This window comes from Etheostoma spectabile, chromosome 4, assembly GCF_008692095.1.
Source record: "Etheostoma spectabile isolate EspeVRDwgs_2016 chromosome 4, UIUC_Espe_1.0, whole genome shotgun sequence".
NCBI classification, from domain to species: Eukaryota; Metazoa; Chordata; class Actinopteri; order Perciformes; family Percidae; genus Etheostoma; species Etheostoma spectabile.
In genome coordinates, this window is record NC_045736.1 from 12,495,920 (window position 1) to 12,605,152 (window position 109,233).

Sequence of the window (109,233 nt, forward strand, 5' to 3'; positions counted from 1 at the left end):
TGGGAGTTTAATTTAAACACTGTAAAAAAATTGAAAAGAATTCACATCACTTTAGACTTTGGATACACCCTTCAGAGCTTGATACCCCCCCCCCCCCCCAAAACTATGGTGGTTTGTAGAGACAGTTCTACTTTTGATAAATATGTGGCTTATAACGACCAAAAAACATTACTGGGACTTTAAAGGGACAATGACATTACTTTTTAAATACCTGCTAATTAACATGAACACACATTAACAGCTGAAGTCTCAAGGATCCGCGATAAATAAAACTGTGCAGTTTGTTTTGGTGGATTTTTGTACTGAACCTTTAAAACACCATTACAACCTATAACACTTTAACAACTTGTAACACTTTTTAAAACATAAACACCACCACAACCGTCAGTGGATTTAAATCCTATCTTTTTGGGACTGCCTATTTGCAGCTATTCCTCTGTTTCGAACAAAGTCCCTTATATTTATATAATATATATATCTATATATTTTGCACGGTTCTCTGTGCCAACACTGGGTCTTTCACCAGTTTGCAGGGACTGCATTCAGTTTTGGTGGCCATCTTTCCTCTGCTTATATGATTTCTGAAATGTCGCATTACTGCGGCGCCCTCAGCCTTAGACCACGCTTTCTTTGCCATTCTTCTGGATCCATACGCTTTATCAGCATAATTCCCTGGAAGAGAGACAAACAAGAAAAAAAATATATCACAACAAAATGTTGAAGCCATCAAACATGAGTTCAGTCAATGCTACAGTTGGCAAGAATTTGCAATTTACATTTCTTAATAATTCACTCTGGTTATCAGTTGATCACTCACTCGATGTCATTTCAACAACTTTACTAGCCCACATAAGTATGTATTAAAGTCATCAGCATTAAAACATATTTTTAGAATGTCTTTGCTGTTCATCTATTTAAGTGGCTTTTGATATTTTAATTCATTTTAAGTTCACAGTTATTAGTACTACAACTAGTAACATGTCTTAAGTTATTTTGGTATTGTACTTCAACACTGTATTCTAAATGAAAAAAGACTGAGGTTTAAGGTTCTCAGTTTAAGTTTGATTTCATAGGGATTAATATAAATAAATAAATAGTATAGGAACTTGGTCTGAAAGTTTAGTCTTGATATTGAAAAACACATTAATTATGTAACAACCCAATCAGCCTAATACTACTTATAACCCGGTAATCTTCCAGGTTTTGTGACATTTGGAGACTCAGTCATTCAGACCAATTCATTTTTAGTCTTTTAACCAACTTGTCAAAGAGAGAATAGAACATACTCACTTGACGATTGAGTGAACATATGAAGAGAAGGAGATAACTTACTTTTATCTCAAACTCAGAATACATTCCCTGCAGATGAGATGTTTCATACAAGTGCAGTACAGTTAAATGTAGGGCTATTTATTTATGCATTTTGAGACAGAAAACATCACAGATGTGCATAAATTTCCTTGGATGGAATCTCACTGTGGATGTTACAGTTTTGTGGCATGTGTAGAATACACTGCAAAGTTATTTTTGGTCTTTAATTTTATTCCTAGTCAGCTACAGCAGTCAGTGAAGCTACAGTACTGACTGCTGTAGCTGTTCTGTTAAGGGAGTTGGGCAAATTAAGACTTTCATTGTATGGTATAAACCACTGTGTTTATGTGCATAAGACATTAAACCTCTTGAATCTGAATCTTACCTTCACTCTCATCCACGGTGGACAACACAAATGACACCGATCCTGTTGAACACACAATTTAACAAAAGTTACTTTTGTCTGTAAGCGCTACAGCAGTCAGTGAAGCTACAGCAGTCAGCGAAGTCCCTTAACTGTTCTGTTAAGAGAGTTGGGTAAAGGAAGACTTTCATTGTATGGTATAACATAGCATTTTATGACTTCTTTGTTTTGGTTCTACCAGTCTGTAATGATCAGTATCATTTCTGCTATGGTGTGCTGGGTAGGTGACATCAGGACTGGTAGCGCTAACTAAAGCTGTAAAAATCATGTTCCACCAAGAATCAGTTTTTATACTAATGCAATGTAAAATAACTTGAAGGGAGAAAAAGAGTCATATAGTTCTGATTAGATTAACCAGTAACCTATACTTACCGCCACAGTTTTCCATTAAAACGGAACTCGAATATGAACACTTTGAGCAGGTCCTGGGAAATTCTGTGTCTCCTCTCACATTCTTGCTTATCAGATCACCTCTGTATTCCAGTAGAAAGTCTCCCTTTTCAAATGGAACAGGGGTGAAGATGCCACGACCTAATTCATAAAAAAACCAAACAACAATTAAGTGGCAAAATGTGAAATGTATTAAAGTTGAATCATAATTAAACAGAAGATCTAACTTACCTTTTACAGCACTGATGTACTTGATTTCAAGTCCCACTTTGTCTCTTTTAGCAGTAACATAAAATCTTCCATCATCCTTTAGATTAATGTGTCCACGCCACTGCATGTTTACCGTTTTCCGCTGTCAAAGCCTAAATAACCAAATGTGATTGTCGTTATTACAATAGTCACTGGGACAAGAATGATCAGAAAACAAAAGTCTGGGTAAATTAGTGATGTACAATTCACATCTGGATATAAGCCAAATGATGTGCTCATTACTGCACCATGCATATTTAAAACAACACAAAATACCAGGCTGGTGGGAGTCTGTACTACATAACAGGAGGATGACCGTTGCTTTAATCTCCAGCTGTGCTGGACCACATTCAGATTAAACTTCATCCGGCCTCCAACTGATGGAAAGTCACTGACCACATCAGATAATTTCTCTAATCAAAAACCAAATGGAGTGAATCTCTAGTAGGCTTCATGGACCATGCTGCTTAGTGTTATCATCCAAAAATAACAGACAGGTAGTAAGAAAAAAAGTTTCAGCAGCTGTGTTTAGTTTTCCAGAATAAAATCTTAAATTGATAAATATTCTGTCTGATTCTCTTCTCTTTTTTCATGTGACAGTTATGGGATTCACATTGTGTTTTGGGGTTTTAAAGTCCTTTTAAATTTGGTTTCTTTGGTCAATATGAATTACAGATTATTATGACATGAAATGTTATCACTGTGATGCTGTTTCATAATTATTCAAATAATTAACATGCAACTGACCGGTCAAAGAATGGTCAAAAGTATGTAAAACTACAAGAGAAAAGGCAGTCCCATCCACTACAACCTTACTAGATTCAACATAGACATATCTTTCTATATAAAGTATTTAATTCTCTAAAACAAACCCAATGTCTGTGGTAAAAGTTAAGGCTTCCAGGTCCAGACTAAAGCTACAGGTGGACACAGACAGGCAGTTACATCCACTTGTTAACACTAGAACTGCCGTGAGCGGTCATTTTGACCGCCAGATTCCAAACTCTATAATCTGTCATGATAAATACCTAATTGTAATTTTATGCAGGTATTGTGTTAGGATATCTTTAGAAAATCGAAATAACATCAAAATGTACAATTTAACGTGTTTAATTATACACTTGAGTTGCCCAGGTGTTTCAATAATTCAAATCATGGCATAGTAAAACGTAATTATTCCATTCACATCTGAAAAATATGGTATGTAAATTCGTTCAACATAACTTATAACATGCAAATAACACCTAAAAGTATTTTATTGAACATTTATAACCTAACGTAACTTGTCACTGCCTCCGTGTTGGTGTCTGCTGTGGTGCGCAGCGCTGCTCGGACCGTGCTCCGCTCCCTTTTCTCGTCTCTGAACTCGGCTCTCAGCTCCTCTGCCAGTTGCTGCCTGAACTTCCTCCGGACAATTTCACTGCTGGTGCCCTCCTTGGAGAGGATGTGTGCAATTCCAGCCAGTTTGAGGATGTATAAAGTTGTATACACAAGTAGGCTGCCACAGGCTATCTAGCTCCGTGTACCGCTCCTTCCACAGAGCGAGCGCCCGGCGCTGCCTTCTGGTCCAGAACGGAGTCCATCCACGCCGTACTCATGGTGGTAGCTAGCGTTACCGGCTCTGGCTTTGCCTTCGGCCCATCGCTGATGCCCACAGTTGTTACTCAAGACCGCTTATGACGTTTCTTTGGCAGAGACGCTGGTCGTAACTAAGCAACCAATTTGCATCTTCAATTGTGCAAAAGATTAAAAAACTATACCGCGAAAATCCGAGCGGTCAAAATGACCGTGTCTGGCCAAAATAGGTAAAAGTGATTTTCATTTTCTTTGCCTAGTGTGTAATGTATATAAAAACTATTTTAAATTAAAATATAGAGTCTTTTAGGAAAAGTCAGGTACCAGCAGGATTGTATTTTTTTATCATGGCAGTTCTAGTGTTAAAGGTTAGAATCTAATCTTTTCTTAACGTTCTAGGAATGTTTGTTTATGGTTACAGCAAATGTTCCCCTAATGTTCTCTAAAGGTTGCAACGTTAAGGGAACGTTCCCGTAGCGTTTGCTAAAGGTTGCAACGTTCTCGTATCGTTCGCCTAACGTTCTCTAAAGGTTGTAACTTTTAGAGACAATACGGGAACGTTCCGAGAACGTTCGCTGTAACCAAAAATGAACGTTCCCGGAACGTTAAGAAAACCTACCAATTAACCAACAGACAACCAAACTACAACCAAAACAAACCTTCAGGGAACGTTCCCGCAACCAAAAACGAACGTTCCCAGAGCGTTCTGGGAACCAAAAATTGTTATCTGGGAATACCTTTCCCCTTGCCCTCAATGTCCACTTCCATTAGCCCAGTCCACTTTAGGGACTTTGTCGCCTTCAGAACGCCTTTGCTTGTTGCTGCTTCCAACAGACTCTCCTGGGGCCTCCACTGTGAAAGGAAAGCTTTTGCATCTGGGCAGTTGGTGGTCCACTCCTGCTTGGCTATCCAGGAACTCATTCTGCTTTCAGAAGGTAGACGCCTGGAGAATGTTGCTGTGGAAAGTTTCTCTCCATTTGTTGAATCTGCTGCTAATAGAAAACATTGGCTCTGGAAACTATATGACATGTCAATGCACCCCCACCATAGGTTTGTGTGGGATGAAATATCCAGACAAGAAAGAAAACAAAAAGTATCCAATAAGAAGAGTTCCAAAAAGGTTTCTGAACACTCCCCATGCCGTGATGCTGGAGCAGGTCTTGTATCAGTCTTAGAATCTGAATGCGTCCCTCCACTGAGTCAGAATATGTGCTGCTGTCTCTGGACTCCAGTGCACATTGTCCCACCTTGTTTGGAACTTCCCTGCTGCTAATTTGGGAAGGTGTGGGAGTCGACTTATTGCTAGGTTTATTTCCCTCAAAGTGTTTTTTTGTCTTGCTGGTAAAGCATCAGAGAAATTAATCAGTGGAGTTACTATTTGTGCATTTGGAAACTTTTCTGTGCCAACCTTGTAGATTGCTGTTAGCTGTGCCCTGGCCTGCTCTGGATCCGTTTTTTTGTCATTTAGTCCAAAAGAAAGGATGACCTTTTGAACTTGCTTTGAATATGGGGCTTTTTCCAAAATGTGCAGTGCATGGCCTAATTTAGCTCCTGGATAAGAGTCCACCTGTACTCTGTTGTCAACGCATTCTGGTAACCTTCCTAAGTTGGAGTCTCCAATAATTAAAACTGGCCTGTGGACTACTAAGTTCCAATTTTGGATCTTTTCATTAAAATGCTCATGTCTTTGAAACAGTGGCTTTTCCACTATTTGATGCACTGTGTCCAGTTCTTCCCTCAGCTCTTTTTCAACCCTTTCTGTCACATCAGTTTTAAAATTTGCCAAGTCCCGTTTGGTAAAGTGAACAGCTAGAGACCATGCCTCCCTCCAGTTTGTTGTCCTGACATTATTTTTTAAGCTGATTAACTTGTCTTCTATAACTTTCTCTAAATGTCTAGCTATTAGTGAGATTGTAGCTTGAGTCCAGTTTTTAGCGACTAGATGGTGCACTTTACCGTGCTCTGGTTTAGTTTGGACAGCGTTCCTAAGCTGGTCATGGGCGTGTCTTAAATCCCCGTCAAATGTAAGGCAATAGTCCAGGTGGTGATGGGCCTTTAAGTAGTTTTTGAAGGTTTTGATTAGCACTTTTCTCTCTGCCATATTTACTAGTTGTAAGATTTGATTCAAACTGCTAAAAGGTCCGTCCCTAATATGTAGATAGTCCCTTAGTTTAATGGCTCCTGTTATCACCGCAGGGTTTCCCAAGCCAAAGCAGCTAAGTCTCCTAAAGTCAAAGCTCCAGTCAAGGTAAAAGCTGTATTTAGCTGTTAAAACAGCTGTTTTTCTTCTTGAAGTAGGACAGCAGGCTGCTCTGGTCTTCTCTCTGGAAAGATGAGGTCAGTTGATCCCAGCAGTCCCCGGAGAGTGGGCCTTTGGGCTGGGCTGAGAGGAAGCTTAAGTACCCTGTTTGGCTGGGGGAGGGGCGGACTTGGGATGTTTCAACTCGTCTCTGATTTGGCAGAATCTTCTGAAAACTTGAGATGTCTTGATGAAAGATGTCTTTCTTTTTAAATGCTCAAACTGCAACTAAAAGAATGAATTGCTTTATTTGGTTGTATTTAATTCCATATAACTCAACCAGTAATTTAATCACCTATTTTTCAACAATATGTAAGTGAACATATTAGTTTGATACATGTCTAGATTAATTCACAGCTAAACTTTACTTTAAGGAACATTAGTAAAGTTTAGTTAGATTCACAGCACCAGTTTCTACTTAAGTAACATAGGCAATATGTCAGTTAAGTAGAAACTGTAAAAGATAGATCGATAGATAGATATGTAGATAGATAGATAGATAGATAGATAGATAGATAGATAGATAGATATGTAGATAGATAGATACATAGACATGTAGATAGATAGATAGATATATAGATAGATAAATGAGAGAATAACAAGTAAGAGATATGAAAACACATCCCATTGGTAAGCCACTACATAAAGCAACATGAAGACAAGAGTGATTGGCGAGCTGTTGTCCCCGGTCCCAGAGATGACCCCAGATGAGGAAGAGATGTAGAGGCAGCTTTAAAGTTCATCTGGGATACAGTCAGCTGTTTCATATCATCAAGAAATGCAGGCAGAAGATCCACGGGTTTAAACAAGTGTCATTTTAAACCTTAAACCATTTAAAGAGAGTTGATTTCAACAAGCTGGGACATCATCTGAGAAACTCCAGCTCTAGTGATGAACTTCTGGACAAAAGGAGCTAGGTCTCTAAGCAGTTAGCACCTGGAACTGATGGCTGCCTTTGTCTTGCAGAACGACGGCTAATGAGTGTTTGAGGACATGAATGGGTGCTCACTCTGGCCAACTTCTGTTTGCATAATTAAACTGTTTTAAACATTGCCCTGGGGGGGGCAAACACTTGTGTGAGATCCTAACTTTGTTTTTCTGAGATTTTGAGTTTAATTTGCAAGATCTTCACTTTGTTTTGCGAAGTTTTATTAGCAATATCTCGCAAATTCAACAAACAATAAGCCTAACCTATCTCGCCAGCTACCGTGTAGCGCGAGATAGCATCTAGCTAGATAGTAGGGATGAGCGAGTACAGCATTATCTGTATCTGTATCTGTATCTGTTTACCACATGTATTATCTGTATCCGGATCCGTACTTGGAGTGGGTGGGGCCTAAACCGGAAGTGGTCATATTTAACCCGGAAGTGGGTCGGGTTGTCTTGAAATGGGGGGGGGGGGGGGCGGCCTTTAACCGGTATGTTATTTTAATCATGCAATTGATGTGGGTTGATCAGAAATTGTTATATTTATTGCTGATTAGAAAACTATTTCCATGACAGCATCAGCATTGAGTGTCATTGGTGTTGTCATGGTAACAAACAAACTATATAGGCCTACAGTATATAACAAGTTTTGCAACAATAAATACAACAATGTGCTTGCAATTATTAAGTAAAATGTAATGAACAAGAGTTTTCATACTCAATAATATAACTTTATTTTTTAACTTTTAATTTTTCTATGATCAGTTTGATCATTTATTTATTTTTGGTTCTTTTTTTATTTTCACACTCACATTTTCACACTCACAGAGACACACTCAATTGTGAGTGTGTTTGTCTGTGAGTGAGTAAGAGATACAGAGAGAGAGAGAGAGAGAAAAAAAGAGAGGGGGGGGGGTTGGAATGTGTTTGTGTGTGTGTAACTTAATTTGTAATATTATTCATTTATACCGCAACTGCCTTTTATTTATTTTTTATAAAACACAGCAAGAAAGTTTCAGACACTCAAAAAACTGGTTAGAGCAGCAGGCAGTTTAAAAAAAAAAAAAAAACTCCGACGGCAGAGATGCAACGCGAGTACCATTCTACCAACACCATGTCTAAACAAACCCCGTTACCAGAAGTCTCCTGGTTACTAGGTACTAGTTCAAACCGAAGTATAAAACAAACCTGAAGCTGAAGAAACCCTAAATGTTAACGGGAAAGCCCGCGGACCTGAAGAGTAGAGCTGTTCACTTCTCCGTGTCCTGAGTGCGTGTGAGAACAGCCGGTGGGACACAACAACAGAAGGAATCTGTGTGAGTAGGGAGGGGTGCTGGGACTAGCCTATCACAGAATAGAGTAAGGGAGAGGCGTTGTGACTGGCACTGTGACTAGCCTATCACAGAACGGAGACACAGTCAGTGGAGACTTTCACTGAATCCGAGTACAGATATTGACTCACATTACTCGTATGATACTTGTACTCTGCAAAAGTGCTTTATCCGTACCGGATACTCGTTTCAGCCGAGTATTTGGCTCATCCCTACTAGATGGTATCTGGTAGCTAGCATCTAGCTAGTAGCACGACATGATTACATTGTTGTCTAAATGCATCCAGTGTCAAAATCTTGATTCATGAACTGGGTTTTCTCCATAATTCCACATTTACATATAAACATGTTGGGCCTCCTTAGAAACAAGACGAGCTGTAGTATCAGAGTCAGCTTTCAAATTCAAATGAGAACCATATTAAAAAAAAAAAAAAATGCTCAGAGATAGATCAGTGGCTTCCAGTACCTATGAGATATTACAAGATCGTCCATGAAGGCACATCTGCCGTTTGTTACAATGGGATGTGTGACCACAATTAAAGGATGGCTTTCGTTGTCGGCAGGATTCAAACTTGCGAGGGGAGACCCCAATGGGTTTCTACTCCATCGCCTTAACCACTCAGTCACAACAACCAGAAAAGCAGTGCAATATTGATTTGCACTAATATTGATATCTTATTCAAGACAAGGCAAGGCCGCTTTATTTGTATAGCACCTTTCAACAAAAGGGCCGTTCAAAGTGCTTTACACAAAAACTGTTAAAAAAAAAATAGATAAAACACAAGAATAAAAGTTACAAAGCAGTATATGAAATGAAACATTAAAGAAATGAACAACTAACTTCCTTTGAGACACTGAGCTCCTCTCTCCTTCATCTTTCCATTTGTGTGATTCCATCTCCCAGAAGAGCTTGTTACTAACCTGGTTCTGGCGAGTCCTTCCCCGAAGTCCTTATGTTCTTTTTCCCCCAGCGATCAATAAAATCATTGGATGTCATTGTAATCACATTCAGATCATCTCAAATGAAGACACTGATGATTATTGGGTTCATAAGTGCTTCTCTTTGGGGTTGTCTTGGTTGTGAGTTTATCATCAGACACTAACACATGCAGAGCAAGTACATTTCAGCAGTTGTCCACCGCTGGCTAAATAAATAAAAGAATGGGAGTTTTGGAATAGATATTCAGCACTAACTGGTTCTTTCTATTGCTGAATGAGCTCTATCTGGAGGAAAAAGGAGTTGCCCCAAAGAAAGTTATTGGACTCTAATTGACCACTCATAGACTGTTAATGGCATACATTAGGATGATGGTTGTCTATTCATGAAGCCATTCATTACTTACAATAGACAAGACCACTGAAACTTGATCAAAAAGAAGGTGGATTTGAGTGGAAATAGCTGCCTTCAGTATTTAAGATGGTAAATCTGTGTAAGGAACCACTTCCACTGCTTCTATATCACAACACAGAAGATGCCAGAAGAAACATCGTGACTATGGAGAAGATCATGAGCAAAGAAGGTTGCTTACTGTAAGACTTTGACGTTGGTATAACTCAAGCATTGGCATTGGATTGATTTTAGTTAGTGCTAATCTATGGGGTTGTTTTTCTGACAACTGAATCTCAGGATTTTTTCTAATGACAGTAACAGTAACAGCTATTTTACGTTGTGTTACTAGTTGGAGCCCCACTGATACAGAACAATTAGGGAACGTTAGTTTTTGGTTCTCTAAAGGTTAGTTCAAACAAACCAAAAACTAACGTTTAGGGAATGTTCCCTAAACGTTAAGAGAACCAACCATCTTTAACGTTACCCTGCGGTTGCGCTGAACCTTCACACAATGTTCCCGTTTGGTTGTTTTGTTCTGACTTTTTGAAGTATACATTTAGATTCACTCTAAAATTATTGGCTTTCTAAAATTTGATTTGAAGCATCTGATTTTAGGTGTCACTGAACTTCCTGACTTCCGTATACACCATGTAGTCTGCGTCAAGATGGAGGACAGGGCACCCAAAAGTTCATTCAAACCAGCGCCATTAATAGCATATCCATGGTTTTCATGTAAGTGTTCGCTCGAGATAAAAAGTGGTGTGTTTCAGCAGTCTGCTATCACTGTTAGAATACATTCAGAACATGTTTAACTTATTCCTGAACCGTTGCGATTTTACACTCAGTCATTTGCATGTAGCCTCTGTCTGAACATTCAAATTCCAAATAGTGATATGTTTGACTCATAGGTTTTTCATCTCTATTCAGAATTGTAATGTGTAGACACAATGATATGTATGAGCATTGTGTGACCATGATTGCGTCTCTATAAAGTGATACGTTTGACAATGAGCGGGAGCTTGATCTTTAAACCACAAGCATTTGCTTTATGACTTTTTGAGGTTAAGCTGCACATGTATGCTTATCAGGCTATTTTCCTGTTACTCAGAAATTGGGGAAGCCGACTGGATTTTTTTTTTTTATAGATTATGTCTCTCACAGTGGACAAGCACTTACCATGACAATTTCAGACCCCTCCATGATTTCTAAGTGGGAAAACTTGCAAAATAGCAGGGTGTTCAATTACTTATTTTCCTCACTGTAGTTTCTTGACTTTGTAATGCCTTATGTCTACTGTAAAAATGTAAATTGAGTTGAGCCATAATTTATTTTTACTCATACCCTTTCTTTTCCTACTGTGACATGTCAAAATGTCAAAAGGTGCATTGTTTGAAAGCCCATCTCTACACATCCATGTTCCCCTCCCACAGGTGGTTTCACACGTGCTAGATGTCCCTTAAATTACAGCTTTTCTTACAGTTTATTTTTTGTAATGTATTGGTGTATGTAAAATTACAGATTACTTTATAGTGTGTCAAGTCCAGACAATTCCCTGATCGGGAATTGAACCTGGGGAACGGCAGTGAGAGCGCCGAATCCTAGCCACTAGACCATCAGGGAGTCACATCCACCAAATTTATCTTTGTAGATGTGAGTTTCCTTTTCACTTACTGGAATGACTCATATTGTTTTAGGTGAGGAATGGCTCCTGGATTCTATTGTTATTTCTGAGATCGAAAATCTCAGGCGGGTGTTTTTATAATCAATAGGGAAAAAGAGGAACGCATACTCTTAATAAGTAGACTTCCAGAGTGTTCGCATAACAAAGACACAAGCATGGACGTTGTGATAAGATGGTGTTGTCTATCGTTGTTTCTGAGATGAACAATAACTTGTGAAGTTGAATAGCTATTGCGTACCCGGTAATATTAGAGAAGAGCTCTCGTTGGCACTGTAGGCGACCAATTTAGAAAATTAAGTTAAGTTACACTTTAAACTGTTACATCTCCTCTGAATCCCCATCTGCAAATTTTCGAGCCTCGTTGGCATGCCGACCACCATCTACCGTAGGTAAATCACTGGCTAGCTATGCATGAGTACCTCATACCTTTTACCAGGTTCAGGTGGTTATTAGTTATGGTCAAATGAAGCTTAATTAAGCTTTCTGAACAATGTTCTTCATTTTCTGAACGCATTCACTCAGTAGTGTTTTATTATTGGTTGTGCATCTGTGATTGCCCTAGAGGTCTCTCAGTCCAGCACCTCTCCCGCTCCTCTTTGTTAGTTTTACACTGTCCAGCATAAATCACTGACACCATACCTCACACTCATCCATGCATTCACCTTGCATACATGCATTCAACCTTTGGTTGCTTCCTGCTTCTTACAGTGCAGACGCTTTGCTGCTTGCTCCTGCTTCTGCTTGCATATTTTTGCTGATATTTTTGCTGATAATCGTGCTTTTCCTCTGAGAAACTATGAGCAGCGGCTCTTGGACACTTCAAAAACACTGGACTATACATTTTTTGTAGACATAGTAGGCTATTGCCATATTTTAAAATTTTTCTGCGTGAGCGTGGCCTACCAATATCTCAAGCCTGTCCTACAGTGATTGTAGCTAAAGCTAATTAGCAGCAAGATGCCTCCTTTCTCCGTAGAAGACTACTACAAACTCCTTCAGAAGATTGCACTTCTGGAAACCAAGGTTCACCTTCTAGAAGTGAACGTGGAAGTTAACGGATCTTGTGGAAATGACACCACTTTACCATGGACCCATAACAATGGACAGAAGTATGCTAACACACGGCTAATTAGCACCAACAAGACTACAAAGAAACAGGAGGGTGGAACTGGTAATAAATCAACAAGTGGCGGTCCTCCCTGGAACTCTTGTGGTGCGAAGCCTAAGAGTAAATCATTTTCCTGGGAAATGGGAGGACGACTAACGGGCCGGGCACAGCGCCCTGAGGTTTGTGATATGACCGGCTGGCCTGCATTATCATCTGGGCAGAGCGCCTCTTCAACCCCTGTACCTAGTAGGACACAGCCGTGGACAGCTGCAAAAGGGAAAATAAGCAACAAAATGCCCCCCCAACAACCTGGTGTGCAACTGGATAACAGATTTGCTCCTCTGCTGCAAGACGCTGGACAGTCATCTGATGACCGGGACTGCGTCTCATCACCACACAGCAGGGTAAGGACTGAGAGCAATTCAAAAAGTAAAAAGCTAACATCTGGGCCTCAAACCCTGATTGTGGGTGACTCTGCTGTAAAAGATTTAAAAAACAGTAAAAACACCAAAATACTATGTTTTCCAAAGACATGGTGTCTGACTTGACCCAAAAAATCCCAGATATCGTGGCAGCACACCCAACTGTGAAGAACATTATTCTGCATATAGGGTCAAATGATGTTGTAAAGCAACAGTCTGAATTGCTGAAACTGGACTTTAGGGAACTGCTTGACACAGTCACCCCCCTAAGCGCAAATGTGTTTATCAGTGGTCCTATACCGTCAGTCAGAAGAGGAGATGAGAGATTCAGCCGACTGTTGGCACTAAACAAATGGCTTTCAACTGAATGTACCGTCCACTCTCTGAAGTTCATTGACAATTTAAACATTTTCTGGGAGCGCAGACATCTTTTTAAAGCAGATAGACTTTCCCTTAACAAGCCAGGAGTAAAGCTGTTCACCTCTAATCTGCTTTACTTTCTGCGCTACACATCTGCTCCCTCTGCCAAGGTCACAAAACAAAAGGAAGACACAACAAAGTGCGGCAGTGATCCAGCACAGCCCCCGCCTGTGCAAAGATTTGACCATGGGAGACCAGAGAGCAGAGACACGAAACCTCCACTCCCCTCTTCACCCGTCCAGCACCCCTCAAACCTTCCCAACCCCGAACCTTCTGAGGATTCATCGCTGTCTCTACTGATGTCTCCACACACCCTTTCCCTTATTTCCCCCATCAATTATGCACCCCTTCCTACCCCCATGGCTCAACCCCGGGCAAAAGTAAAACGCCAAGCACCACTACCAGGATGTCAGAAAACTCCTTCCCCCAGACTGATAAGGACGCTTGTGTGCAAAATCTGGCAAGCACTATCTGATATGTGCCGGGCCTTGGCTGCAGGACTAGTGATACTAATGACTCTTTTCAAGACAAGCCCGGGCCCTGTGGATTCAATTCTTCCTCAATTTCTGTTGTGATAGGTAATAGGAAAAGAATGGTGAATAAGCACTTAACTGCAAACTTAGCAAATTTGGCATCCATTCCTCGTCAGCTACAGCCTGTCCCAAAAAATGAAAACACACTAACACTAGCCTTACTAAACGTCAGGTCTTTGGCAGGAAAATCATTTTTAATCAATGATTTTATTACTAAGCACAATCTAGATTTTATGTTTTTAACTGAAACCTGGTTAGACCATAATAACAGCGCTGCTGTTCTCATCGAGTCAGCTCCCCCTAACTTCAGTTTTATGAGTGAGAATAGAGTGAATAAGAAAGGAGGTGGAGTCGCCATTTTGTTTAATGACTCATTCCACTGTACGCAAATATGTTATGGAAATTTTGTTTCTTTTGAATATGTTGCTCTTCAATTAAGATCTTCCCCTCAAGCGATGTTTCTAAATATCTACAGGCCACCTAAATATTGTGCAACCTTCATTGATGACTTCACTGAACTGCTGTCTATTATCTGCATTAACTTTGATTGTGTAATCATTGCGGGTGATTTTAACATTCATGTTGACAGCCCCCAGGACAGGGGGACCTGTCAAGAGCTGTGTTGTGTTTTTGAGAACTATGGACTGACTCAGCATGTGACGGAGCCCACCCACAATAAGGGGCACACTCTGGACTTGATTGTCTCCAAAGGTCTGAACATTTCCAAGGTTGTGGTGACTGACGTTGCTCTCTCAGATCATTCCTGTGTTTTCTTTAACGGCACTATCTCTGTGCCCAAAAGTGTCCAAACAAAGATAATCAGAAAACGGTATATCACTGAAAACACCAGTGACACATTTATACAGCTTTTCTCCTCCACACCAGCCCTCTCTGGGCTATCAGTCAGTGAGCTTGTAGATAATTTCAACTGTAAAATTACAAATGTTATTGATGCCATTGCTCCCACTAAGGTCAAAGTTGTATCTGGTAAGAAAAGATCTCCATGGAGAAATGTCCTACTGGTGAGAACAGAAAAAAGAGAGTGTAGGAAAGCTGAACGAAGGTGGCGAAAAAACAAATCTCCTGGTCCATTATAACTCCTATAAAGAGAGACTTCGCATTTATAATTTGGAACTGAGGAATGCAAGAAGGTCCTTTTTCTCTGATATTATCTCTAGAAACAATAATAATTCCCGTGCTTTGTTTGCTACTGTTGATAGGTTAACAAACCCTCCAGTACCAGTAGCATCTGAACTTTTATCTACCAAGGCCTGCAATGACTTTGCCTCCTTCTTCAAAGACAAAATTCAAAAGATTAGACAAACAGTCAGTGCCTCCATATCAAGTCCAGGATATGTGTTGTCACAGTGTTCAAGCAAAAATAGTTCCAATATGACAGAATTTCACACGATCAACCATACAAACCTGGAGGACATTATTCAACATCTGAAAACATCGACCTGTTGCCTTGATGTTCTACCAACGGGACTTTTCAAAAATGTTTCCAATTGTTTGACTTCTGATCTTCTACAGATTGTGAACACATCTCTTCTTTCAGGTATCTTTCCACAGGCCCTGAAAACTGCAGTAATCAAGCCACTCTTAAAAAAGAACAACCTAGACAAGTCACTAATGAGCAACTATAGGCCAATATCAAACCTTCCGTTTTTAAGTAAAATCATTGAAAAAGTAGTCTTTCAACAACTCAACCATTTCTTGTCACTAAGCAACAGTTTTGATACCTTTCAGTCGGGTTTCCGACCACACCACAGCACTGAAACGGCTCTTGTCAAAGTCTTTAATGACATCCACCTTAACACAGATAATGGCAAAATTTCAATCTTAGTATTACTTGATCTCAGTGCTGCATTTGACACGGTCGACCACGACATACTACTAGACCGATTGGAAAACTGCGTTGGCCTTTCTGGCTCAGTACTAAACTGGTTTGAATCCTACCTAAAGAATAGGGATTACTTTGTGTCTATAGGTAATTATGCATCTGAGCGTACAAATATGACGTGCGGAGTTCCGCAAGGCTCCATTCTGGGGCCTCTTCTGTTTAACATCTACATGCTTCCACTGGCTCAGATTATGGAGAAAAACAAAATAAGTTACCATAGTTATGCGGACGACACACAAATTTACATAACCTTATCGCCAGGGGACTATAGTCCAATACAAAAACTGACTAAGTGCATCGAACAAATTAACGGCTGGATGTGCCAGAACTTTCTGAAATTAAATGAAGGAAAAACTGAGGTGGTTGTTTTTGGAGCAAGAGAGGAACGATTAAAAGTCTGCGCTCAGCTTCAAACAACAATGTTAAAAACAACAGACAAAGCCAGAAATCTTGGTGTAGTCATGGACTCAGACCTGAACTTTAACAGCCACATTAAGACAATTACAAAGTCAGCCTACTATCACCTTAAGAATATATCAAGGGTTAAAGGACTTATGTGTCAACAGGATTTGGAAAAACTTGTCCATGCCTTTATCTTCAGTAGACTTGACTACTGTAACGGGGTCTTTACAGGTCTCCCTAAAAAATCAATCAGACAGCTGCAGCTGATTCAGAACGCTGCTGCTCGAGTCCTCACTAAGACCAAGAGACTGGATCACATCACTCCAGTTCTGAAGTCTTTACACTGGCTTCCTGTGTCTCAAAGAATTGATTTCAAAGTACTCTTGCTAGTTTATAAATCACTTAACGGTTTAGGTCCAAATATATTGCTGATCTGCTACTACACTATGAACCACCCAGACCTCTCAGGTCATCTGGGACAGGTCTGCTTTCTGTCCCCAGAGTCAGAACTAAACAGGGTGAAGCAGCTTTCAGTTTCTATGCTCCTCATATCTGGAATAAACTCCCAGAAACCTGTAGATCCGCTGCTACTCTCAGTTCTTTTAAATCAAGGCTGAAGACCTTTCTATTTGATGCTGCCTTTCTTTAAATGACTAATCATTTCTTTAAATTTCTTATGCTGCACTGTAAATTTTATTCTTGTGTTTTATGTTTCTCTTTGTTTTTAACTGTCTATTCATGTGTTTTACCGGTTTTTAATGCTTGTGATTTTTAACTGTTTTTACTTGTGTTTTATCTGTTTAACTGATTTTGTGTAAAGCACTTTGAATTGCCTTGTTGCTGAAATGTGCTATACAAATAAAGCTGCCTTGCCTTGCCTTGCCTTTGCACACGGTCTTTTGTCTCCCCTTTTCATGGGGTCATGACAAAGCATCTAGGGTCAATTTTAGCCTTTGTGTGAGTACATATGTCTCCACATACATTGTTTTTATTAAGATTGACAACCAAATTGTTAGTTTTTCTGATATTTTCCCAACCATTGCAACGCTATTCGTTGCCTGGTTGGCGCAGTAGGTAGCGCGTCATTCACATAATCTGAAGGTCATGAGTTCAACCCTCACACAGGGCAGGTGTTTTAAAAACAAAAAAAACACAACTGATGCTGAAAATACAGTGACATTCAAGTGGTTGAATACAAGCACATGAATGGAATTTGTCATGCTTTGGTCATTTCTGAGATTGATACAATGAAAGGACTTATTTAAGAGTGGTAGCAAACCAATGAAAAGGGTTATAGAACATATGTGGTATGTCCTTGGACATACTATCCAAGCAGGGAGATGAGTACAGAGATTTGAGTGCTAGCAAGATGGATGTAGGTTGCCCATTGTTCATTTAGACTTACCAGCAACATTGTTATGATACAAACCTGCTTGAAAAACAGCCACAATTCTTTTTAAAGACTTGTGCATGGAGCTCAAATGATATGGCAGTGTCTGAAGTGTTCAGGCATGTCCAATGGACAACTCATCTAGCAGGATGTGCAACTCTACGCCTGAACAGGGACTTGAACCTTGGACCCTCAGATTAAAAGTCTGACGCTTTACCGACTGAGCTACCCAGGCTTCTAAAGCAACTGAAATACAAATTGACATTCAAGTAAATGAAGACCATTAAGCTGTTGCCATGATCACGGTCTTCTGGACAGCAGGAGGGTAGACCATAATTTGCACAATGCCTGAGAACATCAAATGTTATTGCAAAAACTGGTTGAAAATTGGCTAAATTGGCCAAAACGGTTAAAAAGTTCAAAGTCTCAACTCATCATGGCCACTAGCAGACTGTGAACATCCAGTAAACCTGCATGACAGATGACAATAGCGAGCACTTCATACATATCCCAGAATCAAGCTGTTGCCTTACCAGGGACTTGAGCTGTGGTATTCTTCTTCGCTCAAAACGTTGATGACCTAATGCAATTTTATGGCATAGAAAAATGCACCAGATGACATTCTATTTAAGCAGCGAGTACAGAGATATGGGTGCTAGCAAGATGGATGTAGGTTGCCCATTGATCATTTAGACCAGTGCTTCCTAAACTTTTTGAGCTCAAGACCCTAAAGAGAAATTTGGTGTCTCCCCCGGACCCAAATTTACAAAAATGCACCATGAATGATTGTAACATCTACATTTTTAAACTGAGTTTGGGAAACATTGATTAAGACGTAGCACCAACATTGTTTTGATACATACCTGCTTGAAAAAGAGACACTTTTTTTTTTGCATTGAACACAAATGATATGGCAGTATCTGAATTGTTAAGCAGAATATGCAACTCTACACCTGAACAGGGACTTGAACCCTGGACCCTCAGATTAAAAGTCTGATGCTCTACCGACTGAGCTACCCAGGCTTCCAAAGTACAGGGCTGTGGAAAAAACAATCTCCTGAACTACAAATTAAAATGCAAGTAAATGAAGACCATTAAGATGTTGCCATGATCACAGTCTTCTAGACAGCAGGAGGGTAGACCACAATTTGCACATTGCCTGAGAACACCAAATGTTATTGCATAAACTGGTTGAAAATTGGCTAAATTGACCAAAACGGTTAAAAAGCTCAAAGTCACAACTCATCATGGCCACTAGCAGACTGTGAACATCCTGCAAACCTGCATGACAGATGACAATAGTGAGCACTTCAGACATATCCCAGAATCAAGCTGTTGCCTTACCAGGGACTTGAGCTGTGGTATTCTTTTTTGCTGAAAACCTAATGCAATTTAATGGTTCCAGACAAATAAACTGCGGCTCCGGAACCGCAGGTTGCCAACCCCTGACTTAACTGTACTAAAATGGTCCCCACAGTCACCAGATCTCAGCCCAATAGAGCATCTTTGGGATGTGGTGGAACGGGAGCTTCATGCCCTGGATGTGCATCCCAAAATCTCCATTAACTGCAAGATGCTACCCTATCAAAATGGGCCAACATTTCTAAAGAATGCTTTCAGCACCGTGTTGAATCATAAAGCTTATAGTTAGGGCATAGAATTGAATATTGTTAGGGAGTGAGGAGTCGCAGCGTCCGCCTAACCCGGCCCACCTGCTTCTCGTCATAGTTGTCAGATTTATCTATCATATAATCAAGCATATAATAAAACTAAAGGGAGACTTGGCATACAGCCCGATCCGGTTGGGGAGAGTTCTAGCCTGACCAGGCTCCTCTCTTTACCCTGTCTCTCTTGGTTTTGCTGTAATAGTTTTAGACAGCTGGGGATTTCCTTTGACACACTGAGCTCCTCTCTCCTCTATCTTTCTATCTCTCCATTTATGTGCATCCATGTTCCAGAAATGCTTGTTACTAACCTAGCTCTGGGGAGTCATTCCCCGGAGTCCTTATGTTCTTTTTTCCCCAGCATGTTCTCTCGGATCAGAGAGGATCCAAAATCATGGTAGCAGCTGTCGCCTTGGTCCCGCTACACGTTCTGCGGTGCCATGTTCATCTTGCTACACTCTGCGGTGCCCAGCTACGTCCTGCTGTGCCTTGTAATGCCCACAGTGCCCTGCTATGCCATGAACTACTACAAAGAACTGCTACAAACTACTATTTTTTCTACTTTTTGTTATTTCCACTTTTCATTCTAACCCCAACAGGCCCGTCAGACTCCGCCTACCAACAAAGGTAACCACATGGTGGAGGCCCAGCCATTGTTTTGTTGCACCATAATCATATTCCACATAGAGTGTGTGGGGGCTCAGTGGTAGAGCATTTGACTGCAGATCAAGAGGTCCCCAGTTCAAATCTGGGTGCCCCCTGCAAGGATGTTTGTAGCCTATCATATTTATGATTGTTGTTGTTGATACTTGAAAAAAGCATGCATGTAGCTAATGTTGCTTCTTTCCAGAATCCCTTGTGCTTTCTTCCCTCTCAGATTTACTTGGATTGTGGTGGCACCTGAGTAGTGGATGCAGCTGCTGCCATGGTCCTGCTGGACGCCCTGCACTATTACTGCTGCTATTATTAGTAATAGTTCTATTACCTTTACTGCTGCCATAATTACCACTGGTCATCTTTTCATTCCATTCTCTCTCTCTCTCTCTCTCTCCCTCACCCTCTCCCCCAACTGGTTGTGTCAGATGACTGCCCACCATGAGTCAGTTTTAGTCTGAGGTTTCTGCCTGTTAAAAAGACATTTTTCCTCATACAGTGAGGAAAATAAGTATTTGAACACCCTGCTATTTTGCAAGTTCTCCCATTTCTCAAATAAATAGTTTAAAAACCATACATTGTGATTTCTGGATATTTCTTTTTAGATGATGTCTCTCACAGTGGACATGCACCTACGATGACAATTTCAGACCCCTCCATGATTTCTAAGTTGGAGAACTTGCAAAATAGCAGAGTGTTCAAATACTTATTTTCCTCACTGTACTAGGTAGACAGTTATTATTACATTAGCATACCAGTGTATTTGGAGGGTGGCCTGAAGTTTGGCACAAATGGCCGGCCAAACACCTTCAAGCTGCTGGTGTTGACGCACTGGGTCACATGCCCGGCGTAGGTGAGCAGAAACGATGGTCTACTGGTCTCCGCCGCACTCCCCCGATCCTGGTTCCACCTGTTCAGGCCTTCCAGGAGGTAAAGATGGAAATTCAGCGCATTTGCACTGGTTCCTGACAAAACAATAAAATATTAATAGTCCATGAAAAAGGTCTAGCTTTCCAATCTAATGATTTTTTTAATAAAAGAATATACTGGGTGTTTATGATATACTGTAAGTAATTAAGAAAATACTGTAAGGGAGACACCAACCTGGAATAAAACTGTTCAGATGGCAATGAAATGATTCCAGAGACGTGGACCCTCTGGCTTAGCGATACTTGTTCAGGACAACACCCCGCTTCTTGATAGTACCCGTCTCTGTATGAAGCTGCACACCAGGCAGGTCCTGGATGCACTTGATGTGGCGTTGCTGCACACGCCAGATGTGCTCCATGCACACCTGGTCCAGCAGTGGCAACCCCATGAGGTCCCCCCCTGTCTGAACTGAAAAGACAAACAATGTTAATTTGATTATGTAACAAACAGAAAACCACCCTTTATATATGAAATATGATTTATTTAATAAATTATTCACCATTGACAAACTTGGAGGGGGGCGCAGGAAAGATGGTGGCACAGCAGCCGTTGCACCAGCGGTCGAGACCAGAGCAGCAGACTGCGAGGCTGCTGCAGGAGGCTGAGTGGTGGGCTGCTATAGCAACAGCATTGCAGCAGACATGAGATGTGAGATTAATCATAATGATACATCATTTTAAAACAGATCACCTTAGTGCAGTGAAATCCACAATTACAGGCCACTGACCCTCCAAACAGAGTGGTCCGTCCACGGGCCTGCATGGGACATTCCTCAATCTGAAACAATCACAACCCTGTTTAGACTGGGGTGTACAGTAATTTGTTTTATTCATAGTATTTGCAATATTGTATGGTATATTTTTGAAGTTATCATTATATATTGCTATATTTTACCTTCTGATAGAGGTTATGCCACTTCCGCTGCTTAGTGGCTGGTCTATTGCCTCCAGAAGGCCAAACCCCTGAGACTTGTGGCTTTTAGGCTTATTGCTCATCTAAAGGCAACATGAATATGGACAACAATAAACAATGAGCATCCTTTGGACAATACACTGTGACACTACAGCACAAACGCACACCTACTATGACAGCTGCATTATCAAATCAACCAAGTTACTTTTAAATGGGTAGTAATCTACCTAGATGATTAGCATAGAGTAGGCTATGTCATAGCAAGTTAGTTACATATTGTTTCTCTATTACTAGTAACATTGAGTATGATATGTAGAACTTAACGTTAGTTTGTTTACATGACACAAACTAGCCATAATGCAGTAGTTAATTTAGCTACAGATTGCAATATACCCAGGTGCAAGTGGTTAGCTAAGAATAGTAATAACATGGTAGTTACATGGCTTTTCCTATTTATATTAGTATTTGATACGTTACATTTATCAATAGTAACGTTAATGTCAGTTAGTTTACATTTCACATGACACGAACGATCATACAGTATTAGCTAGCCTACCGCTACAGTTAGCATTAGCGATTGTTAGCTATGATGCTACGGCCATAGAACAATGTAACACCTGGCAAAATTATCAGAACACTTTGTGTGAAGGTATTAAATAAACTGTATATGTCTATTTAAGGAGGAAACGCATGATAATGGTTACTTACCATTGAAGTTCATCTCACTGTCAGCTTAAGTGCGAGGACAACAAACTGTTACTAGGCACGCTGGGGAAGTTAGCGTCATGGACGTGAAACGTCAGCGTAATGTACGTGGTGCATCATCCAATCTTTCCAATGACTCAGCGTTATGATTGGCTAGATCCATTGTCATCCCGCTACTTGATTGGACGGGGGTTGAATCTCACTTAGGACATGAACGAACGTGATTAGCTGTCAAGATTGGAAATGGAACAGACGATTCTGAGCGAGGTAGCGCCACAGACCCTGCCCCTGTCTGAGGTTTTATAAGCGGGAGCTCGATCTTTAAGCCACAAGCATTTGCTTTATTGCTTTTTGAGGTTGAGCTGCACATGTTTGCTTATCAGGCTATTTTCCTGTTACTCAGAAATTGAGGAAGCTGACTCATGCAAAAATTTAGAAGCTGGATATGCATTGTATGTTTCTTACATGTCAATTGGATTCTGACTTTGAATTCAAATATTTGGCATCCAAGAATATTCCGGAACTGATGATGTATCAGTCATTTTGCTGGTGGTTTCTTGGTCACAGTAACAAGCTTGATCATTGACAGACAGTTGCACGCCACGTATCACAAAACTGTTTGGTGGGACCTAAATATATTTGCTTGTATTACATCAAGTGACCTGCATACCAATGACAGTGAAGATTAATATGTACATGGTTTGCAGAAGTGTACCTTCTAATAGAGGTAAGGTCACTTGGGTTTTCTTAGGACTGCTCTGTGGTATCCTGCATGAGGATAAATCACAAAGTTATCTCCCTTTAGGTTATTTAGGAAAGAAACATCCCTGGGTGGACTTGAACCACCATCCTTTCGGTTAACAGCCGACTGCGCTGACCTATTGCGCCACAGAGACTGCGCCTGCCTGAGGTTTTATGAGCGGGAGCTCGATCTTTAAGCCATAAGCATTTGCTTTATGGCTTTTTGAGGTTGAGCTGCACATGTATGCTTATCAGGCTATTTTCCTGTTACTCCGAAAATGGGGAAGCTGACTCATGTGGAAATGTAGAAGCTGGACGTGCATTGTATTGGTCTTACATGTCAATTGGATTCTGACTTTGAATTCAAATATTTGGCATCCAAGAATATTTCGGAACTGATGATGTATCAGTCAATTTGCAGGTGGTTTCTTGGTCACAGCAAGTAAAAAACATGTACGGTTATGATACTGTAATCGGGTAGTTACAGTAACTTACTTACTTAACACGTTGCCAGTAAGTTACCGCAAAAATACAATAAAAAGTCTAACAGTGACTGTTAAATCCAACTAACTGAAAGCTTTCTCAGATCTACTGATTGTAGTCTCCAGAGGACTCCTTAAGAATGTCTGTAAAGGTTATTTAGGCAGAATCCAGACTGCTAGACCATATGGGACTGACACGTTGAATAATAACAGTGATTTTATGAATACATCCATAGATATGCCAGGAACAGGGCACATAAATACATAAACACAGCAAGAAGTCCAGTCTGGCAGTAAGGATTTTCACCACCAACATGTCTAGTTATTGTTTATATATCGTGTCTATATGAGACATTTTTTCAGACATGAATATCAGGGCATGGGGTACATACGTAACAACATACGTTAACAATGATTGTACAGATCTTTCTTAGACCTTCACCATCTAAATACCAACTCCCATACCGGGAGTTGAACTCGGGCGGTAAAAAACTTAACATCGGAACTGTATGACAAATAGAAATGTTGACAGGTTGATTTCTGTTAATAACAAACAAACTATAGTCAATAGAAAAAGAAAATATATATATGAAAAGCCGTTTTGGTTCATCTTTCCACTGTTCCTACAATCTAAAAAACTGGAAACTAAAAGATCTAAATTAAAAGGTTGTTCTTCTCTAAAAGGTCTATCTCTGTAGGGTTCGATCCCATAATGTTGTTACACACTTAGAATAATGATCTGAGTCTGTCAGCAGCAACAACACAACCTTTAGTGGACGCTGACTTTACCTTTAAATTAGGAGTTTAAACAGAGACACAACAGGAAGAATAAATCCATCAAATCAAGTCCCCAATAATCAGCATGTGGCCTTGTTTTATTTCAGGTAGTCAGCATGGAGCTGTTCCACATTCCCAGACATTTAAAACAAGTCAATCATTGGCGTTATTCTACGAGTCAGATGAATAAATCAGCTGTTTGCTATTTGAGCTGCTCTGTTTCCTGCTGCTCCGTCATTCTTTAGTGTCCTCTGGAAACAGGTTGCTGTCCTTTATGTTTCTTTTGGATGACATCATCAGTGTCTTTGCTTTAGTCTGAAGAAACTCCAACAGATTTAAAACCACATGCAGTCACAGAAAATACAAACAGGGAATAGAAAATATCAGACAAAGAATATGAAATGAAAAGTAGAAAAAGTAGGAAAATATAATGTTAATCTACCAAACAACAATAACTGGAGGGCATCTAATTAAACATGGCCGACTTCCAGTATGTCGGAAATGAAGAGAGGAATGTTTGGACATATTACAGATTCATTTTATTTTTATTTAACCTTTATTTAACCAGGAACAATCCCATTGAGCTACAGTAACTCTTCTTCCAGGGAGTCCTGCCAAGACAGGCGGCAAAAAGTTTTATAATACATAAAAGACAGGACAATGGATCCATACTACACCACAAATCTCTATAGATACTACAACACAAACAAGACATTACACTTAACTTAAGCTAATACAGACATACAACTTAAAAACAGGTTCCACAAGAGATTTGAACTCAGATTGCTGGATTCAGAGTCCAGAGTGCTAACCATTACACCATGGAACCTTTAAAAATGTTACTAGTGTTTGCTTTGCAGTTTCTTTTCATAATATCCAAATGTATGATATTGAAGGCACACAAAAATCCCAACAGATGTGTAAGCAGTTAGGGGATGTAGCTCAGTGGTAGTTCAATCCGTGGCATGTCCAACAAGATTCATTGCCCTGACTGTAAAACAGATTAAAGGACAAAAAAGTGGATGTTTAACTTAACAAGTGTCTACCAACTTTACTCAACAAATTAGAAGGATTTGAGCATATTTGTTTAGCACAGTGTTGTGGGTTGTAGTGACCCCCTTGTGTTTATGGTAACTAATGCAAAAATCTGTCTCAAAGACCAGATGTGTTGAATCCAGCAATCTGAGTTCAAGTCTCAGTGGAACCTGTTTTTAAGCCACAGCACAGGTGAAAAAGATCAACCTTTCAACTTTCCACATCTAGTTTAAAGTAAGCTTACAGGTTTAATGTCCTTGGTCGTTTAGACTGTAAACAGTGTGTTGGTGGAGGTATGTGGAGGAGTCACCTGGTTGTTAATGTAACTGGAAGGAGCTCCAAATTTGACAGTATTGACTGGAAGTGATAGGCTTTGAGTTACATGGGGGATACACACTTTGCATTCAGTCTCGTAATCACCATAAAAATTAGGTATTACTGAAATTTGAACTTGTGTTGCTTATATTTGTGGACTCAGTTGGACATTTTGAAGATGAATGCACAATGTTGACCCAATTTTCAGTCTATTTCCCATCTGGCAGGGACATTTCTGGATTCAGGTGGACATTGTGGACAGAAACATTGGTGGATCTTGATTCCCACCATAGGATTTGGCCTGTATTGCACATTGCCTTCACATCCCGTTCAATGTATTGCCATTGTCAAGCACATTGCCACCCTGGGGACTTTCTTCCATGTCTCCATGTCTCCATATATTTGGGCTGACAGTTGAGAAACCTTCCCTTGTTAACTATGACATGGTCGACTGAGAACCTACTATATCCTGACATGTTTAATTTACTATATTATAATTTTTTAAACAGGTCCTACTGAAAATCTGTAGGATCAGTCAGGATGTCCGAGTGGTCCAAGGCGCTGCGTTCAGGTCGCAGTCTCCACTGAAGGCGTGGGTTCAAATCCCACTTCTGACAACAAACCAAGGGAGTTGGTGAAATTTATCTTTTGTTTTGTAAAACTTTTGGTTGTGTACAAAACAGGAGAAAATGGTTCTTTGTTGCATCCAGGTTGTTATGTGTAACAAATAAAAAGCGTAAATTGACATCATTCCATCCAATACGGGCAAGACGGGGTTGACAGATAGATACAGATAAACAGTCATCGTAGCTGTTTGCAGCATTTCTGCAAAGTTTACCGAGATTAACCTGGGCCGTATAGTGGCGATTATACAAAAAGAGAGAAGTACTTCCACTCGTTGTTACCTGTCGTTGCTATGGGTAACAAGCGTTCACAGTCACACGTTTTCTTAGGGGCCCGTAGTGGATGAAATGGTAAAACATTTGGCCCTGGATGCATAGAATGCCTGCCATGTTGAGAGACAAAATGTGGGTGTCCTGAAAAAAGGTTCTTTACCTCTATCTCCCTCAACTCTTTTTTTGTTTCTTGTTATGTCTTGGCAAGAAGTATTAAGCTTTTGGGTTGTCCGTCCATCTCTACATCAAAATCAGAAGTTCTTTATTGATCCCTGAAGGGGAACTCTGGAAAAGACTACTCCTTCGAGTCGGATTTGAACCAACGACCTAAGGATTTCAGTTACATGCCTCTACAGTCCTCCGCTCTACCAACTGAGCTATCGAAGGGAGATAGCACATTCATGCAGCCATTCACAGGTGTTAAAGCCATACACAACATATTTCAATTTCGTTGCAAGAGTAATCCCAAAAGGATTAATAAAGATACGTCTAAGTCTATCTCAAAAAAAAAGTCTAAAAAATCTGAAAATCTTCAGGGGATGTAGCTCAGTGGTAGAGCGCATGCTTTACATGTATGAGGACCTGGCATCTCCAGCAGGTATTATGGTAGAGTCTTTAAAAGAGCTGCTAAGATATTACCTTCTGTGGTAATCTGACTGGTAGACAGCACAACAAGCATTTTAAACATACATGGTACTATTTACAGTATTTTTTAACTGCAGTGTAATGTATTTAACGTTTTATGCTCCAGTTTTTATGGGTGTTACAGCAGGTATGAGCACTGTAGTTTCTATTTTTATGGATGAAAAAAACTTCACATGCTATCAAGTTAAACCTTTAGCAGGTGCAGACATTTCACTTGAGACACTTGCAGCAACAGTTGCTTAGTTAAACATCAACAGACTAGAAATAAACTTACTACAGATACAATGCCTAGGACATAGCAGAGGATGGTTTCGATCCATCGACCTCTGGGTTATGGGCCCAGCACTGTTCCCTGCACCACTCTGCTCTGCTAATCAAGGTTAGGGGCTAGAAATACAAGCCTAAATATGTCGGTCAAAGGCAGAAAGGAACTGTTCACTTGTGGCCACTAACGACAATTTAAAAGACAAACTTGAAAAATAAAAACAAATATTATGCATTGTCATGTTTCCTGTATTGAGCATCATTGCCAAACATAACACCATACCTTTTAAAAGCGAGAAGTAATATCCTGTCTCCTTCGTATAGCTCCCAGTTGGGGCAGTGCTGGACACTGCTCTCTGGGCAAATCCCTTTTAGGAAGAAACCTCTGATAGATGGCCGGTTGGGTTTAAAATGAAGACTGGCAATAACAGTCACAGTAAAAGATAATGGAACAGTGACTAGAAATAGTAGTTTGTAGTAGTTCATGACATAGCAGGGCACTTCACAGTATCACAAGGCACCGCAGCGTAGCAGGATGTAACAAGGCATTGCATGATTCGTAGCAGGACAACGGCAACAGCTGCAAGCATGATTTTGAAACCTCCCTTATCCAAGGAAACATGCTGGGGGAAAAAGAACAAAAGACCCTGGGGAATGACACGCCAGAGCTAGGTTGGTAACAAGCACTTCTGGGACATGGATGCACACAAATGGAAAGATAAAGGAGAGAGGAGCTCAGTGTGTCAAAGGAAGTCCCCTGGCAGTCTAAAACTATTACAGCGTAACTAAGAGAGACAGGGTAAAGAGAGGAGCCTGGTCGGGCTAGAACTCTCCGCTGCTGGATCGAGCTGTACTGCACCACCTTCCTCTAGTTTTATTATACTATTGATTATATGGTAAATTAATCTGACGACTCTGAAGAGAAGCAGAGAAGAGAAGGAGTGCCATGTCTGCGGCTATACACCTTCCCCCGCCGATCTAGGTGATCACTGCGACTCTTCACTCCCTAACTATAAGCTTTATCAAAAAGGAGACTTTTATGTTTACTCTTAAATGTGATGACAGTGTCTGCGTAAACTTGCGTACACGAGGTCAGACCAGACATGAGATTTTTTCGCAGCCTACGCTCACGTTCAAAATGATAAATGCCGAACTTTGCGTAGAAATCGCCGTACGCCCGTCTTAACCTGTTTTAGGTAGTAGGCATGTTTCATAAATGAGTGCCAATGTGAGCACGATAAAGACTTCTTGAAAAAATTTGTCCTTTATAGTTCTTCTGGTCACACTTGGCACTATTTCACATCTTTTGTCTGTAGTTCTCTATTCTCTCATGGCTTGACTCTGTCTCCCCCACCTCTTTTTTCTCTCTTGTTATGTCTCAGCGCCAGCTGTTGCTAGAAGTATTATGCTTTTGGTTTGTCCGACCATCTCTACATACAAATGCACTTCCCAGTCTTGTGAATGTGATAACACAGGACCCCTGGAGGGACTTTCTTCAAAATCAATTGATGAGATTTTGGAGGTCAAAGGTTCAATGTCAAAGTGACTGTGTCCTCATGTCTGTCCATCCGATTCTTGTGAATGCAATATCTCTGAACGCCTAGAGGGAATCACTTTAAATCTGGCATACATAATCATTTTGCAGATGAACTGATTTCGTTTTCGGAGAGCAAAGGTCAAGGTTACTGTTTCATTATGGCTCGAGAACTGTATATGTATTTCTCCTGAACTGGTGAAACTGGTGCATGTAAATCACCAGTGGCCTGATGGATAAGGCACTGGCCTCCTAAGTTTGGGATTGTGGGTTTGAGTCCCATCTGGGGTGAATTTCAGCAGAATGGAGCAGAAGAGTCCTGGGTACATAACCCAGAGATTGATGGATTTAAACCATCCTCTGCTAGCTCTGTTTTGCTGCCGACACAATGGTAGACACTTTAAAAGGATGATGCATCAAGAGATTATGACCATCAACCTGATTTCCATGGTGAGATGAATCATGATATAACTGCTGGAAAAGTCGTTGACAGCACCATGAAAAGTAATGTTCTCGAGGAAAATCATGTTCTGGCGGTTAACTGTCCATTTTCACATATACACATCCACTACCCTGTCAGGACCCTGTAGTAATGCTGACTTTCCAGTGATGGGGTTGGGCTGTATACAGGTTTTGATCATATCCATCGGTTGCATGGACGGGACTTCAATACCCCGGTTCCACCGCCTGATTGCTGTCTTGTCTTTGTCGTTCAACGACTATTTGGGCTCAAACCTAAACACACCCGAAGTATCTCAGCCGAAAATCACACTGCACCTCAAAAGTGCTCTCAAGCACTCCAGCTGTGCTTTTGCAGAAGAGCGCCTTGATTTCTTTTGTCTTGGAAAAGGCTTTAGCTTATGACAAAGTAAACAAATTTCACCATAGTGCCACCCATTAATGTGTCCACTTCAGTTATGTATTGAAGCACATCCTTAGAGCTAATGGCCCTCATTTATCAACCTAACGTAGAAACCAGCGCAGATATGAGCGCAGAAATCCTCTTACGAAAGGCTTCATGTGAAATCCATGAAACGTTCGTATCACACCAATCAGAGGGTAAGAATGATCGTACATTGATAAATGCAGCGGCTGGAAACGATCGTAATTTAAATATCACGTCCCAATATATTCTCGGTTTTGAGGCCTCGCCCATTCAATTAATGACAAGGCGAGACGTAATCCGGCTAAGAAGCGGCACTTTTCAGAGGTGGAGATTGAAACTGTTATTATTTAATCTGCTATAGATAGAGGGTATAGAAAGAAGGACAAAGGGAAGAAAAGAAACACAAACCGTGTAAATGTGTGAAGGTATGTATGTATGCATCTGTGTCTATGATGTGTAATAAGTGAAGCATAAGATTTTGTATTTACTAAAGGATAAACATAGAGAAAGGGGGTCGGACTTGATAAGTTGTTTATGAACTTCTTCCTACTTCTTTTTGAACATGGGAATTGTTTTGTTTGAGTGACTTTCAATTTTGGAAGATTGTGCTGAGAAGTACATGGCCTTATTGATCTGTCATTTTAATTATATATATGTATGCATGAATGTATGTAAATATATTTTTTTATTTTAATATTTTACATGTTCAAATAAACTACTACCACAAACAAATTTGCAGTAACTTGTGTCCTATTTGGCAGCCTAAAAAATGCATTAGGCCGTTGGAAGAATGTGGAATGGAAAGAGATCATTGATGCTGTCACGATAAGTCAAAACAGGAACCCAGAAGCAGATCAGGACAAGGTGTTTATGAATAATAAGGTGAGTATTTATTGAAAAAAAGCAGTGTAGCAACGGGTCAGTCCGGAAGGTAGACAGTGGATAGAATGGGTGGTAGGAGGACAGTGCAGGTCCAGGAATGTAGTTGGAGTTGACGGATGAAATGATTACGCTAACGATCCGGCAGGGAATGGATGTCAGGTCATGGTTTAAATGGAGCAGAGGTGGTGATCAGGACCAGGTGTGCAGACTGCAGGTGACAGCAGGTGTGTGTAGTAGAGAATCAGCTGTGATACCCAGAACACCGGCAACACCAAGTCATGACGCTGGAGTCATGATAGTACCTCCCCTCCGACGAATGCAACCGGGCGGACTGCCAGGAGCACCAGGATGGAGCCTACAGAAGTCCAGGAGTAGGTCCGCGTCCAGGATCTGACGCCAAGGTATCCAGCACCTCTCCTCAGGACCGTCAGCCTCCCAGTCCATGAGGTTCTGGAAGCCCCGCCTGTGACGTCTAGAGTCCATGATGCGGCAAATAGTGTAGACCATGTAATGGGGAAAAAAAATCTTCTCTAGGGGAAACAGGATATAAGACGGGGATGCTACTGTTTTAATTTTGCAAGAGGTTGTCACACTGTTACTGCGTTAACTCTGTGAAAACTGTCTTCCCACTTGGTTATTCTCTGCAGGGAATAATTAAATCTCACCATGTTCTAAACCTTGACTCAGTTGCACAGCTGTCGTTATTTTGTCTCAACAAAGTCTCACTCTCCAAAACAACTCCTCTCCTGCTGTACAGAAACTTTAACAACATTCTCTATTCTGTCAGGGCTGAACACTGTCTAACCCCACCTCTTTTTTTTTCTCTAGTTAGTTTTGTCTTGCCGCCAGCCGTGGCCAGAAGTATTATGCTTTAGGGTCGTCCGTCCATTTCCACATACGTACGCACTTCCCATTCTTGTCAACGTGATAACACAGGAGCGAGGAAGAAATTTCTGGAGGGAATTTCTTCAAATTTATCAATTGATATTTTGGAGGTCAAAGGTTTAAGGTGACTTTGTCCTCATGTCTGTCCATCCGATTCTTGTGAATGCAATATCTCTGAACTCCTAGAGGGAATCACTTTAAATCTGGCATACACAACCACTTAAGAGTCATGGCTGAACTGATTTAGATTTTGCATTTTCAGAAGAGCACCTTGTTTTCTTTTAGCTGAGAAAAAGGCTTACACTCATAAAAGGTAAACAAATTGCACTTTATTGCCCTTATTAAACGTTTAGGCAATTTTAGCAGTACAATACAAACATAAACCTACACGCAGACTCTCTCTCAAGGAGAGGTTAAAGGTCCCATGGCATGAAAATGTCACTTCACGAGGTCTTTTATATGAGTTCCCCCAGCCTGCCTATGGTCCCCCAGTGGTTAGAAATGGTGTTACATGTAAAACAAGCCCTGGGTATCCTGCTCTGCCTTTGAGAAAATGAATGCTCAAATGGACCAATCTGGAATCCTCCCTTTATGATGTCATGAGGACCAAGGCTACCTCTCCTTTCTTTGTTTTGCCTGCCCAGAGAGTTTGTTGCGTGCATGAGAAAGAGAGAGACATCATGTCTTGCAAACAAGCAAAGCATGGCAGTTGGTCTGAACAGACCTCAACGGATTTAAAACCACATTCAGTTACAGTAAATATGAAACGTCAAAGATTATTAAATGAAATTCCACAAAGTAGGAAAACATGACGTTGAACTACAAAACAACAACGCGTACAATTAAAAATGGCCAACTTCTAGTGTGTTGGTAATGATGAGAGGACTGTTTGAACCAATTTACATTATAAGGGTGACAAAAATGTATTCCTAAAATGAAAATTACACTGACATCCTGTCAGCCCAAAAAAATGTGTATGTTTCTAGAGATGAGAAAAAGGTTTTTACAAAATAAAACCGAAATAAAAAAAGTTTCAAACATGTCTTTAAACAACTTAATGTTTCTCCTTTGGGCCTTCTCCTTCCCACGGTGGGTACATTGTGGTTAGGGTTGGGTACCGAAACCCGGTGCTAGTACGGCACCGGTGCCTTAACACCCGGTCGGACCGAATAGTAACGGGGATTTTGGGGCCTCATTTCGGTGGTACTGAAATAACAGGGCTGCCTTTTTCCATCTAGTGGTTGTTTAGCAGCAATTTACTGGATTATTATTACATTTTTTTACATTTAATTTGGACCATATAGAAATAAACAAGCCGTTCTTAAATGTTGCTGACTGTCTTTTTGTGCTCCCTTTTTTTCCTCACATTCATTTAAAAAATATATTTTTAAAAGGATGGGTTCAGGCACCGAATCTGGTGCCTAAATGGTAAAGAGTTCTGAGGAAAGGCAGAAAACAGTCCAGCTGATCCACAATAACATACATGTTGCTCAGAAGATAAAGTTACTGCTGGTCAGCCTTCAATGTGGAGAGAAGATCAGAATATAACAACACAGCTATCAGGGCATTAGGAGGAGGAAACAGCTTGGCTCTGAAACATGTTCACAACGAGGCAGTGTGAATGCGCTCGTGTCTTTTAAGGCTACTACTCTGAGAAAAGGTTTCCCCACATTGTTCACAGCTGTACGGCTTCTCTCCAGTGTGAATGCGCTGGTGAGTTTTAAGGCTACCACTCCGAGAAAATGTTTCCCCACATTGTTCACAGCTGTACGGCTTCTCTCCAGTGTGAATGCGCTGGTGTCTTTTAAAGCTATCACTCCGAGAAAATGTTTCCCCACATTGTTCACAGCTGTACGGCTTCTCTCCAGTGTGAATGCGCTGGTGTCTTTTAAGGTCACAACTCTGAGAAAAAGCTGCCCCACATTGATCACAGCTGTACAGTTTCTCTCCAGTGTGAACTCTCTGATGAATCTTTAAATATCCTGATGTTGTGAAGGATTTGTCACACTGCTGACAGCGGTGACGTCTGACTCCTCTTCCTCTCCGTTTCTATCAACAGAGAAAAACCAAGAGAGTGAGTTAGTGAGGTGCCATGCTGTAGAGCTCTATCATAAACTAGAAACAACATTTAGAGCATGTCTATGGAACATTGTTTGACTGACGCAATACTTTTCTTAACCCTTGTGTTGTCTTCCCGTTCAAATTGAAAATTAACCCTTTTTTAAGGCTTTGTATGAATGTTTTAAATTTTTCTTCAGTTTTTGTCACTTTTTTGATGTTTAACAATACATTACACCAACTTATTAACTTTTACTTCTTTACAGTTATTTTTGGAATTTATGGTCAATAAACCTCATTTATAGGAAATTATAATTAATGTTTGAGTACGAAAAGCAGAAATTAGGAATTATTTAGAATAAACTTAAAGGAATGGATGTTGATGATAATCACAGATGGGAATATGTCAACCTTTACTCAATACTATTTCAAAAACACTTCAACGTTTTCTCCAAATGCTATAGAATTGAATAAGACACCCCAAAATGAATGAAAGTAGAGATTTGTACTTGGCAAAGAGCGTTGTGTGGAATCAATCATGTTATTTTGGGTAATTAAAAAGAACCGGGAACCATCACCTTATCGTGGTGGAGAGGTTTGTGTGTCCCTATGAACCTGAGGGCTGTGATGTCTGGAGCTTTGTGCTCCTGGTAGGGTCTCCCATGGCAAAGAGGTCTCAGGGGAGGGGCCAGACAAAGAATGGTTCAAAGACTTCAAAGACTTCGATGGTTGAGCAAGGAAGGGATAGAGAGACCCCGCCCGGAGGAAGCCCGGGGCCCCCGTCTGGAGCCAGGCCCAGACGGTGGGCTCGTGAGCGAGCGTCTGGTGGCCGGGTTTGCCACGGAGCCCGGTCGGGCACAGCCCGAACAAGCAACGTGGCACCTCTCCCTCCAGCCCATGGGCCCACCACCTGTGGGAGGATCCAAAGGGGTCGGGTGCGCTGCTACATGGGTGGCAGCGAAGGTCAGGGGCTTCGACGGACCAAAACCGGGCGGCAGAGGCTGGCTCTGGGGACGTGGAATGTCACCTCTCTGTGGGGGAAGGAGCTGGAACTTGTGCGGGAGGTGGAGCGCTACCGGTTAGATCTGGTGGGGCTTACCTCTACGCACAGTCTCGGCTCTGGAACCGTTCTCCTGGATAGGGGTTGGACTCTGTCCTACTCCGGAGTTGCCCATGGTGTGAGGCGCCGGGCGGGTGTAGGGATACTCACAAGTCCCCGGCTGAGTGCCGCTGCGTTGGAGTTTACCCCGGTGGACGAGAGGGTCGCCTCCCTATGCCTGCGGGTGATGGGGGGGAAAACTCTGACTGTTGTTTGTGCATATGCACCAAACAAGAGTTCGGAGTATTCGGACTTCTTGGAGACCTTGAATGGAGTCCTGTATGGGGCTCCAGTATCAGAATCAGAATCAGAAATACTTTATTGATCCCCGAAGGGAAACTCTGTGTTGTAGTTGCACAATATTATAAATAGAGTAGAAATACAAGAAATAAAGAAATATAAGGAATTGGATACGTACGGTATTTACATAAAGGAATGTTATTATACATTATTTACATAATTCACATAATTAAGGATTTGATTTACATAATTCACATAATTAAGGATTTGAAGGAGGGGACTCCATAGTTCTGCTGGGGGACTTCAATGCACACGTGGGCAATGATGGAGATACTTGGAGAGGCGTGATTAGGAGGAACGGCCTCCCTGATCTAAACCAGAGTGGTTGTCTGTTGTTGGACTTCTGTGCTAGTCATGGATTGTCCATCACAAACACCATGTTCGAACATAGGGATGCTCATAAATGTACGTGGTACCAGAGCACCCTAGGCCAAAGGTCAATGATTGATTTTATAATCGTTTCATCTGATCTGAGGCCGTATGTTTTGGACACTCGGGTGAAGAGAGGGGCAGAGCTGTCAACTGATCAACATCTGGTTGTGAGTTGGGTCAGGGGGTGGGGGAAGACTCTGGACAGACCTGGTAAGCCCAAACGGGTAGTGCAAGTAAACTGGGAACGTCTGGAGGAGGCCCCTGTCCGACGGACTTTCAACTCGCGAGCTGTGGTCTTAGGGTCTTAGGTGCCTCAAGGGGCGGTAACCCAAGAACACCCTGGTGGACACCGGTGGTCAGGGAAGCCGTCCGACTGAAGAAGGAGTCTTTCCGGGATATGTTGTCTCGGAGGACTCCGGAGGCAGTTGCAGGGTACCGACGGGCCCGAAGGGCTGCAGCCTCTGCTGTGACAGAGGCAAAGCAGCGGGTGTGGGAGAAGTTCGGAGAAGACATGGAGAAGGACTTTCGGTCGGCACCAAGGTACTTCTGGAAAACCGTTCGCCACCTCAGGAGGGGGAAGCGAGGAATCATCCAAGCTGTTTACAGTAAGGGTGGGACTTTGTTGACCTCAACTGAGGAGGTAATAGGGCGGTGGAAGGAGCACTTTGAGGAACTCCTGAATCCAGCTGACACGCCCTCTTTGGTGGAGGCAGAGCTGGAGGATGATGGAGGATTGTCGTCAATTTCCTTGGTGGAAGTCGCTGAGGTAGTCAAACAACTCCACAGCGGCAAAGCCCCAGGGATTGATGAGATCCGTCCAGAAATGCTGAAGGCTCTGGGTGTGGAGGGGCTGTCTTGGTTGACACGCCTCTTCAACATTGCGTGGAAGTCTGGGACAGTGCCTAAGGAGTGGCAGACCGGGGTGGTGGTTCCCCTCTTCAAAAAGGGGGACCAGAGGGTGTGTGCCAACTACAGGGGTATCACACTTCTCAGCCTCCCTGGTAAAGTCTACTGCAAGGTGCTGGAAAGGAGGGTTCGGCCGATAGTCGAACCTCGGATTGAAGAGGAACAATGCGGATTCCGTCCTGGTCGTGGAACAACGGATCAGATCTTTACTCTCGCAAGGATCCTGGAGGGGGCCTGGGAGTATGCCCAACCAGTCTACATGTGTTTTGTGGATCTGGAGAAGGCGTATGACCGGGTCCCCCGGGAGAAATTGTGGGAGGTGCTGCGGGAATATGGGGTGAGGGGGTCCCTTCTCAGGGCCATCCAATCTCTGTATGACCAAAGCGAGAGCTGTGTCCGGGTTCTCGGCAGTAAGTCGGACTCGTTCCAGGTGAGGGTTGGCCTCCGCCAGGGCTGCGCTTTGTCACCAATCCTGTTTGTAATATTTATGGACAGGATATAGAGGCGTAGTCGGGGCGGGGAGGGGTTGCAGTTCGGTGGGCTTGGGATCTCATCGCTGCTTTTTGCGGATGATGTGGTCCTGATGGCATCATCGGTCTGTGACCTTCAGCACTCACTGGATCGGTTCGCAGCCGAGTGTGAAGCGGCTGGGATGAGGATCAGCACCTCTAAATCTGAGGCCATGGTTCTCAGCAGGAAACCGATGGAGTGCTTTCTTCGGGTGGGGAGTGAGTCCTTACCCCAAGTGAAGGAGTTTAAGTACCTTGGGGTCTTGTTCGCGAGTGAGGGGACCATGGAGCGTGAGATTGGTCGGAGAATCGGAGCAGCCGGTGCGATATTACATTCCGTTTATCGCACCGTTGTGACGAAAAGAGAGCTGAGCCAGAAGGCAAAGCTCTCGATCTACCGGGCAATTTTCGTTCCTACCCTCACCTATGGTCATGAAAGCTGGGTCATGACCGAAAGAACGAGATCCAGGGTACAAGCGGCCGAAATGGGTTTCCTCAGGAGGGGGGCTGGCGTCTCCCTTAGAGATAGGGTGAGAAGCACAGTCATCCGAGAGGAACTCGGAGTAGAGCCGCTGCTCCTTCGAGTCGAAAGGAGCCAGTTGAGGTGGTTCGGGCATCTGGTGAGGATGCCTCCTGGGCGCCTCTCTAGGGAGGTGTTCCAGGCACGTCCAGCTGGGAGGAGGCCTCGGGGAAGACCCAGGACTAGGTGGAGAGATTATATCTCCAACCTGGCCTGGGAACGCCTCGGGATCCCCCAGTCGGAGCTGGTTGATGTGGCTCGGGAAAGGGAAGTTTGGGGTCCCCTACTGGAGCTGCTGCCCCCGCGACCCGATACCGGATAAGCGGATGAAGATGGATGGATGGATGGATAAAAAGAACATTGATATAGGACAACTGGTCATTTTGACCCGAGGACGACATGAGGGTTAATTATCTGCCAACATCACTATTATGGAGTTGCATTATGGGAATCCATGCATCCATTGTTGGTTAGTTTGTGATAAATAAACTACTTTTGATCAATTTATGTGTGGCCTCCATTTTGTTGCCAGCCTTTAGCCAGCCGGTAACAAATTGGGGATCATCCGGGATTTTTTGTGCCGGGAAAGTTGTAAATGTAACATTTTCCCACAGATTTTTAGCTTTCACTGGTATCTGTAGGGGTTACCGTGTTGTCTTCATGTTGCTGGAACAGATCTACTCCAGTAAAGTAAATTGGAACCATTGTTCCTGATAGGCATTTGCAATGAGGGGCACCAGTTGACCTTTGACCTTTTGTTTTAGGTTGTTGTTTTTGCTAAATAAAACTTGTATAGCCAGAATTACGGTATAATATATAAATCCTAAAAGACATTTGTGAAGCCATCTGTGTGCATTCATCAATATTGAGATTAGATTTCTGGGACTCTTCAGTCTGGAGTACCCTCTTTCCTTCACTCACCTCCTCCTCCCTGACACCTTTCCTCTTGCCCTCCTTCTTCTTCTCCTCCGTCTCCTTGTGTTTCTGCATGTACTCGGTGATAAGGTCCAGGTCCAGGTTGTCTTGTGGCTCCCATGTGTTATCCTCACTGGAAAGGTGAGTGCAGACATCTCCTCACACTTTGTTTTTAGACAATTAATTCTCACTCTAATTATCATTCCTATTATTCCTTTTTTCTATTGCCATCTTGTAAGGTTATTTAAGGTCATTTGTGGGTCTGCACTTTAGTGTCAAAATACCAAACCTTCAACTTTGAGGGCATAATACCATGCTGACACTTATTTGCAATATGTAAATATATTATATATCTCAGGACCAAGAACACTAATCACTAATATTCTAGACTCATACTTACTCTGAGAACCCCTTCCATTTCAGCAGAAACTCTACTCTTCCCTTCACCACTCTGCGGTCCAAAACCTTTTCCACCACATACTCCTCTTCCTCCTGCTCTTCCTCCTTCACTGCTGCAGGCTCCTCCTCCTCTTCCTCTTTCACTGCTGCAGGCTCCTCTTTCTTGCTCTTCTTTCCTGCTCCGGTCGCCAGCTTGCCATCTTCTGAAGGTGCCTTTAGTAGACCCAAGGAGGGTGGGGGGGACATGCAGAGATAATGATACAAGGGTTAGAAGAACTAATGGGAGGTGTGAGTGAATTCTAGTTGACCGCGTTTTACTAGATTAAAATCTTCTGTTTGAATGGAGAAAATGCAAGGGCTGATGAGGGACCAATCCATAGGACTCCAGAGTGTCAAGTATCTCCTACATTCAGACTGGAAGAAATACTAAAATGTAAGGCCCAAAAGTCATTAACTGGAACTACAAGCTACATGCACAGTAGCCTGGACCAACCACACTTCATTTAGCAGAACGTCTCCAGATGTTCCTGTGTGAAAATGGAAAGTTCAGAAAGACGTTTTGATGGTACAACAAGGCCGGCCTGGTCACTTCTTTAAGGGAATCACTGTAAAGATTCCCAAAGGATATGTTTACCGTTAGTGAGGGTTGTGCAATTATTTGAATTTTGATTTTAATTTAGATTTTGACTTCAACGATCACAAATATATTATAATCGAGAAAAAAATGTTCTGTATTGAAGAACACTCTTATTTTGTCTAGTGTTCTGAATGACACACGCATGCGCACATCTGCCCTTCCCGAAGCCATAAAACCTCTCAGCAGTCAGGGGGGCATCCAGTGGAATTTAATAACTCAGCACGAGTAAAGACGTTAGGAGAGCAGCCAGAGCAGCGTTTAGTCCGCAAAAAAAGCAAATCCAACACCGTTGTCTGGGAAAAGTTAACGTTAGCTAACTATGCGGTCCCTCTGCCTGAGCCGCACAACAACGTGTTGTAGAGCCCAGGAGCCCTGGCTCTTATCTAACATGTGTCTGTGTAAAAAATATTTAAAAAAAGACAAAAATGGTTTGACTAAAACTTGGCCATGATACCCGAGTTCTCTTTGGACTAAAATGATAAATGGACTGTTCTCTATAGCACTTTTCTAGTGTCAACGACTACTCAAAGTTCTTCTACATAATACAGGAACCATTCACACACATAACAACACTGTGGCCGAGGCTGCTGTACAAGTACACCCTGTACTCAGGGTTCAGTGATTTTGACTTTGACATAGAACTGCAGGGATTGAACCACCAACCTCCCAATTGGCAGGCAACCGCTCTACCACTGAGACCCAGCCGCAGTCTTTTAGTGTTGATATGTTGATGGCGCCCTGCCACGGTATAGAGCAGACGCACAACAAGGTTTATGCTATGTACACCGCCGCTCCTTCAGCTGTTCATGAAAAGTCATGAAGTCGTAATTACGCGACTCTGCAGAGCCGTCTGCTCTACTGGACTCAAGCCAACTGTCATCCGCTCTCTTTCGCCAAAGCAATTGGAATTGCCTAGTCTTACTATTTTGCATGTATGTATGTATGTATGTATGTAATATGCACGTGCATATTGTAATGACGAGAGTCATTTATATATAAATCCTAAAAGACATTTGTGAAACCCTCTGTGTGCATTCATTAACATTGAGATTAGATTTCTGGTACTCTTCAGTCTGGAGTACCCTCTTTCCTTAACTCACCTCCTCCTCCCTGACACCTTTCCTCTTGCCCTCCTTCTTCTTCTTCTCCTCCGTCTCCTTGTGTTTCTGCAGGTACTCGGCAATAAGGTCCAGGTCCAGGTTGTCTTGTGGCTCCCATGTGTTATCCTCACTGGAAAGGTGAGTGCAGACAGAAGAACATCTCCTCATACTTTGTTTTCAGACAATCCATTGATCCTTTGAGGGCATGATACAATGCTGCAATCTATGCTGTACATTATTTACATACACACACACATACAGTACAGGCCAAAAGTTTGAACACACCTTCTCATTCAATGCGTTTCCTTTATTTTCATGACTATTTACATCGTAGATTATCACTGAAGGCCTCACAACTATGAATGAACACATGTGGCATTATGTACTTAACAAAAAACTGTGAAATAACTGAAAACATGTCTTATATTCTAGTTCTTCAAAGTAGCCCCCCTTTGCTGTTTTGATAGTGCTGCAAACCCTTGGTGTTCTCTCAATGAGATTCATGAGGTAGTCACCTGAAATGGTTTCCACTTCACAGGTGGGCATTTTCAGAGTTAATTAGTGGACTTTCTTGCCTTATTAATGGAGTTGGGACCATCAGTTGTGTTGTGCAGAAGTCAGGTTGATACACAGCCAACAGCCCTACTGTTACAATTCATATTATGGCATGAACCAATCAGCAAAGTGAAGAGAAACGAGTGGCCATCATTACTTTAAGAAATGAAGGTCAGTCGGTCCGGAAAATTTGAATGTGTCCCCAAGTGCAGCGGCTAAAACCATTAAGCGCCACAACGAAACTGGCTCACATGAGGACCACCCCAGGAAAGGAAGACCAAGAGTCACCTCTGCTGCTGAGGATGAGTTCATCTGAGTCACCAGCCTCAGAAATCACAAGTTAACAGCAGCTCAGATTAGAGACCAGATGAATACCACACAGAGTTCTAGCAGCAGACATATCTCTAGAACAACTGTTAAGAGGAGACTGAATCAGGCCTTCATGGTCAAAAAGTAGCTAGGAAACCACTGCTAAGGAGACACAACAAGCAGAAGAGATTTGTTTGGGCCAAGAAACACAAGGAATGGACATTAGACCAGTGGAAATCTGGGCTTTGGTCTGATGAGTCCAAGTTTGAGATCTTTGGTTCCAACCGCTGTGTCTTTGTGCGACGGAGAAAAGGTGACCGGATGGGTTCTACATGCCTGGTTCCCACCGTGAAGCATGGAGGAGGAGGTGTGATGGTGTGGGGGTGCTTTGCTGGTGACACTGTTGGGGATTTATTCAAAACTGAAGGCATACTGAACCAGCATGGATACCACAGCATCCTGCAGCGACATTCCATCCCATCCGGTCTGCGTTTAGTTGGACCATCATTTATTTTTCAACAGGACAATGACTCCAAACACACCTCCAGGCTGTGTAAGGGCTATTTGACCAAGAAGGAGAGTGATGGAGTGCTACGCCTCCACAGTCACCGGACCTGAACCCAATCCAGATTGTTTGGGGAGAGCTGGACCGCAGAGTGAAGGGAAAAGGGCCAACAAGTGCTGAGCATTCTGGGAACTCCTTCAAGACTGTTGGGAAACCATTTCAGGTGACTACCATTCAAGAGAATGCCAAGAGTGTGCAAAGCAGTAATCACAGTAAAGGGGGGGTACTTTGAGGAAACTAGAATATATATATGACATGTTTTCAGTTATTTCACACTTTTCAGAATTCCACGTGTTCATTCATCGTTTTGATGCCTTCAGTGATAATCTACAATGTAAATAGTCATGAAAATAAAGGAAATGCATTGAGTTATATGATAATGATATATATACACGCAGTGTATCTGTTGTGAACTGTGAGACCCAGAACACAGAGATACAACGGCAGGATAATGAAAAGGGTTTTAATGATAGTAGTAGTGAATCCAAGAGAGCAGATGACCGGTCGGAGGGATAGTGGAAGGCAGCTGGAGGGTCCTGCGTGGAGAGGCAGAGAAGACACGGTGAACACAAATAGAGAAACTTGAGAGCATAAACTGCAGTACAAAAACTGAGAGCCAAGTTACCACGAAAGAGTAAGTAACAATCTGGCGCCGACGAGGTGGTTAGCCCGGGCTTATGAATGGCAGGAGTTGATGAGATGATGGGTGACAGCTGAGCGGATGATGAACAGGTGATAGTAACCACGCCCCCTTGGCAGGAACGCCCTCACAGCCAGCCAGAGAGACACAGCAACACAGAGGAGAAGTAGGCCAAAGGTTGGGGGAGGACAGCGGACCACAACAGTATCAGGACCAAGAACACCAAGTATTAATATTATAGACTCATACTTACTCCGAGAACCCCTTCCATTTCAGCAGAAACTCTACTCTTCCCTCCACCACTCTGCGGTCCAAAACCTCCTCCACCACATACTCCTCTTCCTCCTCCTTCTTGCATTCCTTTCCTGCTCTGGTCGCCAGCTTGCCGTCTGCTGAAGGTGCTTTTGGTAGACCCAAGGAGGGGGGGGGGACATGCAGAGATAATAATACAAGGGTTAGAAGAACTAATGGGAGGTGTGAGTGAATTCTAGTTGACCATGCAAGGGCTGATGAGGGGACCAATCCATAGGACTCCAGAGTGTCAAGTATCTCCTACATTCAAACTGAAAGAACTACTAAAATGTCAGGCCCAAAAGTCATTAACTGGAGCTACAAGCTACATGCACAGTAGCCTGGACCAACCACACTTCATTTAGCAGAACATCTCCAGATGTTCCTGTGTAAAAATGGAAAGTTCAAAAAGACTTCTTTAAGGGAATCACTGTAAAGATTCCCAAAGAATATGTTAACATTAGCCATCTTATATCTAACTGGGATGTGTTGGGAGTGATTGGAGCAGGATTGCTGAGGACGAAGTAATGTTACACAGACTGATAAGCCATGGATGCAGCACATTGAAATAGAGTGTGTGTGTGTGTGTGTGTGTGTGTGTGTGTCTGCTCTCTGTCAACATGCACATGTGTTTCTTCTATCAGGGTGAACAGTTCCTTCCTGAGACTATGTAGCAGAGCCAAAGTCGTTGCATCCAGAGCTCAGCCCCGCCCACGACTATTCTGATTGGTTTAAAGAAAACAAACAAGCCAGAGCGTTTCTTCTACAGTAAAAGAACAAAACAAAAAAAATCTAACTGTCGGTAGCTAACGTTAGCAGATAAGCCCGTTGACAGTGTTGAGTTATGAAAAGTTAAAAACAATGTATTTATGCTAAAGCATGCTGCAGTCGGGTTGAGAAGATTTGATTTAATTCAGTGGTGAATGCTCCATCTCAAGCTGTTTAATTATCATCTGTTGTCTCAGTGAAGAGTAGATCAGGACGGCCCTATTGTCCCCCCCCCCACTCTAAAGAAATGATTAGGTCAAGTCTGGCATCTCACATATAGAAAGAAACCTTTTGCTTCACACCAGGAAGTAACCTTCTGCCCCCCCGCTGTCTTAGACTATAAGACGATACAATGTTGATTAACTGTATTTTTGTGTCTCTTTTATGTTAACGTTAACTAGCATGTTAATTAGCAGTAATTACCCTGTGTCTATGTTAATTTTAACTAGCATGTTAGTTAGCAGTAATTAGCCTGTGCCTATTTTAATGTTAACTAGCATGTTAGTTAGCAGTAATTAGCCTGTGTCTGTTAATGTTAACTAGCATGTTAGTTAGCAGTAATTAGCCTGTGCCTATGTTAATGTTAACTAACATGTTAGTTAGCAGTAATTAGCCTGTGTCTGTTAATTTTAGCTAGCATGTTAGTTAGCAGTAATTAGCCTGTGCCTATGTTAATGTTAACTAACATGTTAGTTAGCAGTAATTAGCCTGTGTCTGTTAATTTTAACTAGCATGTTAGTTAGCAGTAATTAGCCTGTGCCTATGTCAATTTTAACTAGCATGTTAGTTAGCAGTAATTAGCCTGTGCCTATGTTAATTTTAACTAGCATGTTAGTTAGCAGTAATTAGCCTGTGCCTATGTTAATGTTAACTAGCATGTTAGTTAGCAGTAATTAAGTACGTACCGTTACAACTTTCAGACAGGTTGCTCACGTCACATTTACGTCGTCAAGCTCAGTTGGAGGCTGCGCAGTAACGCTAAGCATCACCGGGAAAGCGCTTCTAATAGACTTCACTGGTCTCCGTCCAGAGCAACGGGACCTGTTGGTCCACTTCTTTAACTGTCTATGGTTTCACTCACTCACTTAAAACAACTACTAACTGGCTCTATTAGCCTACAAGCTAGTGCTAGCTTGTAGGCTAATAGAGCCAGTTAGGTCAGTTGGGTCAGTGTTTTCTTTCTTTCATTCCTATTTCAGGTCTGTCAGTCACAGTGAAAACCGGGGACATTTCCGGGGACAGGTCACCAAAACCGGGGACTGTTTCCGGAAACCGGGGACATCTGGTCACCCACAAGGACTTTAGCTTGTGCTACACTAACTGCTAACGATGCTAACGATGCTAGCGGGCTAACGATGCTAACAGCCGTTGGTATCATAACTTTTACCAACTGTATGGATGTAAAACAATATTAACACACACACACACATGTGTATGTTTTCCATATGTTTACATATGGAAATGAAAAAAAGTACACATAGTTTTCCATATGTTTACATATGGAAATGGATGAATATATGGATGTTTACCTTCTGTCCGGTTCAGTGAGTCAGCGTTATAAAGATAACTGATTCTCTTCATCATCACGGATAACGGTCGTTCTCCTCGTCACCGCCGAAGGCCCGCCCCTCTGCCCTCACATCGAAAGCTGATTGGACGGGAAGTTAACAGCAACCAATAGAATTAAAGTAGGTCAACAGATTTTAAAAAACTGTATTTTTACTGTAACACTGAACACATTCAAAATAAATTATTTAACGGTTACAAAAAACAACAACGGAAAAACTACAAAATAATATGTAATATAGAGTATACATAATTAAATCAACCTGACGTGTGTAGTAATAACAATAACTGAACTTTTCTTTCATAAACATTATTTTAATATTTAAAATCCTGAAAATGTAGAAAGTAAGTGTGTGTGTGTGTGTGTGTGTGTGTGTGTGTGTGTGTGTGTGTGTGTGTGTTTGTATGTGTTAATATCGTGAGTACATTTCTTGACTTATGATTGTATGAAATTATGGTTTAAGTAATGATAAATGTTTATATTAACTCAATGTTCACATCACTCCACTTTGAAAGTCTTTACTCTGTTTTCCTGCCCCTTAAAGAATGTATTTCAAAATACTACTGCATACAGAACCACAGGGGATAGATTTCAGGTTGAAATATACACAAGTTATACTTTAAATATCAACATAGTATTAAAATTAAAAATGGGCGTGTACAGAGAGGGATAATAGGCTGATTCACATGTGCACACTTGTAGGTAATATGTGATTTATGAACAGAATATTACATAGATGAGCATGCACACGGTTTTATAAATCTGATTTATTTTTGGCTTTTGGGTGTATGTACACTTTCAGCAAGGATCCTAACTGCAGTTTTATAAATGAGACCCCAGATTATTTACATTGATTATGGTGGAGATATGCTGCTCTATACACGTTAAAAGTGGTGATTATTTACATGGATTATGGTGGAGATATGCTGGCTCTATACACGCTAAAAGTAGTGATTATTTACATGGAGTCTGGTGGAGATATGCTGCTCTACACACGCTACAAGTAGTGATTATTTACATGGAGTCTGGTGGAGATATGCTGCTCTATACACGCTAAAAGTAGTGATTATATACATGGAGTCTGGTGGAGATATGCTGCTCTAAACACGCTAAAAGTAGTGATTAATGACATGGAGTCTGGTGGAGATATGCTGCTCTATACACACTAAAAGTAGTGATTATTTACATGGAGTCTGGTGGAGATATGCTGCTCTATACAAGCTAAAAGTAGTGATTATTTACATGGAGTCTGGTGGAGATATGCTGCTCTATACACGCTAAAAGTAGTGATTATTTACATGGAGTCTGGTGGAGTTATGCTGCTCTATACACGCTAAAAGTAGTGATTATTTACATGACCTGAAGGCGGCGGCCTTCTGTCTTTTAGACTTTTAATCTGAAAAGCCCTGACTTAAGGTAAACCGGAAGTTTGGGGCTGGCGGCGGGATAGCTGTGTTTTGTTTGCTGCTGAGTTCCTAAGTGATTTTTTTCGGAGACAGAGCTCCAGGTGAACCTGCACGTGTTCAGGTGAATATCTTAATAAGTGCTCTGTTACACGGCAGCCAGAGTGCGTGCGAACAATAAGCGAATAGAAGCCCGAGCGGCGCATGCGTTAACACGCTAGGCTAGCTCCGTTGTTAGCTCCGCAATTAGTTTCTTGGCTAACTGCTAGCTCCGCTATTAGCTTCATGACTAACTGCTAGCTCCTCTGCTAGCTCCGCAGTTACCTTCGTGGCTATAGCTTCTAGCTCTGCTGTTAGCCACGGAGCTAACGTCTAGCTCCGCTGTTAGCTTTGTGGATAACTACTAGCTCCGCCGTTAGCTTCGTGGCTAACTACTAGCTCCGCTATTAGCTTCGTGGCTAACTGCTAGCGTTAAAGTCTCATCTCTCTTCTAATTTGTGCTGTGTTGTCTGATTTAACATAATCTTTCCGTGCTTTTAGTCAGTTTGAGAGGAGTTTTATATGCTAGCAGCCTCGGACTCGGCTTGTTTCTTAAAGCATTAATTCTTTTACTGTGAAATTCACTTCACAGTACTTCAATTTTTCATAAAGAAAATCCTAAAATAGTCAAAATTTTACAAGAAACTGGAAAAAAAATCAATAATAAAGTACAGTAACATAAAAAGGTTCAAAGAAGTGTTAATATTTTAAGAGAGTGCACTATGTGTATATGTGTGAATATGTGTTCATGTTATGTTGTCTTGCCACTAAATGTTCCTTCGGGATGAATAAAGTATTTATCTATCTATAGTATCTATCTATCGTATCCACTATCTATCTATCTATCTATCTATCTATCTATCTATCTATCTATCTATAGTATATGTCTATCTATAGTATATATCTATCTATCTATAGTATCTATTTATCTATCTAAAAGTACATTCAACCAATACTACGTTTCCTCCAGTCCATTATGAATGCAGAACTCTGAGTTAGTGCTGCACAATTATGGCCAAAATGATAATCATCACGTACATCACGTACACTTATGAGCACCCTATGTTTGAACATGGTGTTTGTTAAGGACAATCCATGACTAACACAGAAGTCCAACAACAGACAACCACTCTGGTTCAGATCCGGCTGGCCGTTCCTCCCGATCAAGCCTCTCCAAGTATCTCCACCATTGCCTACGTGTGCGTTGAAGTCCCCCAGCAGAACTATGGAGTACTGGAGCCCCATACAGGACTCTATTCAAGGTCTCCAAGAAGGCAGAATATTACAAAATCTTGTTTTGGTGCATATGCACAAACAACAGTCAGAGTTTTCCAATAAGTCCAATAATGTGGAAAAAATAATGTTCCTTAATAAAAATTGATCAGTGGTCCCTGTCCCACATACCCCCCAGCCATAGTTACACAAGCACATCCTCTGTTTCCCCAAGCACTCTTTACCTAATACCCAATAAAACAATACACAAATCCATCAATCTTTATTTTAAAAAGAATGCTATCCCATTGTTAGTACACGTGAGTGTCACTAGTCTAAAGCCTCCTGTCCACTGTCTTGTCAGGATCATTTGGATGCAGCCTTGGCCCTTCACCAGGCGAGGTCGCTGTTACTGAAGCTTCTAGTAATGAACCCATTTTCAAACCAATTCCTCTAAGTGGTTCAGTGCTTCACCAAAGCTTCATTTGCCCTTCACTATCAACACCTAGTTTCTTGACTTTGTAATGCCTTATGTCTACTGTAAAAACGTAACTTGAGTTAAGCCATAATTCATTTTTATTTACACCTTTGCTTTTCCCACTGTGACATGTCAAAATGTCAAAAGGTGCATTGTTTGAAAGCCCATCTCTACACATCCATGTTCCACTCCCACAGGTGGTTTTACACGTGCTAGTTGTCCCTTAAATTCACAGTTTATTTTTGTAATTTATTGGTGTTTTTCTGTATTTAAAAAAAATAGAAATAATCTGTAAAGTTAACAGGAAAATGTATGTAAAATCACAGTTTTTTTGTACAGCGTGTCAAGTACTGACTATTCCCTGACCGGGAATTGAACCCGGGTCATGGCGTTGAGAGCGCCAAATCCTAGTCACTAGACCATCAGGGAATCACGTTTATTAAATTTATCTTTGTATATGTGAGTTTCCTTTCTCTTACTGGAATGACTCATATTGTTTTAGGCGAGGAATGGCTCCTGGCTAGAGCTTCAGAAGGCAGGACATGATAGATTACACATCTGTCACATAGTCAGTTTGTAGTCTTGAATACCAAGTCTCTTGCTGTTCCTTGACTAGTTGGCCCCCCCCTGCTTTGTGTCGCTCCAGGTAAGCAGAAAGCAATCTGTTATGCACCTTTGCATTGCACTAAAATGTCAAAATTTGGACGTGAATCCAACAATAACATTATTTGACACTCAAGTACATTGTTTTTCAGTTAAAAATGTTGGTTAGGGGTTTAGTTACTGCTTGAAAAAATGAAAATAATTGTCATTGAGATGGAGGCGGATGAAGTGTTTATGACCCATCAATGATGACAAAAGGATACATCTGCTGTCGGGGGTCTGATTTAAAGGAAATGGTACTCTTTAAAAGTGTTGGGGTTAGCTTTAAACTAATGAGGAAGAATTTGACAAATCTAAATCAACCAAAACTAGTCCAGGAACTTTCTCTTTTAAATGTAACACCTGTATCTGTCAAGTCCTGACCATTCCCTGACCGGGAATTGAACCCGGGCCGCGGCGGTGAGAGCGCCAAATCCTAGCCACTAGACCCGGGCTATTCAATTGGCGGCCCCAGGGCCGGGTCCGGCCCCTGAGGGATTTTGTACAGGCCCGTGGAGTGAAGTGTAGTTATTACATATGGGTAGTCTCATACATCGCATGACTATGGTTAATTGTACATTCTTTCGTACGGTAGGAGGCAGTAGCGGTATGCACCCCTTTCAGCCATGGTGGCAAAACAGGTAGAATATCTACCTGTTTCGGCCGGACATATATTTTGGGGAACCACACATGACCAATCAAAGCCGCCCATTCGCGCTCTAGTGCCGCGCTCTGACTTTCTTTCAAGCCAAGCGCAAAGTTTGGCTAACAAGAAAAATGTCTCTCACTACCTTAAAAAAAAGAAAAGTTGACTCAGAGAACAGGCAGTTCAACAGTGAATGGACAGAGAAATACGCGTTTATTGCCGTTGATGCGAATCCTGTGTGTTTAATCTGCAACGAGTGCCTTGCCGTGTGCAAAGAGTATAATTTGAGAAGGCATTTCAAGACAACGCATGCTAACTTTGATGCTACTTTCCCTCCGGGCTCTGCTGCTCGGGGGCAGAAGATAACGGGGCTTACATCTTGTTACGAGCAAAGACGTCGCATTTTGTTTCGGGCCTGTACAGATCAAGAGAGAGCAACTGCGGCGTCGTTACGAGTGGCATGGATATTGGGCAAAAAGAAAAAGCCGTTTACAGACTCAGAGACAGTCAAGGAGTGTATGCTGGCATCCATTGAGGAGGTGGTAACAGATGAGAAAACCCGAAAAAACATTATCGATTTGATCAAGCAAATTCCAATTTCTGACACGTCAAATATGAGGAGAGTCGAGTCCCTTGCATCGGACGTTTTCGAGACGCTTTTGGACAAGCTGAGGAAGGCCGAGGTGATGTCTTTGGCCGTGGATGAGTCGACTGATAACAGTGATGTTGCACAGCTGTGCCTCTATGTGCGATTTTTTGATGGGGAATGTTTTCGTGAGGATCTGCTTGGACTAATTCCCATGGAGGGGCACACTACCGGTGAGATTATCTTCACTAAAATTGCTTCATTCTTTGAGGAGAACAACTTGGATTTGGCACGCGTCAACATGTTGGTGACGGATGGTGCGCCCTCGATGGCGGGCAGGGATCAGGGGCTCGCCGGCAGGATGGCAGCTGCGGCTCCGCAGGTGAGATCTCTGCATTGCCTCATCCACCAAAGCCTCCTGTGTGCCAAGCTCAGTGGTGAGTTAAAAGAGACCATGGACTCTGTTATGGCAATCATAAACTTCATCCGTTGTACCTCCAGTTTACAGCACCGACTTTTCCGCAAGCTGTTGACTGACATGTCTGCTGAATATAAAGATTTGCTCATTCACAATGACATTAGATGGCTTAGCAAAGGAAACGCTTTGAAACGTTTTTGTGAACTAAAAGAGGAGATTCTGGTGTTTCTCCGGTCTTCAAAATTGAAAAAAGCTGGCAAGTTTCTGTCTCTGATGGAAAATGATGAGTTTAATGCCGCTGTTTGCTTTTTGAGTGACGTTTTCCATCATTTGAACCAACTTAACATGGAGTTGCAGGGCAGAGATAAAACAGTCGCAGAACTTGTGGAGAAACTTCATGCTTTTCAAAGAAAGCTCTCACTCTTCTCTGCTGATCTTTGTCCAGCCAAGATGCTCCACTTCCCCACATTGAGGAAATCTGGCCTGCAAATTACTGAGGTGATGTCAGGGTTTATTGATTCATTGAAAAACAACTTTGCCACTAGGTTTGAGGATTTCAGCATCTCTAGTGAAGTGATGAGATTTGTGAAGGACCCTTTCTGTGTGAATGTTGAGGCAGACTTTGCATTGAAAGGGAAGGAGCTGGTATCGTCATTGGATGAGGGGTCTTTTCAACTGGAAATCATTGACATTCAGTCATCAGATGACTTGCGACAGTCATTACAGCAAGCAGGTTTTGAAAAATTCTGGACCCGTGAAGTCAGCCGAGAGAAATTTCCACATTCAAGGGGTCTTGCACTTTTTCTTTTGACAATGTTTGGCTCAACATACACTTGTGAGTCATCATTCTCACACATGAATGCCATTAAAACTCACAATCGCATATCCCTCACTGACCAGCATCTGCAACACTGCTTGCGCATTGCCTTGACAACATATACACCTGACTTCACTGCTCTTGCCAAGTCAAAAAATGCCATTTCTCTCATTAGATGACAAATGTTGGCAAACTACATGCAAGGTAACAGGCATAATTAGTCAAGCAAGAAATGAGGATTTTTGAACACTATGATGCAATTAACATGTTTGTCACTCCATGTTATGCACTTCAATTTTTTCTTGATGTAGTATTATTGCTGAATGCAGTTTGAAATCTTTTGCCTTGATAAAGTGCCATGCACTGTTATGTTGTTTTAATTCTATTCTGTACCACACTATGCACTTTGGTTTTATTTTTGTTGGTCGTTGCCTGTCACTCAAATGACTGCATTCTTAAATATCTGTGATATGGCTGACCTAGACTGATTGTTAAGGTGTCTGATTTATGTTCAAACTGGACAAAGTGAGTACAGTAGTAGTCCATGTGAGGATTTATGGGGCAGTCTATTTTATTTTTTTAGAAGGAAAAAGCGTGTGTTGTATTAAGTTTCCATTTAGCTGCATTTCTATTTTCAACCAGTGGAGAACGGGGACAGTTTGATATTTCTGAGGATTATTTCCCTCTTTACTTGTAACACTGAAATGTATCTCTTCATTGTCAATTGAGGATAATGAGCTGTAAATTTTGTACAGTTATGTGCAATTAAGTGGATGTTTTCTGTTAGTTAACTGCATTTCTCTAATTGTCTGTCTCTGATTTTTCAACATTGTATTGTCTTTTGAATGGAACAATGTCATGGACCTGTGTGTCTTAGTGTACCACAATATGCATACGTTGTTCTGCATTTACAAAATAGAATATATTGACTCCTTCAGTATGTTGTTGTAATTTCTTTATTTGTTACTATAATTACTCATATTCTCCGGCCCCTTATTTTGCCTCAGTTTCATGAACTGGCCCCAATTCCAAATTAATTGAATAGCCCTGCTCTAAACGCTTAGCTAACTAAATGACTTAAGTTGGCTAATAATTGTTGCTTTTTCATTTTCGTTGTGATTGTTGTGTGCCTTTAATATCACGCATGTGGATATTATGAAAGAAACTTTCTAGCAAACCCTTGCAACACTTTAAAAGGTTCCATGGTGTAATGGTTAGCACTCTGGACTTTGAATCTAGCGATCTGAGTTCAAATCACGGTGGAACTGGTTTTTAAGCCACAGCACAGGGGAAAAAAATCAACCTTTCAACTTTCCACATTTAGTTTACAGTAAGCTTACAGGTTTAACTGTGTAATATTCACACTGGCAGTGAGAACCAATGTAGAAATTATCATCTGGGTCAATGTTGTTTTCAGTGTCTTGTGGTTTATGTTCTGTGTATTTGAAAGTTTCCAAGTACAGTTGATCATATGTAACAGAAAGGTTTCTGTCCAAGTTTGCCATGATCATTGTGTTTGATATGTCCGATTCAGTTTGTGTGCAGTTACCTTATGTAGGCCTTTGTTGCTCTTGATTCATTCCTTCTTCAAACTTATCCAGCTCGGTGATGTCCCTGATGAGAACCACTTTCGCTGCCTCAGGCGTCGACCCATGAAGTTTGATGAATATCTTACAATTTTTTGCCCATGTTGCCTGGATCTTGTTTTGTGTTCAAAGTACGCATGCTTTCGACATCAGCATTTTTCTTGGTGAATTGTTCATTGATGTAAACTTGGGAGCCTTTTAATTTCCTTCCTTGTCTGAGGAGTGCTGACTTTTTCTTTCTGTTGGTGAACCGGATTATTACCAATGGAGTGGCCGTTTTGTTTTTGCTCGGCAGAGTATGACGATCTTCAATGTTCCCGCTATCAACATAAATGCCTTTCTGTCCAAAAATCTAATCACCTGTTGTTCCAGCATGTCCTTCTCCTCCTCGGTAGCTTTACTCGTCCTAGCAGTGGTGTATCAAGCGTGGCATAGTTCTGGTGTCTGGTTCTCAGGCCGCTGATAATCACATTGTAATATTAAATACATATACAGTTCTGGAGACATAATGAAACAGTAACCTTGACCTTTGACCTCCAAAATCGAAATCAGTTCATCCGCCACTCGAAATGTGGTTATGTATGCCATATTTAAAGTGCTTCCCTCTAGGTGTTCAGAGATATTGCATTCACAAGAATCGGATGGACAGACATGAGGACACAGTCACCTTGACATTGTACCTTTGACCTCCAAAATCTCATCAATTGATTTGCGAGTTCATGTGAATGTTTTTGCAAACTTTGAAGAAACACAAACATGGGCGTTGTGATAAGATGGTGCTGTCTATCGTTGTTTCTGAGATCAACAATACCTTCCAAAGTTGAATAGCTATTGCGTACCCGGTAATATTAGAGAAGAGCTCTCGTTGGCACTGTAGGCGACAATTTAGAAAATTAAGTTACTTTACACCATCCATCCATCCATCTTCGACCGCTTATCCGGTGTCGGGTCGCGGGGGCAGCAGCTCCAGTAGGGGACCCCAAACTTCCCTTTCCCGAGCCACATCAACCAGCTCCGACTGGGGGATCCCGAGGCGTTCCCAGGCCAGGTTGGAGATATAATCTCTCCACCTAGTCCTAGGTCTTCCCCGGGGCCTCCTCCCAGCTGGACGTGCCTGGAACACCTCCCTAGGGAGGCGCCCAGGAGGCATCCTTACCAGATGCCCGAACCACCTCAACTGGCTCCTTTCGACGCGAAGGAGCAGCGGCTCTACTCCGAGTTCCTCTCGGATGACTGTGCTTCTCACCCTATCTCTAAGGGAGACGCCAGCCACCCTCCTGAGGAAACCCATTTCGGCCGCTTGTACCCTGGATCTCGTTCTTTCGGTCATGACCCAGCCTTCATGACCATAGGTGAGGGTAGGAACGAAAATTGCCCGGTAGATCGAGAGCTTTGCCTTCTGGCTCAGCTCTCTTTTCGTCACAACGGTGCGATAAACGGAATGTAATACCGCACCAGCTGCTCCGATTCTCCGACCAATCTCACGCTCCATGGTCCCCTCACTCGCGAACAAGACCCCAAGGTACTTAAACTCCTTCACTTGGGGTAAGGACTCACTCCCTACCCGAAGAAAGCACTCCATCGGTTTCCTGCTGAGAACCATGGCCTCAGATTTACTTTACACTTTAAACTGTTACATCTCCTCTGAATCACCATCTGCACATTTTCAAGCCTCATTGGCACGCCAACCACCATCTACAGTAGGTAAATCACTGGCTAGCTGTGCAGGAGTACCTCACACCTTTTACCAGGTTCAGGTGGTTAATAGTTATGGTCAAATGAAGCTTCATTAAGCTTTCTGAACAATGTTTTTCATTTTTTATGAACGCATTGACTCAGTAGTGTTTTATTATTGGTTGTACATCTGTGATTGCCCTAGAGGTCTCTCAGTCCAGCACCTCTCCCGCTCATCTTTGTTAGTTTTACTCTGTCCAGCATAAATCGCTGACACCATACCTCACACTCATCCATGCATACACACTCACCACTGACTAAACTGACTACCACCATCATTGAATTATCTTTCCTTTTGTTGTGGTCATATTCTTGCGTTTCCTTCAACCTTTGCACACGGTCTTTTGTCCTGGCCTTTTCATGGGGTCATGACAAAGCATCTAGGGTCGATCTTAGCCTTTGTGTGAGTAGATAGGTCTCCACGTACATTCTTCCAAGCATTACAACTGCTTTTATAGCCTCGTTAGCGCAGTAGGCAGCGTGTCAGGCTCATAATTTGAAGGTCTTGAGTTCAACCCTCACACAGAGCAGGTGTTTTAAAAAAAAAAAAAAACACCACTCAAGCTGAAAATGCAGTGACAGGTGGTTGAACACTGGCACAAGCACATGAATGAAAGTTGTGATTCTGTTGTTATGTCTGAGATTGAGACCCTAGTCGACCCAGTCCAAACCATCACGGTAAGCCTCACTGGGTGTCCAAACTAAAATGATAAGAGGCAACTTGGTAGACTCCTTACTGATGTTTCTATCTGTACTCACTATGCCCTGTTTTTAAACACCAGCCAATCACAAGTGTTACATGTGAATAATCAATGTGTGAGTAATCAGGAAGCTCACATAAAAGATAGTTGCAAGGTCTACCAAATGTTTAACTTTACAACCCGTAAACTGTTGGAACCTTCCCTCAAAATGTGGAACACAGATCATCCAGACCCCAGCTCCAAACCAATTTACCAAAGCATCTGTTGCTGCAAGTGTCTGAAGTGAATTAGGTTATTTCATCCATTAAAACAGAAATTACAGCGCTCAAGCCTGATCTAACACCCATAAAAACGGCAGCATAAACACAATATAATAAATTTCCTACAGTACAATACTGTAAATAGATGCAAAGTAAAATAGAAACTGTAAATCATGTACATTTAAAGTGCTTGTTGTGTTGTCTGATTTTCTGAGGTATTAAAAAGGGGGCATACCGCTTAGTTTGTGTTACAGGAGGTCTTGGTCTGAATCTCATTTCTCTATCTCACCCCTTCCCCCTTGTTTTTGCGGGTTCACGCGAAACCTAGTGCTGTCCCAATACTCTTTTTGAACAAGGGGTAAGGGGTGTATGGCCCTTGGAACCATAGACAGTGAAATACAAAATCAAGGGAGGACGCGAGCTTACTTGAAGCAGGAGGAAACACAACAGCTGATCCACTTTGGGGCTGAAAGCGAGCAGAAGTTTCTTAAATCATATGATCATGTTGTACCCATTCATTATTGCATTGGTACTGAATTACTGTAATCATTTGTAATTAATTCTTGTTCATGCACTTGGTTGGCACTTGGTTTTGATACAAGACACTGATGAAATGTGTGTGTGTGTGTGTGTGTGTGTGTGTGTGTGTGTGTTTGTGGGGGGAGGGGGGGTTACTGGCCAACAGGCTTCAGACTGGTCTGGAATATCAGAACAGCTGTAGTTAATTTGTTTGTGGTCTTGTGTGTATTTTTTTTAGTTTTACACATTTGAGTGCCTTTTTATGTGTGTGACATGTTAGTTATGGTTCTAATGGTTGATAACGGTTCGTTAATATAATATATATTTTTTAATGTTTTTGCCTATTATGTTTAATTTATCACCAATAAAGACAGATTTTTGTTAACAAAATGTTTTTCTGAACACCAATGACATTCAAAACGGTGATAACTGAAACAGATATACAACACATCATTTATACAGAGTGTATATGTATGTTTACATGATACATGTGTATACACATATGTATTGCAAACAGACCTAAGTACTTGTTGTGGAAGTTTCTGTTCAGCGAGGGAGGAATTTGTGAATGAAGAAGAGACCTTGTTGAAACAAAAATAAAGACAGGCTGAAACTGGATTAAAAGTTTGGATATTCGGTGAAAGAGTTTAATTATTTTCTCGAGAGAACAATCAAACAAAATGACGAGAATGGCAGTTCACAATGCAACAAAGTAACAAGGTGACATTACACATTCTGGTAAATACAATCAGTAATACACTTCTTTATATGCAGTGCCCCCAGAGGAAAACCAACCCTTGTTTGGAAACCAGTTTAATCTCAAACATAACAATCAGTGGACCTCAGGCAGACAGTTGGAGCTCTTACGTATTTCTGAATCTGTCCCTCGTGTGTCCAAGTGTCTTGACCGGTCATTCTATCTTAGTTAAAAAAGGACATCTTGTCTCTTGGATAGGCTCTGGTCTCGACCTGGGACCTGCTATGATAAACACCGTTCTAGGCAACTGTTTCTGTCAGGCTCCACGTCATCTATCCTTGGTGGGAAAATGCAAAGTCATAACATATCCAGTTGTCTCCTACAAAGAGATCACACTGAGGACAGATACAGGAACCAAATACTCTGAGAGGCATTGAAGATATTATTATGAATAATTAATACGAAAATCATTGGTTACATGTAATTTTCCCATTACATTCCCCCCTTTTGATTACATACTAATCACAACACAATTGAAAATTACTGAAAAGACAAAAAGAATGTTTTTTTGTGATGACTTTAAACCTCTTAGTTCAAGCTACCACTACATCTTAGTCTAAAAGAAAGATGAGAAGTAAAATGGAATTTATGAATCAGGAACTACTGAAATTTGGAAGCTGAGTCTGAGTTAAATTCGTCGTCTTTGTAGGTGGGCAGATCAAACAGACCAAGATCATCATCATTTACTTGCACTGCCTGATACTGAACCCTTTCAAAAGTAAACAAAGAAAATAATCATTCATATTAATGGGATAATACAACAAATGCTTCAAAACAGAAACAGATCACAGAGATTACTGGAACCACAATATTCCCCATCCAAGCCTTCCACCCCTCCCCAAATATCCAAGCGCCCCAGACACCTAAAAACAGTGTGAGGGACATTTTGAGCCCTAAGACTAGTGGCGAGGTGGTTTAGCTGATGGACGGTGTCAGTGAGGTTACCTTCAATGTCTGGGATTAATGTGCAGCATTGATCACCTAATACATGGCAGAGCCCCCCCCTGAGCTGCTAACAGTAAATCTAGACCCATCTGGTTCTGAAGTAACATGTTACGCATTGCTCACAAGGTTTTAGGAAAATCGCTGAACCCTGCAAACATGACGGCGGTCAGATTTTCCAAACTTTCATGTATCTTATCAATATCATGTGCGTTATTAACTAATCCCTACCATGGAAGAATTCCCGAAACAAATTTGCTACTGTAACTCATCATTTTACATTAAGCTCTTAAAGTAAAATGCAGTCAGTGCACAAATAGTTAATTAGGTTTAGCACGAGTGGTTTTATGGGTGAAGCCCGTTTCTGTGAGTGGGGAAACAATTAATCATTAATCAACATTAATCATCGATCCCTACATCGCGTGTAAATTTGCTGATTGAACCCAGTCATACGTTGGAATATGAGTGCGTTGTCTTTGTCAGAAGAAAGAACTCATTTATTTTACACAATGTTAATCATTTGAGTTGATTTTGTCATTTTTGGACTGAAAGTAATCGCATGGTTGCAACAGAAAGGTAGTTGATGCATTAGCTACTACCATGAAGTCTGTTGTCTTAAGGTTGTTGCTTTGTTTATATTTCTCGTACCCCTGTTTCCAATACTATCTAGAGAAAGGTGAAGAGCGCTCTACTCTTTTTACCCCTTTATTTGATGACTGAAAACTGAGTGTGCGTGTGTACCGTGCATCAATACGTCTGTAGTAACATTAATGGGAGAAGAAGTGGTGTTAGAATAAATTATGTCAGATTTATCTCTATCATATCTGTCTAACAACAAAAATGCTACCCCCCCACAAACACAGACAGAAAACAGAGAACAAGAATACATTTGTGTCATACACCATGTTTTCCTCTTCCTGTGTTCTTCCATCGTCACAGCGAGTGCTGCGCCCTTCAGGGTGTGCTGTGTGTGTGTGGGTGGCTGGGCGATGCAGTACCGGGCTGTAGATCAGGCGGTCTTGCTTCTGGTGCCATGGATTTCTTCTGGTGTCAGAGGTTCGTCCACCAGCACGTGACACACCGTCGGAGTCAGTCTTTACCACTGCCTCATTTCTGGTGAGTTGTGTTGCAACGTTAGTGACACAGAACGCCATCTGTCAGGCCACGGACTTCCGGGCGTCTGGCGGGACTGGCTTGTCCCCTGGTCCTGGAACCCTCTTGCAGTGTGGTGCGTGGATCCACGGAGCCCTCTCAGCAACCTTCACTGCTGTGGGTGACCAGAAGAACCTGGAAGGGACCTTGCCAGCGTTTGGATTGCCAGTTCATCCTCCTGTAGTTTTGTTACGACCACGAAATCTCCTGGCTGCAGCGTGTGGAGCGGTCCTCCAGCTGGGTGGGGCAGGGCAGCAGACACCTGGATTCTTATGGCAGAGAGAGCAGAAGACAGTTGTACACACTACTCTAACATATCATGCTCGCACAGAGCTGATGAGGGAAGGGGTGCTCTAGAAGCTTCTAACCCCCACACTGGGTGGTCTGCCGAAGAGAATTTCAAAAGGACTGAGGTTACTGCGCGTTCTTACCCTCATTCACATGTACATAGTTTTGTTCTTAACGTGCCGTTATCGCTTGACAACCGACTTGATATTATTAATAATATATAATATAATAATTTCTGTCATTTAGAGCTTTTGCTAACACTGAAGCAGTTTGTTCTGAAGCGGGAAACACCTCCACCCATTTTGATCAACCATCATCAAACAAAACTTTTTCACCTGTGACGGTGTGAGATCTACAAATTTCATCATGATATGTTCAAATGCCTGCTTTACAAAATTTTCCTTTTCTGCAAATGATGTAAAGGCCTTTGTGTACCATGTTGTTGTTAACAATACTAGCACTCGCCCCTTTGACACATGGTCCCATGGGCCCATGTGTCAACTTTGCAAAATGTGTGAACAAATGGTGTGGAAGGCAAGGTGTTGAATCCGGTCCCTGCCAGACATCCTCATTAAAGGTGCACTCTGGCCTTTTCCACTGTATTCTGCAGCTACTGATTCTGCAAGTGAAAGATCAGTCAACTGCACTGTGTGTGTGCAGAACATTTGTATTAGCCTAGCTAACATGGAAATAAGATCACTGATCAATTGGTGATGCAAAATGGGCTTACCATAAGACTTTAGGAAGTTTCGGTGTTTCCACAATGCCCCAAAATCATGTACAACCCCAAAAGGCGTACCTGGAGTCTGTGTAGGTTGTAACAGACGAACCTTCAGCCAGTTTACATGCTTCAGTGAGAGCAATGAGTTCAGCAGCCTGCATAGAGAAATGTTTGGGAAGAGATTTAGCAATTAAGGTCTCTGAGTCTGATACTACAGCAAACCCTACCTGTCCCTGTCCAGTGTCAGGGCAGCGTGAGGCTGACCCATCCACATACAAAACCAGATCGGAGTTTGGCACCGGTGTGTCAGTCAGATCTGGGCGCGGAGCACAGGTGTGTTGCAACTCAGCCAAACAGTCATGCGGCTTTCCCTTTCCTGGCATAGGCATAAGAGAAGCAGGGTTAAGCACTGTAAAATGTTTAACAGTGACATTAGGCATATCAAGCAGACATGTGTGTAACCATAGATATCGTGCTGCAGACAAATGTGAAGGTCGTTCTCCAAAAGGATCAGAGAAACTACATGTGGCACTAACAATGTTAATGAAGCAAAAATAGGCCACAGGCCTGAGCCTGTCACCGTGAGGCTGCAAGAGAACAAACGTCATGCAGCCCAAATGTTCACCCACTGTCTGAGTGAATGGAAGTTTAGGGTTTGGCAAACCTAAGGTTGGAGGGCTTTGAAAAGCTTTTTTAAGATTTACAAACGCCTGGTTCGCTTCGATCGTCCACGTGACGCGGTCATGTGCAGATAGATTTTTGCCATGCATTATGTCAGCTAAAGGGTTAACTAACTGAGCAGAATTTGGGATTAAAACACAACAATAGGAACACATCCCTAGAAATGACATAATTAGTTTCTTTGTTTCAAGTTTTGAGAGAAAAACTATTTCTCAATTCGAGATGAGGACAATGTTTTCCCTGACGCTGAAATGTCATGACCCAAAAAAAATAAAAAAAAATAATGCACTTCTTTTTTTTTGACAAATTGCAGTTTGGCTAAACTAGCTTTGTGCCCTTCTGCTGCCAGGTGGCACAACAGTGCAATAGTGTAATAGTTAATCTTTCAAGGCTCTCTCTCAGTGCTTCGTTGTAGACAGTTGGGCTGTCAATAAAAAATCCTTATCCTAAACGTGTGAATGTGTAGGTCTTACCATCACATAAGAAGGCAACCCAGAAAGGCTGTCTTTGTTCACTGGACAACTGAAAAAAAAACGTTAGACAAATAAACAACAGAAAAGTATTGTGCCCCCCCCACACTGGAATTCCTTGAATTTAGTGAAGGGTTTGGCACATTGGGAGCACGTGCGTGGACCGCTGCATTTACTGCTTTGAGGTCCTGAACAAAACGCTATTCGACCGGTTTTCCCTTATCACGAATTTTCTTGACAGGGAAAATAGGCGTGCGAAACAGGTGAATCAGGACACGGAACAATAACTCCTGCTTTCAAAAGAGAGTTAAAAACCGGCCTGATTCCATTAATTGCTTCTTGTTTCAGTGGGTACTGAGGTTTTTTTTTTTTGGCCTTAAATTCTGAGCGAGGAGTGATGACGACAGGCTGACAATTTTTATGAGCCCCACGTCATACTTATGCGCTGCCCACAGGTGATTCGGCACTTGGGACAGCAGCGGAGAGATATCTGAGGGTGAAACAATCACAGAATTATTCAAAAACGTGCGTGTGTGTGTTTCAGCTTCTTTCCGCTGGAACACACTGCGTGTGGCTGTCACCCGATGCGACAGGAGCTTCCGATAAGCTCCCGTGGAGGGGGAGGTGTACCCATTCCCTTCCACGGTTCCAGTAAAGTCAGTCAGTCAACTGGTCACAGTCCCGGACAAACTGTCCCAAGTTTCTCCACTGATCTGTAGGAGATTTGGACAAAGAAATATGAGCACGTGAATGTTGAACTCTGAAAAACACTCTCTGTTTTTCAGTCAAGTTTACAGCTACTGCACATTTGTTTTCATGCCAGTATAAGTAAATACACTCAAGCTCATCTGCTTCTTCATTGGAAAAAAAATCTTCAACAAACATGTCATCTTTTCCTGATAAGACAAAATAAGTGTAATGTAGGTTTAGTTCTGACATGAAGTCAGCAAGGGGTTAAATAACATCTCTGGCCTCATGCAGCAGGCTTGCAGCATGACCCAGAGAGAGATTCACCACTGAAAAAATCAGCTGAGATGTGTGTGTGTGAAAACAATGAGTCAGGCTGGCTGTGACTTCTAATCTCACAACCTTGAGACCTGTAGGAGTTTGAGAAAACTCCTATGCCAAACATTAGATCTCTACCTAACAAATTCACAGGACACAGGAGAGAGCAAAACCGAACATGTTGCCCTTCTCTCCTGCTCCGAATCATTTAGATCCCTATGTACACACATCATGAGGTTGAAAATCTTTCTGGGACAACTGCTCCACTTGCACTCCTGCACAGAACAATTCCACCAGAAAGCTTTTGATTCAAAAATAAAGATTTTTGAAGCACATAATTTGTTGCACCTAAAAACCCAACTACATACACTCTAAACACAAACCCAACCCACAGTCTATGCCTCTAAACCAACTCTACATCCCTTCCATGCACCTTTTAAAATTGTAGCAGCCAATTTATACACCTCAGATAAAAACATTACATAAGTAGGAATACCTTCTAAGTGTTTTTTGTTCTAGGTGACAATATTGCGTCTAGAATTCTCCCTATCGTGTGAGGAAGAGTGTGATGTTTATGGGCTGTAGCGTGTGAAAGCATTTACTTCTTTGCAAGCAGATTAGTTAGTGTGTTTTGCATTTTTACTTCCCTTATCCGGTGCAGACTGGCTCAGACTCTCCACCACTCCCGTTCCCCTCCTCCCTTTCATCCACCCGTTGCTGGCTGTAGGTGCGGTCCCCAGCTGGGGGACCCCTCGGTTGTCGTCTCCCTTCTGTATTTCGGGATGGGCATTTGTCTGCCCAGTGACCTCTTCCTCCGCAGTTGAAACATGTGTCTCGGTCCACTGCTGGCCCCTGCCCTCCACCTCGTCTTCTGCCTCTTCCTCTCGCTTTGCCTCTGCTTCTGGCCTCCCCCTCTTCAGCCAACGTTGACACTGTCAAAGTGATTTTTCTTCTGTTTCTCTTCTTGTCAGCCTGCTCCGCTGATTTGTAGCATTGGATGACGGTACCCGATGCTGCTGTTATTGTCAGATGTAGGTGGGGGGGAGGCCGTGGCTGCTTGTAGAGAGAGAGAGCTTGCAGCGAGGTGGGGGCTGTGTGGGATCTGTTCCGCTCCTGGTGCTTGCTTCTGGGGGAGACACAGACGGTGTTTCTCCCTTCGGCCTGGGTGCTGGAGGAGGGTAGGGTGGTGGTTTGAGCAGCTGATCGCCATCTTTAAGACTCGGATAGAGGGAAAATGCATTAGTGACAGTGTTCATTTCTCCTCTCTGTGTTTCAACAGCATTATCTGTTCCCTCCTTAGTTACTAGTTTTTTCATCTGTTTTCTTTCCCTACAAGTGGCTTCTTCCATCCACTGACTAAAACATTCTTTGTTTTTCTCTATTTGAATTAAATCCTGGGTGCTAATTGTTTTACCCTCTCTGAGTAATTTTTCTTCTTCTTCTAAATCTTGTTTTAGCATCCTAAGCTTCCCTGTGCTCAAAGAGCCATTTTCAGGGAAGCCATGCTTAGTGGTCCAATAAACCAAACAATCTAAGGTGTGTGGACCATATCTTTTCACCATTTCATCAACCACTGGACCTGAGGGAACGTGTGACCTTGTGCTCTTGTTGCCCATTTCTTCCCTAGGAAAAATAGTTAAACAAGCAGCCGAAGTACTTCTTTACGTATAATCGTCACTATACGGCCCAGTTTAGTTCTCGGTAAACTTTGCGGGAAAACCTGCAAACAGCTGTAACTTACTTTAAGCTACAATAACTGTTTATCTGTGATAGATTTTTTTGTCATAAAATCTACTCGTCACCCCGTCCTATTCCTGTGTTTGATGAAATGATGTCAAATTAGTGGTTTATTCTGTTCAACAACCTGGATGTTTAAACCCACGAATAAAACCCTTTTTCCCTTGTTTTTGTAAAAACCTAAAATTTCCCAAAACAAAAGATAAAACTTTCACCAAATAATCCCAGTGAAAACCTTGGTCAGTCTTTGTCTCACACGGTGTCTCGGTATCCAATTCAAATTGTTTAAAATTGAAATTCTAACTTACCCCCGCTGTTTGAAATTGCTTCCTTTTCGTTTGGATTTCATAGTGGAATCAGCGAGCCCTCCGCGGTTCTGACCCTCTTTCTCTCAAAGATGTTTTGGCGAGGTTTAGAGGCAGGTGATCCTCAGATCCCTGGATGGCCTGTCATCAGGTCACCAGCGGAGTCCCGATCTGATCCCTCCTTGAAATCCTGCCGACAACGCCAAGTTTGTTGTGGAAGTTTCTGTTCAGCGAGGGAGGAATTTGTGAATGAAGAAGAGACCTTGTTGAAACAAAAATAAAGACAGGCTGAAACTGGATTAAAAGTTTGGATATTCGGTGAAAGAGTTTAATTATTTTCTCGAGAGAACAATCAAACAAAATGACGAGAATGGCAGTTCACAATGCAACAAAGTAACAAGGTGACATTACACATTCTGGTAAATACAATCAGTAATACACTTCTTTATATGCAGTGCCCCCAGAGGAAAACCAACCCTTGTTTGGAAACCAGTTTAATCTCAAACATAACAATCAGTGGACCTCAGGCAGACAGTTGGAGCTCTTACGTATTTCTGAATCTGTCCCTCGTGTGTCCAAGTGTCTTGACCGGTCATTCTATCTTAGTTAAAAAAGGACATCTTGTCTCTTGGATAGGCTCTGGTCTCGACCTGGGACCTGCTATGATAAACACCGTTCTAGGCAACTGTTTCTGTCAGGCTCCACGTCATCTATCCTTGGTGGGAAAATGCAAAGTCATAACATATCCAGTTGTCTCCTACAAAGAGATCACACTGAGGACAGATACAGGAACCAAATACTCTGAGAGGCATTGAAGATATTATTATGAATAATTAATACGAAAATCATTGGTTACATGTAATTTTCCCATTACATACATCCTGCCGACAACGCCAAGTTTGTTGTGGAAGTTTCTGTTCAGCGAGGGAGGAATTTGTGAATGAAGAAGAGACCTTGTTGAAACAAAAATAAAGACATTACATACATCCTGCCGACAACGCCACAGAGAAGAACATCTGCCTCTGCACCACCAAAGTGAACATAAAATAACTATAAAATATATAAATATGTACATGCATATGTCACTGTTGTCAAAACCCACACAGTCAACAGACAGAGACGGCATCTTGGAAGTTTGTGATCAATACTGTATGATGATGTAACCAAGTGGTGTCCCATTTTATAGGGGTATGTTTTCACACCTACCCTACCCCCTACCTAGCTCAGTGATAGAGCGCATGCTTTACATGTATGAGGACCTGGCATCTCCAGCAGGTATTATGGTAGAGTCTTTAAAAGAGCTGCAAAAAATATTACCTCCTGTGGTAATCTGACTGGTAGACAGCACAACAAGCATTTTAAACATACATGTTTTACTTGCTATTTTACAGTGTTTATGTACTTGTACTGTGGTATATGTATTGTGTTATGCTGCAGTTTTTATAGGTGTTACATATTATGAACACTGTAGTTTCCATTTTTATGGAAGAAATAAACTTGACATGCCATTAAGTTTACTCTTCAACAGGTGGAGACATTTCACTTCAGACACTCAACAGATGCTTGTTAACAGCCTGGACATAGACTTGATGCAAATACAAAGCACAGGAATTAGCAGAGGATGGTTTCGGTCCATCGACCTCTGGGTTATGGGCCCAGCACGCTTCCGCTGCGCCACTCTGCTCTGCATGGCTCAAACAAAAGAAATAGTAATTAACTATGATTTTACACGCGCCGAAAGCGGGACTAATGTGCGACGCAAAGTTCTACACAATTCAGTGTAATAATAATCTAATTCAGAGCAAAATACCGTAGGGTGCCTGCCACGTCCACACGTGGTGCTGCTCCTGATGAGACACTACTCTCTGAGAGAGAAGCTCCGATTTCTCCTGTTGCCAGAGTCTTAGGTAAGCAAAACCATTTTATCTCGTAAGAGACTTGTTGTTCTTGCACATAACCGTGTTCCTGTTGCTCCTCACACAGAGAGTGAAATCACGTTAGTAAATGTCTGGTCTTGACATGTTTACAACTTGATCGTGTTTTTCAGCATGTTATTTAGGTAGTTTGTTTCCCCATCCTGTATATATTCAAATATTTGTTTTTTTAATCCTATTATTATTATTATTTTTTAATGTATATTGTACGTACATTTCATTTATATTTTTAGTCTGTACTGTGTGACTGTTGTACGCTGCTGTAACACTATAATTTCCCTTTTTTTGGATCAATAAATATCTATCTATCTATCTATCTATCAAACTCATCGAAGCAGAAGCAAAAATCCAAATGTCACATTCCTTGCTAGGTCTACACAATGTTGCGATGTTAAAACGTAATTTCATTCCTCTTTGGTGTTGCATTGCGATAACAAATAGCTACATTTGTGTAAAGTAATCGACAGGCTTCATGTCCGTGTTGAGTAGGGAGGGAAATGTAATGCATACCCCTACGTTTTATCTTCTTCTAATATTTATCATGAAACGAGGAAGCGATATAGAGGCCCAATTAAACAGAAAGTGGGAAAAACAGCCGTGAGAGAAACAAATCAAGGGACTGAAGAGCAGGAAGAGGGAGAGCCAGAGGAGTTTGGGGAGAGGGCATGTGATGAAAGAGAGGGATATTAAAGAGGGTGAGGAAGATGAAGAAGAGGGTGAGGAGTATGAAGAAGAGGGTGAGGAGTATGAAGAAGAGGGTGAAGAGCATGAAGAAGAGAGTGAGGAAGAAGAAAACATAAATGGGAGAGAGAGAGGAAGAGCCAGAGGGACAGCAAGTGGATCCATGTGGATCAAGTACTGCACCATCAGGTTTGTGATGAAGAAGGTTCTTACTATTTTCAAAGCAGTGCAATTACAATTTCATTGTAGGTCTGCTGTGTGTCCTTATAATGGGGATTTCTGCTGTCAAATTCTTTTTTTGTGTCAATACAGCTCTGTTTCTTTTTTTTTAGTACATACTTGGCCTACATTTTGAAATGCAGGTATACATGCATACAGTGGTATGCATGCATTTAGGAACCCATGCTGAAGTTGACTTAAAAGAGGAATTAAAAAAATCATCTTTTGGAAATTGATCTTAATGCCTTAATTTAATAAAAAGGAAAAAGCCAACCTTTAAGTATACCAAATGCATTGTCCAGTGATGGTGGTATACTGGTGAGCATAGCAGTAGTTTTCGTTGTGTGGTTACTTGCTTTATTTGTCACAAAGTAACCAGAAAGGTTACTTGCCCAACCCAATTGGAAAAAATATTAGATCTCTGTTATGGTACAAACAAGGGAACATATCAATCAATCAAGCTGCCTCCACGAGGATCCACAGATACAGGCAGCGCACTACAATTTGCAATTTGTTTAAAGTTTATGAACATTTGAGCAAACATGTACAGTGCTGCTTTTTAGGTTGTTGTGGCCGAGTGGTTAAGGCGATGGACTAGAAATCTATTGGGGTCTCCCCTTGCAGGTTCAAATCCTGCCGACAACGAAAGGTGATCTTTAAGAGTGGCAGCAAACAAATGACACCTCACGGTTTACCAAATTGCAGATGTGTCTTCACAAATAATATTGTGTTATCTCATAGGTACTGGAAGCCACCAATGTGTTTCTTGTCTGTGTTACAAGATTTGCAGTGAACGTTGTATTGTCCACTAGAAAGACAGCAGGTGTGTTAATTTTTGACTATGATTTATACCATTAGCAGTTCAATCATTTTGCCCAGGTTTGATTTCCATCCACCGCAGTTGTATTTACAGGTTTTGAAGCCATTGATCAAAATAATCGTGATTATCACTTTGGCCATAATCGTGCACCCCAAAGAGATCTAATGTTTTATCAAACCAGTTTTGGCAAGTAACCTTTCTGCTGACTTCTTGTTAAAAAAGCAAGTAACATCACTCAAAGAAAGCTACTGCGATGGCTGGGAATCAAACCCAGGTCAACTACTTAGAAAGCAGCTATGCTCACCACTATACCACCATCACTGGACAATACAATGTTCACTTCAAATCTTATACTACATCTGGGCATTGAGACTGAAAATGCGCTTTATCACTGAAAGTCCCTCCAGGGGGTCCTGTGTTATTACATTCACAAGAATGGGGAGTGCGCGTGAATAAGCATAGCTCCATTCGATAGCTCAGTTGGTAGAGCGGAGGACTGTAGAGGCAAAAAGCTGAAATCCTTAGGTCGCTGGCTCGAAGGAGAAGTTTTTTTCCAGAGTTTCCCTTCAGGGATCAATAAAGTATTTCTGATTCTGATGTAGAGATGGACAGACGGCCCAAAAGCCTAATACTTCTTGCCGAGACATAACATGAAACAAAAAAAAGAGGTGTGGTAGATATGAGCGCAGAAATCCTTTTACGACAGGCTTTACGTGATATTCATGAAATGTTGACAATGAAATGCGCACAAGACAGCTACGGGATTACTGTGGGGAAATGGAGAATGGCTAGGTTAACTGAAGATTTTAAACATTGTGAAAATTAACAAAACTTATGAACACGTTAAACATATACGGGCATCTAACAAATAACTACAGTCTGAGTCTTTGGATGGTATAGGTAGCGTATCGCTACCGTGACGGCCGACATGGGCCCCGTCACAGTTACCGACAACTTTGGCAATGAATGAGTATTTCACATTGAACACTTACGATTGGGCGGTCATTAAGAACAGGGCATTGCCGGTACAGATAAACAGCAGAGTCAGAAAGGAGTCTCACAAGTTGCCTCTTATTACTTTAGGTACTTCACCAAGCTATGTCATAACAGGTAACCTGATATGAACTCATCAAACTGCAAAACCTGCAAACCTTCCAGCAATGTAACATTTGCAAATGACAGTGGTGGGATTTGAACCCACGCCTATAGAGAGACTTGAGCCTAAAGCCAGCGCCTTAGACCACTCAGCCACACTACCTGCATGCAACTATTCTCCACATCGTGACACACACACGGACCTTAACTAACTGCTTGTTAATGTTATTGGAACAAAACTTTTGCAAGGCAAAAGCCAGTACTTTATTACAAAATCACTCTTTGTAATTTTTCTCTGGCATTGTTGATTATTAGAATATTGTAACCAGCATTAACTGAGTAGGTTTAGGTCTGTGTGAATGTGGGCTGAGCATTTACCTGGGCTGAATTTGTGAACATCTTCTTTTGCATATTCACTGTAAAGAGCCATTACTCCTCCAACTGCCAACTATTGTTCCAGAGACAATAGGATATACAGTTTTAGATTGCAAGGTAACTGTCCAAGACCAAAGACTTCACGGAAATACCTCAAGGGATCAAAACAGTTTGTCAAAATTTGCAGCACAGATCAACCATGTACCATTCAAAAACAAAAGTACAATCATGAAACACATACTACTTAGATGTTGCAGCCATCCTGATCACAGCACCGGGGGGATCTGCATGTTCTTTCTTACCAGCATGTTTCTGGAGGTCCAAATGGCATCTTTGATGGCGCCAAAGGTGAGCCACTGTGTGAGCCACAAAGTTTATAGCCGTAAATCTGCTCCCTAAAAACAATAACAGGTCCGGCTCTTCTTTCCCTCTTTTCTCTTTTGGCTTTTTCATCACTCTTCTTTGCACTCGTTTCCTCTTGGACTTCCACAGGAAATAAAAGATGGCTCATTCCAGGTCTAAAATCACTTAAAAAAAGAGCTGATGAGTAAATCAAAGCTAAAATCACTGCCTTTTTTAAAACACCAATGTGAATAGTCAAGGTGTGAGCAATCAGGAAGCTCACATAAAAGATAGCTGTTGGAGCCTTGGTCCTTCCCAAACCTTCCCTCAAAATGTGAATCACAGATTTTCTACGCTCTTCATGTTCCAGCTCCATCTTATCTTAAAGAGCTCAGAGTACAACAGAGGTCTGTGCACCGGGGGAAATGGTAGGAGTGGACTTCATGGGACCCCTTCCTCTCAGCAAGGGCCGGAATTCAGTTCTGATGGTGGTGGTCGATTTTTTCAGTAAGTGGGTGGAGCTGTTCGCGTTGAAGGATGCCAAGACACCAAAAGTTTGCCAGATCCTTAAGAACGACATCTTTACACGATGGGGGGTACCCACCTTCCTTGTGTCTGACCGTGGGCCCCAGTTCACCAGTTGTTTACTGTCCAGCCTCTGTGAATCCTGGGGTGTCACGCAAAAGCTTACCACCGCATACCACCCACAGACGAATCTGACGGAAAGGGTCAATCGGACCCTGAAGACCATGATCGCCTCGTTTGTGGGGGAACATCATCAGGACTGGGATCGATGGTTACCTGAGTTCCGGTTGGCTATTAACACGGCCGTGCATGAGACCACTGGGGTGTCCCCTGCTGTGTTGGCTTTGGGTCGCAACCTCAAAGGCCCATTGGAGCGACTTATTCATAAGGCACCCTCACCCAGCACATCTACATACAACACACTACACACACAGGCGCTATTGCTGAAGGAGGTTGAAAGACACGTTGGGGTGGCAAAAGCCAGACAAGCTAGATACTATAATGCACGACGCAGAGATGTACACTTTGCTGTTGGGGATCTGGTCTGGGTTAGGTCACATCCACAGTCTAAAGCCTCAGCCAAGTTCTCTGCTAAGTTTGCACCCAAATGGTCAGGGCCAGTTAGGGTAGAGAAAAAGCTAGGACCTATAAATTACCGTGTTCGAGGGTTATTCGATAATGCGAAGGTGGACCATATAAATGTGGTAGACCTGAAACCCTTCTATGGCCCCAATAAGCCGCTGGCTGGGGGGGGGGAATGTAATGGTTGCCCATGTCCATCTTTAATAGAGGCTATATTATATGTGGGGAACATGCAGTAGTGTATTGTTGTTATTCCCATGTTGATAAAGTATGTAGCCTAGTTATCAGTGGCCTAGATTGGTATCACGTGTATGGTCTGATGTTGGTGTATTTCTAATGCATACCTCTATATAATGACACTGGGTTGTGACGTGTGAAAAAAAGGCTGATCGATTGGGCGAGAGAAGGACGGGGAGAAGCGGTCGGGTTCAGAGGGCGCAGCGTGGCAGTTTTTCCAGGAGACCCCGGCCTCCGGATCAAATACGTTTTCGGTGGATTACAAACTGGGATTACTCCTTGGTGCTACGGCGGCGACCCTGGTGCTGAGCGGACCGTGGCGAGGTTGCGTGAGTTGTCCGTGCGGACAGTTATTAACCGCGGCTTCTGGCCACGCTTCTCCGGCCATGTTTTGTTTTGTTTTGTTTGTTTGTTTGCTACTCTGGATCCGGACTATTTAAGTTTATTGAATGACATTGGTTTTGTTGGGACGTTGGGGTGTTTTGGGGGAAAAGTGTTTAAATGTGTGGGTCACTTTTAAGTGCGTTGACGTGTATGTACGGAGGGGGTGTGTCCGATGTGTAATAAGTTGTGTCATTAATACACGCAGTTAAACTTACAATCTATGGTCTACTTTTTATTTTAATAGCATGGTTATTGAGCCGACCTAAAGGCATTTAGGGGGTTGGTAGTGTTGGGGGGGGGTTTATTCAGGTGTTGTGTATTTAAAATAGGGAGGACAAGCTTCTAGCCGATTGATATCAGGGATCCGCCCATTACCTTAATTTTAAGCGTTGTACCTTTCCTTTGCCGAGTGGGTTTGGGAATTGTTACATCCTCTTACTTTTCCTCTTTTTCCTTCTTCCCTCCCTCTTCCCATTTTTCCTCTTCTTCCCCCCCCCCCCCCCTTCATGAGACTATTGTTCCCCAGCTTTGGTGGATAACACGTCTGATTACGGATCAGAAGATTCTAGGTTCAATTCCTGGCTAGCTTGTAGTGCTCTTTAGCAACTAAATCCCTTGTTCGTCATTTCCATCTTTACCCCCCCAAGACAAACTCTACAAAGAAAATGTACATCTATAAAGAGCCAAATGATGAGTAATTATTGTTTCAACATGTGTGTTAAGTCATCTGAGCCTCTAAGTGTCAGTTAACTACAGCAATAATCAAGCTCTTGCTGTTGTTCTTCTGTTTTTGCTTGCTAATAATTATATGCTTGCTAATAATAATAACGTCCCTGAAGGACAGAATCAGCAGTGCTAGATAAACCATCCATGAAATGTTCATATGTTAGTCAACAATCAGGGAAAACGGGAAAATATCAGTAGAGTTGATATTCAGAGTTCCCACTATCCTTTCACAACAACAAGGCGCTACTGCTACCAAGTGGCCGTGATCGTATAGTGGTTAGTACTCTGCGTTGTGGCCGCAGCAACCCCGGTTCAAATCCAGGTCACGGCAGCTTTGTATAACTAGTTCTCTGTTATGCCTCCAAATTATTCCATCCTCTGCTTCATTTAACACTGATAGAAACTGGACAGCTTAGGATAAAGGTCCTGCAGGAGGCCCCACATTTTGGACTACAACAAAGATTTGACTGGCTTTCTGTACACTTGCCAACAAAGATCACCACTGTTTGCATAGAATGGTGTGATAAGCCAGGTACTCCCAATGCTCTCTGAACCTGGATTCTGATGTTTTAAAGTGTTGTTGTTTGTCTCCCTGTGATGTGTTTTGGTTGGACTGATTTATACACTTGTTATTTATGTATTTGACATTAACCCTGTTTAGCACTTTGGTCAACTGTTGTTGTGTTAAATGTGTTATTGAAATAAAATTGACATTGACAATGACATTGAACGTAGGGCTAGTGGGACAATGGGTAATGCGTCTGACTACAGATCACAAGATGTTAGGGTTGACTCCTGGATAGTTTGTTCTGTTGATTAGCTATTAAATTACTTGATCCTCATTTCCAAGTTTACTCCTGTACATTGTCTATCACAGTAAATTAAATACACAGTAAAAAGCCAAATGATGCGTAAATAGGTTTTCAACATGTGCTAAAACCGCTCTAAATCCTTCAATTTAACTCAAGCACAGCTGTCATCAAGCTTTCTCTGTTTTTGTTTTTTTAGAATCAGCAGTACTAGATAAACTATCCCTGGAATTATCAGTTGTTACTCATCAATTAGGGGAACCTAGAAAATAGCAGCATATTTGTGGATCTGATTTCCGACTATGCTATCACAACAATGCAGCGATTTTAATACCAAATGGTTGTGATCTTATAGTGCTTGGTACTCTGCGTTGCGGTAGCTGCAGGAACCTCGGTAGGAATCTGGGTCACGGCACCTGTGAGAAGCTACTTTTCTGTTGTTTCTTTGAATTACTACATCTTCTGCTTTACTTTACAGTGATAGAAACTGGACAGCTTAGCCTTAAAGTCCCGCAAGAGTCCCCAAATTTTGGACTGTAACAAACGTTTAACTGGCCTTCTATACCCTTGCCAACAAAGATCACCACTGTTTGCATACAATGTTGTAAGAACGTAGCTTTTGCTAATACCAAACGTAGGGCTAGTAGCGCAATGGATAACGCGTATGACTACGGATCAGAAGATTCTGGGTTTGACTCCTGGCTAGCTCGTAGTGCTCTTTAGTAACTGAATCCCTTGTTTGTCATTTCCAACTTTACCCCCCAGGACAAACTCTTCAAAGCAAATGTACATCTGTAAAGAGCCAAATAATTTCTTTATGCTTCCTTCAGCAGACAAGCTTTATGGAGATGCTGACTTCATTTTTCAGCAGGACTTGGCACCTGCCCACACGGCCAAAAGTACCAAAACCTGGTTCAATGACCATGGCATTACTGTGCTTGATTGGCCCGCAAACTCTCCTGACCTGAACCCTATAGAGAATCTATGGGGCATTGCCAAGAGAAAGATGACAGACATGAGACCGAACAATGCAGAAGATCTGAAGGCCGCTATTGTAGCATCCTGGTCTTCCATAACACCTCAGCAGGGCCACAGGCTGACAGCATCCATGCCACGCCGCATTGAGGCAGTAATTCTAGCAAAAAGGGTTCCAAACAAAGTACTGAGTACATATGCATGATTATACTTTTCAGAGGGCTGACATTTCTGTATTTAAAATCCTTTTTTTATTGATTTCATGTAATATGCTAATTTTCTGAAATTTTGAATTTTGGGTTTTCATTAGCTGTACGCCATAATCATCAAAATGATATCAAATAAAGGCTTGAAATATCTCACTTCACATTTAATGAGTCTATATAATATATTAGTTTTACCTTTGAAGTTGAATTACTGAAATGAATGAACTTTTGCATCATATGCTAATTTTTTGAGTTTCACCTGTACATATGAATTACCATGCTTTACTTTTTGTAGCTATATGTACGAATGGTTGATGAGAACGGCCTGTTTAGTTTGAACCTGCCGGGCCATCTCAGTGTCTCGACGGCTGCCTCAGTAGTTTTTATTCTGTTCCATCAGCCCCTCACTTCCCCCGGGCTTGTGCAGATCTATAGAACTTTCTAGACATGCCACCAGATACCCCCAGATACCCTGGATTCATGTTAAGGCTTTAATTTTTGAAAGAACTTTAAAATTATTCCGTATATTCTGGTATATTCCGCTCCAGCTGCACTACAACCCAACCCTATTACCCGCTAAATCATCAGATTCTTTTTATGAACAGTTGAGACTAATCCACACCCACAATGTGAGTTTAAAAAGCCCCCCCCCCCCCCCCCTTAAAATGTATGTAAGAGCCTCATGTTGTGAGGATAACTTACAAAGTGAATAAATTAAAACTCTGTTTTGATTTCAATAAGTTATTTTTAAACTTAAACTTATACTTAACTTTAAACAAAACTAAATGCCTTATATTTGGAAATCATACTACAAATACAGATGTTAAATTAGTAATTGATAATAAAACAATCAAAAGAGTCTAGGGAGTTACATTTCTGGGGGTTGAACTTCAATCCAAACTGTTCTGGAAGCCCCCTATTAAATATCTGTATGAAGATGGCCTGGAGTATTAGTATATTGAAAACAACTACAACTACATATTGACCCAAAATACATTACATACTTTGTACTGCACACTTTTTACCATATTTGTTATATTGTGTGGGAGTTTGGGGAAATACTGTACCTAGAAAAGTAACTTACAAAATATTTGCACGTTGCAAAAAAGAGCAATCAGGACAATAAATCACATACATGAGCTAATCATCTGTTTTTAATCCACATTTGTTGATATTTATGGACATCGTTACATTCAAAACTGCACAATTTATGTTTAAAGTTAAAGAAAATAATTGATCATGTAACATACGCCCAATGTTGAAGGAAAGAGCCGGGGGAAATCATCTAAGAGAACGTTATGAACTACTGTTAAAAGCATGTGTGTTTCAGTTTGTGGGGTGAGATTATGGGATGGACTGAACAATGACATTAAAAAGAGCCATAATACCATTTAGTTACAAAAAGGATTATAAAAATCATTACTGGACCAATACAGAAAAGAATTTGAAACATAGGAATGGAAATATAATGCAAAGGTATTGTTGTATAAGTATTTGCATATCTTTTTACTTTGCTATAAGATGATTTTGTGACATAGGGGTCATTTCCAATTGCTTCCACCTGCTCCTTCTCAAACTTATCCTTCGAGATAAATAAATTAAATGAAACAAGATAACTGGACAAATACATTTCCCGTATTAGAGCCATATTAGAAGCATATTTTGTATTTTTGCAATATATGGTTTGCTATATGTGCATTTTACGTTTTACATCTTTTCAGCAGGAATCTTCTTAAAAAATCTAACAATCCCTCCTTTGATTTGAGGCAGACTCAGGCCGTAAACTAGAGGGTTATTAATGGGGGGGACCATCAAATACTCTAAAGATAAAGCAACTGTGATGATAGGATTCATTTTATCAGCCTCAAATCGACTCAATGACAGCTCACAGAAGACAGAGAGAGAATAGGTGGTGAATGTGATGATGTGAGGCAGGCAGGTCTGGAACGCCTTTCCTCTGAAATCAGACGAGCTTCTCCTGCAAACAAGCAGAATACGGAGATAGGTGTACAGGACAAAGAACAGGGGGGTTAGGATGGTTGTGACTAAAAGAAACTGACCTGCTATGTTGTTCAGAGTTGTGTCTACACAGGAGAGCTGAACCAGAGGCAAGTTGGAACAGAACAGCCTATTCAGTTTATTGCCACACAGCGGTAATCTGACAGTAAGATAGAGCATGAAACCCACAACACATACAGGGTAGAGCACGGAAAAAATCACAAGCTGTGTAACCATCTTAAATGTCATTTTACTGTGATAGTGTAAAGGCTGGCAAATAGCAACAAATCTATCATAGGCCATGATGCCGAGGAAAGTCATCTCACATGATAAATAGTTGTTAATAACATATATCTGAATGAAACATAATGGACGTGAGATTAAATGAGTGTCAGACAGAATGTCCATCAGAAACCTGGGGAAGAAGCCGGCTGAGCCGTACAGAGAGTTAAAAGACAGACAGCTGATAAAAATATACATGGGCTGATGCAGAGACTTCTCCAGACAGACTGTCAGAATAATGACAACGTTAGCAGAGACAATAGTCATGTAGAGCAACAGACACAGACTGAAGAACAGATACCTGAGGGGCCCAAAGTCTGCAAACAGAGTGAACCGAAAAAACAAAGGATTCAGGCTGTTGTTGCTCATCATGTCTGCACAACAGCAGAGCTGGAAGAAGAGAAGTGAGAACAGATGGAGATACAGTAAATGAGATTAGAATTTTAACAGCAAGAATTCCTATTTCAACACTAGATTTAACACTATCTGCATTTATGCAAGATGCATAAAGTGCACATTTCTAACAATTGTGATAGTTCAGAAAGACAAAACATGGACATGGGAGAAAAAAGGTCAGTGTCACATGAACTAAATGCACAAGCAACCTCACATGTTTCATTGAACAATATTAGAGTTGAATGACTGAAAAAGAGATGTCTCCAGGTTAACAAGGCTCATACATGACAGACGTTCAAAAGGTTTTTTTCCACAAGTGATATATTTGCAATTACATTCAACCTTTGGGAAAAGCTTTTAGCATAGTGAAGTTCTCCACTTTTGTGTCTTATAACAGCTGATATGATCAGCTGAAACAATATACTGTATATAGTGTTCATATGTGTCCTGTGGCGTGTCCAGCAGGTAAAAGACATTCAGAATACAGTCTTTGCATCAGTGTATGTGAACATTTAGAATAACACACAGCCCCCTCCCCTGACTGCAGCAGACTGAAGCAGCAGCTGAACCTTTATCCTGTTTTGCTGTCTCACTGAGAGCAGCAACCTGGACACACAGGGTCCAAAGGGAGGGACGGTGTGTCACACACTGATTACGCATTTTTTTGTTATGTTGCATCAGTATACCCAAGCCCAGGCTTCCAAGGCCAGAGATATACTATGTGTCACTCCAACCCACGGTGCAATGAGGACAACAAGTATGACGTAAAAAATATTGAAGATAAGAGTTCCTCAGTGTTCTTTTTGATGTTGTTGTTTTGTTGTTGAATGTTCTGAATGTTCAGATTCAAGAGTTCTTGGGGTCTTCACAGACACCTTCAACCAACATTACCCTGATGTAAATGACATCAGACCAGAGGATCCATCGCGAGGCATCAGTGCTCAAGGAGTCATCTGATAGGGGCCCATGCAAAAACTTTACTGATATCTCATAGTAGAACCTTACAATGGACATGTGTTTACAGACACTTTGAAAAAATGGTTTGTTAGTGTGTTAGTTAAATATTTAATAAACATTAAGAATGTGCAGATGAACAATATGAATGTGCAGAAAGATAAATTGATGTGGATGTTGTCTGATGGCTGGTCTGGGAGGATGTATGGGTGGAGGAGACTCAGAGTGGGGGGTACCCTCTCAGACGCACTTTTTGCCGGAATAGTTTACAGACCCCCAAAAGCGTCAGAGTGTGTAGAACTGAGATTGTTGAGATTGTTGGGAATGTTGGGATGTAAGATCGGTATGCCTGGGATGACCAGCGACTTGGGAACTGAATGGTTTGGTTGGAGATGCCTGATATGCCGGCTGTGGATGCTGCACCAATGCGGAAAGAATGGCGGGAATAATGTTTGGGTCATATGACTGAAATGCAGAGAATTCTATTCAGATGTTTTTGAAACCAGAATCGAGTGTCCATTTTGGAATACTGAAAAGTGGGTGTTGTGGAGATGCCTTGACGGCGTACCTGGAGCCGATGTATTTGATTAGTGGCTCGTAGGGGTTGAGGTAGGAGCTGAGGTGCGAGGCATAAATTGGGAAGGAAACTTCTAAATGTGAATATGAGAGAGTTTGAGGTGTGGATGGTGATGTCTGATAAATTGGGGATGAAGAGAAGGATTATAGACGGATGAAGTCGGTGCAAATTCTGACCACCCCAAAAGCTGAAAAAGTGTTGGATTGAATGAGCATGGGTGATGGGGGAGGGGGGATTGGGGGTAAGGACAGACCAGCTGGAAAGAAGAAGAAGACCCTGTGACAACAGGCGTGATGCCACCGGCTGTGGCCGACGCTGGCGGGGGACCCGGAAGTGCTGGAGGCCAGGTGGTCGTTGCTGCTGGGGGTAGCGATGGAGGTTGACGAAGCGGGCTGAGTGACTGGAGCAGCTGAGGCTAGGCCGAAGGAAGGGCAGAAGAAGGGATGAAGGGATGTATGCGTACAGGGTTTTGTGAAGCCTGCGAACATGGGGGTGAAAATGCAGAGATCGCCTGAGACATGACAGACAAAGGGAGCAGGCACATCGGGAAACACGACCTGACCCCCGCCAGTTGGAGCTGGTGATGCGTGCTGTGGCTGTCGAGGCATCGTGACGTCAGGCGTGATGCCACTGGCCGTGGCCAATGCTTGCGGAAGACCCAGAAGTGCTGATGGCCCGGTGGTTGTTGCCGCTGGGGGTAGCGATGGAGGTTGACAAAGCGGGCTGAGTGACTGGAGCCGCCGAGGCCAGAGAGAAGTTGTCAACACGTGAGCAAAAACATTTGGGTGTTGGGGAAGGGAGGGGGTAGGGATGGGGGACGGAGGAATGAGGGTAAGGACAGACCAGTTGGAAGAAGAATGCTTATGAAGGACGGGTATGATGTCCAAGCTTCTGCTGTGCCCTGCCACGTCCTGCTGTGCCTTGTAATGCCGAACAGTGCCCTGCTATGCCATGAACTACTATAAAGAACTGCTACAAACTACTATTTTTTTCTATTTTTGTTATTTCCACTCTTCACTCTAACCCTAACCGGCCCGTCAGACGCCGCCTACCAAGAGCCTGGGTCTGTCCGAGGTTTCTGCCTAAAAGGAAGTTTTTCCTCGCCACTGTCGCTCTGTTGCTTGCTCTGGTGTAAACTACTAGAACTGTTGGGTCCTTGTAAATTCTGGAGTGTGGTCTAGACCTACTCTATCTGTAAAGGTTCTCAAGATAACTCTTGTTATGAATTTATACTATAAATAAAATTGAATTGAAATGAATTAAGTGTATCTGAAGCCTTTTTTCGGTGAGTGCCGAGCGTCACTGCACAGCCTCCAACTAAGCTTGAAGACGTAGATCTGACGTGAGCAACCTGTCATTAAAGTTGTAAGTCTTCTGGTAGCTGTCCCTAGTGTTCCTAGTTAATTTAATTTAATTTACACATAGTATAAAGTCATAACAAGTTATGTTGACAGAGTATGTCTAGACTACTCTAATTTACAAGGACTCAATAATTCTAGAGCAGGCAGCGTGACAGTTGCAAGGAAAGAACTCGGGCTGGATGGAAACTGTATACCTTTAGAGTCTCAGAGCTGTGTTGTGCCAAAAATAGTTTGATATGAAAAGGAAAGAATTGTGAAAATGTATCATAAATTGGGAGAAATACAGGAGAGGTTTCACCACAGGAGGAAACCAGCAGAGGGCAATGAAAAACAGCAGTCTCCCGGGGAAAATGGGGGGGGTGTTGGTGGAGTGCAGAAGTAGAAGAAGCAGTAGGCAAAAATATTAGAGTTTTGCTACTAGCTCTGGACCTATCAATATATTATCATACAAGTGTGTTTTTTCGTATTACTTTAAAATAAATATGAAATTAAATGACCATTTACTTAATTTGCCTGTTTAGTGAGCCCCGTCACACACAAGGTCCCGTGAGATTTCTGCCTCTCTATGAACGATGTTTTGCAGCCCATTAGTGGCTCCTAAAGGCGGGGTACTGATCCCCTCTGGACAGGAAGTTTGTTCACACCTGTACGAGGTAGTAAGATGATGACATCTCAACCAATGAGGTGTCACTGCAATCAAAGGTGTGAAGACAGCATGAAAAAAATCAACATCTGATGCAATCATTACTGAACAGTGATGTTTTAGTTGATATTGTGTCTGCCATAAGTACAATAATTTAATCAATCGGAATGTTTTAGATCTTTAATAATAAAAGGGATCCAATTACCATGTGTGATGTCAGATAGGTTGCTGTCAGTCCCAAATCCGCAGAGAATTACATCCCGACTCTGCAGATCCTCTCAGCTTCACAAAGGGTTTTTAACTCACTGATTTTTGTGTTTTTAAGGCCCAACACATTACTATTTTCTTCATTTTCACAGTTTTCATGAGCTACCTTTCTTTAGAACTCTCTAAATACTCGCTGTACCAAAGTGTGGTGCTGCTCAGCACAAAGACACAGTTAGAGACAAGCTGGTGAACATGGATGATTTAGCAGGTAAATAGGGTTAGGGTTGTAGTGCAGCCGGAGCGTACCAGAATGTACGGAATAGTGGCCAAAGCTATTTTGATGGGAGACAAGCAGGAAGTAAGGTCATGTTGTAACATGTGCAGATTGTGGCATGGCATTGTTTTGCTGAACTAAGCAGCGACGTCCATGAAAAAGACATTGCTTGGATGGCAGCACATTTGCTCCAAAGTTACTCCAAAACTTCATGCACCTTTCAGCATTAATGGTGCCTTCACATACGTGCAAGTTACCCATGCCATGGGCAATAACACACCTAGTACAATCACAGATTCTGGCTTTTGAACTTTGCGCTGATAACAATATGGATGGTCCTTTATCTCTTTGGCCCGCAGGACGTGATGTCCATGATTTCCAAAAACAATTTAAAATGTGGACTCGTCAGACAACAGCACACTTTTCCACTTTGCGTCAGTCCATCTCAGATGAGCTCGGACCCAGAGAAGCCAGTGGCATTACTGGGTGTTGTTGAATGATGTCTATCACTTTGCATGGTAGAGTTTTACCTTGCACTTGTAGATGTAGCGATGGACTGTGTTAACTGACAATGGATTTTCAAAGTGTTCCTGAGCCACGTGGTAATAATGTCCTTTACATAATGATACTGGTTTTTAATGCAGTGCCGTCTGAGGGATGTCATGGGCATTCAATGTTGGTTTTCAGTCTTGCCAGCTTACGTGCAGAGATTTCTGAATTATGGACTGGGAACAAAAAGTTTTTTTTAAAGTTCTTTCAAAAATGAAAGCCTTAACATGAATCCAGGGTATCTGGGTGTATCTGGTGGCATGTCTAGAAAGTTCCATAGATGTGCACAGGCCCGGGGGAAGTGAGGGGCTGAAGGAACAGAATAAAAACTACTGAGGCAGCCGTCGAGACACTGAGATGGAACGGCAGGTTCAAACTACAGGGGGGCTCGAAAGTTTGGGCACCCGAGGTAAAAATTTGTAGTAATGTGCATAAATAAGTCAAGAAAAGATGGAAAAAAAGTCCAAAAGGCATCAAATGACAGACTAGACATTTGTATAATATGTCACAAAAAGTTAGATTTTATTTTCATTATTTACACTTCCCAAATAACAGAAAACAAAAAAATGGTGTCTGCAAAAGTTTGGGCCCCCTGCAGAGTTATTACCTTGTACTGCCCCCCCCCCCCCCCTTTGGCAAGTATCACAGTTTGGAAACGCTTCTTGTAGCCAGCCAAGAGTCTTTAATTCTTGTTTGAGGTATCTTCGCCCATTCGCCCATCATTTACGTTGAGGTCAGGAGATTGTGAAGGCCATGGCAAAACCTTCAGTTTACGCCTCTTGATGTAATCCAGCGTGGAGTTTGAGGTGGGTTTAGCATCATTATCCATTTGTAGAAGCCATCCTCTCTTTAACTTCAGCTTTTTCACAGATGGCATCCAGTTAGCGTCAAAAATTTTCTGAAATTTGATTGAATCCATTTTTTCTTCTGCTCGTGAAATGTTCCCAATTTTAGGAAATGACAGACTTGGTTTGAATGTGAAAAGAATAACTCTTAGTGTCAACAAACAACAGAGTCACTCAATTCTCATTGGCCGGGCATTGCCATTAGTTGCCTGGTACACGCCTGGCTGCATCATGTGAGGAGCCATCATTCACTTTCATTTAGGCCACAGACACACATGCTGCTGAGTCCTTTGTAGTAAGTATTCTTCAGGACAAGTAATAAGTTCAAGAATTGGAACATATCAGTTATTTTAGTGACACCTGTGTTGCTTGTTTATGAAGTTAATAAAATGGCCTAATGTGATCTTACAGTGCTTTGTGAAAATAATAATGAAAAAGGTGGGGGCACATCATTGGGGTGAAGAGGCCGGATAAAACAATCAACCGAAAGAAAGATGAGGCTCAGTCAAAGAAAAGTAAAAGAAGACGTTTTCCACACCAAACAGGACAGTTGGGGACAATGGCGAGGTTTGTGGCTTGTTTATGACAGCATACTCATAAATCCTTTGAGGAAAAACATTGGCTGATAAAAAGCCTGTGTGGCTGGTGGCCAAAAAAGTTAACTTCAGGCCCTGCTGACAACCATATGGTACTAAAAAGAAAAACTGCATTACACAATGTAGTCTTCAGCAAGTATAAAGAGCCAAAGTTCATGTGAATGCTACAGCATGGTGTCTTAATGAGCAGAGCTAAAACTGAAGATCTAAACTCATCTCCCTATAGATCCAGGGACTGATGGGCTAAATGACCTTTACTTTGTTGTGTATAGTGGGCATCATCAGACACAAACAGTCAGGTCCCGGGAGATCTAATCTGCCTCTCTGTTAACTTCTTACGGCCCATTAGTGGCTCCTAAAGGCGGTGTGCTGAACCCCTCTGGACAGGAAGTTCTTTCACACCTGTATGGGTTAGTCAGGTGATGCCATCTCGACCAATGAGGTGTCTGCAATTAGAGGTGTGAAGACAAACAAAAGTCAGCATTAACCCATCAACAAGTGATGCAATCATTACTGAACAGGACTGTTTTTTCAGTTGATATTGTGTCTAACATGAGTACAATCATGTATTTTATCGAAATTGTCTAGATCTTTAATAACAAAAAGGGATTCAATTAGCGTGTGTAATGTGAGAGGGGTCGCTGCCAGTCCCAAATCCACAGAGAATAATCTCCCCACTCTACAGCGCCTCCAATATCTAGAGAGGGTTTTTGACTTACTGTTTTTTTGGGTTTTAAGGCCCAAAACTTTCATGTTTTGTTCACTCTCACAGTATCATCAGCGCCCTTTTTTAGTACTCTCTAAAAACTCAGCAGCAAATAGATGAAGTTAGAGACTAGCTGGTGAATGTAGTAGAGGATTTAGCAGGTAAAGAGTTAGGGTTGTAGAGCTGCCGAACGTCCAGGAAGTAAGTTTGTGAAGTATAAAAGCACCCAATTCTGAAAAAGATGGCAGGTTGGGGTGTTGGGAAGGTCAAACTAACAACTGGATCAAACACAGGACTTTTCCCGAGAAACTGGGGATCCTGTGTTTGAAAATGAATAACCATGAAAAGAGGTTTATTCCTCAATACAGGAGTTTGGGGTTTAACTCGACCTGGACCAAGTGTCCGGCATGTCTTCCTTCTCTCTCTCCTTGCTGTCCTGGTGAATAAAGGCTGAGATGAACCTCTCTCCATGATGAAGCTCTCATTGTCCATGGCGTTGTTGAGGAGACTTAAAGGATATTGGGGATGTTTAGGTAAACTGACTAGATACTTGCGCTGTTTCTCTCCTTTGTGGTTGTGCAACCGGCCTGTGGCTCGCATGAAAAAAGACTTGGGGCGAATCTTCACTGGAGCGGAGAGCCGATTCATGGGGACGCCCTATGACAGCTGGTAGAACATCAAACATCGACTTGAATGGCCGTGATTGCTTGTGTGGCTTGCGGCGGTTTCCTAATGCTGCGCAGACGCGCCTAGTGAAAAATACCTGCAACTTTCACCTGGCTGGTTGACAGTGGGCTGTCACTATATTTAAGTTAGTAATGATTGTGTCATGAGTAAGCTTTGCATCAGATTACACACATGAATACAAATGGAACTGACCTCACACAAAGGGAAGCTTACTCGATTCCAGGTGCATTTGGACATTCGCTTCCACCAGAGTTCAATCCAATTCAACTTGGTCAATCAAAACTGTGATCTTGGATCTCCAGGGTACTGGGATTTTCCCTTTCACTAGGGACATTTTGATAAGATTGCTTTTTAATTACTGCATGGCAACATAATACAAGCAGCAGAGAAGTCAGAAAGTTACTGTATTTCATGGTGGTCACCACGTAATGAACAATTACTGCCGGGGCACGATCCACGGTCTCTAGGGGACACAACGACAAGAAATGCCTCACACCGTCGGACGGATCGCCACATGACGGGACACCATGCTTGGTCTCTGGGGGACGCAACATTGGGAAATGAAAGGCCATACGCCGGTGGACGGACCGTGTGATGGCAGCACTAGCAGCCACACATGGCAACAACAACTCATGGTGGTAACTCTTTTGTTTTGAGCACATTACACCTATACAAAATCAATAACTGGACACACACTTTCGTTCTACAAATTTAATTTCAGGTTCTTTATCTTTAAGTGACATTCTGTGAAATTAATACCTTTTCTTTTTTGAGTTGCCAGTTCCTGGGGAGTTGCTGCTGGTGTTTGTTGGCTGACAGTCAAAAAGATTGATTCTAAGCTGTTTAAATGGGGAATGGATAATTGGACTGTAACATGTTTTCCCATGGTTTTTCAAATTTTTGAGTTGTGGTCTTTTCTCTGCTAGGTTCACTTATAGTTAGTTATGATTTTTTTATTTGTTCTTAGCTCATATTAGGTAGCACTGGTTTAACATAAGTTGTAGTTATCGTGGTTTGGCTATTTAATGTGTTTGTCTAGCCCCTGTAATTTTTGTTTTGTATTTCTTTCCAACCTCTATTTATTTTTTGAGTTATGCAGCGTGGAGAATGGAGTGGAAGAGGAAATCGTGGGGAGTCTCAGGAACAACAGACTGTACAAGAGGAGCAAGCAGATGGCACTGACACTGGAGCTTCAGGAGGAGTCACAGGCACTGAGGGTGAAGAAAGCAGAGATCCAACGATGGTGGATGTGGCTAGCAGTCTTCGTGCCCACATGGGCCAGAAAGAAGCCTGTGGCGCTTGACTGAGGGAGGAGTCTGCACGACAGGAGCAGTGGTTTAGGGCACTACAACATCAGGTCTAACTAAGGAAGCTTGAGGTGCCAGCTCGCACTTCCCCAATAGGCTCTATGCACAAACGCTGCTGACGTATTTCCGGTAAAATCTCAGTCAGCGTCTTTACTTCCGCATAGAGCGTTCTATAGTGAAGAAGTGTACTAACGGCAAAGCTTTAATAACATTCACACAGCGATTTATAATATAGGTATCTATAGTATTATTTATAATATAGGTATCTATAGTATTACGTTACATATTCAAATATTTTAGTGATGGCTTCCAGGAAATATAAATATAAATATCAACGGCGGCAAGACAGTACTTCGGCTGAACATTGTTGTGTCCCGTTATGTGAGGCCTCGTCAAAGTTTAATTCTATACTGAGTTTCCACACTTTTCCTGTGGACGAAGAAACACGCAGAAAGTGGATTCACAACATTCGACGTGAGAGATTTAACATCACATCTCATACAAGGGTCTGCAGTCGTCACTTTAAAAGTGATGATCTGATTGAGCCCTCGACCCCTAAAGGGCGTCGCTTGCTGCCAAAGGGAGCTGCACCAACCTTATTCCAGTGGAACGACTACTCCGTGGCTGAACCGAGGCGCTCCGGGGTATGGCAAAGACGGGACACTCAAGTGGATGAGGTTCCTGAGCCAATGAATGTTCATTATCTGGAGCATGATTATTGTTTAGTCCCAGAACCCGGGGCAGTTGATAATGCACTGGACAAGACCGAAGATCTCGAAAAAAGGTGGACCGACTAATGAGACAGGTGGAGGAGCTGTCAGTCCGTCAAAGATTTTGTTTGGGGCGATTTGCTGCTTCCGACGATGATATAAGGTTCTACACTAGGTACGTTTTAAAATATTTGTATGTGTGCATACATGTATATATATATGTGTGTGTGTGCGTTTATATATACACGTGTGTGTGCGTGTGTGCGCATAAACACGGTTGTGTGTAGGCTATATATATATATATATATATATACACAAACAAACAGTTTTTAACATTATGTACAGAGATATTGAGTAAATAAAAAAACGTATACATGTTTGTGTGTAGGATATATATATATATACATAATATATATATATATATATACATAATATATATATATATATATATATATATAATGCGATATGTATATATATATATATACATAATATATATATATATATACATAATATATATATATATATATATATATACATAATATATATATATATATATATATATAATGCGATATGTATATATATATATATATATATATACATATATATATATATATACAAGTATGTATGTACATGTGTGTGTGTGTACATGTAAATAAACATGTCTTACATCTCATTTAGGTTCATGACTTACAGGCATTTAATGAGTTTCTGGAAACTCATTGAACCTGCATCCCACAAAATGATTCGTGTCACCAGAGCAAGAGCAACTACAATGAGGAGTGAAGCTGAAACAAGAGACAGTACATGGGTAAATAAAAAATAGCAAGAAAAAAAATAAATAACTTTGCATTTTCAGTGAAAGCTCAGTCAACACATTATATGTACATAATTGCAAACCTTGTTATTTTTATAGGGTCAGTCCCTGCAGCCCATTGATGAGTTCTTCCTCTTCATGATCCACCTCTCAGTTGGCCAAACACAGCGGGATCTGTCCCACAGATTCAACATTCATCAGTCTACAGTTAGCCGAATTATTACAACCTGGGCCAATTTTTTGTACACCATTCTTGGCTCTGTTCGCATATGGATGTCTGAGGAGGAAGTCAAAGCGCATCTACCCAATGAGTTCCGGGACTACCCAGACACACAAGTGGTGATTGACTGCACGGAACTGCGTTGCCAAACTCCATCCTCTCTCCTGCTTCAAAGTGAAGTCTTCTCCAATTACAAGTCCCACTGCACGTTCAAGGGGTTAATCGGCATGGCACCACATGGTGTGGTCACCTTTGTGTCTTCCCTGTATGCAGGATCTGTCAGTGACAAGGAGCTTTTTAAGCAGTCTGGGATTGTGTCTCTGTTGAAACCTGGGATGGCAATAATGGTCGACAAAGGTTTTCTTGTTGATGAGTGTGTGCCATGCAAAGTCTACAGACCTGCTTTCCTGTCAAAAAGGAAACAGCTGACGGCTGATGAGGTAAAGAAGACACAGTCCATTGCTCGGCTGAGGGTCCACGTCGAGCGTCTCATCCGCAGGGTGAAGGAACACAAGCTGTTCGACACAGAAATCCCTCTTTCCATCACAGGGAGCATCAACCAGCTGTACACTGTTGCTTGCCTCCTTGTAAATTACCAGAATGGCCCCTTAGTAAAAGCATGGGCAAAGGATTAAAGACAAGATAACTTTGTTTGGGGATTGATGAATTTGCATTTATTTTTGTCCAAATAGAAATATTGTAAATATAAATAACTTTGTACAGTAGCACTGCAGGAAAGTAAACATGTAAATATAAATAACATTATACAGTTGTTCCACTGCAGGAATGTAAACATGTAAATATAAATAACTTTGTTACAGTCTTTAACATTATGTACAGTGATGTTGAGTAAATAAAAAAAACTTTGATACAATGTTAAATGATTATTTCTTTTATACATCTGTAGGTATCTTGGCAGGTAAAAGTAAAGAAAGAAATGGTCAGCTTTCTCTCGAATGATCTGAAACATTCTGGTGTCTTTGTATATGCGCTGGATCATCATGTCATCCTGTGCATAAACAACAAAATCACACCAGTCCAATCCTGAGATCAGCATTTGTCCTTGAACTTGCCAAAAGTATGCATGCTGTTGTTTCAGTTCTGGTGTGCCATTGTGAAATTTAAGGTAAGGACAGTCCACGTAACTTTTGACATTGGGACATTTTATCTCCAAAAGTCCAAAAACATGGTGCTCTTTAGGGTCAAAAATAATCCCATCAGGAGAGGCCCCCAGCCAAGGTGCATCGGGGTGAATTAAGAACCCACAAGTGTGGTAGTTCACCTCTCGCAGCAGGCAGTATTCCTCAATTGCAGCAGATTCCATTTCAAGCCCTCTCTTCATATCTGCTGTCTGGCGAGTTCCTTTGTAGATTCTTTCAGCCAGATGTTCAGCCGAGCTCTGTCCACGCACATGACAAACCTCCCTAAAACGTGACGCTGTTACCCGGGGTTTTCGGACCGAGTGCCAAGCATGTGATGCACTCTGTTCTTTGGTGGCATGCTCTATTTTGTGAGCCATATCTAAGGTTACTGCCAGTGACGTCATGTGTGGTTGTCCATGTTTGCTATGGACAAACAAGCAAACAGATGTGTCAAGGCTGTAACCAACTAGTGGCAGAGGTGGCGGTGGTGGGGCATCTTGATGGTGAGTAATGTTGCATGTTGTTGCAGCTGGCTGCTGGTATGACAGCACACTTCCATACTGAACTTTACCAAAGGCAGAATCCACCAAAGAATCCTCATGTGACATCCTGATAGTGGTGACTGGAGGAGCTACAGTACTGGCGTAGTCCTTATATGCCTCTGCTACTTGGAGGACTGAGAGGTCAGGCAGCTCACTGGTGACACCCTTGTAAAGGGTACTCCTGAAATGAAAAGAAAGTTTTAAACAAAAAGCACTTTTTTCTAGATTTTATTCTGTCTAATCTTTCATATTTTTAATTTTAAACTACATTCATCTTTAGTATGAAATGTTTGCGTTGTACCTTAAACCCTCAGCAAGCTTCCTCTCTTTGGGTCTTGCAGACAAAACCACCATTTTATTGACAGGACCTGGCTTGACTCCCTATATATAAAAAAAATGCTCATTGTATTTATTAGTTTATTGCATTTCCAGTAGTTATATTTTTATATATTTTGTATTAGCAAATTCATTTAGAATTACCATTGTTCTAGGTTTATGCCAGCTCTGCTCCGTTTCAGTACAGCTGTGAACTGGAGGAACTGCACTGATGCCAAGCTGTGAGTAGTGGGCTGTTTGGTAGAGTAGTGCAACAATGTGGTTGCACATTGCTGTCCCAGCAACACAAGAACAACTACTCTGTGACAGTGTTACAGGACGAGAGTCTTTAATACAATCTGTAAAAACAATTAAATTGTTAATGTTATTTGTAAATAGATTCTAAATAATTTAAAACACTTATGAACCCATATTTTCATTTAGAGATCAGCTGTCTTTTATGTCCTCCTACTCTTAATCTATGGGGCTTCTCTGACTTCCTCATCGACCTGAAACATGTCGCCCTCACGCTGATCTCTCCTGACAACTGATCTTTACTGGAAACTAAGAAATTACTCAGTCAGTAACAATCATATTGCACAATTTGTATGCAACAGTTAGATCGCATAAACGAGCAATTTTCAAATATACGTCAGAAACGGAGACAACAATTTTAGAAACCGATTAGCTAACTTTAGTCCAATTTAGCATGATATGAGAAAATAACGTTACTCACCCTCAACGTTGTCAATGTAGCTTGAAATATATAATTTAAATCCCTTCTCTTTCTTGCTCTTAGGTGTAACAGCAAACTGCGTCACAATGGTGTTAACATCATTCACGTTAACCTTAGGCAGTTCTTGTAAACAGCGGGTGTAGTTCGCCATTATCTCCACAGAAACACGGCTGTAAACACGGCTTTCAGCGCAGCACCGGAAGTGAATGAGCGGGCTGAGACAAACCCGGAAGCGATTGTGCATAGAGCCTATTCCAGAGAACACATCAACAGCTCTGGACTCAGATGAACCTGGGCCCCAAGTCCAAACAGAACTGGCACAAGAGTGTGTTCCAACCCCGGCCTCATCAGGTAATTTTCAGTTCCCCTTAAAACCCAGATTAGAGAAATTAACAGAGCATGATGTTATTGAACATTTCCTTATAACATTTGAGATAGCTGCAGCATGTCAGTGGCCTAGGTCTGACTGGGTTTTGCGCCTTATTCCATTGCTTACTGGTAAGGCGAGTGGTGCCTATGTGAATTTGGACTTAGATGATTATCAAGATTATGACTGTGTTAAAGATGCCCTTCTAAAGAAATATGAAATTAACCCAGAGACCTACAGGCAGAGATTCCGTTCAGCAGATATTGATCCTGGTGAAAGTCCCAAGGAGCTGTATGTAAGACTGAAGGAGCTTTATGGGAAATGGATCCAAACAAAAGGTAAAACTGTTAAAGCTGTTTGTGAAATTGTAATCTTGGAGCAGTATTTGCGGATGCCATCTCCTGAGCTGCAGGTATGGATCAGGGAACACGAACGGCTGCAGAGGTTGCGTCACTGGCTGATGTGTTTATGGCTGCAAGAAGGAAAGTTCACCCGTGGAGCTACTCCACCTGGAAGGCTACAAAAGACACCCGCAGGCCGACATCCTCTCAATACCATCAGAGGGCAACACCAGTTGTGGGGAAGGCTCCCCTGAGGGAGAACCAGCCAACAAATACACAAAGGTCTAGTAAAGTATCTATTTGCTACCTGTGAGGCCAAGAAGTTCACACAAAGCCAATGTGCCCAAGGAACCCTGCTAAGATCACTCAGATGTGTGTTGTGCCATGGAAAAATGACCATAAATGGTACAGCAATAAATCCATGAAGATGACAACTGGCAAAGTTAATGGTAAAGCTCTGAAGGCCCTAATTAAATCTGGCAGTGATCAGACCCTGGTGCACAGGCAGTTTGTACCAACTAATGTTGTGTGTACCCTTGAAACCATTCCCATCTGCTGTGTACATGGTGATAATAAACCCTACCCCACTGCTGATGTTTACATTGAAGGACAACCCTACCTATTGAACATTGGAGTTGCTGACAACCTTCCTTTCCCAGTAGTGCTAGGTAGTGAGCTGCCAGTCATATTTGATTTGTTGAACCAACCTCAAAGTTGCAATTTTGCCATAACCAGAGCCCAGGCCAAGCTGGTAGATGAGCCCTCTGTTACCCTCAGTGCCCTGCCTTTTTATGACGCAGATATGGACACTCAACCAGAGAAGCCGTGGAAGTCACACAGGCAAAAGAGGCAGGAGAGTGTCCAGCACACTGTCATAAAATTCTTAGTTGCAGTAGCTCCAGACTTGCCTTTAGGTTTTAAGATACCTTCAGACATTGTTCAGGTGCAACACGATGACTCCAGCCTAGTGACTTTATTGGGCAGTGCTTAAGAGAGAGAGGTGGGGAGTGAGTTTGAGTACAGCGCCAAGGAGGAGTATTTCCAGCAGAATGGTTTTCACTATCATCAACATGGACCAGCTACAGTGGTGTGAAAAAGTGTTTGCCCCCTTCCTCATTTCCTGTTCCTTTGCATGTTTGTCACACTTAAGTGTTTCGGAACATCAAACCAATTTAAACAATAGTCAAGGACAACACAAGTAAACACAAAATGCAATTTGTAAATGAAGGTGTTTATTATTAAAGGTGAAAAAAAATCCAAACCATCATGGCCCTGTGTGAAAAAGTGATTGCCCCCCTTGTTAAACATACTATAACTGTGGTTGTCCACACCTGAGTTCAATTTCTCAAGCCACACCCAGGCCTGATTATTGCCACACCTGTTCACAATCAAGGCATCACTTAAATAGGAGCTGCAAGGGAGTTCAGACTCAAACATTCGTAATAGCAGACGGACTTTAAAAAAGATTCATCTACTGCAGAGTAGTTTATAGATTATAGGAATCATCCAAGCTGTGTACAGTAAGGATGGGACGTTGTTGACCTCAACTGAGTAGATAATAAGATGGTGGAAGGAGCACTTTGAGGAACTCCTAAATCCAGCTGACACGTCCTCTGTGGTTGAGGCAAAGGTGGAGGATGATGGAGGATTGTCGTCAATTTCCCAGGTGGAGGTCACTGAGGTAACCCTAACCTCTTTCAAGTAACATTGTCCACCATGGACAAGACAAATACTTCAAGACTGGCAATAACTAAAGTTAATTAAATAGCTTAGCACATTTTGTCATGTTAATTCACATTGATTTTCCTAACATCTACTGATACCACTCTGATCATATTCCCTTCCTCAATATTTCATACAGAAGCAAAGATCAATCATCAACAACAGAGACCATATGAAGTGAATCATTACTCTCTGTCAGTTTCACGCTCAGAAAGGAATATCACGACTCATCATCGTGGTCAGCGAGACCAAACACTTTAGAAACACATTCCTCAAGTCAGAAACTCTAGAAATGATCCCTGAAAGTATAGTCTTAGTTAGACTGGGGGGGGGGGGAAACTGCATCTGATTCACTGCAGAGTGATTGTCACTCAGGGTTCAGAGGGACAGAAGCTAATCGTTACGTGCTCCAGATGACTCTGAGGTGAGAAAATCTATTTAGATCTTTAAGAAGACCGATATGTAGATTGAATTTGATTTTCAGTCAATGTTGTCTCAATAAATGCTCCAGTCATTTATTTGCATTAATACTGGTTCTTAAACACGACCAAGCTCTTCATTCCCAGACCAAAGGAGGGTGGAACCTGCTGCATTTAGACTTCAGCTACTGTTCCAACCTCCACACCTCAGTGAATAGGAAAACACTTCAATTAAAGGGGAGCAAAGCAGCTCTGGCCATTTCTTGGCTGTTTTCTTGCTTTTTGCTCGCGGGTTTTGTCTATCGAGCTCCACCTCCAGCTTCTGAGTAGATATTTGGCAGCTCCTCTGTTTCCTTATGTCTGACTCCTCCCTCGGTCAGTCTGCAGTTTCCTCTTTCTCTGTTCCTCCAACAATGCTTTCTTACGTTTCTGTTTCCGTTTTACTGGCTCAGTCATGACGATACTGTGAAAAACACCAAAAGAAATCTATCGCTACCTTGTTAGCAAGACCTGATATCACGCTACACTTCAGCGTCAGGCTTCAGATCACAGGCGCTAGGGGGAGCGAGACGACCACCACTCAACTCATTCCAATGACTTCGCAGCTGCTCTGTTGGGTAAATTAAGCTAAAAATAAATGCATAGTTGTATAAGTTCTAATGTTTATTTCTTCCCAGTGTGACTCCCAGGACATATGAGAAGTGTTTTAGAGGAGACTGGCTCAGCTCGTACTGCTCTGTCTGTGATATCAATACATATCTGGAAGATTCATGTTCCCTTTAAGCCTTGTGTGGTGTTCGGGTCTGTGGGACCCGTTTTCTAATATTTACTAAAGGAAAAATTATGCTATTTATTGTTCCTCTAACTCAAACTCATTGGCCTTGGCTCATGTAATGTAAAAAACATAAATAAATAACTTATTTTGAATGGCCGCACACGGTACAACCCCCTACACATAACTATTACATACGAGGCGTTTAGGTCTACTGGACCCAAGTGTATTTAATTGTAGGTGCTATGAAAACTATGTTGTCTTTCTGCACCACTGTTCTCACACAAAGTTACAAAATTGTTACATTTAAAGCACTTTCACCTGTTCTGATTAAATTCCAAGAAATAGGCACCAAAATAATCAAAATTCTTGTTTATATTTTTTTCACCTTTTTTATAATTGATATTGATTGCCTTGTTTTCTCACAAAAAACAAAAAATGATCTTATGATCATAAATGTGACCTCACAAGGGTAAATGGAAAATATGAAAAAACATTTTTTACATCAATTGTTATGGCTGTATAGATTTAAAAGCCTGATAATGTGGTGGGTCCACCAAACCCGGGAACATTGGCTGTGTAACAAAAATATGAACACCACACAAGGGTTATGGTTCTGTGTGTGATATCAATACGTATCTGGAAGATTCATGTTCCCTTTAAGGTCCTACAACCATTTTTAACATTCAAGTGACCTCAGTACAGCACAAATATTCTAATAGCCCAGTTTGTTCTGAAAGAAATGATGTTGATATATTGACTGGAGACACCAGGGTTGATGTTTTAAAAAGCTTTTATAGAAAATAGAAGCAGACGGACAATGAGCTATAAAAATGACCTTAGGTCTCAGAGGGTTAAATAATAGGAAGTTGCTGAGCACACAAAGTTACTGGAGTTAGAGAAAATGACGTCCCAAACGACGCATACTTGCGTGTACTGCTCTTGTGCAAAGACATCCAATTTGTTTTGGGATTAGATTAGATTCAACTTTATTGTCATAGTGCAGAGTACAAGTACAAAGACAACACAATGCAGTTTGTGTCTAACCAGAAAAGTGCAGTGTGATATACAAAGTACAGACAGGTGGTGCATAGGCAGGACAAGAAATATATTGCAGTGGTTTTTTTTACTGTTTATTAACATTTTTTCAAGAACAATTTTCAGTCCTATTGTGAGTTGGCCCGGCAGTTGGCTAGTTAGCTAACGTTAGCTTCCATGCTACATCAATAAGCCAGACAGAGTTGTCCTTCATCTGCTGATAGGACCCTGATTCCCCCCCCCCCCCCGTCCTGTTGGCTCAGAGCTCCACAGACTCAGTCCACAGGTACAAATTAGTTTGAGAGGTTGTCATCACTGAGTTGTGGTTGTGATGGAAAATGAACCAGAATAAAAAACAGTAAACGAGTAAATGTTGCACTACACGCTTGCAGCTGTCATTCTGTTCATGGAAATATCAATCTACACATTTGTGAATATTTTTTCTGTGATTTCACATTCAGAATACCGGTGTGTGAATATTTTCTACAAGTGAAAATTACAAATTCAGATTTTTTTTACAAGCTCTCGTGTTTTTTTCCATTGTGTGACATCAAATTAAGATCACACGTGTGTGAATATTTTTGCAAGTGCAAATTTAATTTTTACAAGTGCAAATTTAAACATATAAGTTCAGATTTTTTTCTTCTGCAAGCTCTCACCTTTTGCCCCATATTTCCCTTCATATGAGTCCGAGCCAGCAGCACTAAGGAAGAGCAGCCTCTCCTACGGCGAGTGGTGGCGACCCACGGGGAAACTTTGGTTTCCCAGTCAGTTCCAGTAGTACAGGTGAGAAAGTGGTGGATAAAACGAGGACTGTGGGTCGGCGTTGTTGGTACGTGAGTGGAAATACATCCAGCATGCTAACGCATTATCCAACGCCATCACCCAGACATGCCAATCACTGGAACGAGACAAAAAAAAACTGTCCAATGTCTCCTCTCTACAGTGGTTAACCAGCCTTTAGATCCAAATACAAATAGGGCCAAAAAATCACTGAATCAATCAGGATTTCCACATCACCTTCAATGCTCCGTATCCACTCGTAGAGTAACCTGGCTTCAAGTATTTGCTGCATGTACTCAAACCTCGTTACAACACGCCATCCCGTCCACCGGGACTTCAGTGGACTGTTCCACCCCTTTAATACATGTCAATCAAGCTGAGCCTGTAAAGGCCACACAGTCTCATTAGTCAAGTGGAAACACCTGTGGGAGTGGAACATGGATGTGTAGAGATGGGCTTTCAAACAACGCACCTTTTTGACAAGTCAAAGTAGTAAAAGCAAAAGTAGAAATAAAAATGAATTATGGCTTAACTCAGTTTATATTTTTACACTGGACATAAAACATTACAAAGTCAAGAAAGTAGGTGTTAACCCTTTCAAGCAACATAGTCCACCATGGACTAAACATACTTCAAGAATGACTATAACTTCAGTTAATTAGAAAGCTTAGCATTTTCTATTACTTTCACTCATTTTAGTTTTCCACATATCTGCTACTACCACTCTGATCATATTCCCTTCCTCAATGCTCCATAAAGAAGCAAAGAACGATCATCAATGACAGAGAGCATATGAAGTGAATCATTGCTCTCTGTCAGCTTCACGTTCAGAAAGGAATATCACGACTCATCATCGTGGTTAGCGAGATCAAACACTTTAGAAACACATTCCTCAAGTCAGAAACTCTAGAAATGATCCCTGAAAGTATAGTCTTGGTTAGACTGAGGGGGGAAACTGCATCTCATTCACTGCAGAGTGATTGTCACTCAGGGTTCAGAGGGACAGAAGCTAATCGTTACGTGCTCCAGATGACTGAGGTGAGAAAATCTATTTAGATCTTTAAGAAGACCGATATGTAGATTGAATTAGATTTTCAGTCACTGTTGTCTCAATACTTCAGTGTCAGCCTACTTATTCTCTACAATAAATGCTCCAGTCATTTATTTGCATTAATACTGATTCTTAACAACAACCAAGCTCTTCATTCCCAGACCAAAGGATGGTTGAACCTGCTGCATTTAGACTTCAGCTACTGTTCCAACCTCCACACCTCAGTGAAGAGGAAAACACTTCAATTAAAGGGGAGCAATGCAGTTCTGGCCATTTCTTGGCTGTTTTCTCGCTTTTTAATTGCAGGTTTTGTCTATCGAGCTCCACCTCCAGCTTCTGAATAGATCTTTGGCAGCTCCTCTGTTTCCTTGTGTCTGACTCCTCCCTCAGTCAGTCTGCAGTTTCCTCTTTCTCGGTTCCTCCAACAATGCTTTCTTAAGTTTCTGTTTCCCTTTTACCGGCTCAGTCATGACGATACTGTGAAAAACACCAAAAGAAATCCATCGCTACCTTGTTAGCAAGACCTGATATCACGCTACACTTCCTGACGCTGAGTCGGCCACTCGCTGACTGAAAGTCGAAGGGGGGGGGGTTTCAGCTCACAGGCGCTAAGGGGGAGCGAGACAACCACCATTCAACTCATTCCAATGACTCTGAAGCTGTTCTGTTGGGTAAATTAAGCTAAAAATAAATGCTGAGTTGTATAAGTTCTAATGTTTATTTCTTCCCAGTGTGACTCCCAGGACATATGAGAAGTGTTTTAGAGGAGACTGGCTCAGCTCGTACTGCTCTGTGTCTGATATCAATACATATCTGGAAGATTCATGTTCCCTTTAAGGTCCTACAACCATTTTTAACATTCAAGTGACCTCAGTGCAGCACAAATATCCTAATAACCCAGTTTGTTCTGAAAGAAATGATGTTGATATCTTGACTGGAGACACAAGGGTTGATGTTTTTTCATACTTGTGTGTGCTGCTCTTGTGCAAAGACATCCATCTCTTTTTGTTATTGATTAGATTAGATTTAACTTTATTGTCGTTGTGCAGAGTACAAGTACAAAGACAACGAAATGCAGTTTGTGTCTAACCAGAAAAGTGCAATGTGATATACAAAGTACAGACAGGTGGTGCATAGGCAGGACAAGAAGTATATTCCAGTGTTATTTTTAGGTTTCTTTTTACTGTTTATTAGCATTTTTTTCAAGAACAATGTTCAGTCCGATTGTGAGTTGGCCCGGCCGTCGGCTAGTTAGCTAACGGTAGCTTCCATGCTACATGAATAAGCCAGACAGAGGTGTCCCTCATCTGCTGATAGGACCCTGATTTCCCCCCCGTCCTGTTGGCTCAGAGCTCCACAGACTCAGTCCACAGGTACAAATTAGTTTGAGAGGTTGTCATCACTGAGTTGTGGTTGTGATGGAAAATGAACCAGAATTTAAAAAAAAGTACACAAGTAAATGTTGCTCTACACGCTGGCAGCTGTCATTCTGTTCATGGAAATATCAATCTACACATTTGTGAAGATTTTTTTCTGTGACATCACATTCAGAATACCGTGTGAATATTTTCTACAAGAGCAAATTTCAAATTTAAATTTTCTTTTACGAGCTCTCGTGTTTTTCTTCATTGTGTTACATCAAATTAAGATCACACAATTTCTTTTTACAAGTGCAAATTTAAACATATAAGTTCAGATTTTTTTTTTCTGCAAGCTCTCACCTTTTGCCCCATATTTCCCTTCATATGAGTCCGAGCCAGCAGCACTAAGGAAGAGCAGCCTCTCCTACGGCGAGTGGTGGCGACCCACGGGGAAACTTTGGTTTCCCAGTCAGTTCCAGTAGTACAGGTGAGAAAGTGGTGGATAAAACGAGGACTGTGGGTCGGCGTTGTTGGTACGTGAGTGGAAATACATCCAACATGCTAACGCGTATCCAACGCCATCACCCAGACATGCCAATCACTGGAACGAGACAAAAAAACTAACTAAAACGTCTCCTCCCTACAATGGTTAACCAGCCTTTAGATCCAAATACAAATAGGGCCAAAAAAATCAGTGAATCAATCAGGATTTCCACATCACCTTCAATGCCCCTTATCCACTCCTAGAGTAACCTGGCTTCAAGTATTTGCTGTATGTACTCAAACCTCGTTACAACATGCCATCCCGTCCACCGGGACTTCAGTGGACCGTTCCACCCCTTTAATACATGTCAATCAAGCTGAGCCTGTAAAGGCCACACAGTCTGATTAGTCAAGTGGAAACACCTGTGGGAGTGGAACATGGCTGTGTAGAGATGGGCTTTCAAACAATGCACCTTTTTGACATGTCAAAGTAGGAAAAGCAAAGGTAGAAATATAAATGAATTTTGGCTTAACTCAGTTTATATTTTTACACTGGACATAAGGTATTACAAAGTTAAGAAAGTAGGTGTTGACCCTTTTAAGTAACCTTGTTCACCATGGACCAAACGTACTTTGAGACATATAACTTCAGTTAATTAGAAAGCTTAGTAGGTCTTGTTGGCTTCACACATGTTAGTGTTTTACATATCTGCTACTACCACTCTGATCATATTCCCTTCCTCAATACTCCATAAAGAAGCAAAGAACAATCATCAATGACAGAGAGCATATGAAGTGAATCATTATTCTCTGTCAGCTTCATGCTCAGAAAGGAATATCACAACTCATCATCGTGGTCAGCGAGACCAAATACTTTAGAAACACATTCCTCAAATCTGAAACTCTAAAAATGATCCCTGAAAGTATAGTCTTGGTTAGACTGTGGGGGGGGGACTGCATCTCATTCACTGCAGAGTGATTGTCACTCAGGGTTCAGAGGGACAGAAGCTAATCGTTACGTGCTCCAGATGACTCTGAGGTGAGAAAATCTATTTAGATCTTTAAGAAGACCGATATGTAGATTTAATTAGATTTTCAGTCACTGTTGTCTCAATACTTCAGTGCCAGCCTACTTATTCTCTCCAATAAATGCTCCAGTCCTTTCTTTGCATTAAACACCAGCCAATCACAAGTGTTACTTGTCAATAATCATTGTGTGAGTAATCAGGAAGCTCACATAAAAGATAGGAGAAAGGTCTACCAAATGTTTAACTTTCCAACCCGTAAGCTGTTGGAGCCTTGGTTTCCACAGGATCCCAAACCTCGCCTCAAAAATGTCAATAACAGATCTTCCAGCCCTTCATCATAAGCAGTAGAGCAGAGTGGCCCAGCGGAAGGGTGCTGGGCCCATAACCCAGCGGTCGGTGGATCGAAACCATCCTCTGCTATTTCCTGTGCTTTGTATGAGAACTAAGTGTATTTCCTGTTTGTTGGTGTTTAACAAAGCATTAATTTCTGTAATGCCTGCTGAAGAGCAAACTTAATGGCATGACAGGTTTCATCTTTAAAAATGGAAGCTACGCTGCTCATTCCCGCGATGACACCCATAAAAACTAGAGTCTAATACAATAAATATATTACAGTACAAGTACATAAATACAGTTAAATAGAGACTGTAAAACATGTACATTTAAAGTGCTTGTTGTTCTGTCTGATAGTCTGAGGTAACACATCTGTTGTCTTTCTGCTGGACAGTACAACGTTCACTGCAAATCTTGTAACACAGACTGAAAATACATGCTAAGAAATACATTGGTGGAGACGGGTTGCTTCCACTACTTCTGAGATAACACTGTCTTTGCTACCATTCTTGAGGAACACCTCTCGTTGTCGGCAGGATTCAAACCTGCACGGGGAGACCTCAATGGATTTCTCGTCCATTGTCTTAACCGCTCGGCCACAACTTCCTGCAATTTAGTGCCAGACCTATTGGAACAAATGTTCATAAACTTTTCGATTGGTTAGTAGTAGTTACCAGACATGGGCAAAGTGCAAATCGTAGTGCACTTCCTGTGTCTGTGGATCCTCGTGGAGGCAGCTTGATTGATTGATATGCTCCCTTATTTGTACTATAACAGAGATCTAATATTTTATCAAATTGGGTTGGGTGAGTAACCTTTCTGGCTAATCTTGACAAATAAAGCCAGTAACCACACAATGAAAACTAATGTGATGGCTGGGAATCAAACCCAGGTGAATTGCTTGGAAGGCAGCTATGCTCACCACTATACCACCATCACTGGGCAATGCAATGTTGACTGCAAATCTTGATACACATCTGGGCATTGAGACTGATTTTGCATTAATTACCATAAATGCAAGGAAGTCACGGCAACCCACAACACTGTGCTATTCAAATATGCACTAATCCTTTTCAATTGTTGAGTAAAGCAGGACATGGGTAAAGTGCACCGAGTTTTTAGACACTTGATAAGTTAATCATCCACTTTATGGCCTTTTAATAATTACTGCATTGTTTCATTTTGTCTTTCAGAATAAGAGCTTCTGCAGCTCTTTGACAGACTGGACAAGGAATACCTGCTGGAGATGCTGGGGATTGAACCCAGGTCCTCATACATGCAAAGCACGCTCTCTACCACTGAGCTACATCCCCTGAATGTGTCCAAAAGTCTTTTAATTTTTCTAAGATCATTGAATAAGAGAAGAACGCTATTGGACCCCCATGACAATCTACCTGACCATAGCCTTTCAAGTCAGTGACAAATCTAAGCTGCATTTCCTTTTTACCAAAATTCAATTTCCAATTTTGGTAAAATGTTTTGCGTCAAAAGTAGTCTGTTGTTCAATATAATCAGAAAGCTCAATCTGGCAGTGAAGCCATAAAAACACCACATGCCAAACAAACTACTTGAACATTGCCCTTCTAGTCACTGACTGATCAAATTTCCTTGATGCAAAATTGCTAATACACTTTGTTTGTTTTATTTGATCCCCATTAAGACAATGCACTGTTCACTGCAAATCTTGCAACACATCTGGTCATTGCGACTGATTTTTGCATTAATTACCATGAAGACAAGGAGATTGTCTTTTAATACTTTTGTCTTTCAGAATAAGAGGTTTGCAGCTCTTTTACAGAGTGTTGTAACAGAACACTTGTTGGAGATGCTGGGGATTGAACCCGGGGCCTCATACATGCAAAGCATGCGCTCTACCACTGAGCTACATCCCCTGAATGTTTCTACAGAAACCCCTACCCGGGAAAAATGTTGAAGTAAACTTGTTGGTTTGTTTTATTTGGATCCCCATTCGCTTCAGCATGAACTAAAAGCTTTTCTTCCTGGGGTCCTACAATCCTTTCTTTGACAATACTCTTTATGACATTTCATTACACACACACACAGACATAAATTAGAAAATACTAACCATAATTAAATCTTACAGTTAACGCAATTTATACAAGAAATAAAATAAAAGACACTACTCCGAATAGATTAATCAATTTAAGAAATAAGATAACAAAAGCCCTATAACAAACTAATTTAAAATTACATATTTAATTCCTTTGAAATAAATATGTCTTAAGTGTTTTTTTAAACCATACTGAGAGTTGTGTTTGATAGTCGTTGGGAGAGAGTTCCATTCACACATCGCTCTGTACCCGACAGAACGCTAAATTGATTTAGTTTTCACTTTAGGTAAAATAAAACTCCCTTCTACTGCACGCCTCGTTGGATAATGATGTATAGCAGTACTAAAGGATAGTTTTCTGTTTGAAGTAAAAGATGTTTTGTTTGTTATAACGTTATGTAAAAAAACCATTAACAAATACACAAATCTATTTTTAACTTTAAACCATGAGAGTTGTTCATGCATGTTATCAACATTTGATCTAAACCCACACGAGAGAGCCACACGTGCAGCTTTAGTCTGAATCACTTGTAATTTTTTCATATTAATTGCTGAAGTGCTGGACCACACCACTGAACAGTAATCCACATGTGAAAAAAACAAAACCTGAAGAACTTTTTTACGTATCTGTGGTGTGAAAATGTTTGCACACCTTTTAATAACTGACAAGGTGTTGCCCATTTTAGTTACCAGCTTCCGAATGTGTTTGTCCCAACACAATCTCTTGTCAATCATCACACCCAAAAGTTTAGCCTCTTCTCTTTGCTCTACAGAAGTTTGCTATACTGAGTTCAAGTTTTGGTTTGGAACATTAAAAAAATGCACTCAGAGCCATTGAGATCAGTTTGATATGGATCACTCCTGATCCAGTCCACCACTGACTGTAACTCTATCTGTCGTTTAGTATTTAGATCACCAATATCAGTTCCTGATAAATATATAGTAGACCCATCAGCAAACATTAAAATGCTTGATTTATCTAAAACAGATGGTAAATCATTAGTAAGGATTGTGAAGAGGAGTGGTCCACAACAACTTCCTTGAGGAACTCCATGTTCCACAAGCCTGAAAAACTTCCATTAAAGTAAACTAATTGTCTCCTGTCAGTCAAATAACTTTCCTTCCATAATAATGCGGTTTGTGAAAAACCATAATATTCAAATTTTTTTAACAGTACGTTGTGGTCAATTATATCAAATGCCGCAGTAAAATCAAGCATCACAAGACCTGTTATTTTCCTCTCGTCCGTATCCTTAAACCAGTCATCAACCATCTGAGTCAGGGCAGTGGCAGTTGAGTGTTTTCCTCTGTATGTATGCAAGCTGAAAAACTGTAATTAAATTATTTAAAAAATAAAACTGAATCTGTTCATAAACAATTCTTTCCATTATTTAACAGAGAATTGGTAATAAGCTTATTGGTCTACTGTTTGATCCAGAGAAAGGCACTTTCTTATTCTTTGGTATTGGCACAACTTTACATATCTTCCATGCTTGCAGACATATATTTTCCATAAAACACATATTAATTATATGAGCAATAGTAGGAACAATGATTGAAACTATTGGCTTAATCCACTTATATTCAAGATAGTCCACACCAGGTGGTTTGTTTTACAATTCATCAGAAGCTACATGTTTTACTTTCCATGATCTTATTTATCAATGTTTTTGACAAATCTGTGTTGTGTAGCTGTGTAGAATTTTTAAGATTATTTTATTTATGAAATTATCATTGACACAATTTGCTATATCACTTGGTTTATTAAGAAAATCACCTTCATTTTCCAACTAAAAGGTCTATCTATGTAGGGATCCATCCCATAATGTTGTCACACACTTAGAATAATAATCTGAGTCTTTCAGCACTTTTAGTGGATGGAAACGTTCTCTTGTCAAGGAGTTTAAACACAGAAACGGCAGGAAGGATAAATCCACCATATCAAGTCTCAAATAATCAGCATGAGGCCTTGTTGAATTTATTTTATTTTAACTACAAAACAACAATAACTTGAGAGCGTACAGTTAAAAATGGCCAACTTCTAGAGTGTTGGTAATGATGAGAGGACCAATTTACACAATTTGCGCTTTTTCTAAACTTTTGTGAGTTTAGAAATATATAAGGGTGACAAAAATGTATTTCTAAAATGAAAATGACACTGACTTCCTGTTAGCCCCAAAAAAATGTATGTTTCTAGAGATGAGAAGAAAGTTTTTACTAAATAAAAAAAGTTTCAAACATGTCTACGTTTTCCAACCAAAACATCTTTAAACGTCTTAATGTCTCTCCTTTGGGCCTTCTCCTTCCCACGGTGGGTACATTGTGGTTAGGGTTGGGTACCGAAACCCGGTGCTAGTACAACACCGGTGCCTTAACACCTGGGCCAAATAGTAACGGGGACTTTGGTGCTACTGAAACACCAGTGTTGCCTTTTTCCATCTAGTGGTTGTTTTTGTCATTAAGCAGCAATTTACTGGAGACATTTTTTCATTTTTTTCATTTAATTTGGACCATATAGCAATAAAGAAGCCGTTCTTAAATTTTGTCTTTTTGTGTTTTTTTTTTTTTTTTTTTAGACATCTATATTTAAAATAAATATTTTTAAAAGGATGGGTTCAGGCACCGATTTTGGTGCCTAAATGATAAAGGGCTCTGAGGACAGGCAGAAAACAGTCCAGCTGATCCACAATAACATACATGCTGCTCAGAAGATAAAGTTACTGCTGGTCAGCCTTCAATGTGGAGAGAAGATCAGAATATAACAACACAGCTATCAGGGCATGAGGAGGAGGAAACAGCTTGGCTCTGAAACATGTTCACAACGAGGTAGTGTGAATGCACTGGTGTCTTTTAAGGGTACTACTCTGAGAAAACGTTTCCCCACATTGTTCACACCAGTACGGCTTCTCTCCAGTGTGAATGCGCTGGTGAGTTTTAAGGCTCCCACTATGAGAAAAGGTTTCCCCACATTGTTCACACCAGTACGGCTTCTCTCCAGTGTGAATGCGCTGGTGAGTTTTAAGGTGACTACTCTGAGAAAAGGTTTCCCCACATTGTTCACACCAGTACGGCTTCTCTCCAGTGTGAATGTGCTGGTGAGTTTTAAGGCTAGCACTATGAGAAAAGGTTTCCCCACATTGTTCACAGCTGTACGGCTTCTCTCCAGTGTGAATGCGCTGGTGAGTTTTAAGGACATCACCACGAGAAAAAGTTTCCCCACATTGATCACAGCTGTACAGTTTCTCTCCAGTGTGAATGTGTTGATGTCTTTTCAGGGCACTCTGTAGTGCGAAAGCTGCCCCACATTGATCACAGCTGTAAGGTTTCTCTCCAGTGTGAATGTGTTGATGATTTTTTAGGTGACTCTGTTGTGTGAAAGCTGCCCCACATTGATCACAGCTGTAAGGCTTCTCTCCAGTGTGAACTCTCTGATGAATCTTTAAATATCCTGATGATGTGAAGGATTTGTCACACTGCTGACAGCGGTGACGTTTGACTGCTCTTCCTCTCCGTTTCTATCAACAGAGAAAAACCAAGAGAGTGAGTTAGTGAGGTGCCATGCTGTAGAGCTCTATCTTAAACTAGAAACAACATTTAGAGCATGTCTATGGAACATTGTTTGACTGACGCAATACTTTTCTTAATTATCTGCCAACATCACTATTATGGAGTTGCATTATGGGAAATGTAACATCCAGTGTTGGTTAGCTTGTGATAAATGAACTACTTTTGATCAATTTATGTATGGCTTCCATTTTGTTGCCAGCCTTAAGCCAGCTGTATAGGAACAAATGGGGGATCACCCGGGATTTTTTGTGCGGGAAAGTTGTAAATGTAACATTTTCCCAGAGATTTTTAGCTCTCACTGGTATCTGTAGGGGTTACCGTGTTGTCTTCATGTTGCTGGAACAGCTCTACTCCAGTAAAGTAAATTGGAACCATTGTTCCTGATAGGCATTAGCAATGAGGGGCACCAGTTGACCTTTGACCTTTTGTTTTAGGTTGTCGTTTTTGTTAAATCAAACTTGTATAGCCAGCAGTATTGCAGCATCACTGATGCTTATGACAAACACAGGCCAAACCAACAGTCATGCCACGCATGCTGCTCATTCTGTGGAATTGAATCTGTAATTGAAAGGAGCATGTTCATAATAATAGCAGTGTTGTGTTCAATTAGTGAGCTGATTGATTCTGTGAAGAAACAGGTGTCAGTTATGGCCCATATTTAATCTATATACTGTATATATACATATTTAAGGAAGGAAGAACATGTTGTGCATGCTGGTTATAGTGCATTTCACACTGAAATACTCAGCAAAATGGCTCGTTCCAGACATTGCTCTGAGGAACAGAGGACTTTCATTAAAAGTTGATATGAGAGGGAAAGAAACGTTTAAAGAAGTGCAGAAGATTATAAGATGCTCTGCCAAAATCATTTAAAATGTCTTGAAATGACAACCAGGACTTCCGGAGAAACATGCATGAGATGGACGCATAGTCAATTGCTCCGTTTCAGTCGTTAATAAAAATACCCAAAACTCGAAAACCTCAACTTGAAAACTCTTAAGAACAAAACATGAGTGGGGGGAGACAAAAAAGAGATGACACGATCCGGAGAGGGAAGGTAACTGACCAATTAAAATCAAACAAAAAGCAAATGGAGCCGGCCGACAAAGAAAATGGCGATCTGCTAGCTAGCGGAGATGGCGGTGAGTCTACAGACAAGCTGCATCGGGAACTGTCAATTATCTCGAAAAACATTTGTGACTTCAAAAATGACGTTCATTTAGCTATCTCCGACCTCAAAGGAGACTTGAGGAAGGATTTCAAGGACGAGCTAGCGACGCTGAGACAAGAGCTAAACCAGAAGCTAACTGAAGTCGGAACCAGGCTCCAGGGTCATGACCATGCGATCACCGAGGCGGAGCAGCGCATTTCAGATATGGAAACAAGCGGTGCAGCAACAAAAGAGGGTCTGTTGAGTCTGTTGAAGGAGTAACGCAGGCTGCAAGAAAAAGTCACCGATTTGGAAGGCAGGTCCAGAAGAAACAACATCCGAGTATACGGGGTGCCGGAGGGCTCGGAGGGCGACTCGTGATAAAGCTTATGGAAAACCTGCTGACTTCAGAACTGGCTCTTCCCGACGGCATGTCCCTGCAGATTCAGCGGGCTCACAGAGCTTTGGCTCGGAAGCCTGGACCTGACGCTACACCTCGGTCCATTGTGATAAACTTTCAGCAGCATGTTGTCAAGGAAACGGTATTGAAGTTGGCTTGGGAAAAGAAAATTCATTTTGACAACAAAACGATTTTCTTTGATCATGATTACGCATATGAAGTGATGGAAAAACGCAGAGCCTACGGGGGAATTAAAAAAGTGCTGAAGGAGAAAGGCATTCGTTTCCAAACCCCATTCACGAGGATTCGGATCCACTGGAGCAATGGCCCACAGACCTACGAGGACGCACATCAGGCCGCACGGGAGCTGCGGACACGGGGGTGGGAGGTGCCCGCCGTAAGAGAGGACCCGGCTTCCAAATTAGAAGAGATGTTACTGAAGGCGTTCTCGTGGCAACGAGCGGGCGACGGAGGAAAACAAATAGAGAAGCAAGTGAAAGAAAAGCTCCAAGAATTCAGGAGATCACCACAATGTTAAAAGCATAACAATATGTGAGTGGACTGCAAAACAAGGGAGGTGAAATGTTCCTCTTTACTCTCCCTCTCTCTTTACTTCAAAACTTTATCTATTGAAACTACGGCAAATCCCCGACTGAACGGAATAGTACTGTTGGACTTATTAGTGGACATGGAGCGCACCAGCAGGTCAGCCACTTTCCCACTAAGGAGGGCCCCAACCATCCAGGAGGGATTCTCCCCTCCACCCACCAACAGGGGCTTTAGAGGGACAAAGGTTCCTCTGCTACAGGAAGTTCTCACATTTATTATTTTTGAAATGACATCCAAAGCCTGATCGACGTGGGAAACAACCTAAGGACACATCGACTGGCCAACGGAGAAATGGAGCAACATTCTGGGGACTGATGAGAGGGAAACTGTTCTTTTTGGGTCTAGGGGCCACAGACAGTTTGTCCTCCGACCCCCCTGCACTGAAATCAAGCCCCAGTCCACTGTGAAGACAGTAAAGCATGGTGGTTATGGGATGTCTCTCATACTGTGGTGTTGGGCCTATTTATCACATACAAAGGGATCGTGGATCAGTTTCAATACATCAGAATATTTGAAGAGGTCACGTTGCCTTATGCTGAAGAGGAACTGCCTTTGAAACGGGTCTTTCAACAAGACAAGGACCCAAACACACCAGGAAGGAACAAAGTCTTGGTTCCAGATGAACCAGATTGATGTCATGGAGCGGCCAGCCCAGTCCCCGGACCTCAATCCCAGAGAACACTTGTAGGGTGACATCATAAATGCTGTTTCTGAGCCCAAACCCAGTAATGCAGAGGAATTATGGGATGTAGTTCAATGGTCCTGGGCTGGAATACCTGTTCACAGGTGACTCCAGGCAACACAGATATGAAAAAGAAAAATGCAAATACTGCTAATATTCCTTTTTCTTCACTTCCTGTAAAAGTAGAACACAGACTTGATCCATGTTGGTAATGTTCTGATTTGGAAATGAATGGGCAGTGTTCCCAGGCAATGGTGTTATGGAATTAAAAGCTATTCTAAGGATTTTGAGCATTAAACACTGCGGTTTTTCAGAACACAACTGTGTGTAAAGGTTTTGGAGACAAAGATGTAATGATTGGTAGAAAGGGGGGTGGCCTGATACACCCCCCAACAATACATGCATGTCCATTGATCTGCGTTTGTATATCAACAGACAGAGTGAGTGAGTTAGTAAGGTGCCATGGTGGAGCGAGCTAAGTAAAACCAGAAGCATCGTTCACAGCATGTCTGTGTCTAAGTTCCACTGCTGCATAACCATGGTTACGCTGTGTGTGTGTGTGCGTTAATAAAGTTTGGGTTGATATATCTGCGTGGCCTTTTTGTTGGCGGCCTTGAGCCAGGCGGTAACAACCGGGGGATGGTCTGGGATTGGTAGTGCTGGAAACTTTTCTTTGTCTGAGTCTTTGACTTCCAGTTGAACTTGATCTAGTATCTGTAGGGGTCATCAGCCTCTCAGACTCAGGGGATTGGTTGGCACTCTTTGTTTCTTAAT

The 109,233-nt window shown here is 41.7% G+C and overlaps 2 protein-coding genes and 9 non-coding genes across 11 annotated transcripts; 3 read left to right on the forward strand and 8 right to left on the reverse strand.

Annotated features, from left to right (window-relative positions):
• Positions 1–18,645: 18,645 nt before the first annotated feature.
• Positions 18,646–18,718, reverse strand: trnak-uuu (transfer RNA lysine (anticodon UUU)). The gene has a single exon. It is a non-coding gene; the product is annotated as a tRNA-Lys (tRNA).
• Positions 18,719–27,105: 8,387 nt separating this feature from the next.
• Positions 27,106–27,193, reverse strand: trnay-gua (transfer RNA tyrosine (anticodon GUA)). Its single transcript is given in 2 exon segments — positions 27,106–27,141; positions 27,157–27,193. It is a non-coding gene; the product is annotated as a tRNA-Tyr (tRNA).
• A 6,332-nt stretch (positions 27,194–33,525) lies between these two features.
• LOC116687662 (zinc finger protein 723-like) lies at positions 33,526–105,437 on the reverse strand (the record flags this gene model as incomplete). Its single annotated transcript, XM_032513203.1, has 2 exons — positions 33,526–33,835; positions 105,031–105,437. Coding segments are annotated over 2 exons (717 nt in total), but the record flags the coding sequence as incomplete, so codon positions are not given.
• trnaq-uug (transfer RNA glutamine (anticodon UUG)) lies at positions 52,850–52,921 on the forward strand. Its single transcript has one exon. It is a non-coding gene; the product is annotated as a tRNA-Gln (tRNA).
• Positions 72,691–72,762, forward strand: trnah-gug (transfer RNA histidin (anticodon GUG)). The gene has a single exon. It is a non-coding gene; the product is annotated as a tRNA-His (tRNA).
• LOC116687661 (uncharacterized) lies at positions 86,041–88,362 on the forward strand. Its single transcript, XM_032513202.1, has 3 exons — positions 86,041–86,688; positions 87,192–87,321; positions 87,427–88,362. Exons 1-3 carry the CDS (start codon positions 86,600–86,602, stop codon positions 88,180–88,182), a joined length of 975 nt encoding a protein of 324 aa, XP_032369093.1. The 5' UTR covers positions 86,041–86,599; the 3' UTR covers positions 88,183–88,362.
• LOC116688712 (small nucleolar RNA U3) lies at positions 92,812–93,027 on the reverse strand. The gene has a single exon (XR_004331844.1). It is a non-coding gene; the product is annotated as a small nucleolar RNA U3 (small nucleolar RNA).
• LOC116688729 (small nucleolar RNA U3) lies at positions 96,444–96,659 on the reverse strand. Its single transcript, XR_004331859.1, has one exon. It is a non-coding gene; the product is annotated as a small nucleolar RNA U3 (small nucleolar RNA).
• Positions 99,337–99,552, reverse strand: LOC116688731 (small nucleolar RNA U3). Its single transcript, XR_004331861.1, has one exon. It is a non-coding gene; the product is annotated as a small nucleolar RNA U3 (small nucleolar RNA).
• On the reverse strand, positions 101,222–101,293 carry trnaa-ugc (transfer RNA alanine (anticodon UGC)). Its single transcript has one exon. It is a non-coding gene; the product is annotated as a tRNA-Ala (tRNA).
• On the reverse strand, positions 101,801–101,872 carry trnaa-ugc (transfer RNA alanine (anticodon UGC)). The gene has a single exon. It is a non-coding gene; the product is annotated as a tRNA-Ala (tRNA).
• Positions 105,438–109,233: the final 3,796 nt, after the last annotated feature.

What these genes read in the sequence shown, in the direction of transcription:
- LOC116687661 (XM_032513202.1), top strand. Translation starts at nt 86,600, where the DNA reads ATGAGACAGGTGGAGGAGCTGTCAGTCCGTCAAAGATTTTGTTTGGGG. An exon ending in GATATAAGGTTCTACACTAG is followed by an intron (nt 86,689 to 87,191) that starts GTACGTTTTAAA and finishes CATCTCATTTAG; the next exon opens with GTTCATGACTTACAGGCATT. An exon ending in AAACAAGAGACAGTACATGG is followed by an intron (nt 87,322 to 87,426) that starts GTAAATAAAAAA and finishes TTATTTTTATAG; the next exon opens with GGTCAGTCCCTGCAGCCCAT.